The sequence below is a fragment of the Sciurus vulgaris genome (assembly GCF_902686455.1).
Source record: "Sciurus vulgaris genome assembly, chromosome: 1".
In the NCBI taxonomy this organism is placed as follows: domain Eukaryota; kingdom Metazoa; phylum Chordata; class Mammalia; order Rodentia; family Sciuridae; genus Sciurus; species Sciurus vulgaris.
Window position 1 is genome coordinate 11,672,270 of NC_136461.1, and position 102,752 is coordinate 11,775,021.

The window sequence follows — 102,752 nt, forward strand, 5'->3', positions numbered from 1 at the left end:
AGGTCTGTCCTTGACCCTGCCGAGGCTCTGACGTGGTGACCTGTACTCTCTCCACTTTGGGTGGCACGGCAGGGTTTCTGTCCCCGTGAGGCTCTGTCACCCCCACCTGGCCATGCTGGCAGGGGGCAGGGCTGGGACACAGCTGGACTCGCTGTTCCCTGTGAGACCAACTCCAGGGTGCTCAGCTAGCTGCACGGGTTTCCCTCTGGGCGGTCCTCAGGGCCACCGGCAGTGGAAGCGACAGGCCCTGCAGTCCCCGAGCTCCGTCTCCCCTCCCCACCACGGTAATTAGGGAGATGTTTGTTGTCCCCTGCCCAGGGGCGTTTGTCTGGGGTCTAAAGCCAGGCGCTGCTCAGACACGACGCTCCAAGGAGCTGGGATTGTATCTCACGCATTTTTGTGTCCCAATTTTTGGCTCCAGTCCTGCCACATAGTAGGTGTTCAATGAATATTTGTGGACTCAGTGGGTGCCTGGGTGGTGGAATAAATGTCTCACCGGTCTTGTGTGCACGGTGGTGCTGCAGAGAGGAACCAGGCGAGGGGGCTTCGCCGTCAGCTGGGCGCCGGGCCCAGGGTCGGGCCTGGCACAGGCCAGCTCTGATTGTTATTTCCTGCGGGTAGTTGGGCAGAGCAGCTTGAACTGCTGTCCTCCGGGATTCCGTGAGCCCCAGTTCAGATTCCTGCCTGTGGCCTCCAGGACGAGTCCAGGCCGGCACCTGTCAGAGGTGTTCAGAACTTCTCCCCGGGTTGCTAGGTGTGCCCGTCACCTGGTGCCCCGGGCGTGCTGGGCCACGCTCCCCCACCCAGCTGCATCCCCATCCTGGAATCGGGGACCTTTCATGTCTCCACCTCCAGCCCCCAAGGAATCGTGGGGCCACCTAGATTAGTGTTGTTGTTGGTCAGTGCCTGTAGCAGTTACAGAGGGGGCGGGCGGAGACCCTTTTAGAGGACCCCAGGTAAAGCAGCTGAGGTGGGACTCCACGGGAGGCGACCCGGGCTGGGCTGTGTCTGCCTCCGTGTTTCCACCGGGCACCGGCTGTGTGCGGCCCGCGGACAGTGGGATCCGATGAGGCGCCAGAGGCGGCTGCTCCCGTAGACTTGAGGTCAAATCCCAACGGGGTGACGGGAGAAATCCCTCAGCCCCCGGAGCCTCAGTGTCCCCCAGTCTCAAGAGGACCGAGAGGGCCGAGGAGGCGCCCAGTGACCAGCCAGCGCAGCCTGGGGTGGCCGTGCTGCTGGGCACAGTGCGGAGCACTGGGCCTCAGCCCCCGCCTTGTGTGCCCAGCTGTGGGATGTGGTCCTGGCCTCACATGTCCTACGTCCAGCTGGGGACTGGACTGGCGAGGAGGGAGTGGGGGCCCGGAGCGCCGCCGTGCTGTGGAGAGCTAAGACGAACTCGTCCGGGCTGGAGTGACCAGGGTGGCTTTCTGGAGGAGGGGTCCCTGGGCCCAGCTGTGGACGGTGGACAGGTGGGTGGTGAACCAGGCGCGTGGCAAGGGCACAGGCTCGGGGTGTGGTGGGGTTCAGCGGCCGAACCTGGGCACCATGCTGAGGGGCAGTGGCAGTGGGGTGGCCTGGGACAATCTGGGTGTAACAAGAGCCGGGGGGCCGGGCCCACCATCTGCGGGGGCAGCTGGAGGCTGCTCAGCGGGTCTGGTTTGCTGCAGGTTTCTCTCCTCAGCACTGGGGGTTGAGCCAGGTCTCAGAGTTCAGGCGCCATCCATGTCTTCAGGATAAAACCCAAGCCCCTCAGCCTGACCCCAGGCCCTTTGGCACCAGTTCTCTTCCCGCACTCCAGCCCCGGAGACCCCACCCCAGCCTCTGGGCCTCTGCGCCCCTGATCCTCCGCCTGCAGCCCCCACCTCATGACCACCTGGCCGACACCTTGGGCCCCTAGGGCAGGTGGTTCAGGCGTCTCCTCTGCGATGTCTTCCTCGGCTGCCGGAGGTGGCTCCTTCCTCACCGCACGCTGCGTGCCCGCCGTTTCCACCAGCAGAGAAAACGCCTTTGCACAGTTGGCCGTGAGCCTGGGCAAGCTGGTGGCCTCCTCGGTGCCTGAGTTTCCTTATCAGTAGAGCTGGGCAGTGCCCTGACCTCCTAGAATGGGTTAGCACCGTCAGGCATCGACAAGAACGTCCGGAATGCGGTAAGTCGGAAATGTCACCCATGATTAAATTAATGACTCTTACCTCACAGGGCTGTCACGAGGGTTAGAGGTCACGAGCTTAATACCTGCCTGGTCACCTGGACCCTCGAGAAGGAGGCTTCCTCCTCCCCCACCGTCATCCTGCCAGTCACCCCCCACCCCCCCACTATCCCCTCCACCACCTCCACCACCACCCCACCGTCCTTACCTCCACCACCCGCCGTCTCTAACACCACCGTCTCCACCACCCCTTCATCTGCTCGCCATCTGCCTCTCCCAGAGGCTGAAGCCCTGAGGCAGTGCTGGGCCCTGGCCGTCTTTGCTCTCAGTGGTGAGTCTGCAACCTGGCACACAGTAGGTGCAGGAAGTGCTTCTCGGGAGAGGAAGTGAGCAGTGCTCGGCCTGGGCAGAGCTGAGGAGGAGGAAGATGAGAGCGGCTCAGAGCTGCAGCCCTGGTGGTGGGGCGGGCGGGGAGGCTCCAGGCTGGACCGACTGGGCACCGCCAGGACCAGAGGCCCCTCCTCTGCAGAGGGGCTGCAGCTCCCTCTGGACCCAGAGCTGCAGCCTCATTGGAACAGAAGGGTATTAAGAGGGGTTGGGGGGAAGCAGGTCACCCCTAAGTCGGCTGGCCTCACCCTTAGAGTCCACCCTCAGCCCGAGCTGTTGATCCGGTAGTTGTGAGGGTGTCTCTGGGTGACAGGCGTGTGCACAGCCCAGCAGAGCTTCCTCGACAGGCAGGGGGCAGGAGGATCAGGAGGGCTTCCTGGAAGAGCGGAATGGAGCTAAGATTCCAGAGGAGGAGCGGCCGCAGCAGAGAGCGGAGAGGAGGAGCCGGTCCTCAGGAGCCTGACATGCCACTCGCTGCCCCGGGCCCAGCTTGCCTTCCATCCGCCCTGCCTGGACCACCGCACCCCTCCTCCCTGTCCTGCCTACTGAGCATCCACTCCCTGCGCGGCGCCCTCTGCTGAGAACCCCACCCTGGTCCCACCTCACTGCGTCAAAGGGCTCAGCTGGCAGACAAGGTGCTGTGTGACCCGGCCCTGTCTTCTTCCTGTCCCCTCCTTCCCTCACCTTCCTGGGCCCAGAGGTCTCCTTGCGGTTCCCTGAACCCTCGAGATGGTTTCTACTCCAGGACCTTTGCACAGGCGCCTCTCCTGCCTGGAGCACCCAGGCCCGACAATGCTGGGGCTTCTCTTCCTGATTTCAGCTCAGCTGCCGCTCTGACTGTCTCCGAGGCCATCTCGGACCTCCTATTCGCTTCCTTCGCAGACCCCGTCGCAGATGCAATTGACTATGGTTTTAAAACTGTGTTTTCCTCTCCTGTCTACTGGAACGTCGGTGCGCGAGCCCAGGGCCTTGTCCGCTTCCTCCACTGCCGCCTCCCTGGAGCCTCAGGCAGTCCCGCAGGCCCACAGTCCACGCCTGTGCTTTGAGATGTGGACGGGGGTGTCCGGGAAGGCTCCCTGGAGGAGGTGTTTGGATCTGGGAAACAACCCACAGGAGGGACTGAGTGGTTACCAGGGCGAGGTGCTCAGAGCCAGGCAGAAGGGGCCCAGGGAGACTCGTGGCCGTTCTCAGAATCTTCTAGCACCACCTGAGGCCTGGAGACTTCTGTCTAGGTGTGGCCTTGCTCCAGGCAGGCCATGCTGGAGGCTTTAGAGCCAGGCATGCCTGGCTGTGACTGTGGACAAGTCCCTTAACAGTGCTGGGCCTCAGTCACCTCATCTATTAAGCGGGGCGGGGTAATAATGGCCAGCGTTTCCCGAGTGCAGCAGGTGCTAAGTGCTGTATGCACAGTGGCTAATTGAGCCCTCCCACCCTCTGCCAGGAGACGGGCGAGGCTCTGCTGGTCCACACCTGGTCCTGGGGACCACTCAGCCCTGAGAGCTGCCAGTGGACCTGGCGCCGTGGGAACTGGTTCCCCTCAGGGAGGGGGCACAGGCCCCGGGTCCTTCAGGATGCTGACAAGGCCTGAGTCAGGGCCCTCCTCAAAGTCCTGACCTTGGTGCTGCCCACGCGGGGGGACGTCGGCAGATCTGCTGGCCTCTCGGGAGCGCAGTCAGGCCACAGGCCCCTCTGGGCAGAGCGGTGAGTCACACGGCACCGCCTCCCTGGCCGTGGCCCAGCCTGCTGCTTCTGGGCTTCACGTGTTGATGCCAGTTAATTGCAGCCATTACCGTCATTATGAAGAGTTACGTGATCTCAGGCGGGCCCAGGAAGCCACGGCGGGTGCAGGGAGTGCTCTGCTCGGCCGTCAGAAAGAGGTTGCCCTTGCCCACCGCACTGTGCTCACCAGACACCGGGAACTCTGCCCCAAGGCTCTCGAGGACTCTCCAGAAACTGGTGACTGGGTGGGCAGAAAGCAGGGGAGGCCCTCAGGAGGGTGAGCGCGCACAGACACACATACACATGCACACGACCGTGGGCCCAATTCAAGAGAGAAGGATGAGCCTCAGGCTGGCAGCTGCCCCGTGAGAGTCCTACCCTAAAAGAGCTTTGGTGTTTTCAAAAATTGTGGTCAAACTTACGTAGAGTAAAATTCTCCCTTTTTAGTATAAAATTCTTTGAGTTTTAACAAGTGCATGTAATTGTGTATCCACCACACAACCAGATACAGAACAGTTTCAGCCGGGCACAGTGCATACCCGAAATCCCAGTGGCTCAGGAGGCTGAAGCAGGAGGATAGTGAGTTAAAACCAGCCTCAGCAACTTAGCAAAACCCTAAGCAACTCAGGGAGATCCTGTTTCTAAAGAAAATACAATAAAGGGCTGGGGATGTGGTTCAGTGGTTAAGCACCTCTGGGTTCAATCCCTAGTACCAAAAAACAAAAACAAACAAACAAACAAAAAAAAACCCCAAAACCAAAAACCAAAAAATCCCCAAAAGATACAGGATAGTTTCTTCTCCCTCCATCCCCAGGATTTCTTTGTAGTTACCTCCTTTTCTTATTTCCAGTCCCTGAGCCAGCTCTCAGGAGAGGCCAGGACCCAATTCCTGCACCCAACCTGGCCTAGAAATCTCAAGCTGAGGATTCAGTTGACAGGAGTCCCTGCTGAGGAGCATGTCAGGAGTCCATCAAAAACACACTAAGATCCTTTCTAGAGGAAAACATGCCAATCTGGAGCTTATAAAATCCCTACAGCTCGAGTCCTAATGGTCATGAGATCACAAGGAAGAACTGTAAAATCACACAAAGAAACAAGGTTCCATGAACAAGTTTTAACAGAGACTACTGGCAACATCAGTTCTGCAAGTCCTTCAGGTTTTGGAATTAGAGTGTTCATATAAGGAAGTAGGGGATGTAAATAATTTAAATAAATGCATATCAAAAGTATGAGCACAGAACAAGGGTCTAGTGAAGACTGACCAGCTACAGTTTCTTATAAAATTAGACACACGTTTACCACGTAAGCCGGCAATACCTGTGTACTTGCCAAAGAAAAATGAAAACATGTCTGTGAGAAGATTTGTATATGGCTGTTCATAAAATTTATAATAGTCCCAAACTGGAAGCAACACAGATGTCCATCAATGGTGAATGGATAAAACAAATTATAGTTTATAATGCAACACTCCTTAGCAATCGAAAGGAATGAACTGTGGATATTTTCGGCACCATGGATCAATCTCAAAAATACTATGTGGAGAGAAAATGCCTGACAAAAGAGTATAAACCTTCTGAGTTAATATATATTTTACCTATAATCAGTCTCCAGTGGGAACAGAGTGCAGCTTAGCAGCTGTTTGGGGCTGAGGTTGAGAGGGTGACTGAAGAGGGACTGAGACATTGAGGGATGGATGTCCTAGGTCTTGACTTTGGTGGTGGTTAATGAGTATACACATTGGTCAAAACTCATCGAGCACATTAAAATGGATGACTTTACTGCAGGTAAATTAGACCCCAGTCAAGTTAACTGTAAAACTGGAAAGGGAGGCCTGGCCGGGTCAATCTCAGGTCTTTGTCTTTCACCCAGCTGATGGTGTCCTCTGGAACGCCCACTCTCTCTTGTCTTTCCTCCTACCTCCCTGGCTCCTTCTCTGTCTCCTTTGTTGTCCCTAACTTCTGAAGTGGAGGCCCTAGGACGCAGTCCTTGGTCCTTAGCTCTCTCCTGCCTAGACACCCTCCCTAGGAGATGTCATCCAGTCTCCTGACTTTGAAACTGGCTGCCCACTGCCACATCTCCAGCCTAGGTTCTATCTCCAGCCTAGATTCCCCTTGAACTCCAGTGGAGTGACACAGTCCCTTTCCATGTGGGATCCTGGAGGTCTAATGGGGACCTCAGTCTCAACACCTGCAAAGCCATCTACTAATCTCCAGCCCTACGGACCTGAACCTTCTTGAGACTCCCGGTTGTCATGGCACCTCCTGGCTTCTGCGTGCTTTCACCAAATCCTTGGAATCATCTTGACTCCTCTCTTTCTCTCTCACCCACATTCAATCCATCAGAGAAGCTTTTTGAATCTACTTTCAAAAAGTGGTCTCTGAGTGACACTTGTCACTGGCTCCACAGCTTCCTTCCCTGTTTTTCACCAGGAGAATCATAGCCATCCATGACTGACCTCTCTACTTCCATTTCTGCCTTTATACAGTCTGTGGTCTGCAAAGAACGTAGGAATTCTGCCCAAATGTGAGCCACAGGGAGTCTCTCTTCTGCTTCCACCCTTCTCCTCTTACTCCAAGTAATCTTGGCCTTCGTTTGACTTTCAAGGCCAGCAAGATTCCATTTTTCACCTTTCTGACTTCCTCTCCTAGTTTCCTGACCATGTTCTTCCCAGTCCACTCCAGACCACACTGGCCCACAGGGTTTCCTTGGAGTTCAAGGTCCTGTGCCTGGGCTTTGTCCTTGCTTCTCCCTCTCTGAGAACTCAGGTTACCCAGCATTCCCAACACTGCTCCCTGGCTTCCTTCAGGCCTGTACTCAAGTGCCCCTCTTCTAGAGAGGCTTCCTGACCCCTGTACAAGACAGTGAGTGACCTTGCCTAGATCTGTGGTGCTAATCACTATGACAGGTGCTTTGACATTAACCTTGGTCTCCCGGACTAGAAGGATTTGTCAGTTTTTTCCCACTTATTATGGATTGAATTGTGTCTCCCCACCCCTAAAATTCACATGCTAAAATCCTAACTCCCAGCACCACAGAATGTGACCTTATCTGGAGACAGAGTTTTTGCAGAGGAAATCAAGTTCAAATGAGGTTGCTATGGTGGGCCTGAATCAACGTGGAGCAACATCAGAGGAGGTCTGTCATAACAGAAGATTTAAATAAGATCTGCAGTTCCACAACATGATACCAAGTGCCAGGGCTTCAATAGAAAATAAATTGTCATATCACAAAGTAAGAAAATCTTAACTTGAATGAGCAAAGACAATCAACACTGTGACACAGATGTCAAATTATCCAACAAAAATTTTAAAGCAGCAATCATAGATATTAGCTATACAAACACTCTTGAAATAAACAAAAAAGGAGAAAGACTTGAAAAAGAAGTAGAAGATATGAAGACAAACCAAGTGGAAATTTTAGCACTCAAGATAAAATAACTGAAATAAAAACTTTGTGGATGGGCTCAATAGCAGAATGGTAAAGACACAGGAAGGAATCAGTGAACTTGAAGGTAGAATAATATAATTATCCACTCTGAAAAAGAGAGAAAAAAAAATAGACCAAACAGAAACAACTGCAGGGACCTGTGGTAACAACTAAAGATGTACCATCTAGTATAGGAGTCTTAAAAGGAGAGGAGAAAGAGAGTGGAGCTGAAGAAGTACTAAAAGAAAGGGGAATCCCTCAAATTTGACAAAAACTACAAACCTACAGTGTAAGAGCTGAGTGCAAATCAAACAGGGTAAACCCCAAAGATCTGTTTCAAGACATGTCATGGTCACACTTCTGACAAAATAATAGGGGAAAAAAAATCTCAACATCATGAGAGAAATGGCATCTTCCTATGGAGAAAATAATTTGAATGACAGCAGATTCATTATCAGAAACTATGGAAGCCAGAAGGATATGGCACAATGGTTTTCAAGTGCTGGAGAAAAAGAACTTAACCCAGAATTCTAAACTCAGCAAATATCCTTCAGAAATGGAGAAGAAATCAAGGCACTCTGAGATGAAGGAAAAGTAAGAGAATCTGCCTCCAGCAGACCTACTCTAAAAGATGTTTCCTAAACAGCCAGGTGATGATAAAAGTCTACACACACACACACACGCGCACACACACACTCACACACACTTTTTTTTTCTCCCCAATGCTGGGAATTGAGCCTGACCTCACACATGGTAGGCAAACATTTTCTCACTGAGATATATCCCCAGTCCAGAAGAAGGAATTTTGGGATACCAGGAAAGAAGAAGGAACAATAAAAAGAATGACATTATGATATATGCAACAGAATTTCTTCCTTCTCTTGAGTTTTATAAATTATGTTTGATGGTTGATGCCAGAAGCATAACCCTGCTGTGATTCTTAATGTATGTAGATAAAATAACAGGACCAGGCTGGGGCTGGGGCTCAGTGTTAGAGCATTTGCCTAGCACATGTGAGGCACTGGGTTTAATCATCAGCACCAAATAAAAATAAACAAATAAATAAAGTTATTGTGTCCATCTACAACTGAAAATATTTTTAAAAATAAGAGGGGAGGATAAAGTGACAAAAGGGAGTAAGGTTTCTATGCTCACTTGAACTGGTAAAATGGTGATAGCATTAGTTGTGTTATGTATATGTAGTACATTCTCTAGATTACCCATTAAACATTTTATACTAGGTGATATAGTTAAAAATACTTGAGACAAATCAAGATGGAAGTATTAAAAATTTTCAAACAGCCCACAGAAAGGCAAGAAAAAGAAAGCAGAAAAGAGTCAAATGGCAGATCAAGGTCCTAACATCAGTAATTACATTAAATGTAAATGGTCTATATAAACCATTTAGAAGACAGATATTGGCAGAGTAGACAAAACAAAACTAAATAGCCATGACCCAACTACTTACTGTTGACAAGAAACACACTTCAAAGAATAATCTAAGGTAAATGAAAATAAAAGGATGGAAAAGACACACCATGCCAACATTAATCAAAGGACAGCAAAAGTGGCTGTGATAATATTGGATAGCATAGACTACAGAGCAAATAACTGACCAGAAATAAAGAGAGTCATTATATAATGTTAACTGACAGTTCACCAAGAAGACATGAAAATCCTTAATGTGTATGCACCAAACAACAGTCTCAAAACACATAAAGCAAAGAAAGATAGAGCTAAGAGGAGAAATAGGCAAATCCACAATTATAGTTGAAGTCTTTAGTCTCTCGACAATTAATATAGAACAACTAGACAGAAATCAATAAAGTTATAGAAGAATTTAACGCCACCACCAACCAATAGTTCTAATCATTATTTAACACTCTGCCCAACAACAGAATATGTATTTTTTTTTCAAGGATCTATGGGACATATACCAAGTTAAATCATATCCTGGGACAGAAAACAAATCTCAGAGAATTGTGATTATATGGAATGTGCTCTCTATCTGTAGTTAAAAATCAAGAACAGAAAGATAATAGGAAAATCTCCAATTTACTAGAAATTAAGAAAACACTTCTCCAATAATACATGGGTCAGAAGGAAGTCTTAAAGAAAATTTTTAAAAAAAATACAGCATAACAAAATTTGTAGGACACCATGAAAACAGTGCTGAAAGACCAATCTATGGCACTAGCTTCTTACATTAGAAAAGAGAAGTTACAGTTCAATACTCTAAGCTGCCACTTTATGAGATTAGAAGAAGAGTGAAAGAAACCAAAAGCAACCAGAAGGAAGATAATAATAAAAAGAAGAGCAGAAGCCAAGGAAATTGAAACAGATAAATCAGAGAAAAAGCAAGGAAACAAAAATGTGAGTTTTTGAAAAGATCGATAAAATTGACAAATGTTTCACAAGAATTGACAAAGAAAAAAGAGGGAAGATATAAATTCCCAATACCAGGAATGAAACTGAGCGTATCAATTAAGTCCCAGCAAACACTAAAATAATCATAAGGGAATACTACAATTTTATAAATGTAATCTGATAATTCAAAAGCAATGGATAACTTTTTCAAAAAACACAAAAAACAAAAACTCAGCCAACATGAAACAGATCATTTAAATAACTCTGTAACTATTAAAAAGTTGAAGTCATAATTTAAAAACTCCCGCAAAAGAAATCTCCTGGCCCAAATGATTTCACTGGAGAATACTACCAAATCATTGAAGAGTTGACACCAAATCTATGCAATCCCTTCCAGAAAACATGAGAGGAGAGGTTCTTCCTCAGTTCATTTCAAGAAGCCGGGATTGTCCCAATATCAAAATATATAAGACTGAAATTGATTGAACTCTGAGAACTGGACAAATTCACTAGTGAGGTAGGTGATGTTAACATATCTCAATAATTGAAAAATAAGGGAGATCAAAGTTTAGTAATCAATAGAAGATTTGATGAACACAAATAACAGGCTCTGTCCAGTCACCAGATAGACAACCCACATCAGTCACGGCACATGGAACACATATGGAAACTGACTTATACGGGTATTGGCCAAAGCAAGTCTCGACAAAATTGAAATAAATTGTCTCATCCAGACCACATCCTCTGACTCTAATGCAATTAACTCGGAACTCAGCAAGGATAATTTAAAAACCTATTCATTTGGAAATTTAGAAAGCAGGCTCCTAAACAACTCATGGATCAAAGGAGACCTTGTGACAGAAATTATGAGCTGAGCAATAATCAAAGACAACCTACGAAAACCGTGGATTCAGCTAAAATGGTCCTAGAACAAGATGCACAGGCTGGGATGTCCTTGGCGGACCAGAAGGGGCAGAGTGATGGAACGCAGCACCGGTTCTCGAGAAGTCAGAATGAATAGCACCAGGGACTCAAAGAAGAGAGAGAGGAGATGTGGAAGGGAAATGGGTGGGGAAAATTGGATTTAAAAAGTGCAAAAGCTGGCTCTTGGAAGCGATGGATTAGGTTGGTGACCGAGGTTCTGTAGGCGGAAGAGCGAGGGCACAAAGGACCGAGGAGCATGCAGACACACAGCAGGAAGCTAGGCACCGCCTGTGTGCCCCTGGGGACCAGGACCTATTGGATGATAGGCCTTGAGGGACCCAAGAGGGGGACACCCAGCCTGTCAGTCATCGGGGGAGCCAACCTTGAGCCTCCTGGCATTTCAGGCTGCCACAGAGCCTGCGTCCAGAGAAGTGGGCGCGTCTTCCCGGAAGGAAGCCCCCTCCATCCCCACTCCTCCCTCCTGAGAGGCAGGAGGACTTTCCAGTCACACGGTACCAGCAGCGACGCTTTCCAAAGCAGGTGCACCGTTCTGCATTCCCATCAGCAATGCGCAATGCGTCTCGCTTCTAGCCAACACTCCTCAGCATCTGTCCTTGTCATGGTGGCTGTCCCAGGGGCACTAGGCGGCACCTCCTTAGGGTTTTGATGAACGTCTCTGGGCTCATGAGCGACACTGAGCATATCTTCACAGACTTACTGGCCACACGTGTGTCTTCTTTGGAGAAAGATCTCTTCAGGTCCGCTGTCCGTTTGTAACTAGGTTGTCTTTTTATTGTTGAATTGTGAGAGCTCTTTACATATTCTAACTCTTAGGCCCTTTGCAGGTAAACGATTAGCAGATATTTTCTCCCTTTCTATCACTCCTCGCCAGGAGCTGTCATTTCACTTTCTCGATGTTGTCCGTTGGAGCACAAACATGTCTAATTTTGATGAAGTTCAGTTTATGCTTTTTTATTCTACAACCATTCTTTAGTTGTTAAAGCGAAATTTAAATTAAAAGTAAATATGTGCCAACAAATGTGAGAACGGAGGTGAAAGGGACAGATTTCTAGAAAAATATCTAGAAACCCAACACACAGAGAAATAACCCCCCAATCTGTCGATTGCCATTCTCCTTGGGGAACACCTTCCCACTCTGGCCAGTTTCAAGCTGCGTGGACCATCGGAGGGCAGCGAGCTGGCAACAGCGGCGTGCGCTCAGCTGTCCAGAGCCCGCACCCGCACATCGCTGAGTTCCAGCTCAGGAAATGGAGACCCAGGGAGCTCTATAACTTTAGGGCAAGCTGAGCCCACCGCCCAGCCCTCTGGGGAACTTCCAAACCTGCCGTGTCTCTGCAAGAGACCCCGCCAAGCCCCCTCTACCCTGGGAGTCATGATGCTGCGGCTAGCAAGAATGCCACAGGCAGAGTCCCAGCAGAGAGGCACAGCCCGGGGTCTTACCGGTGGCCCAGCTCTTGCCCCTCTTCCCTCCCTGCTGAGCAAGCCGGGCCTGAACCTTTGGACCCAAGAGGGAATGTGTAGACTCGTGCGTTATGGGATGTCAGGGACCAACTTCTGGCAATGGAGGCTCAGAGAGGGCCAGCAACACACCTAAGGGCACACAGCAGGATAGGGAGAGTCCCACTGGAGCCCAAAGCTCTGCACCCCGTCCCACCCTTGGGTCTGTGCACGCTTCGTTCTAGCCCACGGATCCTCTTCAGCTGAGCCCTCAGCTCTTCTAGAAACTCCGAACCAGACAGGAATCTCAGCCGGCTCAGCAGACTCCAAGGCCAAGTGCGCCTTGGGGACGTGAGGGTCCCACAGCTGGGGCTCCAGCCAGGGCAAGGCCAACCCAGCCGCCGGCAGAGCCTGGCAGGAAAGGCAGAGGCCGAGGCCGGGATGTGCTAGAGGCCCCTGGAGGCGGCGGCCCCGGGCCCTTCCGGAGCAGGGCTGCGGGCGCTGGAGAAACGGCGTGGGCTTCTGAAGGGACCCAGTCGGGCAGCGCGGGCTCCCCCAGGGGTGCTGCGTGACCTCGGCTGCGCCTGTCTGCGTCTTTGAACCGCCGTCTCGTGAAGAACCGGCCTGCAGCCTGGGAGGCTCAGCGCGGCCACGCTCGTTCTCAGGGGTCTGCCCTGGGCTGCGGCTGGGGCTCCATCAGCGTAAGCACCTCTCCTAACCGAGTCTGAGCAGCTCAGTCCTAGGGGTCCTGGTGCCTGGAGGGGTGGGAGGAGGGGTGATGCGGCCCCCGAAACCCACTTTGGCCAGGTCCTCTGGCCAGGTCCTGGGTCGGCCTCCTTAGGTAATGCTTTGGGGCTGATGCAGAGCCAGGGGTATGCCCTACAGAAGGCAAGCCCCCCAACACCCCAGCTCAGCTCTTTCTGGCATCCTGAGCTACCCTGGCAAGGACAGCTTGGGGTACAGAACTGCCCCATTGGCCCGTTGCTGGTGTGAGCCTGACCCTGGACCCAGGGAATAGTGTCTACCAGCTCTGTGGCTGGTAAGCTGTGTGACCCTGGGTTAGTTACTCACCTTCTCTGGTCCTCCATTCCCTTCTATAAAAGGCAGGGGTTAGGTCAGCTCATCCGGAAGGTTCTTTCTGATCACCGGGGACTCCAGCCCCCTCCCGGCCTTGATTTTCGGAGAAGCTGCACCTGAGCCACACTTCAGTGGCTGTTTTGTTGGCTCTTGAGGAAACTGTGCCCCAGGCTTCCAGGCCAGACCAATAAACCAGGCCCATAAATGCCTGGCCAGGCAGCAGGCCTCCTTCGAGTGAGAAGCACGTTCCGAGGATTGAGAAAGCCAGCTCCGGGCAGCCTGAGACAGGCCGTCTCAGGGCCCTGGGCAGGGTGCCCAGCAGCCCCAGCTTCCCTTAGTCACTCCGCGCCTCCCGCCCCCGCCCCTGCTGCCCGCCGTCCCTCTGGAGCTGACCCAGGTCCCATGCCGCCTATGTGTGTGGCCTTGGCATGGTCTCCTTCTGGGCCTATTTCCTCGGCTCTCAAATAGGGAGGCTGATCCCTGCTGGCCCTGCTCCTGGACGTGACCGGGGATGGCAGGCGGGAGGACTTTACCAGAGGCCAGCCGGCCGGCCGCTCAGCAGTGCCCTCGCTGCCCACGTCCCTCCACCCGCCCCCGTGGCCTCTGCCTTGGGTCTGGTCTCCCACCCTGCCACCACCAGGTGCCCAGAGGGAGCCCTGCCCCCGTGGGCGGGAGGCCGGGGACCTGCTGGCCGGCGGGGCTGTGTGGCTGCTCGCCTGTGGCTCTGGGAGTAGCGAGTCCCCTGAACCAGACTAGAGGCCTGCTGAGGACCTGGCCTGCCTCTCGCCCTCAGCCGAGAGTCCTGGGCACAGGGGCTTCATCTTCAGCAGAGGGGGTCCCGCCGAGCAGGCAGCATCCCTACTCGGCTGGGGTCGGTCCCCCTGAGCGTGGCGAGTCTCCCCGCTGGACAGGGGACAGCCGGCTGTGCTCCCGAGCCAGCGCCCAGGAGGGTTCTGCTGTGAACTGCTGCTTTGTGTGTGGCTGGCACTCGGGCCCAGGGCCGGGTCCCACTCGGGGACGGAGGGGCCGGTGGAATGGAAACGTGCGTTAAGACTGTGCGGTGGCTTGGGACCAGGTGGCCACCTTGCCAGATCACGCTGGGCCTGCGTCCCAGGGCCGGGGCCAGGCTGGCTGAGTTGGGCCCGGACGCAGCTCCACTCAACTCCCCGTGGGTCGCTGGAGGGGTGGGGGCCCCGGGCTGCTGCTGGGGAGGAGCGGGGAAGGGGCTCGGGCCTGGGCCTCACTGGGTGTCCCTGACACCCCCTCCCCTCCGTGCGCAGACGTAAGGCGGAACCAGAGCGAGGGAGCCCGAGGTCGCCCGCCAGTGCTTGGGGTCTGGGACCTGGGACCCAGGGCTCCTGAGCCCAGGACCCTTGCTCCTTCCTCCCTGCCCGGCTGCCTCCTGGGGAGACCCAGTTGCTCCCAGGGAGGCCGTTTCACCCAGAGGGAGAGGACTGCTGCCCATTCAGGCCTTGGCACGAGCCCCAGGGCAGGGCAGGGCCTGTCTGGGAAGCCTTCCTGCTCCTCGCAGCCTTCTGCTTCTCCCTCCACTCACCGGTCTCCAGGTCTGCAAGGCCAAGGGCCCTTTGCACGAGACTTTCCAGATTTCCCCCCCATAAGGCCACAAGTGAACACATGCCCGGAGAGGCCCAGGGCTTGCAGCCAGGAAGTGGGCTGGGAGCATAGAATCTCCCCGGGGCTCTGACTTCAAACCTCTGTGTGTGAATTTTAAGTCCAACTCCCCGATAGGGTGGCTGTGAACGGTCGAGCAGGTTGTTCACTGCTCACAAACTTCTGAGGAGGAGTTGGGCTGACTTCCTCTTGCTGAGACTTGTGCCTTCATGTGGGTAGTAACTGTTCCAAAGAAGAAATGTGTTCTCTCACCTTTGCACAAGGTGCCTCACGGACTGCTAGTGGCCCCACCCTGACAGCCACATGTGCTTCGACATTTTTTTTTTTTTTTTTTGGTACCAGGGATTGAACCAGGGGTGGTTAACCACTGAGCCACACCCCCAGCCCTTTTTAACGTTTTTTAGAGACAGAGACTTGCCGAGTTGCTAAGTGCCTTGCTAATCTTCTGAGGCTGGCTTTGAACTTGCGATCCTCCTGCCTCAGCCTCCTGAGTTGCTGGGAGTACGCCTGGTTTTTAAACTTTTTGATTTTTTTTTAAGACAGCGTCTTGCTATGTTGCTCAGGCTGGTCTTGAACCCCTGGTCTCAAGTCATCCTCCTGCCCCGGCCTCCTAGTTGTTGGACCTTGCCTGTTTGTTTCAACATTTTAAAACACATTTTGTTCTCAAATTGTTGGGTAGATTGCTGGGTCATTTCTCAGGGCTTTTTGCGGGTGGAGTATCCAGATCACAGCTTGAAGGGCTCAAATTGCCCCCAGATCACAGCCTCCTGCCTGGTGCATTAAGACAGTGGCTTGATTTAATTTGTAAATTAAAAGCTGAGTCTTCAAATTTCGAGCAATCTGAGTTGATGCTTCCGGAAGCTTCTCTGACTCCATGGCCTGCTGGATGAACACATGGTTACCTGATGTGTCCTCTGGTTTCCAACCTGGTTCCTGGTATGTTCAGTATACGGGGGAAAGTTGGTTTATTTAAGTGTCACACACAGTAAAATGTGCGCATTTCAAGCAAAGTGCCCAGGGAAGGCTTGCATATAACTGCAGCAGTGTAACCAGCACCCAGGTCAAGAAGGAGGACAGCTTCATCCTGAGACCGGTTGGGCACCCACCTTGAAGGTAAGCACTTCTTTGACCTTTATCACTGTAGATGAGTCTCGCTTGTTCTTGAACTTCATAAAAACAGATCACATCATGTTCTCTTCTGTGTCTGGATTCTTTTGCTTATTGTTATGTCCGTGATGTCTCACACAGCAATGGTCCGTCCTTTATCCTTGCCGTGTAATATTTCATGTTGCAATTTCCACATCTTTTTCTCTATTGGTGGACATTTGGGTTATTTCCAGTTTGCAGTCATTATGAGTAAAGTTGTTATGAACATTCTGCAGGTGTCTCTTGGTGGAAAATGCTCCCATTCTTGTGGGGGTTCTAGGGGTGGAATTGCTGGGTGACATGGAAAACGTGTTTTGCTATGACAGAGAACTGCCAAACGGTTTTCTGGCCTGATCCCACCAGTTCACGTTCTCGTGAGCAGTCCGAGGGTTCTAGCCCTTTCACGATCGGTCGATACTTGGTATCTTCTGACTTTTCAGCTTTAGCCATTCTGGCGGGAGAGTGCTGGAGTCTCCCCTGGGTCTGACTTGCATTTGCCTGGTGACTAAGGGAGTTGAGCATCTTCTCTTATGTTCGTTGGCTATCTGGGATGAAAGCACATCTTTTCACAGTTGGAAATGAGGTTCCTGTTCAGTTTTCCTGCTCATTAAAGAAACCAGAAGGGGGTCAGGGTGTAGCTCAGTGGCGGAGCGTGGGCCTAGCGAGGGCCTGGGTCTGGTCTTGGTACCAAAATAATAAATAAAATCAGGAAGCCCCCCCCATTTGTCCACGTTCCTTATAAGCTCTGGACGTGGGTCCTTTGTCGGATGTGTGACTCCCGAGCAGCCTCCCTTCTGTATGGAAATTTCACTCAACCCATTCCTGAGGCCCTGGTAGTACACAGGCCAGGCCCCGAGCTGCCAGCTGGGGTCCCCAGATGCACGTGACGTGGCCTCTGTTTTCACAGAGAGCTGGCCTCTGGTGCAGGTGACAGGCTTTCAGAATGAGCAAGAAATGAGGTAGTTGGTTGGAAGGGGCAGCTCCCCCGGCCAGGCAAACGCGATGGACTCTACGTAAGTTTTCTTAAGGAAATTTCTTCAGGATTCAAGGACAACGAAAAGCAAGGTTTCCGTCTTTTCTCGGACGGATCTTTAAATCCCTTGCAGTGAGCGCTGCTTCTAGAAGTTTCCTTGAGCATGGGCTGAATGTGTGCTCACACACTGGTCTCTCCCTCCTTTCCACCCTGGGTTGGGGGTGGGAACTGGGCCCATCCAGGGCACAGTGGAATCCTTGGGCCTGGAACCTGGTTCTGGAGCTCGGTGGAGGTGGATGAGATGGAGGCTGGAGGCTGGAGGCTGTGGATGGGTGGGTGGGCCTGGGTAGCACTCTGCAAAACCATGTAGTTTGAAAGTGCTCACCTGTCCTAGGTAGATGCTTCGGGTCAGGCAAAGCCAGACTCTCCTCCCCAAGTGAGGTCACAGGAGTGGAGCCCGTGGGGCCCACAGAGACCCCCAGCTGCCCGCCACCCACAGATGCAGACAGGAAAGCAGCAGCCTGGGAGGGGCCCTGACGTGGCCCATGCATCCCCAGCCCAGGGCGGACGCAGAGAGGAGGCTGCGGGGCTGGTGGCCATGCTGTGGACGGAACAGGGATGGACGCAGAACCCTCAGGAGCAGCAGCCAGGGAACTGGGGAGCGACAGGAGCAGGGCTCTGGTAGGATGATTGTCCCAGGTCACCCATGTGACCTGGCAGGTGTCTGGGTCACCTCCTCTCTGAGCCACATGGGATGCAGGAGACATCGTGACCCAAGACAGGGCACAGGGCTGCTGCCCGACGCGGGCCAGCATGTCCGTCCTCCCTCCCTTCCTCCAGGGGGCAGAGGACTTTGGGGAGGCTGAGGACACACTGATGTCACAGTCACCGATGGCCACTCTGCCTCTGGTCAGTCCTAGAGGGGAGTCCAGATTGGAGGGGTGGGACCCGGTTCTTAGGGCAGAGGACGGGTCTGGGCAGGCCAGAGCTGCCCTTTCCAGAAACGAGCAGGAGGGCCGGCATGTGGACAGCTTCCAGGGCGTCGGCCGCGGCCCATCTGATAAGACCTGGCCGCCTTGCGAGGCTGAGCGTTCCTTTGTTCTCTCTCAGCACCGCCCGGCTCTGCAGCTGGGCCACGTGACCGCAGCCAGTCCCGCCCCTCCGTCTCTCCGTGAGGTTCTGCTGTCACCCGCGACGGAGGATCCGACTGTCTGACTGTGCCCAACGGCTCCCGGCCCCGGTTTCGTCATTGTGCAGTGGTGGAGCCGGGGTGGCCTGGCCCCCGGACCCATGCTCTGTCCACCGCTGCTGTGGCCACCCAGCCGCCGGCTGAGGCTCCTCCTCTGCCTCTGCAGTGAGCGGTGCTTGTGGCCCTGGGCCGATTGCTGGCCCTGTCGCGGCCTCCTGATGGGCGTCACGCCGGGCTGTGGCTTCCTGAGAAGCGGTGGAGCCAGGCTCCCAACGGGCTGGAGGGACTGTGCCCTCCGCTTAGGCCTGAGCTGCTGCTCCTCCTTCACCTGTTTCCAAGGTGACGCCCGGGTCGCAGTTCTCTCCAGAGCTTCCGTTTCTGGCTTCTCTGGGTCGCGTGTCCCTCCACCTTGGCCTTCAGGGTCCAGTCTCTGGCAGGTCTGCTCCCAGGATCGCCCTCCAACCCCAGGACACGGGCCAGTCTGAGACCAGCAGGGACCCGGGCCCATGTCCTGGAGGCCCCAGAGCTCGTCAGAGCGATGGACAGGACAGCTGGTGTCCCCAGGCCTCTGTGCAGGGGGCTGCTGGGCCAGGCACAGGACAGACGCGCCTTTCTCTGGACAGAAGGCGGCTGTGCGCAGTGGCGATGGAGGACCGAGGCTGGTGGCCGCCGCATCCGTGGGCACCACGGCTCCCGGGCTGTGTGCTCCTGGACCTGGAGGTAGCCATTCCAGGAGCCACGAGCTGGGGCCCTGGCTCTGCCTCCGTCCTCGTCAGGGGGCACCTTGGACATGCTGCTGGACCTTCTGAGACCAGATTCAGGTCCTCACGGCCCGGCCCCTGGGTGCTCACTGCCTCCCACCGTCACCTCCCTCCCTCCACGTGTGTGCCCGGGCCTCTGCCCATCCCGTTGCTACTATGGTTCTTAGTGACCATGTGTCCACCCTCCGCATTCCCCTACAGAGCTGTCCGATGAGGCCAGCTGTGACCAGCTCCTGCTCTTCTGCCCTTTGCCAGGCCTGAGGGGCCAAGGAGTATTCGTTGGATACAAGAGTGGGTGACCTGGAGAAGGAAGCCAGTCCTTCTGCACAATGGGGGCCTCGGGGGTCTTGGGGGACCACGCTTACCTCCACGGACGGCGAGAACCTAGGGGCTGGGGGCACCACGGGGCTGGGGCAGGCCCCACCTAGGTGGAGTGTCTCCTCGGGCAGGAAAGCATGTCGAGGAACCGGGCCCCACGGCCCAGAGTCCGAGTCTGTGACTCTGGGCCGATCCTGCCTGTCCCTGCTGTGTGTTTTAGGCCCTCAGCCCTCTCTGTCCCCACGTGCTCCAGGGGGCAGGCAGACCCGGTTTATGGAAGGTCCTCCTGCGACGTGAAGCTGGCATTCGGTGACACCCTGCGGGGGCCTGTCCCTGACCCTTCCTTGAATGACCTGCCTGCTCTGACAGGGTCACAGAAGGTGCGGGGCCAGGCTGAGCCTCCCAGGGGACCTCCACGCCACCCCAGGCTGGCTGAGTTGGAGGACATTGGGCCTCTGCTCCCGCAGCTTCGGGAAGGGCTGACGTGAAGGAGGAGACTTGGAGCTGACAGCCATTCTCCATTTATCAAAGACTCATGGAGGAGTTGGAAGGATGCACCCCACCCCAAAATAAACCTGAGGACCATGTGCCAGGTCTGAGGATGCCGCGCACCCCTCAGTTCAGGACCCCACATTTGCCCCATTTACTAAAGCCACCAAGAGGTGGCAGGCGGGTGGGTTTCCCTGGGTCTGTCTCCCTCCAATGCATTTCCCTTTTTTCCTGGGTCACTAGGGAACTCATAGATAAAACCACCAGCCAGACAGGGTCTCTACACCTGTCTCTTTTTTCTTCTTTCTTCATTCTTTGACTTCATTTCCTTCCTCAGAGAAACAAACAAACAGAAAAACCTTCTCCAGGGTGTGTTTTGCAGACAACCGTTTTTATTAGGGTGTGGGATGTAAACCCATAAAGCAGCAGAGGGGCTGGGTCTTTCTGTGGAGCGTGGGCTGGGGACGGAGGGGAGGGGAGAGCAGGAGGGCGGGCGATGGGGGAGGTTCACAGAGACCCCCGCTCAGGAGTGAGTCCCGAGTGGCATCAGCAGGGTGGTCAGGAGGGCCTGGCACTGAGTAAGGCTAGTCGGGGGCTTGGCCTCGGGGGCCACCCTGAGCTTCGCCACTGGAGTGTCAGCCGTGCCCTGGACGCTTCTCAACCTATTTACGTCTTTTATTTCCACGTTATTCCACATTTCACAAATAAGGAGACTGAGGCACTTGGGAGATCAGGCGCCTTGGAGGAGTTCGGCCGCTTGCCCAGGGTCCTGCGTGAAGCCTCAGGCACCGCCAGCCGGGCTGGCAAGCTCTGGTGGAGGCCCAGCGCCTCTGCTGCTCTGCTCTGCCATGTCTTCCTCCTGGGGAGTGCCGTGACCTGCGCGGTGCCTGGGTTCAGAGGTCATCGCTGCACGGGGAGGGAGTGCGTGAGCCCCTCAGGGGAGGCCAGCAGCCGTGAGGTCTCCCCTGAGGGACAACGGGCCAGGTGGTGGGGGTGGCAGGGGTGGGGGTGGGAGGGACCCTTGGGGGTGGTGCCCACGGGCCAGGAGGGGTGACCAGGATGGGGGCGGGAGGAGGGGGAGACGGGCGAGGCTGCTGGCCTCTGGCGGGGGTCTCTGGCTTGCTGAGGGGGACGGCAGGTGAGGGCAGGGAGGCTGCTGAGCTGGCCACCCGCTCATAAGCCCCAGGGCAGCGTCCACGCGCCTGCTCAGCGGGGCCTGTGCCCTGCCAGCCCTGCCCTGCCAACAGTGTCATTAGTGCTGCTGCTGCTGACACGTGGAGCCTCAGGTGTCCCCAGACCCCAGGAGGGTGTGGGTGACTCCTGTTCAGCAGAGACCAGGGACGGGGCTCGGGCTCGAGGTGGACGGCGCAGGCGGAGCCAGATCCACGGCCCTCGCCCTTCCTGCCATCACGGAGTGGCCCCAGGCCGCGGCCCTGCAGTTGTGGACAACCCACTGTTTCTGTCAGTCCCTGAGGCCTCTGTCCAACACCCCAGGAGGTCCCCAACCGTGACGTGGACGTCGAAGGCACAGGAAGGGGTTGGCCGTTTACCTGGGGAGGATCCCGAGGGGTCGGTGAAGCCGAGGACCTGAGAACACTCAGCGGGTGTCTGGAAATCCAGCTTGAGACAGCGCCTGCGGCTTTGCTGTGCCACCTTGGGTAGCCATCGCTTGTCTCCGAGCCTTGGTTTATCCAGCTGGAAAATAAAGGGCCTGGCTGGATGATTGCTGGGGCCCTGCCAGCCTGAAGCTGGAGGATTTGGTGAGCGAGGGGAACTATCTGCCTCCAGGGGTGGAGAGCGGCCCAGGCAAGGGGTCCAGAGACCCCCACCTTCCTCCAGGCTGCCCTAGGTAAACTGAGGCCAGGCTGTGGGGGTGTGCGCGTGTGAGGGGAGGCCCCCAGCCTTGAAGAGGCCATGGCTGGAGTCAGCCATGACGGGACCACAGGGCCTAAGGCAGGTGACTTGCCTGCCCCGGTGGTGGCCAGGCTCACTGAGCCCAGGGAGCTTACGGGCATCCAGCGCCTTCTCCAGAGGTGACCCCTCCGCCACCCTCCTTACCCAGCAATCATAAGAATAAATGCCGAGGCCTGCAACCCGAGGTTGAAGTCCAGGTCTGACTCACAGCACCACAGTCTTTAAGGGGTGCTGACTTTTGGGTAGAGCCGACGGGCTGTGGCCGCAGTCACCACCCACCCCTATTGGTCACACCCGTGTGTGAGGAGACTGGGGAGGCTGGGGGACACCTGGGGGTGGAGCCTGGATCTGAGGCTGGAGGAGCCCTGAGGTCGCCCGGCCTCTGCTCCCTGTCACTTCTCCAGCGAACCTTCTCTGATCGCCCTTCTCAAAACAGCCACCCTCTCCGCTCGGCCTCTGTCCTCATGTCCCGGCACCAGGGTCCCTATTCTGTGGGTTTATTTCCTGCTTTGCCGGCTAGTTTGAGTGCTCCGCGGGATAGGGCCCAGCCTGGCGGCGCCGCTCTCTGTCTTCAGGGCCAGGAATGAAGGCAGGAGCTCAGCCGCTGCTGGGGAGGGGGACATCACAGACCAGCACTTGACCACTGCTTCCCTGGGCTGTCCCGGGGTATCCTGGAGTCACCTCAGAGCCCCACGGTCACCAGGCAGTTAGCTGGCCTGTCCCCTGCGTGGAACTGGCTTTCCGGGCCAGGCCCTCCCAGGTGAATGCTCCACCTGCCTGAGGTGGGGAGGGGAGGGGGCGGTGATGTCATACGGCTCCCCCACCCCCGTTCCTCCCTCTCTGACCCATCGAGCCTGGAATCCCAAGTTCAAAGAGACCACAGAATGGGTGTACAGGATGTGCCTCTGTGGGCTGCGGGCAGGGCAGGGGCCGGGCAGGTCACTGTGTCTCCAAGGAAATGTCAGGGCTGGAGGAAAAAGGAAGGGAGGCAGGGAGGCTGGGCAGGGGCGGAAGGGGAGGCCGCCAGGAGGAAGCCCTCCTTTTTTCTTTTTTTTCCTCTCAAAGTGAGAGCAAGGGCACCTTTTTCCCCCCAAGAGTAAAAATATTGAACAACGATTCAAACAATCCACAGAAGCATGAGGAAGAAGGACCTGATGTCGCGCCTCCAGGGACCTCACCAATTACCAGCCCACCGGGCGTCAAGAGAGCCCAGGCCCAGCCCCCACCTGGACTCACCTCCAGCCCCAAACTGTGCCCGGGACCCTTGGCTCCTCTGTGCCTTGACTGCCTGTCTGCGAAGCAGAGGCCCCCCTCCTCTCGGCCTCCCTCTGCTGTGAGCCTCCCTCCTGTCCCCTCCAGCCTGGGGGCGTTGCCTGAAGGCACAGCGACCTGCCTGGGCCCCTGCCCTGCCCGCCTGGCTGTCGTGCTGCGCTTTGTCTGAGCTCAGGTTTCCGGGCTGGATCAGGACTTGCCACTGGCTTTGCCGTGAAGATTAGGCGGTGTGTACACGGAAGGGGCTCGGGACGTGCCGGCACCTGGCGGCGGCTCTGTCTGCCAACGCCGTCACCCTTCTTGGGCAGCACCAGCACCAGAATCGTCCTCACAGACAGCTCTTCATGCTAGCCTGCCTTCCTCCTTTCCCTCCTCGGCCTTCCCCACCAGTCCACCCATTCACCCGTCCACCACCCATCCAACCACCCATCCACCATCCATTGTCCATTCATCCATCTATCCATCTACCCATCCAACCATCCTTCCACCATCCATCCACCCATCCACACATCCATCTGTCCACCCACCCATCCACCATCCATCCACCTAGCCACCCATCCATCCATCCATCATCCATTCATCCATCTATCCATTTACCCATCCACCCACCCACCCATCCATCCGTCCACCCACCTACCCACCCACCATCCATCCACCCATCCACCCATCCACCCATCCCTCTGTCCACCCACCCATCCACCATCCATCCACCCATCCACCCATCCATCCATCCATCATCCATTCATCCATCTATCCATTTACCCATCCACCCACCCACCATCCATCGACCCATCCGCCCACCATCCATCCACCCATCCACCCATATATCCCTCCATCCATCATCTACTCATCCATCCATCTATCCATCCAACCACACATCCACCATCCATCCACCTAGCCACCCATCCCTTCATCCATCATTTGTCTATCATCCATTTGTCCATCCATCCATCATGTGCTCATCCATCCAACCATCCATCCCTCCATCCATCATCCATCCATCTATCCACTTATCCATCCACCCTTCCATCCACCCATCCATCATCCATCTGTCTCTCTTTTCTAATGGGAACACACCTATGTGCTCTTTAGGTGCTCCCTTTACATCCCCTGTTACAGTCCATATGAAACAGACATATTTGTGTCAATAAATGCTATTAAACAAAATGACTCAGTTCTTGCTCATTTGAGCTTGGGGTAGGGGAGAAGGAAGAACTCTCCCGAGTGCTGCTTTGCTGCTTTCTGTATCCATAGGGAAGTTCTAGACTTGGCCTTGGTCCCTTTGGGTGTAATGAACTTTTGCAGGTTAATAACATTGGCAGTCAAATGTGTCGGCCCTAAGATCATTCCAGAAAAATCTTCAAAAGTAACCAAATAAATGTGTATGCCATTTTTATATGTCCTGTCTCCCTCACCAAGCTAGCGGGCCCTGGAGGCAGGGTCTGTGTGTCCCTGAGGCCTCATCAGACCGGTTTCTCCTTCTCCACCGGCCTTTGCTGTCCCCACCAGACCTGTGGACAGGAGCATTCCCGGTGTGTGTCCTTTCTTCCAGGGTGCAGAGTGGTCAGTGGAATGAGAGGAAGACATGGCAGAGGCCTTGCTCTTCTCCGAGTCCAGATGCCCAGTAAGAAGCGGACATGTCGCCTGCCACTCACCATCTCCATTCAGAGGCCTCAGGGCCTCTCATGCTTACAAGTCCAGCACAGCATGGCCAGCCGCCCTCCCCACCTTGCCCGTGTCCAGCCTTCCCCACCTCTCTGACGCTAGCACTGTGTTTCTGGTTGCTCGGGTCCGAAACGCTGGAGTCCTCCTTGAGCGCCGTTTCCCTTACGACCCATCCAAGCCAGCGGCATTGTCCGCTCTGCCTTCAAGGCAGTCACGTCTCTGGTACCCCGGGACCAAGGCGCCCCCTCTCTTACCTGGAAGAGCCTCGCAGCTCCTGGGCCGTTGTTGTGCCGAGGGTGCTCGGCAGATCCTTGTCGGATGTGTGAACGGAACCCCTGCAGAACAGACTGCAGCTTGGCGTCTCCTTTGAGTCCCGAGCTCATAGGAGAGGGGTCTGCACTCCCCAGCTGGGGCTGCTCGGAGCGCCTGTCCGGTTCCCAGCCCTCCGGCTGGCCAAGGGGGTTCCCGGGACTGGCTTTTGCCACCTCTGAGCCTGGGGTCATATAGTGCAGTGATTCAGGCAGACCCAGGTACAAGTTATGGCTCTGCCACTTCCTGGCACTGTGACCTGCCGCCGGGATGCTCTTCCCTGTCCCGTGAGCCTGTGCGTCTCCCAGGCACGGTGCTCGATGTCTCACTGGAAGCTCGTGTCTCCTCTCCAACCCAGAGGAACAGAACCTGGCGCTCCCACTGCCCTCTTACACGGGTGGAAACTGAGCCACAGAAAAGTCGGAGAACCCCATGCCTGGGGTTTCCCATGCCCAGCGTCGGTTGTACGAGCTGGGATCTGCACCCCAGGGATCTGCCCCACTGCGCTTTATAGGCCCCCTGCTCTCTGCGTGTGGGATGAATCTGCCAACTCCCGGGTTGGCTCCCGGTGCACAGTCAGCCTGCAGAAGCGCTGACATTATTACAGTGTGGTTTCTGGCACCAGAAGGCCGAGGTCAGGGGTAAAGCTGTGGGGCAGGGTAGCTCCAGCGCTCACCGCATCTCCTGTTGGTAGCTGAGTCACACCCTACCCAGGGACCCCCCAGAAAGCCCGCTTTCCATCTCTCAGAGAGGCCTTGGGCGCCTTGTCGCTGGCCTCCTGGATTGACAGCCCGCGAACAAGGAGGACTGGGCGTGGAGCCAGGAGGTGGGGACTGGGCTCGGGCCGGCTAACCAGGTCGCAGGGTGAAATTAAAAGGGAGGAGGAGAGCCCCAACCTGCCAGAACTCACGCTCTGTCCTGTGGCCAGGTGCCCCGGAGAGGAGCTGGGGAGCCGGGGTGCCCGGCCGGAGCTGGCCTTGGCGGCGGGGAGCAGGGGGCGAGATGGCCCCGCAGAGAGCTGTGAAGCTGTCCCTGAAGAGGCCCACGTCCGCCGTGTGTGTGGCGGGAGTCGAGATGCTGGTGGACATCCGCAGGTGAGGGCCGGCCGGGAGGCGCCCACCTGGCTGCAGGGCTGGGCTGGAATGGGGCCCCAGGCAACGGGCCTGTTCCAACTGCAGAGGAGGCCGTGCAGCCTGCGGGAGGACCTGGGGTCTGGTGCGAGCAGTCTGGGCACTGGCTCCGGCCCTGGGTCAGGACCTCAGCCTCCAGTCTCAGGATTCCAGCTGTGACACCCAGGCCAGGCTCTGGGCTCTGCGTCTGACGCCCGAGGGGGAACTCCAGGAGGAATTGTTGCTCAAGGTCAGAAGAGATCTGAACCTCCCCTCCCCTCCCCCAATTCTTGCCAACTCCCCCTCTCTCTCCGGTGTGTGGCCGTTTGATCCTCAGAGGCCAGCCAGGGGCAACGAGGGTGACTGAGATCCGGACGGAGTGGTTAGGGGACAACTCAATATAAGAGGCATGAGCCTGGAGCGCTGCCAGGGTCCCGGGCTGCCGGGAGATGGTTGGGGTAGAGGTGGTGGAGATGGGGATGGTGGTGGAGATGATGATGATGGTGGGGATGGAGATTGTGGTGGGGTGGAGATGATGGTAGAGGTGGTGATGGTGGTGGGGATGATGATGATGGTGGGGATGGAGATTGTGGTGGGGTGGAGATGATGGTAGAGGTGGTGATGGTGGTGGGGATGATGATGGTGGGGATGGAGATTGTGGTGGGGTGGAGATGATGGTAGAGGTGGTGATGGTGGTGGGGATGATGATGGTGGGGATGGAGATTGTGGTGGGGTGGAGATGATGGTAGAGGTGGTGATGGTGGTGATGGTGGTGATGGTGGTGGGGATGGAGGTGATGGTGGTACAGGTGGCGATGGTGGGGATGGAGATGGTGGTTTGGTGGAAATGATGGTAGAGGTGATGATGGTGGAGATGATGATGGTGGGGATGGAGGTGGTGGTGGGGTGGAGATGATGGTGGGAGGATGGGTTGAGGTGGTGGTGGTGATGGTGGCATGGTGATGCTGAGGGTGGTGACAATAGTGGCAATGGTGACATCTGAGGAGAAAGTTGTAACATCAGCTTCTGCTGATGGCCCAGCTCCTCCCTGTCTTGGCTCTGCTCAGATGGGGCCTCAAGGACCTGGCTCAGCCTCAGTTTCCCCACCTGCCACTGAGGGAGTTGGACCTGGTGCTCTCTGGGGGACTGACAGACTTTCTATGGACTGTGTCCCTCCTGGACAGGTGGGGCTGGGTCCCTGGCATTTGGGGGCCCGGGGCGAGAGTTCCCCTACAGAAGGACCTGGGGACTGGGGACTGTCACCAGGCAGCACCTGAGCTCCTCTGGGTCTCAGTCCTTACTTTCCTGGTGGGGTGAATCAGTGCTGAGCCCAGCTGCCCATTTGGCCTCAGGGGAGCCCCAGAAGACTTCCCTCTCCCTCTCTCAGGCGGTGGCCTGAGGTCCCTGTGACAGGGCTGGGGGAAGAGCCCTGGAGGCCAGATCCTGAGAAGTTTCTGCTGGGGGCCTCGATGGGGAGGCTGGTTATCCTGGATCTGCGTATTCAGTGGAAATCCTGTTTCCTCCTGTTCTTTTAGGGCTGCCAGATTTAGTGAACAAAAATATTGACTGCCCAGTTAAACTTGAGTTTGGGGTACCGCCCCCCCAATATATACTACATATATACTTTGTGTGAGTGTGTGGTGCTGGGGATGGAGCCGAGGGCCTGTTTCAGGAAAAGCAAGTGCCCTACCACTGAGTTGCACCCATAGTGCCAAATAATTGTCTGACACATTGCCCGGGTCACACTTACACTACCCACATCTGCTGTTAGGCCAAAGTCCGGAAGCAGCGAGCAGCCTCCGTTTCATCTGTCAATCCCACTTTAACACCGTGACGGGCAGGGAGTCCCTAATGGGCTCCCACCTTCCTGATGCCCATCCCCATTCCCATCCAGGGGCACGGCTCTTCCCTAGGCCCCGTGTCCTGCTTCTGACTCAGGCCAGAGGCACTTGACAGGGCGCCAGGAGGGCTTAGCTCTGGTCCTGGTTCTGCTGCTGACTTCCTGCCAAGACTCTGGCCCTCTCTGGGCTGCATTCCTGGGCCCCACGAGATGAGCTGGGTCCCCTCTGCAATCCCACAGGGAAGTAAAGCACTAAGACCCTGGAGGTGAATAGAGCTTCTCATCCTGGCTCTATTTACGCTGGCTGTGTGATCTAGGGCAAGCGGCTGTACTTCTCTGAGCCCGTTTCCACACTGGACAAATGCCGACCTTAACAAGTTAGGGAGAGGATAGATGAGCCCACGCGCACGCGGGGCCCCGGCGGGCAGGTGCTCCTTCTCTGAGGGCTCAGGGGCTCCCTTCTCCACACCTGTTCCTCCCACCGCTCCTCGGAGGTGGCAGGGGCCGGGACAACTCCGGGCATGTGTGGTGGCACAGGGCATGCTCTCTGTGAAGCTCCTAGGGAGCAACAAGCCCCTCAGCCCCCTCCAGAGCTGGAACTGGGTGGGGATGCTGCCCAGGGCCCCCCACAGACCTTTGGACCCTCCCCGGGGCGCCGGTGGTGACCAGGGCCAGGGCTACCCAGAGTCTGGACCAGAGCACAGGAGTTTCTTCTGCAGCTCTGAGCAGGGGCCTCCTGCCAGTGAGGCCCGCAGCCTCTGGGGAGCGGGAAGGTTCGAGAGGAGCCCGGGCAGGAGGGAGGGCTGACTTGCCGGTGAGCGTTGAACTTGGGGCTTCCCCATCCCCTTGCCGGGTGGCCGGCTCCAGCTGGGGTCAGCGAGGGGTTTCAAACTGGCCTTGCTGGTAGGAGCGGGGGAGGCCCCAAAGAGCAGCCGTGCTTGCCACTGAGCGCCCCGGAGACGGGTGTGCAGAGTGACATCACCGGAAGTGACTCATTCCCCCAGGGGCTGCATGCACAGGTTATTTGGAGAAATGTTTGTGTTTGGGGTAATCGTGTGCCCTGGGGTAGCCCAGCCCCAGGATCCCTTAGGATTCCCCTGGCTCAGCATATGCTGCTGGCCCCGCCCCTCACCCCAGTAGGCTGGCCACGCTGACCCCAACGTCCCAGTGGGCTAGCTCATCATCCTAACCTCACAACTCACCAGGCTATCTCCACTGATCCCAACACCCCAGCAGGCTAGCTCATCACCCTGACCTTCCACCCCGGCAGGCTAGCTCACCATCTTGACCCTCTCTTCAGTGAGCTAGCTCATCACTCTGACCAACCCCCACAACCTAGTGGGCTAGCTCACTACCCTGCCCCACAGCACAGTGGGCTAGCTCAGTAACCTGAATCCCTGGATCTGGCTTGAATGCTCTGCTGTCCTTCTTCTTGCCTGGGGACTTCAGGTGACCCTCAAAGGCTCACGCCAACTGAGAGTGGGTGGGCATCTTGGGGAATCCACGGGGTGACCCATCATGGTCCTCCTTGTTTGTCCGGAAGCCAGAGTAGGTCCCAGGTGAGACCCACATGCGCAGCTGGGCTTGGGGAGGGAGAGGCTGAGGGCAGGCCATTGTCCAGGACGCTCTCCTGGATCTTCCTGTGTCTGCCTCACCCAGAGAAGGCAAAATGGACCTTCAGGTTAGCGAGTGGAGGGATCTCTCTCTGGAGGGAGGATGCCGGGCCTTCTCAGGAAAACCACCCAGCACCTTTCCTGGGCTCCCCTGCATCCAAAGGCCTGCGGGGCTGGAGGAGGGGTGGCCAGCGCCCCGTTGTTTATGCCTGACTCGAACTCGCAGAGGCACAATGAGGCACAACCGGACTTCTGGGGGATAATGACGGGTTGGTGAGGACACGGGTCCCGGTGACCCACGGGCTGTGGGTGCTGGGTGGGGACGCCCTTCTTGCCCTGGTGGCTGCATGGCGGTGGCAGGAAGGACACCCTTATTTGGAAGCGATGTTCAAAGGTGAAGATTGAGGGTTGCTGGAAAATGTGAGGCTGCGTGAGGGTTCTGCCCCGGGGCTTGCGGGTGGTGAGCCTGGCTTGGGACGGCCGGGCCAGCGTCCTGCAGGCGGGAAGCACCAGCCTCAGGCAGGGCGCAGAAGGCAGCGCCCTGGCTTCGATAGATGGTCCACCTTCCTGGGTTCCAGGGACCACCAGCCACTTTGAGATGGGTTGTCCCCCCTCTGTCCTGCGCTGGCCCCTCAGGCCTCCCGTCCTCTCACTGCTCAGCTTCAGCAGTGTCCCTTCCTCCTTCAGCCCCTCGCTCCCCGGCCAGTCCCCCTCCGTCTGCTTCCTCTTTCGCCAGGCAGGGATGGGAGGGACGGTGGTCAGCCCAATGCTTCTCCTGCTTCTGGGCCGGCGGACCCCGTGGGGGTTCTGGGTGCAGGGAGTGCGGCTGGTTCTGCTTGTGCTGTGACTTCCTCCGCGACCCGAGCGCTCTCCTCCCCACGGTGCCCGCCGCGCTCCGCTTCTAGGTTGCTGCTGGCTCTGCCCAGTGGTCCTGCCCCTTGGTGGGGGAGGCCGGTGGAAGCAACTGGCACGTCCCCAGCTGAGGAGGCTTGGCGGGGAGCCCCAGCGACTGGCCAGGAAAGGCCGGAGGTTCTACTGGGGCGTGCAGAGGACACTGGACCTGTGGGTCTTGGCAGGGGCCTGGCCTCTCGGGGCTGAGGACCTGGGGTCCGGCCTCCAGATGCGCCCTGGGCACCCTGCCTCGAGTCCACAGGAGCCCCGCGAGCAAGCCCGTTTGCCCCGCCTCCTGGCCATTCATGGCGCCCGGCCCCCACCTGCCCAGTGGTGAGCAGGTGAGTCCACAGTGGGGCCCTGCAGGGTGCAGCTGGTGTCTGAACCTGGCCAGGCACTCGGGCTGCTGGCCAGAGGGAAGGGGGCGGGTGCGGAGGAGGCAAGACAGCTCTTCCCCACCAGGTCCCGTCGGAGGCATCAGGCTGCCTGGGCTCCTCAGGAGGAAGCTCCGAGCGCTCAGGCCGTCTGACAGCAGGACAGCTGGAGGTCATGGCCGCCGGCTACGTGGGTCTGGTCTTTGCAGGCTGTGTGGACCGGAGCCAGTCACTTGGCCTCTCTGAGCCTATCTTCTCCTGGGCGAGGCAGGGACGACTCCACCTATGTTTTGTACGTCTGAAGTTGGCGACTTTATTTTTGCCGTTTTGCAGATGAGGAATTTCATAATCCAGGGAGCACAGACCGACTCGGGGGAGGGAGGCCCTCACGATGCGGGCTTTGATTTCAGGGTCCGCTCTCTGTGGCTGCTCCGGTCCCCAGCCCCTCTCTGCCTCTGCTGGAAACCCGGTGAGGGACAGCTGCCCGCTGCCTGCCCCCATGCCCGGGCAGGCAGGGCTCCGCTCAGGGAAGTCCTGTCCTGCCTGGGCCCTCCAGCTGGGCGCCCTGGGCACGCCCCTCCTGAGCAATGACAGGGCATGAGGCAGCCAGCACCGATCACTATCTCGGGGAAGGAGAGGACAGGGCCACGCCCTGCGGGATGCTAGACTTTGAGAAGACGCCTGCGTGTGAGTCTGCAGCCGCATGGCCCTTCCTGACCTCTGTCCGCCCAGCCAGCCCCAGATAAGGACCCAGGGCAAGGCCGGAGCTGCCCTCCACCGCGGGGCACCTCCCCTCCCCTTGCTCTTTGCCTGAGGCTGTCTTACAGACGCCCCAGCACCTGCCCTGCACCCCGCTCTCTTGGGCTTGTGCCTGCCTGTGTGAGCTCCCTCCCTCCTTGGGAGTAAGACCATGTCAGGGGTCACATACCGAATCTGTTTTCTTGGTCAGGTAGGAGTGAAGGGAGGTGCAGGTCCCTCTTGCCCACAGGCCCTGGGGCCTCCCTTCCCTTGGTTGGCCTGCACCTCCCCGCCATCCTGGCAGCGATGGCCGTGTGCCAGCAGCACCGTCTGAAGCACTGGCTGCAGTATCTCAATGAAGCCTCAGCAAGCCAGGAGGCAGGAACGACTATGATCCCCTTGTGCAAAGACACAGACACAGAGAGGTTGAGAGACTTTTTAAAAATCACACAGCACACAAATGCCAGGGCTGGGGTTGGAACCCAGGCCTGCGTGATTCCAGGTTCTGGGAGCTCAACCCCAGGAGAGCCCATTATCTGGCAATGGTCTATGTTGCTGGGTCAGTGTGAGGGGCGCGTGGGGGCAGGGCAGAAGAGGAGCTTTGGGGAGTTGAGGTCAGCTCCCAGCTCTGCCACGGTCACCTTCTGTGACTGCTCTCTTCACTTCCGTTCTGCTTCTGTACACTGGGGAAGAGTGACCACTCCCTGCTCAGCGGGCAGCACCTGGGCATGGGGAGCGGAGGAAGGACCCTCTGGACCCGGAGGTACCACCCTAGAGGGCTGGGCCCGTGGTCCCTCTTCCCTGTGTCCCTGCTGCCCGATGTGACAGCGGAGCCATGGGAGGTGCTCAGGAGAGCATGTGGAGACAGCCCACAGTCCTGATGGCGCTCCGTGTGCCCCAGCGGGCTGCTGACTTTGGGGACCTGAGTCTGTGGGGCCTGGGGGTTGCGGTAGGTCCTGGCTCCCCGGCCATATCCTCAGCTCCTGGCCCAAGGGTCACGGACTGGCTGCACCAGAGGGGAGTGAGCAGTCATCATGGGAAATGTTCAAGCAAAGTCCTGCTCTGGTCAGGGGGCTGGCCGTGGTCAGCACAGGTCCCTCTGACCTAACTCACATGCTCACGCTCCTGTCTGCTTATCCCAGGGCAGGCAGGGACCGGAAGGTCACCAGTGCCATCCTCTCAGCCTGCTCTGACTTCTGCCCCTGCAAGGGTCGGGTCTGTGGTGGGGACCTGCCTCTGGGGCCCCATCCTGCCTGAGGTCTCCCTGCCAAGAAGTTTGTGCTGTGCAGATTCAACCTCTTCCTGCCTCCTTCCTCCGTCCTGGGCTACCTCCCCCCTCTTGTTTGATCCAGGCATGTTCAGGGCACACGTTCGTTTTAATGTTGGCCAGGACAGCCCGCAACAGAACACAAACCTGCTGCTCCCTGCTCTCTTTGCCAGCTGTGTGACCAGAGGAAAGTTACTTAACCTCTCTGAGAAAATGTCTTCATTAGTTAAATGGGGCAGTACCGCCTCCCCAGAAGGACTGTTGGGAAGCCTGGATGAGATCATGGGTACTGAAAGCTAAATGCGCAGAGCAAATGCTTGAAAATTCAGGCTCCTCCCCGCCCCAACAGTACCCAGGAAGCACTTACCCCATGCTGTGGCTGCAAGTGGGCACAGGCAGAGGAGCCAGAAGGCAGGGCTGGGGATTACCTGAGCTTAGCTGCCCTGCCCCACCTCCGCCTCCTCTGGTGAGCTTCTCTAAGAACCCACTCGGTCCTCCTTGAAGCTGCCTCTCCACTGAACCTGGTGTGACAGGCCCTGATCTGGGCACAGGGTGGGGGACATTGCAGGGTGAATCAACACTGCCCCGGTGGCACAGATGACCTGCGAGGGGTCACAGGGTGATCTGCTCCAGGGCTGGGGAGGAGGAGAGGACAAGGGTCCTGTCCGGAGTGGGAGGGGCTGTGGGAGAGTCGCAGCAGCCCCAGACCCCCATGGGTCCGCTGCGGAGGCACCGCCTGCCCCAGGAGGGAGCTGTGGCATCGTGTCCGTTCACAGAGGGGAGAAGTCGAGGCCCACAGCCGTTCAGGGACCAGACTGGAGGCCACACTCCACGCAGAGCCCAGGTCTGGAGCTGGTTTCAGGGAAGCAAGAGACGGACCCGCCCCTCCCCGGACCCGCCCCTCCCCGGACCCGCGGCAGGAGTGGGACGGGACGGGGCTTCCGAGGCGCTGGCGGTGGACACGGTGGTCAGGGTTGCGCCGGCGCTTACAGGTCCGGAATGGACTTTAACAGGGCACTTTCAAACCCACGGTGTCACCTCCCGGTGAACTGGGGACACGCGGGGACTGCACACGTGGCCTGGGGGCTGCACCCACACGCGGGCGCAGCTAGGGGTGCAGAAGGGGCCGCCAGCAGCAGGGGGCAGCGGGTGGGCGGATCCCGCTGCGGTGACCGGCCTCACCCCAGGCTCCTCCGGCCTGTCCCTTAATCCGTGGCCCCGCCCACAGACCTGGGAACCTGTGCAAGCCGGTCTCTGAAGCCGGGCGAGGACCAGGCGGGACACCCAGGCAGTGAGATCCCGAGGCTGCAAACGCCCCCGCCCCGCCCCTAGCGAGAAGCCCAGGCCCTCCGCCCCCGCCCCGGGACCCCGCCGTCCTCTAGCACCTGCCCGGACCTGGACCACCTGGACGGACGTCACGGCTGCCCATCAGCTGCCTCCTGCCCAGGGGCAAAGGCTTCCCCCCCAGCTCAGCCCTGTACCTGCGCCCGCTCACCTGGCAGCTGCTGGCCAGCAGGAGCTCCGCCCCAGAGAGGCCTGCTCTGCAGGACCTACTGAGAGTTTGGGGTGGGCAGAGGCAGGTCCGCACTGCAGGAGGCTGTGCGAGGCTCCCTCCTTTTATTATTATTTATTTCTTACCAAGACGCCAAATAAGGGCTTGTGTGGCCAGGCTTGTGTTCAAAGAGGTCTATTTTTGACCAAAGCTGAGGATTGGCTCCCAGGAGCCCTGTTCTTGTGGTGGCAGCAGTATCTGGGGTGGAGCAGGGTCCCTCCAAGCTGGCCTCATCCCCAGCCTGCTCACTCTTGCTCTGGGGGTGTGCGGGCTGAGCTCTGGGGCCTGAGCGAGCCGGTCCAGATCCCAGCGCAGACCCTCCCGGCTCCCAGGCCGGCCTGACAGTTACTCATCTGTAATGCCATCACCAGCTCCTGGTCCACTCCAGGCACTGAGCTGGACACTGGGGTGACAGTAGTGTCTCAGACGGATAAAAACCACAGAAGCAGCAGCTTCCTGGAGGGAGATGAGCTGGTGAGCACGGGTCAGGAGGAAGCTGGGGGCAGAGCTTGCAAGGGGCGGCCGGGAGGACCTGAGAAGGACACCAGGCGCTGGGCATGAATGTTCCAGACAAAGGGGACCACGGCCTTGAAGAGGAGCAAGGACGGGGACGTGGGGACGCAGGGAAGGGCTGGCAGCCAGGTGGCCACAGGCTGGTGGAAAGGCTCTGAGCCAGAGCGTCACAGCCCAATGAGCCATCAAAAAGGGGAATCACCCACCAAGCTGAAAGTCTCCTACTCTGCCAATGCCGATCACCTGCCGTGTCTGCCTAGCATGGCGGCTGAGCCTGGCCTCCCGGCAGTGTCCAACAAGAAGCCCGTTTCATAATAAAGGCCGAGCATCCCGTGGAGTTTATTGAGCGCTCTACTGAGAGTGACCGTCGGTGGATGCTCTTCTGCATCATCGTAAAGCCAAAGATGATAAGCCAAGCCGTCACAGGAAGCAGGGGACCATTTATATTTTAAGGACAAAGGCGCTAAGCACTGACAATTCACCGCCTCCTGGTGATCTCCATGATTCGTGTCGGGTGGAAACAGTGGGGCACGAGCGGGTCTGTCTTTGAAACTCCACATTGAAAGGTACGGAGCCGAGAATTGGATCAGGGTATGGGGAATATTTACACCACAGAAACCGGCCAGCGCTACAAGTGAGAGTCTCATGATGTCGTCGGTTGTGAGAGAGTGACAGGCAAGGTCAAGAACGCAGCTGCAACTTAAAAGTGAGTGGCGCCTCTAACCGTCACGCTGGGGTTCTCGCAATGCCATCTGATTCAGCAAGGAAGTGACTGTCATTGATGAGTGAGTGACGCCCACCAGCCTCTTTCGAAACAGAAGTCTTAGCCCACGATCAGGTTGCACATCAGATTTAGTGATCACGAATTCACTGGGGAGAGGACCAGCACTTGTCAAATCGTGGTCTAAACCGGGTCTCCGTAGACAGGCTCCACGCAGGGGCTTCGTGGACTGAGGAAAGACGGGATCCGGGAGGGTCAGTGAGGGGAGGAGGCGTCCCACCCGCCGGGCCCAGAGGTGGGAGGGCGCGGGAGGAGCTGGCCCTGGAGAGCAGGCCCAGGGGACTCTCCAAGATGACCCTGTGGTGCGGTTGGAAGACGTGCACCTAAGGAGGGTGAGGACGGCCTGTGGAGACTTGTGGACGCCCTCTGTGAAGGGTTCCTGCAGACATGGCAGCTGGCTGGTGGGGATGGAGGAGCAGGAGGCTCGGGTGGGGGAGCAGATCCTGCCGGCAGCCCGCAGGGCTCTGGGGTCCCTGCCCCGCTCCTGTCTCAGCTGTGAAGTGGGGACTTGTGGTGTGGGAACCGTGACTCTGGTCACCGCAGTTGGGGACAGAGTGACCACGCAGGGGTCGGGGAGGATTTAAGGACTGCGTGGGCTCTTAGGGGTCCGGGAAAGGACGGCGGTGTATGTAAAGGACCCTCTGGAGGCACCTCTGTGGTCTGGTGGACGTCTCTGGGTGGACCAGGCTCTGGGGTGCCCTTGAGGGCTCCGCCATGGCGTGAGGCAGGGAGGAGCAAAAGAGAGGACCTTCCCTCCCCAGGGGAGCCCCGAGACCAGGCTGGAGTCCCCAGCTCCCCTGTGAGGGTGATGGGGGACAAGCTGCAGCCCCAGGGGCCCCATGGCTCGACCCTCGGTGCCCCGTGGCCTGAGTGTGCAGGGCACCCCTCTCCAGAGCTGGTCCCGACCCGCGTGCTGGGGTGGCTGGTGGTACTCTGGTACCCCAGAGCCCTGGTGTCGGGTGGCTGGAGAGAAGAGGCACTGGACCCTGTGTCGGTCAAGTGCCATGTTCCCACCCGAGTTTGCCACGAGCCCAAGGACCCCCTGCAGCGTATGGGAAGGGGAGTCCATTCGCTTGTTAACAAAGGTTCACGAGCCCCTCCTGCGCTGCCAGGCACTGCATAGTCCTGAGAAGGCAGCAGTGCGCACGGAGCCCAGCCAGCATGGGGAGGGACCATGACAGGCCTGGCTAAGAATCCCAGCAGCTGTGGCTCAGTGTCCAGTGTCCCTGAGTTCAATCCCCGGGACCCATCCCCCAAACAGAATCCCAGCAGGGCGAGAGGAAAGGGCATTTGGGGGTGGGCAAGGTGTGGCATTAAATGGAGTGGTGACATTCAAACGCAGCCCTGACGTTTGAGAGAACGAGCCAGGTCTATGTCTAGGTAAGGAGAATGGCCAGTGCAAAGGGCCTGAGGCAGGACCGCCTTATGGACCAGCAGGAATTCTGGAGAGCAAAGTGAGACTTGAGGACTGGGCGGCGGTCTTCAGACCCGCTGTGAGGGGTGAGGTCTGAGCAGCTGGGCAGCCCAGCCCACCCCCCACGGTGGCCGCTCTCCTGAGTCCCTGGGTCTCATCCTCACCCCTTCTCTGCCAGTGATGTGCCCGAGGGCGCCAAGAGCTTCGAGGTCTCTGGGAGCTCCGAGCTGGAGGTCTTCATGGTCTACGATTCCACACGGGTGACAAAGCCCACAGGCGAGGCCCACTGGCCCCTGGACACCAACGTGGATGTCGTCGTAAAGGCAGACAAAGCCAGTAAGGATCTAAATGACCTCAAGGTAAGAGGCTGGGGCCTCTGTCAGGGCCCATCCCCTCACCCCCCACCCGGGAAGAGCCGCCCACAGCGCCGTCCACACATCACCTGCCTGGCGCCGGCTCCACAGTTGCCAAGCGTGGCTGCACCACGTGGGCACCCCCGGAGCCCCGCCTGCCGGTCCCTCCTCCACCTCTGGACCCGCGGCCACCCTGCAGGGTCCCTCCCTACAGACGTGGCTGCACAGCAGGACCCGCCTGGGCCCAGGTCTCCTGCCCACTCAGCCCAGGAGCCCGCCTTGCCTGGGGGTCCACGGCCCCCTCTCCCTGCAGAGGGAGGCCAGGGCCAGTGGTGGATGGGAGCAGGGCTGGGAGCCGAGGCCGATGCCCTGCTCTGCTCACTGCCAGCGGCCTCTTAGGTCCTGGGCTCACCAGGACGCCCCGGGCAGGGCTCGACGCGGGGTCTGCCGCACAGTGAGGGGCCGCGTCACCCCTTCCCCGGCCGGTCTCCTGTCCCCCGTCCTCCCGGCTCCTCAGTCCAGCTCCTGCTGGAGAAGGCAGCTCTGCACCCAAGCCGGAGCCCCAGACCCTCGGACTCCCCGGCCCTGGGTGTCCCCTGCGGCCCTGCCGCTGGGCAGGGCTGTGGGAAGTACCTGTCCGCACCAGCCTGTGGTGCGTGGCTCGGGCTCAGGGCCTCCTCTGCCCCCACAGGTGAAGGTGTCCTACCTGGGGCAGCAGGAGGGCGGCGCCCTGGGCCAGAGTGTGCTCTTCCTCACCTGCGTGGGTAAGTCCGCTCCCTGCCGTCTGGGACGCATCCTCTGAGGCCCCTCGGGAGCTTGGCCTCTGCAGGGACCTTCCAGCCATCTGGAACCTCAGGGGTGGAGGCCCAGCCACACTTAGGGCCACGGGGTCTAAAGAACCCCCTGTCCAGCAACCAGGGCTCGAGCCACGGTGGCCCCTGTACCTGGGAATCCCAAACTGGACCACGGAGGCCACAGGGCCCCTTTGCCCAGAGCCCAGGGCTCAGTCCAGTCCCCAGCTGCCAGGGCTGGGGGCCACCAGCAAGTGACCTGGGAGCCCAAGGCCACCTACGTGACCATCTCAACACTCAGAGACTAGCAAGTCACTCAAGAGCAAAGATTTGAATGTCACCCTGGACCAGAGCCACAGGGACTCCGCGTGTAGGGGACGGTCCCCAGGGCTGGGCTGGCGGGTGCCTCCTGGCCCTGGGAGGGTCAGGCTTGGGGACCTGGACCTGAGAGTGTGAAGACAGGCGCCCTCTCCACCCTTTCCAGAAGTTTCCCTGGACGTGGACACTGCGCGCGTCGGCAAGGCGAAGAGAGGCAGCCGTAACAAGGTGGGGTTTGCCCGGCCACCCCGGGACCAGGGCTGACGGGCAGACCGGGGATGCCCCCTTCCAGAGGGAATGGATCCCCAGGGCCATGGCACGGGCAGTGAGGGAACCCATCCAGGGATGGCCGAATGGGCCCCAGAGCGCATTAGCCTCTTCCTGTGTGACTGTCGGAAACCGCTTGATCTCTCTGGTCTCTTGTGCCGACTTGGAATTGGAATCGGCTCTCTTGCTTGCTGCCTCTTCGGTTTTGGAGCTGTTTCTGGGACCCACACAGGGTGGGTGCTCCCTACAAGGTTGCTCGGTGGCAGAATGACCTCCTGGTAAGGGGGCTATCGTAGCCGGCCCCAGTTGGACCAGGAAGAGCGAAGAGCACAATGGGGTGGGCTCAGAGCATTACACCACAGGAAGTAGCTGGAAGCTGTCCTGGAAGGAGTGGCAGGAGCAGCTTTAGAGGGAAGGACCCAGAGAGGCAGTGGGACCACAAGGCTTTGTGGATGAGGTGGGGCAGGGCCGTCACGGGAGGCTGTGCAGGTCGCTCACTGCACAAGGAAGCTCAGTCCAGGTGGAAGGTGGGGGTATGATGCGAGTCAGGTTTTGAGCCCTGGCGCACGGTGGCATCTACCCAGAGAGGTGGAGGACAGTGCCACCGAGTGCCATGTAGGCTGGCACGGCCCTGCGAAGTCACCTGGGGTTGGAGGGCAGCTGTGTTCCTGGGGTCGGTCTTCGATAGGTTCTCGTCCCTCTTCTAGAGTGGGACAACTGCGCCCGTCTGCGGGTCTGGTGGCATAAAGTGGGTGTGTGTTGGGGACAGTGGTGAGGACAGGCCAGCTCCAGCCATCCTTCCCACCTCGGCTTGGACGTAGGCCGGCAGGGCAGAGCGCTGGGACAGGAAGCATCTCCAGGGATTCTCCAGCCCCTGGACCTCATCAAGTCCAGGGTGGGCAGCTTGTCCCCCAGGCAGGGACAAAGCTCAGCCAGGTTTGGGGACCGTTTCTGTGTGTGGCAACGTCAGCCTAGCCCCTCCAGTGTGATTAATGGCTGGGCAGAGGCACTGTGTGTGGTTGTGCACGTTGCTCACTGCACAAGGTGAGGCCTAACCACGTACTCCGGTCCCCAAGTCTAAGATCCCTCTTTAAATCTCTGAGCAAACCCAGAACACAGATTCTCCAAGCCAACAGGCCAGCCCAGGCCACATCCAGAGTCCTTCCCTGGAGCCTCCCTGTTCCCACTGACCTTCCTGTTTTGCCACAGAAAGCCTGGCGCTGGGGCCCTGAGGGCTACGGGGCTATCCTGCTGGTTAACTGTGACAAGGACAGTGACAGGTCCAGGGGGCCCGACCTCGAAAACAGCCAGCTGATGTCCCTGGAGGGTGAGCGTGTGGGCCCGGGGGAGGCGGGGGGCCTTGGTGGGCGGCCTCCTCAAGGGCTGCTCCCCCAGACCTGCAGGACATGTCCCCCATGCTGCTGAGCTGCGGCGGCCCCGACGAGCTCTTCCGGAGCCACAGGCTGGTCTTGAAGGCGCCCTGGTCTGACTGCAGGAGAGTGCGGGTCTTCTGCGCGCGGGGTGAGTGGGGCCGCCTGGCCAGCCTGGCGTGCTGGCGGCACCTCGTCCCCAGGAAAGCCCCGCCCGCCAGCAGGTCCCCTCCCTCCCCTCCAGCTCCTGCCAGGCCGCTTTGCTGGCAGGGCTCTGCCCTCTGGAAGTGGCCCCCCACCTGGCTTCCTTCCCCGGCAGTGTCCTTTGCCCCCGTGGTGCGGAGCTTATCGGTACCCTGGCACTTTTTATGGGTGATTGACATCCTGTCCTCTGGACGTAGCGCATTTCGCTTAGATTCTTCCGTGGCCGGACACTTGGGCCGTTGTCACCTTCTATGCCAGTGCTTTTCTCTCCTTATCCAGTTTAAAGCTTGTATTTTATAGAAGAGGAACTGAGGCTCAGAGAGGGTGAGCCACTGAGCCAAGGCCACACAGCTTGCAGGGAAGAGCTTAGAGAGGAACCCAAGTGGACCTAACCACAAAGGGCTCCTGGATTCCTGGCCCTGGGAGAGCCGACCCTCCCTGGTGGCCCCACACTGTCCCCGCGCTGGCCCTGACTCCGATTTCCTTTAGGCGGGAATTTGCTCTCCAACTACAAGCAGGTGCTGGGGCCGCAGCGCCAGTCCTACGAGGTGGAGCGGGGGCCGGGCGAGCGGGAGATCCGGTTCCACGTGGAGGGGCTGGCCTTCCCCGACGCCGACTTCGCGGGGCTGGTCTCCCTCAGCGTCAGTCTGATGGACGCGGGGGTGCGTAGGGCCGGCCTGGGAGCCGGGCTGGGGGCCAGCTCGGAGGAGGTGCTGGGCGGGGCCGCGGCCTCTCCGGTCTGGGGTCTCGGGCCGGCTGAGTCTTCCTCTGCCCGCAGCCCCTGCCGGGGGCGCCTCTCTTCACAGACACGGTGGCCTTCCGCGTGGCCCCCTGGATCATGACGCCCAGCACCCAGCCCCCGCTGGAGCTGTACGTGTGCAGGTGAGCCCCCCGCGGCCCCCGCGGCCCCCCGTGCTCAGGCCCGCCGTCCCGGAGGTCAGCACAGCCGGTTGTCCTGTTGTCCTGGGCTTGGTGTGGGCAGCAGGGCCAGGTCCTGCTGAGGCTGCTGGAGGCCACAGGGTCCCTGGCCTCCTCTGATGTCCCCATGGAGGACACAGGGACCCAGCCTCCAGGCCCCACGAGTCCAGCCCCGCCCAGGCCCGGGCCCTCGGCCGACTCTGAGCCCCGGCCGCCCTTGGTGGGAGGGTGGGCTTCCACGGGAAGACCCTCCCAGCCTTCGGCCAGGGTCGGAGCAGGGGAAAGGCTGCCCCGGAGCCGGACATGAATCTGGAGGCCGGGAGGGCGCAGCCAAGCAGCCGGCTCTGCCCACCTGGTCCAGTGCGCCCAGCAGGTTTCCAGGCCTCCTCCTTTTGGCCCACGCTGGCCCCTGTGCTAGGCCCCTGGGCTGCAGGGCCCGGCCCACCCCTCGTGTGCGTGCCTCCTGGCCCGACCTGGGACATGACCAGGGCAGGGAGCGGGTCTGAAGCTTCCCCCAGGGACGCCAGGGTCCCAGGCCGCAGTCCCAGGCCGCCGTCACGACCCCCTGCCTGGTCCTTACAGCGTGATGGACTCTCACGGCTCGAACGAGAAGTTTCTGGGCGACATGGCCCGCCTGGCCTCAGAAGCCGACTGCCAGCTGGTGGTCTGTCCGCGGGTGGAGAATCGCAATGACCGCTGGATCCAGGTGGGCAGAGGAGGCCAGCGAGAAGGGCCGGGCAGGCTCCGTCCCCTGGCACCAGGCCGCTGTGCGCTCGGTGCCTGCTCCCTCCTGGCGCGCTGGCCCTGGGCGCTTGCCCGGGAGGAGCTGCTGCCCGTCCCTCCCCAGGTCCAGTAGGCTCACCTGTAAGTGACCGTGGCCTTCTCTCCCTCCCAGGACGAGATGGAGTTTGGCTACATCGAGGCCCCTCACAAGTCCTTCCCGGTGGTCTTCGACTCTCCCCGGAACAGAGGCCTGCGGGACTTCCCCTATAAGAAGATCCTGGTGGGTGGCAGAGTGGGGAGCCCGGGTCAGGTCTCATCTGGTCCTAGGGACAGGCTGGGAGGAGGCGGCAGGAGGAACGTCAGCAGCCCGGGAGTCCCTGGGAGGCTTTGTCAGGGGTTCTGATAGAATCACCTGCAGACCAACTGTCGCCCTCCCCCTCCCGGGAGGTGTAGAACAGCAAAGTTCATTTTGGGGGTGAATCAACAGAGTGAGCAGCCCTGGGGAGACCAAATTCTTTTTGGAGAGAATGGACCCTTAGTGAGTCCTTGTGGCTTTTGCTTTTAAGAGCTGGGGGGTCTGTCTTCAGATAGCAAATGTTTTCTGAACCCCTACCACATGCCAGGCACTAGGCTACCTCTTGTGCACAGGAGGCAGCAGCAGCACCTGCCATTGGTATTGAGTTCCAGGTACTGTTCCCTAGCGTTCCATGGACTGCCTCATTTAATCCACGGAGCACTCTGTGCTATTATTAAGTCCTGTTTTGTTATCCCCACTTTATGGATGAGGAAACTGAGGCTCAGGGAGGTTGGGTAACTTACCCAAGGTCGTTCCGTGAGTCAGTGGGTGGCATCAATGGACAAAACCAGACAGGCTGCCTCTGGGGTCACTGCCTTTTGAGGTGGGTCCCCGTCTCTGCCTGCTGGGTCAGTGCTGGCCAGGAGGGAGCCATGATGAGGAAGTCCCAGAGCCCGTGGGGGAACGGAGCAGGGACCCTCGCCCCAGCCCGGGGCCAGGAGACAGGAGCCCTGCAGGGCGAGCTCCCTCTTGGTGACGGACTTTAACCCGCGGTGCCAGGGAGCGGGGCTGGGAAAGGGAGGGGGGCTGCTCAGCGTGGCCTCAGCCGCCGCCTCCTTCCGGGCTGCTCCCTCCTGTCCTGACGCCTCCTGCCTGGGGTGGGTCTCGCTGCTCCTTCCAGGGTCCCGACTTTGGGTACGTGACCCGGGAGATCCTCTACGCCGGCCCCTCCAGTCTGGATTCCTTCGGCAACCTGGACGTCAGCCCTCCTGTCACCGTGGGTGGCCGGGAGTACCCCCTGGGCCGGATCCTCATCGGCGACAGTTTCCCCAAGTGAGAGGCCAGGGGAGCCGGGCAGGGCTGGGGACGCGGGCCTTCCCCTAACCCCGGCCTCAGTCCCTGGAGGGGCCAGCTCAGGGTCCTGGAATCCATTCAGAAGGTCGGAGTCCGGAGAAAGCTGGCAGCCAAGCATGGCCTGCTGGGCCACCTGGAGCCTGGGCCCCTCAGCTTGGCCTCCTGCTCACACGTGCCTCCCAGAGGCCCCGAGGAGAGGCGGCTTCTCTTCTCCCAGAGTGGACGAGCGGGCCGGGCGGGGGTGACAGCCTGGCTCAAAGGCCGGGCAGGGGACCCGTCGACTTCTGCCATCCTGGCTGCAGCTCCCGAGGGCCAAGAGGTCACAAGCGCCCAGGGCAGGTGGCTGCCCGTGAGTGGTTGGCCGGATGCTGAGGTGACAAGTGACTGGCAGGCCCCACCCTGGGGAGCCCGGACGGGTAGGAACAAGGTCGGTGGGGCTTAGTGCCCAGACAGGTTACTGTGTCGCTGGGCCAGGCCACGTGGGCCCGCACCCCGCCTGCAGGGGGCCAAGCGGTGCTCAGGGACCCTGCTTCTGCCCAGAGGCAGTGCCCGGGCCAGCCCCAGGGCCCCTTCCCGTCTGTGGGGGTTGGCATGGGGCCTGGGTGTCTTCCACCTTGTCCCCAAGCCCTGGCTGGCCTCTGCTGGGCCCAGAGGAGGCAGGCGGTGCAGGGAAGGCCACACAGCCTCCTGTGGTGTCCTGGGTGGCCCCAGGGCTCTGGACCAGGTGCAGAGGTTCCCTGGCACCGAGTCATGCTGGGTGCAGGGCTGAGGTTCCCGGAGAGGGAGCCGCTCGGCCTGCGGAGACTCCCGCCCAGTCAGTGTCCCTGGGCGGAGAGGCCCCGGCCTCAGGTGGTCTTGCTGTGGCTTTGGGAGGGACCCATGCGTCAGGAGCTCAGCCTTTGGGATCTGATGTGCTTGGGCTGAGTCCTGGTCTTGCCGCCTGCCAGCCGCGCAGTTGGGGTGGGTCTCCCATCTGGCCTGACCAGGAGCCAGGTGCTCACCCCAGGCGCTTTGGGGCTGAAGGCACGGGGACCGTCGCTGAGCCGTGCGGACGCATTTTAAATAAACCCTCGCCCACCGTCCTCGCCTGGGACTCCTCGTCCGCAGGAGGAGCCTGGGGGTCCCCAGCCCCACGGTGGGCGTCCCTGGGGCCAGACGGCACCTTGCCCACCTTGCGCGAGCCGAGGTGCCGAGGTCCTTGCCCCCGCAGTGGGTCTGTTCTGACGCATGTTGGAACGCACTGACCACCTACTGTGTGCTGCTCGCATAGAGCGTTGCCCGGGTCACCCTGCCCACCTCACAACAGCCTGCCCGCTGGGTGTCACTGTCCCCACTTACAGACAGGGAGTCCAGCCACGGCCTTCCTGCACGAATCTACCGAGTCCCAGGCTCAGGGACCGGGGTGAGGAGCAGCCCCGGGAGTCTGTGGGCTGCGGAGGCTGGGCCACCCCGCGGCACCCGAGGGCTCCACAGGGCCGCGATGACGTCACCGTCATGGTCAAGGGTGTGAAGCCAGGAGCCAGGCTGGGCAGAGGCCAGAGAATCAGGTCCTTGGGCTGCGGACGGCAGCCGTAAGGCGGAGGTGTCCACCCCAGGCAGGGCTCAGGCGGGCCCAGGCGCGGGACAGTCTGGGAGCTGGGGTCCTGGGCTCAGACGCCCCGTGACACTGTCCTGCCTCCAGCAGCCTGGGGACCCTGTCTCAGGGCCAGAGGACTTGGAGAACGCAGGACGAGGAGGAGCAGAGGCTCTCTGGAGGAGTCTGGGACTCTACCACGTCCCTGCGGGTCTCTGTGACACTGCAGCCCATGCCACCCTCCAGCCCACCCTGCCCACCTCCCTCACCAGCCAGCAGAGCCCGACCCCGCTGTCCCTGGGCGCTCGCAGGCACAGGGAAGGACCCTGGGAGGAGCTCCAGTGTGGCGGTGCCCCAGCCCATTAGCGGTCAAGGGTTGGGAACAAGGCCGTTGGTGGGCAAATGGGACTCTGAGGGTCAGAGAGGGCAGCTCTTGTCTAGCGTCACACAGCCTGTTTATGGTACAGCCAGAATCCAGCTCTCCTTGGCTTCCAACTGAAATCTAGCAGCTGGGTCCGCTGCCGAGTCCCGGCCGGGGCTTCTGCCTAGGCAGGGAACCTACGTGCATTTCGGCAGGAAGAGGAGGCAACCAGCCGACCTAGCAGACAAAGACCGTGACCCGTGCAGTGCGCACGGGCCTCCGCGTCGCCCAGCCTCGGCTTCTTCAGGACGTGGGGTCCTGAAGCCCCAGGGCTGCTGCCGGCGGGCTGGGTGAGCCCCGGCCCTCGGGCCTCGGCCGGCCTGAGAACATTCTTTGAGCAAGCCCGCCCCCTGGTGGCAGCTTTCCTGGTGAGGCCGAGACAAGTCTGGTGCCTCCCAGGTCCTCTTGTCCATGCCCCTGCCTCCAGAGGGCGGGGGAGCGTCTCAGAGAGGGACACGCAGATCCTGGGCCACTTGCTGCCCGCTGTCCGGAGCATCTCCCTCGTTGGTAAATGTTTTTGAAGTGTGTCTGAAGGCGAGGTGCCCGGATTCCCCAGAGAGCAACTTAGAAAGCCTGCGGTCCAGCGGGCGGTGAGATAGTAACTCAGAAGCAGGCCAGACAGGCCCAGTGGTGCCAGGTTGCTGCCATTTTCAAAGGCCTCTTAGAGAAAGCAGGTGACCTTGAGTTAAACCTAGAGGAGACCAGAGAGGAAGCCCTGGGGCCACAGAGAGGGGGCAACTCCAGGCAGAGGAGAACATGTGCAAAGGCCCTGAGGCAGGAGCTGCCTGTTGAGTTCAAGGGTCAGCAGGGCCCCTGGGTCTGGAACTGAAGAGAAGCATCACAGGAGGGTGGGGGGTCCCGGGTGGGATGGCTGTGCAGGTCGGCCTCAGACCCAGCAGTTCTGTGAGACGCGGGGCTGCCAGGTCTACCAGCAGAGCGACATGGTCTGAGAGCAAAAGGGAGCCCAGCAGGAACAGGCCCCCAGTTATCCAGGGAGGGAGGGTCACTGGCCGGCTGGAGGGAGGCAGGACTGGCTTCAGCTCTGTTCAAGGTCCAGCCACCACCGATGCAGGCCTGGTGTGTCCACGGTTGTCCTTCAGCCAGACAAGCCAGGGCCAGAAATGGGATCCTTTCGTATGAAGCTTACTGGTGGAAAAGCATCTAAGCAGATCGTCCGTGTGCGTGTTCCTGGCCAGCAGAGATGGACGGGCCGGGCCCCCCAGGCGCTCTGAACTTTGGCGAGTCACCTTTAGGCTGTCTAGCCTCAGCGGCCTGACCTGAGAATGGGGACACGAGGGTCCCTCCCCTGCACAGTGTGCCTCCCCCACAGTGGGGACTGCTGTCTGGCTCACGTCCCCTGCTCTAAGCCCCTAGCTGCCCGGCAGTGGTTCTCAAGCTCTGGAGCGGCCGAGATTCAGAGCGGCATCAAAAACTGATTCCTGAGCCACATCCTCAAAGGCCAGCAGCCGTGGCGGGCATCAGGGCCCCGCACCCTCAGTGAAACAAACCCAGCACCAGCTGCCGAACCGAAGCCCCCGGCCCCCCAGGCCTGTGCTTCAGGTCACCTGGGGCTGGGGGAGGGGCTTATCAGATCTGGTCATATCTTGAGCAAAAGCTGTGTGTCCCTTGAGTGGGAAGTTAACCTCTCTGAATCCGGGCTGTGAATGAGGGTCGGCCTCCACTCCTCCGCTTGCCGGAGCTCTCTCCTGTGACTTCTCTGAGTCGGGGACAGGTTCCTGGTCTTGAGGAGGGTCTTGGGAGGGGAGGGCAGGTACCCTGGATGACGTCAGAGTGAAGGCCAGTTCCTGGGACTGGGGCTGCCCACGTCTTGTGCTGGGCCTCAGGATGGCACTGGCCCCCTCTGGGCCTCTCCTGGAGCTTCCCCACCCCGCCCTGCTCCGGTGCCCTGGGCTTGGTGTCCGAGCCTCGTCTCCAGCTCTGGCACGGAGGACCCCGGCTTGGGGGGGCCCGTGTGCTGCCCACGGGAAGCCAGCACACAGTGGCACGGGCGACTGCCCGCTCTCTCCCCCCGCCAGGTCCGGCGGGCGGCGGATGGCCAAGGTGGTGCGCGACTTTCTGTGGGCCCAGCAGGTGCAGGCGCCCGTGCAACTGTACTCGGACTGGCTCTCCGTGGGCCACGTGGATGAGTTCCTGAGCTTTGTGCCCACCTCCGACCAGAAGGTATGGCCTGCCCCCTCTGCCTGGGACCCCCCAGCTCCTGCCTGACCCCAGGGATGCCCCAGGGCAAAGCCACCGGGAAGCAGCTCAGCCGTGTCCAGAGTGAGCTCCAGGGCAGGGTAGCCTCGGGTCAGGTGGCAGTAACCAGGGGAGGCTTCCTGGAGGAGGCCAGGAATGGCACTGAGCATAACTGGTAAAGTTTGCTGAGCACCTACTATGTGCCAAATGCTCCGCACGCTTTAATCCACGTGACCCTCCAGCAAGCCCAGGAGGCGGGGGCTCGTGTTATCGCCCTCGTTTTACAGGTAAGGAAACTGAGGCTCAGAGGGGCCATGAGCTCACCCAAGCTCACGCCGTCTGCGGTGGGAATGGGATCCAAGTCCAGATGGGGCCCTGGCGGCCACCCAAACCTCCGAGCTCCTCCACCTTGCAGGGGTAGCGGGAGGCCCGGCAGGCCGCCTGGGAGCGGAGGCCTCTCAGGACGGAGGTTCCAGCCTCAGGTGGTGAGGCTGTGGCAGGAGGCGCCAGGGCAGGGGCGAGTGCCGTGTCCCACCTCTGCCCGTGGAGAGCCTGGGCTGGCCTTGGGGGGCAGCGGGAAGCCTCCAGGGCGGCAGGTCCAGGCCGGGTGGGAGCCCGGAGTGCTGCAGGCCTGGCAGGCGGCCTTGGTGGCCGGTGTTGGGGGGGACGGCGACCGAGCAGCGAGCCCCACGCAGGCGCGGCCTGGGCCCAGCTCGGCCCCCTGCCCCTGAGCCCGCTGCCCTCTGGCCCAGGGCTTCCGGCTGCTCCTGGCCAGCCCCAGCGCCTGCCTCAAGCTGTTCCAAGAGAAGAGGGAGGAGGGCCACGGGGAGGCGGCCCAGTTTGAGGGTGAGTGAGCCGTCGCCCTGTCACCTCTTGGGGACATTTTTGTCACCAGCCCTGGGGCCCGATCCTGGTCTTGCCACTTCTCAGCTGTGGGATGAGCCAAGGGCGGGTTCTGAGCCTCTTGGTGCCTCGTTTCCTCTCCTCGTCCTCAGGGGTGATAATGAGCCCCTCGGCGGATCGCTTAAATGTCAGTATTAAGGTGCGCGGTGGGCGGTCACCCAGGGAGCTGCACTGTGGTTATCAGGCCCTGAGTCCCCAGTGTCTCCCGAGGGTCTCGTGATCCTCTGCCAGGTCCTCCCACAGCCCTGGCGGGGCCCCTTGCATCTGCCGCTGCCCTGGCACTGAGGTGGGGGGCATCCTGGCCTGATTCCGCCGGCCCAGCCTGAGGGCCCGGCGAGCCTGACCTGTCACTGCCCGGCAGGGTTAAAAGACAAGGCCAAGAGGAGCATTAACGAGATGCTGGCAGACGGACGCCTCCGGAAGGACAGCCTCCACGTGCAGGTGAGGCCGGGCCACCTCCTCCAGGAGAGCTGCCCCGGGCACCCGGGGTGGGGCCGGCCTGGGCCTCTGCCTGTCTCCAGGCTGCGGGGACGAGGGGGAAGGAGGTCCCACAGGCGGAGGAAGAGACAGGGCCATGCCCGGGGGCTCTCGTGGGGACAGCGTGTCCCGCTGGGGGGAGTGACCTACTTCCATGGAGGCAGACCGGGCGCTCAGCCGGGGATTCTGGGGCTGTGTAAAGGCAACAAGGACAGGCAGGGTCCAGGTCCCAGCTCCGTGCCTTCGGGGCCTCGGGGGCCTCTGCGTCCCTGGCTTGGGACAGCAACGTCTGCTATTGCACAAGCCCACGAGGCACCGGAACGGCTCCGGGGCTCAGAGCCGGGTGCAGGCCTGGCCCTGGGTGGCCCTGGCGCTGACGCCCCGTGTCCCGGGTGGCCTCTCGCCCCCAGAGGTGCATCGACTGGAACCGCGAGGTGCTGAAGCGGGAGCTGGGCCTGGCCGAGCAGGACATCGTGGACATACCCCAGCTCTTCACCCTGCGGGGCGCCTACGCAGAGGCCTTCTTCCCGGACATGGTGAGGCCCCACTGGCGGTGCCGCGGATACGCGGGCTGCGGCCAGCTCCACGCTAGCCCGCCAGCGGCACGGCCAGGGCATGGCGCTGGCCGCGGGGGAGGGTGCTAGTGGCGCCCGTGGGCAGGAGCCTGCACTGTCCCCTTCGCCCGGACCCCACTGTGGCTCCCTGGTGGGTTCCAGCCTCAGGCAGGCTGGGCGAGTGGTGGCCACTCCCTGGCGCTCATTAGCAGGGCAGCTGACGAGCAGATGGGCAGGTGTGACCTCAGCTGTGTGTCACCGGGAGGAGCCCAGCGATGCTGTCGGGCAGGCCTGGCCACAGTGCCCATTTGCCCTGGGGAAGCCTGCCGGCTGGGGTGGCAGTGAGCAGCAGGCCCAGGGGGAGGCAGACCCTCCTCTTCACGCAGCTGCCTGGGTGGTAGACCCTCTCGTGGGACAAGCCAAGGGATGGAAGCAAATCCTGGGACAGGGTGCAGCGTGGAGGCAGAGGGGCGAGGCCCGGTGGCACCTGGCCTCACCCTGGAGCAGAAGTCTGGAGGCTGGGTCTCTCCACTCCAGCTCCATGGTTGGCGTGCTGGTCGGGGGCTTGGTCCCGGGCACGGTGGCAGGCTGGTGGCACCTCCGGCCTCGGCCCACTCAATGCCACACAGCTCCCCTTAGCGGTGACGGCCAGTGAGGCCCACCGCAGGAAGGCCTGCCGTCTACTGGAACTTCCATGTGATCGCGATGTTGTCTACACGTACTGGACGGTGGCCACAGAGCCACAGGGACCCGGGCACTGAGATGCGGCTCCTGGGGACAGAGCGGAAATATTAACGTGCCTTGCTGTTCACCGAAACAGCCCCAGGCGGCTAGTGCTGCCCCTTCTCCACCATGGCGCTCTCGGGAAGTCAGGCTCTGCTTCCGAGGACGGGGGAGGCCCAAGGCTGCCCTCTGCCCTGCGTGTCGCCCCACCCAGCATGTCCCCGCCATCAGTGGGCACCCAGGTAGTTCAGGGCCAAGGCCAGGGGACTGACCACACGCCCATGCCCTGCAGGGCAGACTCGAGGGGGCCACTCCACATTCAGGGGCGAGTCCAGGGGAACCCCTTACGGCCTCTTGCTGTCCACGGGGCTGAGATTTCCCCAAAGAAGCCACCACACTCTTCGCTGGGGAGTCTTCCCCTCCCCACGTGAGGAGGGCTACAACCAGGGGAAGCAGAGGTGCCACTGCAGGTACACTCAGTGTCCCCAAGGGCTCAGCCCCTTCCCCAGGTCCTTAGCCCCACAGGTGGCCCTGCTCTGGCAGGAGTCCAAGTTCAGGTCTCAGTCTCAGTGTTCTCGGCTGTGTGGCTGCAGTGCGTTACTCAACCTCTCTGAGCCACGGCTTCAAGGGAAGGCTGGAAATGTAGGGAGGAAACATCTGGCAAAGAGAAGATGCTCAGCAAATGTCACAATGACCAGGGCTGCCAAGGACAGTAGAGCATGCTGCTTACTGCACAAGCATCCCCTTGGTGAGGGCTTAGACGCTATGGGCCTTGTAGTTCTGAGTGTTGTTGAAGCTTCTGGAGTCTCTTGTTCTAACAAGAACAAGGCAATAGTGGGACGGTTTTCTCAGAGGGAAGACAGCTTTGGAGGAAGGGGTGACGCGCTGCCGACAGCCCTGGCTGCTAGGAGCGCCCCCTTCCCATCCTGGCCTGTTTCTTCTCGGCTTCTGCAGTTCTCGAGCAGTACCCGGCCCTGGTGCCCCAGGATGTGGCGCGGAGGAGGCAGGCCCTGGGGGGCGGTGGCCAGAGCTGGGTGGGCCCTGCAGGAGCCTCCACAGCCAGCCCAGCCTCGCCCTTGCCCTCTCTCCCGCAGGTCAACATGGTGGTGCTGGGCCGGCACCTGGGCATCCCCAAGCCCTACGGGCCGGTCATCGACGGCCACTGCTGCCTGGAGGAGCGGGTGCGCGCGCTGCTGGAGCCGCTGGGCCTGCGCTGCGTCTTCGTGGACGACTTCCTGTCCTACCACAGGCTGCTGGGCGAGGTCCACTGCGGCACCAACGTGCGCCGGCAGCCCTTCTCCTTCAAGTGGTGGCACATGGCGCCCTGAGCCCCTCCCGGCCCGGCCCCTGGGGTCAGGAGAGGGACCACGCGGAGCTGTGCCCCTGGGGGCCTCTGCACCACCCTCCAGAGCCCGCGAGTGTGCTGGACACCGGACGTGGCGGCCTGGGCGGACACCACCCTTCCTGGCCTGGCAGAGACCCGCCTGGCCCAGGGACCAGCCTCCCTCTTCCCCCAGCCCCTCGGCCTCCAGAGGTTCTGGGGAAGGTCGGCAGCCTCCGCATGTTCAGGAGGAGCCCCGTGGCCTCCAGGTGGCCACGCTGGGAGCCCCCCTCTATTTGGCACCAGATGGCTTTGGGCTCACACCAGGCATGGGGGTCAGAGGCCCTGGGCTGTGTCACGAGGACCCTGGTTTCAAGTGACCTCTGGCTCCTGCAAGACCAGGAAGGGAGATCCAAAGCGTCCTCTTTCCAAAGGGAACCCAGGCTGTGATCCCCAGCACCCTGCAGGTGTATGTAGGCAGATGGGACCGGAAAACCCTGTGTCCCAGGCTTTAAAAACAAAGAAACAAACAACAATAATAACAAAAGCAGGCAACAGAAACCCTTTAATGCCTAGCTCCATCCTCGCAGGGTGCTCGTTACCTGTCCAGAGAGCCTTTAATTATGAGAGCAGGCTGCTTCCGGTTCAAAAGTGCTGAAAGGCAAAGTGAGGCCTAGGGAGGCCAGTGAAGAAGGCCTGGGCAGGAGGGTCGAGGCCAGGGTGGCAGTGGAGGCTGGGCTGCGATCTCAGGGCCCGGAGCTTGGGGCTCCCAGGCTTTGGATTTTGGACTCTGAATCTGAAGGCAGCTGGGTGTTCCAACTGTGCAGGGGGTGGGGGCCCATCCGGTTATCGCCGAGGGTGGGGCTTAATTTCCTTTAATAGACTTTAATTATCCCCCTTCGCTCTGCTGGCAGTGGGAGGGAGACTCACCGCTCTCCCTCGGCCCCCGGGGACCCTGCACGGGGCTTGGGTTCTGCCCATGAGCAAGCCCCCGTGGTGGGCCCGTGTCCCTCCCGCAGCAGGAAGGACGAAGCAGCCAGGCGAGGCTAATAGCCCTGGTGAGGTCACAGAGGCGTGTGCAGCTGGCAGGAGGGGCGCCCGCCTGCCCTCCGTCCCCGGCTGGCTGGAGGGCCGTGGTGGCTGTCAGCCCTGGACTTCAGTCCGCCCCTCTCTTGTGGGCCTGGGACACTCGGCACACCAAGGCACCTGGAGCTGCCACGGCAAACGTGGGTGGGGAAGGAGCTGGATCCTCCTTCCAGAAGGTTCCGAGGAGCCCTGTCTGCACCCCGCTCCTCCGGGAGCACACTCCTGCGATCGCGACCGGTGGAGGCTGAGCCGGGAAAGAACAGGACGCTCCTCAGAGTGGACGGCTGGAGTCCGGAGTCCCTGGGGAAGAGCCCCAGAGGGAGGGGGAGAGGTGGAGCCCAGGAGGCCAGCCTCGGACCCGCTGAGCGTGCAGGCTGGGGAATCACCGCCGGGGCGCCCGGGGGCCTGGGCTCTAAGAACGCCCCGTGGCCTGTCGCCTCTCTGATCAATAAAAACGTCTATGTGCATTTCTGCACCTGGTGGCCTCCTTGACCTGATTTCTGGGCCACAGGAGGACGGGGTGGGGGGAGTCAGGAGCCTGGCTTCCAGTTGCCCCCGGCCACCAGCTCCCGGGCTCAGCTTCTGCTGGCCACAAGGTGGGCACCAGGCGGGCGGCAGGCCCAGTGGGACACCTGGCGCGTGCCGGCAGTCCTACCTCTTCCCCTCTCCTCACCTGGGCCGTCTCCTCTGTCCATCAGGGAGCTGGAGAGAGGTGGGCAGTTTCCCCAGCGGGCCAGCACCCAGGGCCCCACAATGCCCTCCCCGGTGGCCTCGTTCCAGGGCCTGGAGACATCACCCCTCGCCTCCCACCCGCCACAGCCTCAGGTCACGACCTCTGCTGACCGTGCACGCGCCACGTGCACGGGGTCTGGGAGGCAAAAGGCTGGGGCCCACCTGTCGGTGACACTTCAGTCCAAACGAGCCACAGACCTGTTTTTAAAAGCTGGTATTGACCTGGGAGAAATGAAGGGACGGATCTCCTTCTAAAGGGAGACGGGGACTCTGAGCAGGAGGACAGGACCTCCTGTCCCCGGCACAGTGGGCCAGCGCCTGGGGAAGCCGCCAGAGCCTCCGTCTGTTCCCCGACTGCGTAGAGGCCGGCGAGGGAGACCGGCGGGCTTCCTTCTAAAGTCTTCATTCTCTTCAGGGCTGAGTTGGCCACCAACCCATTTCACAGATGAAAATAGTGAGCTGTCACTGGGCCCAGGGGCCCGGCAGCCCTGCTTGTACAGAACACCCTTCCCAGAAACTGGGATATAGAAGCAACCGCCTCAGGGCCCAGCTGAGATCCCTGGACGGATGCAAATGTACCAGCAGAGGACTCCGGGCAGCGGTCTGGTCCCCGCCCTGCCACTGAAGGTCAGCACCACCAGGGAGAAGCGAGGAAACCTCTATTCAGCACCTTCAAGTCTCCGCCAGGCAGGGTGCGTCCCTGTCATTATCTCTGCTGGGCCTGGTGATTAGCCACATTTTCTACAGATGAGGAAACTGAGGCCCCAAGAGAGGAGACCCAAGGCCACTTTACCAGTGCACGGTGGGGCCTAGATCTGGATCTGAACCTAAAATCCCTCTTCCCAGGGCCCTTGCTCCTGCTGTTCCAGGTGCCTGCATGGCCCAGCTGGCCTCAGTTTCCCCACCTGAAGAATGGGCTTCCTCCTCTGGCATTCTGAGCTCCTGTTGAGGGAAGAGGATTTTCATTCTTGTCACTAATAACAGCAATGGCAGTAAGATAATGCCAAGTTCCATGCAGAGCACTGTCAGTGTTGGTCCATTTCACCTTCACGACAACCACTTCTCAGTTTGGAAGACCACTCCTGGGGTCCAGGGTCATCCAGATGGGAAGGGCCCCAGGCAGGGTTGAAACACAGCCCTGCCTCAAAAGCCATGCTCTTAAGAGAAATGTTGATGCTTCTCAGGAGCATGGCAATGCCTCGGAAGGCTTTAGAAGTCCCCATGCCGCTGCAGCCCTGACGTGGGCAATGGACTGAGGCCGTGCCTGGGAACCGGCATTTCCACCAGCTCCTCACTAAACCTCCTTGTTTCTGAACCCGCAGGGAATTGGAGAGGGGGCGAGCAAGGGCCACGACGGAGACCGCGCATTTCTGCCCGTCCTCCTCCCCTGCCCCCAATAATCCCGATGCACTGGCCAGTACTTGTAGGGACTTGTCCCCCTTCCAGCCAGAAATTAACTCTCTGGGTGCGGAGGTGGGAGCAACAGGTTCATATGCAAATGCTGGGCTCCTTCCAGCCAATCCTGAGCACTTGGCTCTGGGAAGAGGCTGGTTTTCCAGAACCAGAACCAATGAGCTTGCACCCTGGGCTGGAAAGGCGGGACCAGGAACATTTAAACCACATCCCAAAGGGCCACTGGGGCAGTGCTGGCTTTGGTGGCCGAAGCCCAGTCCAAGACCAGCATGTCGCTGCAGAGGATCGTGCGCGTGTCCCTGGAGCACCCCACTAGCGCCGTGTGCGTGGCTGGTGTGGAGACCATTGTAGACATTTATGGGTAAGAACCTAATGGCCAGGGGTTTGTGGGTCCTTGGTACTGACCCCATGGGTCTTCCTCCCTGGGGCTGTGAAGAACTTCCTCTGGGCTCCCGCCTGGCCTGACCTGGCCTGGCAGCCCACTCCTCAGACTTTCAGACTTGGCCTTGGAACAGCAGGCGATCAGGGAAGCTGGCATTGTCAGCTCAGCTCCGGCCGTGGTGTCAAGCAGCAAAGCCGATCCCAGGGGGAGACGCAGTGGCTGCCTTTTCCCTGTCCAGAGGTCCTGTGGACGGGGCTGGGGGTCTGTCTGAGGCACACGAGAAGAAGAAGGGGTGTACCCTAGCCCGGCACCCCGGCTCCTGAGCCTGAGAGCAGAGCACACGCCTGTAGGCGCTGAGCACTGTTCTGGAGCTGGCCAGGCCCTTGAGTTGAACTCTTGGGCATACGCTCTGAAATCCCACCCTGACAAGGACCCTGCGGTCTGGGCTCACTGTAGGCACGATCTTGGCTGACGAATGGGCAAGCCAGGCCCAGAGACGGCGAACCATTTGCTCAAGCCACACAGTAACAGGTGGCCCAGCCAGGATCTGGAACCACTCGCAGGCTTACTGAGCGGCTGCCACCAGAGGGGTTTCAGTTCTGGTTTCCTCCAGCCACTCCACACCCATGCAGTAGGCCCCAACTGCATACCAGGCTAGCACTCCATGACCTGTGGTCCCTCTCTCTCAGGAAGGAGAAGAGGGTTCAGACAGGGGTTTAGGAGCTGGGCTCTGGGAAGCACCAGGGAGTCGGTTTCGTAGGCTTTTGAGGAGTCTCAGCTCCGAGGCTGGGGACAGGCAGGCAGCTTGCCTGGGTGGGGCAGGGTGCAGGTCCCTGTGACCGTTTCTGCCTCCCGGGCCTCCCCCTCGACCAGGTTTCTGTCAGCCTGGCCCTTGTTGGGGGGGTCCTGTGTATTGTACGATATTAAGCAGTATCTTTGGCCTCTCTCTAGAGGCCGGTGACACCCTACCTTACTTGCGACAACCAATCTCCAGATATTGCCGAATAGGTCCAAGGGTGTGAAATCACCTGTGTTTCTTTTTTCTTTCTTTCTTTTTTTTCCTCTTTAGTCCTGGGGGTTGAACTCAGGGGTACCCCACCACTGAAGCACATCCCATCCCTTTTTAATTTTTATTTTGAGACAGGGTCTCACTAAATTGTCCAGGCTAGCCTCACATTTCTGATCCTCCGGCCTCGGCCTCCTGAAGCTGGGATTCCAGGTGTGCACCACCATGCCTGGTTAAAACCACCCACTCTCTGAGCACAAGTGTCCCAGACTAAGAATTTAAAACTCCAACTGAATTTACTTGGAAGCCAAGATGGTCCCTGAGTGTTGGATGAAGGGGGTGGTGAGGAGCTGGTCATGGGGGAACCAAGTCTCAAACACCCAGGCCCAGCTGGGTACCCGGAGCTAAGTCCTGGTTGAGGGTGGGTGGGCTGTGGGGGGTGGGAGAGGAGTCAGAGGCTGCTGGGGCCAGGAGGAGGGTGAAGGGGGCGAGAGCCACACTGCCCGGCGCCTCCGTCTGCCCCAGGGCTGCGTGGCAGGGGGGTGACTCAGTGCTGCAACTGCCTCGTGCCCGTTGGGCAAACCTGTCTTCGGTTTGACCTGTGCTAAGACGCTGGGGGCTGGTTCCTCCCCTGCAGAGCGTCCTTCCAGGATGGAGGATAGGCTGGGACAACGGGGACGGTGAGGCTGCTGGTCTTGGGGTGACCTGAGCAAGCTGGACATGCTGGGGAGTCACGGAAAGCCGTGTGAGAGGGGCGGCTACAGGGTGGGGAGGGCGGAGGCTCCTGGGATGGCAGTGCCCGCCCACCCTGGGCCGTGGGGCTTCTGTTGGCTCACTCACACGTCCATCAGTGTTTCTTTGGGGTTGGTGTGTGCCAGGCTCCCCCCTGAGAGTTCTACAGGCTGGGCTGCCTTCCTGCAGGGGCCGCAGAAGGGACTCCTGTCTTGGGAGGGCTGCCAGCGGGATGGCCCTGAGGGTTGGCGGGCCTGGCTGCTCAGCCCGGGCGCCAGGGAGGGAAAGGACGTCAGGTGGGGTGACTCAGTCTTGGTCTGCAACGTTCTGCTCTCTGACCGTGGGGAGGCCCTTGATCCTCCCAGAGCCTGCGTGTCCTCTGCAGAATGGAGCTGGCGACAGTGTCACACTGAGACGTGGCCCTGCTCGTAGTGGGCACTGACGTCAGTGCTCCCCAACTTTAGAAAGTTCTCGGGGTGCTCCGCGAGGTGGCGTTACCCTCACCCCATTTCAGGATGAGGGACCAGGGAGTGGCAGGGCCAGGATGTGACCGAGTGGCTTGACCTTCGCTCCACAGGGCGGGCAGGGAGGCTGAGCAGGGAGTTGCTAATGCCCGACCTGCAGTGGACACTGGGTTGAGGAGACTGTCGCCTCGTCATTGTTTTGAGGCTCTGTCCTGCGTCTGTGGACAGCACCGGATGGCTGGGGAGCAGCGCAGGGCCATATAGAAGGAGGAATGGGGCAAAGAGGCTGGCAGGCAGGGAGGGTTTCCTGGAGGAGGAGCCTCCGAGGAGGCACGTGGGCCTCGCCACCCCCACTCACGCTGTCTTCCTGCCTTCCCGGGAGCCGGCTCGGCCTCGCTCCTGAGCAGGGAGTCCTGGGACCAGGAAAGGGGGCGTTGACACTGAGCCTGCACCGTGGCTGGCAGGGGCGGCTCCCTTACCCCTCCGGGCAACAGGAGGTGGATGTTAAGTGTCCCTTTCACAGAGGCGAGGAGGCGGCTCAGAGGGACAGGGGCCTGACCCGTCCTATCCTAGGAGGCCCAACTCTCCGGGCGGAAACCGGCTGGCTGCCTCTCCTCCGGGAGCACTTTCTCGAGGCTGGAACATCCTCATTGAGATGTGGGCCTCAGACTCGAGTCTTGGAGGAGGAGGAGAGCAGGTCTGGGTCTTCCAGGCAAAATCGAAATACCAGGAGGGCTCTGGTGGTCACCCCAGGGCGCCCGGCCAGCCATGGGACGAGGGTGGGCTGGAAGCCCTCCCACCAGTGTTTCCAGGGCAGAGGACACACTTCTTGGAGTCTGTTGGGCCACCAGAGCTGGTCACTTTGGGCATCTTTCCTGGAGAACAGTCAGTCAGTCCTCAGACTGGCCCGAGCAGGGGCAATGGGGTCTCACACATCCTTCATTTCCTGGAGGGAGAAGCTGAGGCCCAGCGCAAGAAGTGGCTTGCCCAGGATTGCCGAACAAGTCAGGGGCAAGGTCAAACTAGAACCCAAGCTGCCCAGTTCAAACGTAAGGCTCGGAACTATTGGGGAAGGGGAAACTGAGTCACAGGTGCAGAGACTCCGTACTGGAAGACTGGGCTCCAAGGGCCCTGGAGCTCCAGGTGTCCCGGGATGCACAGCTGTGTAGGCCGCGCATCCAGGAGAGCCCAGGACGGTCGGGTCTGATCTGCACGGCTGCAGAGGGCCCAGCCTGCACGGCGGCTCAGGGGTGAGCAAACCCTCCCAGACGCCTCATGAAGCCTGCCCAGACGCCGACGAGAAGGGGCCACCTTGACCTTGGCGGTATGCCTCTCACCCACCTTGGTATGGCCCCGAGAAGCAGCACTTAGGAAAGCCAGAAGGCAGGAAGTCCACCACTGAGGTACCTCGAGTCGTCCTGAGCAGGAAGTAGGCCACCTCGGCAAGATCCCTCCTCCTGTTAGCAGGTGTCTCCTGAGGGACAGCGCCGGCCGTGAGCTGTCAGCCTCTCCTTTCCCCAGCAGAGTTTCTCCTCCCTGGCTGTGCCTTTGAATCACCCGGGGACATGCTTCAGGGCCGGATGCAGTGGCACACCCCTGTCAGCCCAGGGACTCAAGAGGCTGAGTCAGGAGGATCACGAGATCAAGGAGGGCCTGGGCAGCTTAGATCCTGTCTCCAAACAAAAACAGGCGACAATGATAAAGGAGTGTGGATGCAGCTCAGCGTAAGTGCCCCGCGCTGCCAGGAAAGCAGCCAGCGTGCTGGGCTGGGTGGAGCCCGGGGTGGAGCCCAGGGTGGAGGCCAGTGGGGAGGCCAGCATGGAGCCCAGTGTGGAGCCCGCCCCCAGCCATCGTGCTTGGCTCCTCCGTCCAGCAGCCCAGCGGCAAAGGTTCTTTTCAAGACTCACTAGGGATACGTGTGCGGCCAGGGTCGGGGACACCACCCCAGCTGGGAAGGACACACAGATAATGTCACCCAAAAGGTGCCTAATGGAACTGGCAGGGGAGTCAGGACCTCGGACTTGGTGACGGTAGAAACGACATCTAGTGGGCAGGAATATACAGCAGGGCTTTAAGTGGGCTTCCGCCGAGGGAGCAGCACCGATCAGGGGCCAGGCTGCCCCTGGACAGGGGAGAGGCAAGCTGGGCGGAAGCCTGGTGACCTCCTATCAGCCAGGCAGGGTTCCAAGAGACCATCCTGCCCGAGACTCAGGTAGCCCCGGGGTCATCTTCAGCTCGTCTGAGGAATGGCTGAGCTACCCTGGGCCAGCACCACCGTCCTGTGCCGACATCTGGCCCTCTGGCTCCACCCCAGGCCCTGTGACGGGCCTTCCGAGCTTCAGGTGCTCGGGCTGCTGGAGAAGCAGACAGGGTGGGACAGACACCAGCTCCAGGGGGTGGCCAGCACGTCTGCACGCAGAGCTCAGCAGGATCTGCCCGCAAGGTTAACGCAGCAGAGAGGGCGGACGTGAAGACAGAACCTGCTTCCGGGTGCCGTCACACAGCTGCGGGCCCAGCGAGGACTCCAATTTTCAGCAGAAGCATCCTTCGGGCCCCTGAAGGGTGACCTAGGCAACGGTCAGCACCGTGACCACACGTCAGAGATGTGGCCGCAGCAAAGCTATTGGAAATCAATAACAGATGGCCAGCTGTGTGGCTTCCAGTATTAGTGACCAAGTTGACTAGGGACAGGGGAACAGGAGTATTGGGGACTTTCCCTGGTTACAATTTCATCTGGTGCAAAAATTCCCCCTCTGTAGTCCCATTAGGGTCTCAGGAGGTCTGTCCGCAGCAGGAGAAGCCGTGTGCCTGCTGCCACGCCCGTGTCCTGGCCTCTGTCCCCGCACGGTGGCCCCCCATTGTCTCAGACCCGGAGTCCCGTGTTCCGGTCCCAGTGCTGGCACCGTGGCTGTCTTGCACGACTTTCTGCTGCTCCCTGGGCCTCAGTTTCCCGTGGGCACTGAGGGTTGGCACAGAGCGGGGTTTCACGCTCTGCTCTCGGAGGGCTCTGAGCGCTGTCCTGGATTTGGCAAAGCAGCTGGCCTCTCGTCAACGTCGCTGGGTGTTTGGTGCCAGGGGATGATCTGCCCCTGTGGCGCCAGGCCCTGAGGCAGGTGAGGCCACCATTGCCCAGGGGCAGAGTGGGGCGGGGGTGCAGGGCATGCGGTTAAGAAAGCGGTAGTTTCCTGGACCTGGTTCTGTTGGTGGGCTGGCCTGGCGAGGGGACCCGGGCCCTGCTGACTGGGCAGGGGCAGCTGCGGCCCAGAGCTGGGCTGGAGCTCCTCTGCTCTCCCAGGGGGCCTTGCTGGTCATCTTGTCCTTCCTTCTGTTTTCAACCACGGGGCCCTTTCCCACCAGTTTCCTGGCTCCTGAAATGTTTGGGTTTGTTCTAGAAGCCGAAGCCCTGAGTCCAGGCAGGGAGAGGACGGGTTTGTAGTGAGGACAGAGCTGGCTGGGTCCGTAGCTCTGTCACTTATCAGCTGTGTGACTTTGAGCAAATCAGCTGCCGTCCCTGAGCCTCAGTTTCCTATCTGCAAAGTGGGGATGATAGTGAGCACACAGGTCGTGCAGCTGCGGGGGCTGCCCGCACCCCGTCACCTCGCGGTTCTCACGGGGACTGGTGCCTGGGTCCCCAGGAGGGAAGGGTGGCCTCATGCAGAGCTGTCCTCATCCGCCCTGGAGGACGGGGCCCAGCCTTTCTGAGGCAGTGCACCCTGAGCCGCGGTGCTCCCTCAAGGCGTCAGAACGGTGTCCAGTGATGGCCCGGCCACCTGCACCCACCAATGTGCATTTCCCCAAGGTGGGTCGGAGGCCGGCCACCTCGAGAGTGACCAGCTCTGCCGGGTTGCGTGGAGCCTCCCGTGATGTAGCCCTGGGCTCCTTCCCAAGGAACAAACGCCCCGCCCGGCGTGGCAGGGCTGCCAGTCACCTGCCACCACCCACCGCCCTCCTGCCCCTGTTCACCGCCCTCGGGGGCTGGGGGACTTTGGACGGTCCCGGCCTGGATGGCATCGGCTGGGCTAGGACACAATCTGCAGCCGTCCGGAGGGTGGGTGGGACTGCGCCCCAGGTGGCAGCCCCAGGTGGCCGGGCCTGAGGAAGAGCTTTGTCCGGGGGAGGCCCTGGGCGTCCCTTGTCCTCGGGAAATGAGGAATCCAGATCCCCCGAGCCTGAGGGGGACCCCCCAGCAGCCACCCCGAGATGTTCGCAGTGCGCTGCTTCCATGGCGGGCGGAGTCAGGCCCGGGCGCCTGGAGCCTGTCCTCCGGTGGCCCGTCTGGGCTTCCGTGTCCCTCCCAGTGATGAGGCATGACTTCCCTCATTCGAGGTGCTTTTGCACACGGCCCCCCACCTCCTGCCCCAGCCCTACCAGATGGAAGCAGGCGCGGGGAGGCTGTCCTGCCCCCCAGGTCCCCATGGCGGGGCTCGGGGCCCAGCTTCTGCCCCAGGGCTATGGCTTGACCCCCGCCACAGCTCCCCAGGCTGCCCTCCTGACCAGGACCCATCGATGCCCCCATGACGTGGGGCTGGAACAAGTCTGAGCCCCTGGCCTCCTGGAGCTGCAGGATGGAGGCCTTGGTGCCTCCCCGCGGGCTCCTCCAGAGTCTTTCACCCCCGCGTCCGTCTGCCTGCGTCCTGTGCCCTGCCAACCGGCCTTGCGCCTTCCCGCCCCGGGGGCTGTCCCGAGCCTCTCCTAAGGGTCATCACACTTGAGCCTCACCATGGCCCCTGGCCATGAGGTTGGCCGAGTGGGTGTCACCACCCTACGTTACAGGGGACACTAAGTGGCTTAGCCTCTCACCTGGAGGTCACCTGGGCCCCAGCCTGGCCTGGGCCCAACTCCTCCTCTCTTCTTTGGCCCCTCCCTTCCCAGTGTGGACTGTCCTGTGGGAAGCCCTCTTGGGCCACTGCCCTGAGACCCCTGGTGGGCAGGGCCGGCCGCCTCCAGCTTCACTGGGGACCAGGGATCCTTCACCCCACAGGGGATGGCCCAGGGAGGTGCGGGGGAGCTGGGCCAAGTACCCAGACCCAGGGTCCAGGGCCTGGGCCCCGAGGGCTCTTCATGCCATCTAGGGTGCTGAGCCCTTGCTCCTGGGCCGGCCCCAGGGACAGCTCTGTGTCGGAACTCTCATGAAAAAGCTCTCGGGCTCCGTCGGGGGCTGCAGGCCAGCTCCCTGGGTGGGAGATGCTGACTTCCTCCCTGGTCTGTCTGTCTGTCCGTCTTTCTGACTCCGTCTCTGACTTTCTATCTTTGGGTCTCCCCATTTTTCTTTTTTTTCCCCAGCATTGGGGCTGGAACCCAGGGCCTCTTACATGCTAGGCAAACACTGTCCCCTGAACCTCACTCTGCGCCTTTTGGCCCCCATCTCTCTCTCCCTGTGTCTCCAGGCCTCTCCACCTGGACAGGGGCTGGCCCACCCAGCCAGGGCAGAGCAGCCAGAGGACACCACCACCAGGAAGTTAGACTCCCTAGTTAGGTTTGAACTCCAGATAAACAGTGAATAATTCTTAGTACAGACGTGTTCCCAGACTCGCATGGAACACACTTAGGCTTAAAAGATTCTTTGTTGTTCATCTGAAATCGAAGTCCAGCCGGCCAATCAGCATTTTCACTTTGCCGGATCCAGCAGTCGAGCGTGGAAGGAGAAGCAGGTGTCAACCTGACCTGGCAGGGCCTGTGCCCGGTGGCACCCGCCTGCTGCAGCACAGCTGGGCCTTGGTTCCTTTCTCTTTTTATAGAAAGGCGCTGTGACAAGCTTCAGGGCTCCTTCCTCTGCCGCTGTAGCCTGGGTGGGCCGCTGTCTGAACTTGGAGGACGCATTTGCCCATCCTGAGACTCGGTTTCCCCAGGGGTGACTGGGAGTAACAGCCCCTCTGGAGGCTGTGGTGAGGATCAGGAGCTGATGTTTGGACAGGCTTAGCTGTGCCCGGCCGGGGCCCTGGGTGATATGATTATTGCTGTTCCTGGGAGGTGGGGGCAGGAGTGTGGCTGCAGAGCCAGATGGCCTGGGTCTGGATCCCAGCGGGGCCACTTTGTGACCTTGGATGGATTACTTAAGCTCAGTTTCCCCATCTGTGAAACGGCAGGCAATGGTAGGCCTTGGCTCACTGAGAAGCTCCGTCAGGGCCTGCTTGGAGCAAGGACCCTCCAGTGCTGGCTACCGAAATCCAGGAAGCCTTCCAGCCCCTCCAGCCAGGGGGCCCTTCCTACATGGGAGCCACTGAGCTGAGACACCAGGCCCAGAGCCACCCCTGGCTGCCCTGGGCAATGCTGGTCCTCAGTCCCTGGCAGGATCTGAGGCTCCGAGGCATTGGAAGAGCAGTGTGGGTACCTGCTTCAGCCTGGCAGTGCTGGGGTGCAGCGCAGGAACCCCATAATCAGGGGAGAGACAGGCTGGTTTTCAGGCCACGTTCCTGGATTAGCAGGAATGAGGAGACACTGTTCCAGGGACCGATGGCATTGTGGATATTTTAAACCTATAATTAACACCTGGTTCTTCAACTAAATCTGGCCACATTTCCCAGGGGTCACTGCAGAGACAGAAAGAGGCAAGTGCAAGCTTGGTTCTGCCATGCGATGCTGTATGGTCTCAGCTTGTTACTAGACCTCTCTGAGCCTGGCCTTTCACTCATCAGATGAGAATGATTCTGCTCACTTTGCATGTAAGCACGCGGGCGCGCGCACACACACACTCAGCAGACACTAATCTCTTCCTAAGGGAGACCCCAAAGACACTTAATTATCTGCTAAGGAGGCATGTGGCACACCCGGGTGAGAACTTCTTTCCTTAAAGCTAGAGACTCAGAATCCCACGGAGACTGCTGGGCAGGGGGGTGTAGAGCGGGCAGTCCGGTCCTGACCCGGAGGAGCTTGCAGATGGGTTGGAAGTAAAGAAACCCAGGAGGGAAGCGTGTGTGTGAGGCGGGTCCATGCAGCCCAGGCTGGCCCTGAGGAAGCGGGTGGCTTCTGAGCAGGACTGCCCTCAGCCCCCGGCTCCGGTCTCCCCAGGTCGGTCCCCGAGGGCACGGAGATGTTCGAGGTCTACGGGACCCCCGGCGTGGACATCTACGTCTGTCCCAGCTTGGAGAGGAGTCGGGAGCGGGCGGACACCAGGCGGTGGCACTTCGACGAGGGCCTGGAGATCGTTGTGGTCATGAACTCCCCCAGCAATGACCTCAACGACAGTCACGTGAGCAGCCTGGCTGGGGGCAGCCACGGCCACCCAGCCCCACGGGGCCTCACCCCTCTCCAGCGCTGGCCCTGGGGCCACAGGCTGGGTTCCACTGTGGGCCACTGGCCGACTGCCTGACAGTCTCCCCGTGGGGGGTGGCGGGTTGGGGAGGGTGTCTCTGCCACTCTGGAGGAAGAAGGGGACCCCGGGAGGGGAGGGACACTCCTGCCCAGGGAGGAGCCCTTCCTAGGTGACGGCGCCCTGAGGGGCCTCAGTTTCCCCAAATCCACTCTCTTCCTGGCCCCATTCGTAAGACAGTGGGGGCATCTAAGGCAGGAAGACTGGGCGGCCTTTGAGCTTGGCACTGGTGAGGGCCCTTGATGGGCTGCAGGGACCAGGGCTCAGTGGGTGGAAGACGCGGGCCCCTCCATGTTCTGGAGACTCGCCACGTCAGGTGCCAGGCGGCAGACACCACCCGCCCGCAGGATGGCCTGGCAGGCGAGGGGCCGGCCCCCTTCACGGGGGTCAGAGCAGCTGTGCAGGGCCACACGGCTAACGGGCAGATGGCCTGAGTCCACGGCTCGTGGCTGGGCTCCCCACCCGCCTCTGCTCCCTCCGTGCCCTGGAGCTGCGCTGCCCGCGGCTCTGGGGGCGCGTGGACGGGCCTCCATGAACCCGCGCTGCTGGGGAAGCCGCGGAGCTAAGGGGTGTGGCTTCCTGAGGTCACCCCCGCCAGTGAGTCGCGGAGTCGTGAGGGGCAGGGCAGAGTGCTGGGGCAGCCGGGGAGGACTGGGCAGCCTGTCCTGCAGGACAGGACCCCACCCTGAGCTCCTTGGCCCTGTGGCTGCTGGGACAGAGGTCAGGTCCCCCACCCCGCTCCCCACCCCACTTTCAGCTTTCTGGCAGCTGTGGGGTCTGGGGGCCCGTCACTGCAGGATTTAGAGACCCCATGGGTCAGTGGCCTTTGCAAGAACTCGACCCTCCAGATGAGTTGAGAACGCTGGAGCCCAAGAACTGGGGCCACCTCTGGAGGGAATGTCCCAGGGGGAGCCGGTGGGGAGAGGACCTGGGTGCGTCCCTCTCTCACCAGCCATCACCTCCTGGCCCTGGGCGGGGACGGTGCTCGCTGCCTGCCAGGCAGCTTCGTGAGCACACCCCTGCCTTGCTCTGTCCCCCGCGGCCCCGTCCATCCTGCGGGGCGGGCATTATTATTCCCATGTTCAGTTAGGGAAAGCACCCAGCGTGCCCAGCCCTGCCGGATCCAGGACCTGGGGCCCCCTGAGCCCAGGCCCCCCAGACTCTGCACCTGACCCTCCCATGGTGCCACCTGCCTGCCGTGGACACGTCCTGCAGGTGTGCTGCAGTCCTCTGAGGGGCACCGATGTGGCCCCTGTGTTACAGATGAGCAGACAGAGGTAGCTCTGCGAGGTGAAGGGCCTTGGCTGAGGCCACAGAGGCCAGAGGTGCCGGGTCGAGTCCAGGCTAAGTCCAGGGTCTACGTGTTCTGAAGCCCTGCCTGGTCCAACTCCTCTCTTTACAAATGGCAAAACAGACCCAAAGTGGAGCCACACGGCGGGTCGCTGGTAGGACTCTGGCTGAGTTCCATTTGACAGGCAGGGAAACATGAATAACCAGAGAAGGCTGAAGGAAGCAGGGGTTCCTGACCTCCATCCTCCCCTCACAGGCCCCACGGGGCTGGGGCTCTTGGCTTCCTCCAGCGTGACTGGGCCGTCTCTCCGCAGGTCCAGATCGCCTATCACTCCAGCCACGAGTCTCTGCCCCTGGCCTACGCGGTGCTCTACCTGACCTGTGTTGGTAAGAGGGGGTTCTGCTGGGGGCGTGGCCAAAGGTCAGGCCTGGGGCAGGGAGGTGGTGATTAGGGACCACCCTGGACCAGGGGCTTCTTTAAAAAAATCAGCCCCATTTTTAAAATTTAAAAAAGTGCACATTAGAAAATTCAGACAGGACAAGAGCATACACATAAAAGCAAGCCTCCCTCCCTCCAAACCAAGACTTCCGGTTCCCCAAAGCCAGCCCCGCTTCCCCAGGGACGCTGTGCTGGTCAGGCAGATGTGTGTATTCCTGCGCGCCCTCCCTTGTCATGAACAAATGGAAGCACACTGCAGACGTGGAACTGGATGTGGAAGTTTCTTTTCCCAGCTGAAAGTGGAAATTTAATAAGTCTCCACAAATTGATGAGCTCCCTGCAAGTGGCTCAGAGGCTGAGGCTATCAGGCAGGAAGCAGGAAGTAACGGATTCCTATGTTAAAGGTTCTAGTAGGAAAGGTGGACAGCATGTGTGAACAGGTGGGGAATTTCAACAGGGAACGGAAAATTATAAGGGTCAAAAGAAAATGCAAAAACCAGTAATGGAGATGAAAAATGCCTTTGACGGATGCCCTTGAGCAGTCGATGTAGCTGAATAAAGAATCGCTGAACTTGAAGATAGGTCCATAGAAGTCACCCGGACTGTAACAAAGAGAACAAAAGTCAAACGAGCAACACAGACAGAGCCCGGGACAGGTTCAAATGGTCTGAACTCAATGCAGTTCCATCAAAATCTCAAAGTGTTTTTTAAATAGACATGTAAAAAGCTGATCCTAAAATCCATAAAAAGCACAAAGAGCAAGAAGGCCCAAGACCAGGGGCTGGGCTTGAGCTCGGGGGTCAAGTGCTTGCCTGACACATGTGAGGCACTGGGTTCGAGTCTCAGCACCACATTAAAAAAATCAATCAATCAAATAAAGGTATTGTGTCCATATGCAATTTAAAAAAATCAAAAAAAAATAATTGCCAAGACAAGTTTGAGGAAGAGTACGGTGGGGGGTTCACAGTCCCCGGTATCAGGACTCTTCCAAGCGACAGTTCTCGAGGCAGCATGAAATCTGTGCAGGATGAAGTATGTAGACTAGCGAACAACGGAGAACCTGGCATGGACCCAGGCTTCTGAGGGCAGCACAGGGGACAGGGGAGCCCACCTCACGCCACTCAGCAACACTGCCCAAGGCAGCCTTCGGCAAGAGAGCCGGACGCGTTTTACCTGCCAGAGGTTTCACAGAAGCAGAGCTCTGGGCTTAAGGGCGTGTCTTTAAATGTCAACAGAAACGGCCAAATTGCTTTCCAAGCGCTCTGAACCGCGGTTTGTGCCTGCAACAGTGCCTGGGCCTCCCAGCTAGCGCTGCGAGGTCTCTGCTTTCTCTGTTTCTGCCAGTGTGATAGGTCGCCACCTCCGTCTGCTTAAATTTGCCTTCCTTTAGTTAGGAGTGGGCTTGGGTGTCTGCCCCCAGTCCTGCCCCCACACTCACCGGAAACACATGCAGAAACGTCCCAAAGCTTATTATGTGCACACACACACGTGCACACATGCACACACATACACGCACACATGTGCACACACATACACGCACACATGTGTACACACATGCACACACACGCACACACACATGTGCACACGTGCACACATGCACACAAAATGGACAATCACAAAGCAAACACTGGAGTGGCCATTGCCCAGGTCAAGAAATAAAACCTGACTAGCACCTGAAGTCCCCTCCACCGCCCCTCTCGTCAGACTCCCCGCTTCTCCTGAAGGGGGCGCTGTTTTGCGATTGCACTGCCTGTGCTTCTGTGTGGTTGTTATCCTACCTGCTGCTCGTACTGCCTGAGCTCTGTGGCTGGAATCGTCTCATGTGTGCCTTTGGGTTGGGCTCCTTCTGCCCCAGGTGGTCTGTGAGATTCATCCCAGTGGCCTGGTGCCTGGGTATCTTTTCACATGCTAAAAATCATTTGAAAACAAACCTCTTTCTCTCTGAAGAACTAAGAAGATTTTTTTTGGTACTGGGGACTGAACCTAGGGGTGCTTAACCACTGAGCCATACCCCCAGCCTTTTTGTATATTTTATTTAGGTTCTCGCTGAGTTGCTTAGGGCCTTGCTAAGTTGCCGAGGCTGGCTTTGAACTCACGATCCTCCGGCCTCAGCCTCCCGAGCTGCTGGGATCACAGGCATGAGCCACCAAGCCTGGCCTAAGACGATTTTTGTAGGCGCAGAAAGATTGATTCTGACCCCTTGAATACTTCACTGGTGCTGAAAGATCTCCCCAGTTTCTAGGGAGAAATGATAAGTTGGGGTGCGGGTGGGCCTGGGAGTGTGAGTTGCAGCTGAAGAGGGAGTTGTGAGGGATTACAGGATCAGCAGGTGGCAGAGCCGATTTGCATCCTGATCAGCCTGACAGCAGAGTCCAGGCTCGCTGTCCCAGCCTAAGAAGGTGAGGCAGACAGCTTCACACAAACCAAGAATGTCCCTGGTGATGCAGGCTCAGTGCAGGCTGTGCCCCAGGCAGCAGGGGCTGGGGGTGCAGAGAGGGAGCAGTCAGGGAGGGCTTCCTGGAGGGAGCGGCCTTGGCCCTCTTCTTCTCCACGGGCTCCAGAGCTCCCACCCCTGGGCTCCGGGGAACACCATGGGGACTTACCCACTGCCCCCCCTGCAGACATCGCCCTGGATTGTGACCTGAACCGTGGAGACAGGCAGGACGGGGATTTTGTGGACAAGGTAGGCTTCTCCACCTGGGCCCAGACACGGGGAGCGGAGTGTGGGGCTGCTGGAAGCGCAGGCCTGCAGGGAGAGGCCATTACAGGGACCCCCTGCTTCCCGGCTGATGCTGAGGCCCGGGGACCAGGCACAGATGGGCATCTTCATTCACCAAGAGAGAAATCATCACCCAAATCACCAGGCACGGGGTTCCCAGCCTAGGGCTAGGCCTCGGTTTGTTGGAGGAAAGTTCTGGATTTGTGATCGAAGTCAAGGGTGGGAAGCTTTTTTAAAGAACTAAAAGTCAGTGGGTGTCTGAGCCATGCGGGCCCTGCCACCTCTCCTCCCACTGTGGTTCAGAGGTGGCCACAGCCAGTACCTAACCTGCGGGACTCTGCTCTAGCAAAGCTGGATCCCAAGGATGGGCAGCCAGCAGGTGTGGCCACGGGCCACAAGGAGCTGACCCCGTCTGGGGAGCGGGATCTGCCAAGTGCAGGACCGGGAGGGACTTCTGGACCCACTTGCCCAGCGCTAGAAGCAGTGGGTGTTCAGAGGAGGCGCTGGGCAGGCTGGCGAGCAAGCAGGACTGAGCAGAGGGTCGCCTCAGGGCGGTGAAGGCTAGAAGGCCGGCCGGGAGGCGCCGGGGACAGCCTGGTCCCAGCCCATCGCTTGCTCTGTTTCCTCACCGACAGCGGCAGTGGGTCTGGGGACCTGGCGGGCATGGAGCCATCTTGCTGGTGAACTGTGACCGGGACCATCAGGGCTGCGAGGCCCAGGACAACTGTGACGAGCATGTGCACTGCCTGCAAGGTGGGGGCGGGCGGCCTGGGCCCTCTCCCCGGTCCTGGTCAGAGGCCCCGGGAGGCCGGCGTTGCCGACCCGGGCACGCTCGGCGTGGCTCAGAGCCACCTTGGGCTGGCAGCTGTGACGCTCTAGTGTCCCCAGGGCCAGCGGGCACTCGTGGCTGCAGACAGTCTGGCAGGGATCCTCCTGGTGTCCCCTCCCTCTAGGGGAACAAAGGAGGCCAGCACTGTCTGAGCACCTACTGCATGCCAAGCCTCCTCACAGATTCTTGCCTCCTCGCCCAAGGGGACGGGCCCCACCCTCCCAGTCTGGAGACACTGAGGCCCAGGAGCCGCAGGCACGCGGCCTGGCTGTGGCCCGCCTGGGGCTTCCCCTGCCAGCCCACCCCCGTGCAGACCCCGCCCTGCACCTCCAACCGGTGCTCAGGGGTGCCCTGCTCCTGCCAGGTCCCCTGGTCCACCAGCAACCAGAGGGACCAGGCAGAGACATGGGGGAGGGGGTGACAGGTGCTTCCCACGCGAGACGCTTCCTGGTGGCCACGGCGTGGAGATGGGAATGCCGAGGCCCTGGGCGGGAGGGCCTGCCCAGCGCCACCGCCCACCTCCGTCACTGCCAGGTGGCCTTGCACCCTTGAGCACCTCTCGGCCAGGCCCAGGGTGACTACTCTGCTGGCCGTTTCCCTGGGCAGAGCAGGAAATGGGGGCCTGCGGCTGAGGCCAGGCGGCAGGACGTGCCACCTCCCCAGCGCCGGGCCCTGGTGGTGGCCCGTGTGTCGCAGTGGGGCCGGCACCCCATGTCCCGACTCTCCCTGCCCAGGGGCGGGTGCAGGGCCGTGGGCCTCTCTCTGAGTGGCCGCCCCGTCTGGCTTCCCAGACCTGGAAGACATGTCCCTCATGGTCCTGCGGACCCAGGGCCCCGCCGCCCTCTTCGAGGACCACAGGCTCATCCTGCACACCTCCAGCTCGGATGCCACACGGGCCCGGGTCTTCCACCTCTGCGGTGAGTCCCTGCCAGGCACCCCGTGGGCGTGGGGCAGGGCTGCCACCCCAGCAGTCGCTGTGCCCTTTGCCAGGGGAGGAGGGAGGAGGGCCGTCAGACCCGCGGGCGGGCGAGGCCACAGCTGCCCGTCCCCCCAGGGCCCGAGGATGAGTGTGCGGCCTACCGGTGCGTGCTGGGCGGGGACAAGGTGTCCTACGAGGTGCCCCGTCTCCACGGCGACCAGGAGCGCTTCCTGGTCGAGGGCCTCAGCTTCCCCGACGCCGGCTTCCCCGGGCTGCTGTCCTTCCACGTCACCCTGCTGGACGACTCCAACGAGGTGGGGGTTGCCGGGCAGCGAGGGCACCAAGCGCTCGGGTCTGGTGGACGCGGATCGTGGGCCCCAGGGACCCGGCTTCTCGACAGCCTGCTGGCTCGTCAGGGCCCCGGGGACAGATGAGAGGCCCTGCCTGGCTGCCGAGGCCGAGGCCAGCGCTTGTCCTCCCTGCCTCCTGCAGGACTTCTCCGAGGCCCCGGTCTTCACGGACACCGTGGTGTTCCGCGTGGCGCCCTGGATCATGACGCCCAGCACGCAGCTGCCCCTGGAGGTGTACGTGTGCCGGTGAGTGCGGGGCAGGCCCAGGTCCCCGGCTCCTGGCTGTCTGGCCGCCTGGCTCCGAGTCACCCCCCGGCTCCTCCGCAGCGTGAGGAACAACATGTGTTTCGTGGAAGCCGTGGCGGAGCTGGCCAGGAAGGCCGGCTGCAAGCTGACCGTCTGCCCGCAGACTGAGAACCGCAATGACCGCTGGATCCAGGTAGCAGGGGCTCCAGGGAGCCACCCTCAGGGAGAGGCCTGCCGGCCCTGCTGGGGCCTCGGACAAAGAACTAGACCTCGCTGTCCCCACCCTCCTTGTCGCACAGGGGACAGCAGGCAGGGTGGCCAGGCTTCTCGGGGTCAGTGTTCACGGAGCTGGGGGCAGGGCCGGGCACCCGCCAGGGCGCTGCTGGTCAGTGAGGCAGTTCACGGGCGATGGGCGACTTTGCCTTCAGAGCCAGAGGGGTCAGGACGACCTGGCCCTCAAGGTCCAAGGAGCGGGTATCTGCACCCCACCAGGGCCCCCAGCCCTGTCCAAGGCCAAAGGAGCTGACTGGCTGGTGCCCAGCGGCCTGCTTGTCCATCTCAGGCCTCTCCGGGTCCACCTTGGCCTGACCTGGACTGGGACACCCTCGAGGTCATGTCCATGTTCTCATTCCCTCCTGGCCTGTGCCTTGCTGTGTGACCACAGGCAAGAGCAGCCCTCTCTGAGCTTCCAGCCCGTCCTCCAATCAGCAGGCATCCTGACCCCTGTCCTTCCAGCTCCAAGGGCAAACCCGGCTCCCAGGGTGGGCTTCCCCAGAGGGCTCAGGGGAAGCAGGGAGCTGTCGGCTGTCCACAGCTGGGCATGTCCCCCCGGGCAGGACGAGATGGAGCTGGGCTACGTCCAGGCACCGCACAAGACCTTCCCAGTGGTCTTCGACTCCCCGCGGAATGGGGAACTGCAGGACTTCCCTCATAAGAGAATCCTGGTGAGTGGTCACGGCAGCCGGGGGAGCCGAGGGCCCCCGGGGTGAGCGTCCAGGGAACCGTGCTGTTTAGGGATGAGGGAAGGGTTGCCAGGCGCAATACAGGAGATGCCCAGTTCCATCTGAATCTCAGGGAAGCAAGGAGCATCTTTCTGGTACAGGTATACCCAAATGTCGCACGGGACACACGTAAATCAGAAAGTGTCATTTATCTGTAATGACGAAGCATCCTTCACTTTTATTTACTAACCCTGACGGCCCTAGATGGGGAGACGGGATGGTGCCGCTGTACAGCGGCTAAGAACACAGACTTGGGAGTCAGAACAATCTGGCTCTGTCGCTCACATGCTGTGTGACATTGCAGAAGTGACTTCCCCTCTCTGAGGCTGTTTCTTCATTAGTGTAAACGGCTCTGGCTTCACAGGCGTCTGTAAAGCTTCTAATTATGGCAGTGCCCACCTGCAAGGAGCAGGTGGCACCTTCCAGAGGAGCAGCTGGTCCTGTTGTTGGAAGTAACAGGAGTAACAGGGAAGGAACGGCTGCTGGCTCAGGCCTCCGAGGAAGGAGGGGAGACTTCCTGGGTGCCGCAGAGAAGGGGGTCCCTCTGTCTCCTGGGTCACACAGGCGGCAGGGCCTCTGCGGGCCCTCGCTGGCGTCCGTTCCTTCTGAGGGATGGTCCTGGGGAGACGCCAAGGGCTCTCAGCCTCGTGGTCCTGGGGCGCGGGCACCCAAGGGCACCGGCCTTGGCAGGGAGGCCTTGCAGGCCCAGGTGGCTGAGGCCTCCGGGGCCACCAGAGTCCTCCCCGCCGTGTCCTGTGCCCTGGGGCCAGCGTGCACGGACGAGCTCGGGGTCTGACCCGAGTTTGACTCAGTCTTGCCGCCCGAGGAACCGGCGGCTGGCCACCCTCCTCCGGGAGCCCAGCGCCCAGCGAGTCAGCCAAGCTCTCCCGGCCTCCCACCCCTCCTGACTCAGCGTCTCCCGCCAGGGGCAGGACTTCGGCTACGTGACCCGGGAGCCGCGAGACAGGTCCGTGAGCGGCCTGGACTCCTTCGGGAACCTGGAGGTCAGCCCCCCGGTGGTGGCCAACGGGAAGGAGTACCCTCTGGGAAGGATCCTCATCGGGGGCAACCTGCCCGGGTGAGAGGCGGGCCGGCCTCCAGAGGAGGCTGGGGAGGTGTGGAAGAAGGCGGGGGCGAGGGACCGCTCGGCCCCTCAGATGGCACCAGGGGGTGATGTCATCATAGCCCTGCCTGGGGCGGGGTGGGGAGCTGTTCCTGGGCTCTGTGTGCGCTTGCCCGGGGAAGCCCCAGAGGGTCAGAGCCAGGACCTTGGAGATCGCTCCGTTTGACCCTTCATGTTACAGGTGGGCCCAGAGACGGTAGGTGAGTCACACAGTTACGACTCAGATCTCCTGATTCTGAGATAATCAGATGATGCTGATTACAGAGCCCATGGTTCACAGTAATAGAAGAGGCTCTTCTCCCAGCTGTCCCAAGAGACAAAGCATTTGAGTCAAAGCTCGTTCATACTACGGTGTAAATGACTAACAGTGGGCCTTTTCCTGAGCGCACGTGAAAAGTGACCTGGCGGTGACAGATTGTGCTGTTCACCGCGTGGAACAGGAGAGCTGACACCATAATGGTTATTTGCTGTGGAGTAGATCCAGACACTGAGCCAACCAATTTAGCAAAGCTGTCAGAACAGATCAGATAATAGATGAATCCAGAGTCGAGCTTTGGAGGGGACCAATTGTCCTCAAAGACATGGTCCCCCAGAAAGAGGAAATTTAGGCCATGCCATGGGGTGTTTTTTCCAGAAGCCAAAAAGAAAACAGAATTTAAATTCACAAACATAGAACACTGTGAGGCCCTGGAGATGCTCCTATCCACCCCTCTCCCACTGACATCCAGGAAGGTGAAGGTGCAGCAAGAGAGATATAAGTTAGACTCAAGGAAGAACTGCTCGATCATGGAGGGATGGAAGAGGGGTGTGAGTTGGAGTGAGTTGGAAGCGATGAGAACAGGGTCTGCGGGTGGTTCTGAGGATCTGCCTAGGCAGCAGGGCCTGCTGGGTAATTGCCCTGGTGTGACTGACCTGTTCAGAGTCCCCCTCACCTGGAACGCGCCCTGAGCGGAATATAAGACGCACAGACTGATGGTCTTTCCCGCTTACGAAGTCAGATGCTGCAGACATCTTGAACTCTGCGCATGGTACTATTTCAGCTAAGTGACTTTCCTCACCTGTGGCCCAGGTCGAGTGGCCGCCGGGTCACCCAGGTGGTGCGGGACTTCCTCCACGCCCAGATGGTGCAGCCGCCCGTAGAGCTCTTTGTGGACTGGCTGGCCGTGGGCCACGTGGACGAGTTCCTGAGCTTCGTCCCTGCCCCGGACGGGAAGGTGAGGCCCTGGGTCGCCCTTCGGGGCAGCTGGGCAGCCGGGCAGGGGCAGAGCCCCGGGGCAGGCGGCGGGGGCTCAGCTGCCCTTCTCCACACAGGGCTTCCGGCTGCTGCTGGCCAGCCCTGGCGCCTGCTTCAGGCTCTTCCAGGAGAGGAAGAAGCGGGGCCACGGCCGGGCCCTCCTGTTCGAGGGCGTCGCTGGTGGGTAACCGAGCCGCATCGCCACGTGAAGGGACACCAAGATTTTAAAGCAGTGCTGTCCCCCCAGATTGGGGACCCCTGACTTGGGTCACCGCTGCCTGTGCTGGGGTGGGGCTGAGGCAGGAGGGCAGGGACCATGCATGTGGGTGGGCGTGGAGAAAGTGGGGACATGGCCAGCCTGTGGCCAGTACAGTTGCACCGGGCCCTCTGCTTAGAAGGTTCTGGAGCTTGGAGGTCAATGTTCTGTGGTCACCATCTTGGGATCCCAATAACATGAGTTTTGTGAGGTCTGATGGATCAATCAGGCATGTACTGAAGGCTCGGAGCCTCGACTTCCCAGCCTCCACCTCCCTTCCTCCCCAGATGGGCTCTCTGTGCCCACTCCCTTGTCCTCTGGATCCCCAGCTGCCAGGTCTCCCTGTCTCTGTCACCACCCAGTGACGCTGTGGTCCTCCTCCCCCAGGAGGAGCTGGGGCCTGGGACCTGCCCGCAGGGACGGTGGTGGGCGGCTTGGCAGGGGTGAGGGGCCTCCCGAGCTGTGACATGGCCCCTGCGTTGGCCGGGTTTGGGGGCCTGGCCTGTGGGACGGAGAGTGCCCAAGCCTGCACGCTCCTGGGTCTCGCTCAGGGGCTGCGTGGCCACCTGTGCTCCAGGCCAGGGCCCAGCCTCTGGGTGCTGCGAGGGTCCACCCTGTCCCATGTGTGTCCCCAAGCTCAAAGGAGTGCCACACCCAACAGGTCATTCAAAACAATGGCGCAGGTTCAGAGAGAGACGGGGAGAAAGGAGCGGCGTGCCTCGTCCTCCAACGTTCCTCCCTCGTGCTTTTTGAACGAGGAACCCAGTCTTCATTTTGCACAGGAGGAATCTGGAGGGGCAGGGCCGCAGGGCTACCACCCGGCCAGCCTACAGGGTGGCCGTCCCCTCCATCTTGCTTCCACCCACTGTGGCCATCTGAACCGGGGGTCCTTCCCTACATCTGGCATCCCAGGGGTCTCGGCAGAAACCCCTTTGCCCTCGGGATCCTCGATTTTCTTGGTCCCATGGCCACATAGGCAGAGAAGACCCGAGACCAAAGCTACCTCAGAGAGAAAGCTGCGGAAGCTCCCAAGTGTCACCTCCCACGTCACCCGGCTCTGTGCTGAGGCTACCCTGTGCCCAGCCCGACACTGGAGCCCGGGCATAAAATGGAAGCCCATAATTGCCAGTCTGTCACTCCCAAAGGGACCATGGCTAGATTCCTGTGTATCCAAAGTAGACCGTAAAAATCCTCCAAGCCAGAGCGGCTGGGCCAGGTGGGGCGGGGAGAGGAGCGCCCCTTCCCTTTCCTGGGGCCGTGTTTTCATGAGCGGGCCCAGAATCAGGATGAGCAGAGTTCTCCCACCCGCCTGCTGGGACGGAGACGCCAGCCACACGCAGCCTCCACACCTCAGGGCTGACGTGCAGAGACAGGCCAGCCCGCTGAATGAGGCAGCCAGGTGTGTGCTGTGTCACCTGACTCTCCAGGCCTCAGTCCCTCACCTGCCAAGTGGAGACGACAATGCGTACCTTGCAGGGCGAGGGTGGTGAGAGGCTGAGCTCAGAGCTCCAACTCAGGGCTGCGTGTGCCAAGTGCTTGGTGACCAAGGAGGACTGCGGGCAGAGGGTCTGGCCTCCCCGTACCTGTCCATCAGGCAGGCAGGAAAGCTGCACCTCTGGGGAGCCAGCTCCTAAGGGGCAGGCCAGGGCCTGCTGGTGTCCGCTCCCAGGACTTGCTGGTTCACTGCTCAGAGAGCCTATAAAGGTCGGCCCTGGTGGGTGGGGGAGGACAGCAAGTGACCCGCTCCCCCTGGGCTGAGGGAAGACAGCCATTACTCAGTGCCCCGGGGCGTGCGAATTTCCAATTCAAGGCATTCCTGCTTCCAGGGAACTCAAATAAGCCTAAAGTTCACAGAGGCAACAGGACCCTCCAACTTCCGCTGTCCACACCCGAGCAGTACAGGGAGCCGTGAACTTGGCCTTGGCCTGTCTGCTTACCAAAGATGGTGGCCCTCCCCGAACCTGGTGTCTGCCCTCCACGTATCTCTCTCCCCTCCACAGGCGACGGGCGGGTCAGGACCATCTCCATCAACCAGGTCCTTTCCAACGAAAACCTCATCAGCTTTAATAAGTTCGTGCAAGTACGAAGGCGAGGCTGCGAGTGGGAAGTGGGCGGGGCTCGGGGCAGGGGGCGGGGCTTGGACGGGGTGGGTGGAAGGGGCGGGGCTTGGACGGGGTGGGTGGGGAGGGGCGGGACAGTAGCAGGTGGAGGCTCAAGGTCTGGACAGCCCCGGCTAGAATGGCCCAGACAGAGGTCCCCAGTGCCCTCCTTCCACCTGGTGACAGGCATGAGGATCATGCACCCGAAGAAAACAGGCTGTCATTGGCTGTGAGCAGCCATGCAGAGGTGTGACCTCAAACACAGGAAGGGTTGGAAGTTCAGGAGGAGCATTAGGGAGGCCACCACATGGATAAGAGAGGAAGCTAGAGACCAGTGGGCAAGCCACTCGGTCACCCAGGCGGAGGGCTGGTCTTCAGCGCAGTTGGAAGCGGAGGAGGTGGCAGGAAGCAGGCAGGTCAGGGGCAGATTCTATGCATGGTGCCACAGGACTTGCTGTTGGGTTGGATAGGAAGGTGGGAAGGAAGGAGAGACAAAGACAGCAGGACTTGTGTGTGGCCTAAACAGCCGGGCGGCTGGGGTCACCTTTATGGAGTTGGGGAACTTTATGGAGCTGGCTCAGGGATGTCTTGGGACCCATCTGAGCATCCCAAGGGGATGACTGTACTCACAAGTCTGAGTCGGGGACAGAGGCAACCTTATACAGAGGGGGCAGGCAGGAACTTGGGACTTGGCAGTGTTTTAACATAGAGACTGAAGGAGATCCCTCAAGGAGGGAGGGATCTAGAGAAGAGGTCGCGGATGGAAGATTCTGGAACACTCTGTTTAGCCCAGCTAGTGGGACACAGGGGAGGTGTGTCTCCACCAAGGGGCACAACGGTCGGGTTTGTGTGGACAGTTCACCCATGGGCACTCGGGACCCCGGCCCCTGCTCAACTGCGTGGACTCCCAACACGCACGACGAGGCCTCCCCAGCTCGCCCCCCCCCCCCCCCAGAGCTGCATCGACTGGAACCGTGAGGTGCTGAAGCGGGAGCTTGGCCTGGCCGAGCGGGACATCATCGACATCCCTCAACTCTTCAAGTCGGAGAGGAGAAAGGCCGCAGCCTTCTTCCCTGATCTGGTGAGCCCACCCCCTGGCTGGGGCTTCCTCCACTGGGGCTCCAAGCCTCCGTCCCCAGAGCAGGTGGGGACACACGTTTGGTGGCATGCTTGGCATTGTGGTGACTGGTGAATCGCTCTGACACCATATGGTGGCTGTCATGGTCCCTGCAACTGGACAGGCCCTGGCTCACGGGCCCTGGGGGAGGGACCCGTGTGACAGTCATGGGATGAAGGGACGTTTGCACCCGGACTCTTGGGGCTGCTCTGCCCGCGTCCTCCTGGCCCCTGGTTGTGCCACGCCCACATATATTCAGATGTCCTGTGGGAGCTTCACCCGCGTCCTGGACGGCCCCGGCTCTCGGGAGCGCCCAGTGTGACGGTGGGGAAGGACGTTCTGCTACCTCCCTGAAGACAAGTCCCAGGACTCTACTTCAGATTTGCATTTCAGTTTGGAGGGGAGGGCACGGCGCTCCCAGCTCAAGGGGTAGGACTGGAGGTCCAAGAAGCTTCGAGAAGGAGTGGCCTGGCTGAGCCTGAAGAGGTTGCCCAGGGGCCTCTCAGTCTTGCCTCTGAAACAGGACAGCTGGGGCCCACTGTCCGGGTGCAGCAGGCCTCGGGGAGGTCAGGGAGGCTGCTGCTGCTCTGACCGGCCCCCAGGTGGCGCTGCTGCGCCCTCTCCCTCGCTCTCCGCTTCCCCAGAGGAGCCTAACTCACGCATCTCGAGAGCCCCAGGGGGCCTTTCCACACCACCTTTGCTTCACCCCTCTTCCCTCCCTCTGGCTCTGCCTGTTTCCTTCCTGTGGCCCTGTGATCATGCATGTGCCCCTGGGAGCTTGTGCAACCCTCAGGTTCTTGGGTTGGCAAAGTGGAACCCCGCCTCCCCTGCACCAGCCGGCCTCTGCCAGAGGGCAGGGACAGCTGCCCTGGGCCTCAGCAGGGCCTGGAACTTTCTCCGTTTCTCTGTCTATACCATTCTCTCCCTGTCCTTCTGGGGTGGCCTCCTTTGTTGCCCTCCCCCGGGAACACATGGAAATGGCGACGTATTTAGGTCCTGCACAGTCAGAGACCAGACACTCCCCGCCACTTTCCTGGCAGAGAGAATCCGATTGGTCCATCCTAGGTCAACTGACCGCTGGTCCAACCAGCCGAGGCCTAGAGGACGGGGACTCGCACAGACAGGGCAGCTGTGGCGTCCACCCACGGGGTGACTCTGCAGAGGACCCCAGGCATCTGGCTGCGGGGCTCTTACCAGCCAGGCCCCTCCCAGAGACAGGACGAGGAGCCAGGTGGGGAGAGGAGCCATCCGGGAGGGAGCTGCTGATGCGGTGCTGCCCCCGCAGGTGAACATGCTGGTGCTGGGCCGGCACCTGGGCATCCCCAAGCCCTTCGGGCCGGTCATCGACGGCCGCTGCTGCCTGGAGGAGCGGGTGCGCGCCCTGCTGGAGCCGCTGGGCCTGCGCTGCACCTTCATCGACGACTTCACGCCCTACCACATGCTGCACGGCGAGGTGCACTGCGGCACCAACGTGCGCCGGAAGCCCTTCTCCTTCAAGTGGTGGCACATGGTGCCCTGAGCCCCTCCCGCCAGCCTCCCCCACCCCCTGGCAATGGAGACTGAGGGCCCCGAACGAGCATCCAGAGACCCCCAGGTTCCAGATCAAATGCCAGGGTAACCCGTCCCACTCGGAAACCTTTCCCTAGAAGTGTCCACCCCTCACCTGTGGCCCGTTTGGTTCTCAGGCTTGAATCTTCTTGGCCTCCCACAAAGAAGGACCTCTTTTCTTGTGGTCTCTCCGGTGAATCCGTGTGACCCATGGGGACTCCCTGCAGAAGTCCCTTCACCTCAGATTCCTTTGTTTGGGGGAGAATTCACTTTGAGGTCCAGAAGCTTCCACTCATCTCATCAGCCATCGTGGCCTGTGTGTCCTGGGGGGAAGGCCCTGGGGTTCTGCTTTGGCCTGACTTCCTCCCCTGCAGCAGGGATGTGACCACTCCACCCCGGACAGGAGAGATCCCCTAAAGCCACCCCCACAGGGCGGGAACTGGGGGTTCATTTAGGACAAGGTGGCCCCTCCCAGCTCCCGGCCGGGGCCCGCCCGCCCGAGACTTCAGGTGGCAGGGGCCTCGCTGTGGGAGTGGGCATTGTCTCTTGGCCTTGTACACATGCCCCAGCATGTGACATACAGAAACCTGACTGTCCAAAATCCTCCTGGAATTTCTTGGATGTGAACGTACCCTTGGGAATTGGTGGAGGTGGGAAAGACTGGGTGGGGATGGGAAGCGTCTTTCATCGCTCACAGGGTTGACCCTGGTGGTCACCTTCTGAACAAGGATGCTTCCCTGGTCCTGGGACCTCTCTGCGCAGGGGGACCCCCGGCGGCTTGGCCCTGGCCGAGGCTTCTGTTGACCTCGGGTCGGGTTTCCGCATCCTGCCAGGCTGCAGGACGGGTGGACTCCGGGCCTCTCCGGCGGGTGTCAGCTTTGAGTCTCCTGCATGCGCCTGGCTGCGCTTCCCTCACAGGCTAATAAATCACAGAGACACAAATGGTGTGGGTAAAATTTTGGTCCTTCGGGCTTGGAATGGGACCGCCAGGATTGGGGACTTTCTGCAGGGAGTGGCCTGGCCTTCCAAAATTAGGGGCTGATAAACCCAAATTTGGGTATGAAGGTCAGGTTGCCACGGAGCAGGCTGGGGCCGCCACAGAGGGCTGCGATGATACAAGACGGGCCAGCCTGGCCAGGCGGGGCCGGAGGTGACCCCGGGGCAGGCCTGAGTGAGCCTGGAGCCTGGTGCCCGTTGCCGTCCTGGCAGCACCTGCCTTCCTGCTCCTGCCCATCAAGAGGCTCCAGGTGACCCTGCGACCCTGGGTGAGCCCCAAGCTGAGAAGCATGGCCAGGAGATCAAAGGGTGCAGGTGCGCTGGTCACCACGTGAGGAGCAGAGCAGTGTCTCTGAACAGAGGAAGCAAGGGACGGGGAGAGAGGTGCCTGTTCCCACTGGAGGGACTGGTCACCGGGAGGTGGGGCTTTCCTGCGCGCAGGCCACGCCACATCCTACTTTTACACTGGACATTTAGAAGTGGCGGGGTGGGGTGCCCTGGGTGGAGGGTGGGCCATTATGAGATCACGATGAGCAAGGTTTACTTTAAGTCCCCTCCAGGAGGGCTGGGCAGCGCCAACTGCTCTAAACCAGTCCCTTCTGGTCCTCTGGAGGGGCCTTGTCTGGAAAGAGCCATTCGAGGGGTACAGTCATCCTGGGGGCAACAGCGCTCCCAGCCCAAGCGCGGGGGCTCAACCCCAGAAGTTCCTGCCTAGCAGCTAACAGCCCACTGCGGGGCACCAGGGTCACCTCCCGCCTGCCCCTTCCAGAGCCTCCCTGTTCTCTCCTGAGGGCAAAACACAGAAACGCACCCCACGACCAGCTGCCCGGCCACAGGGGCTACCACAGGCTTCCCCGAGGCGGCCCCGGCCACCCGCTCTTCTGGCCTCTGGAACCGTCTCCCATCGCCCCCTTGCGTGCAGCCTGCCCCCCACCAGGGACCTGAGACCGTGGGCAGGCTGGGAATCCACACGCAGGAAGGGTTGCGGGGGAGGCGGCTTTCCCACCCTGGGTGCCGCCCCTGCCCACTGGCTCCAGGGGACCCAGGCTTGCCTCCTGTGCTCCAGGCTGGTGTGAGTGGGACGCTTGGACAGCAAGGACCCTAGCCCCACCGTGTGGGGGACGGGGGGCCACAAACTAAATCCCAAAACGACATCCACCTGCCCACACAGCGAAGGACACATTGAATTACTTTCCTCTGACAAATTACCAACTGGGTGGCTTAAAATCACACGCATTTATCATCTTAGAGCCGGGGGGACAGGGGTCTGACTGGGTCTCACTGCACTGATGTCAAGGTGTCTGCAGGGCTGGTTCCTGCCAGGGGCGAGACAGTCAGGGACCCCCTGTAAAAACAGGACCCCGTCGGATCTAGGGAGTAAAATCGTCCAGAGGACAGGAGCCAGGCAAGCTGGCGTATGGGGTTAACAGACATACCAGAAAATTAGGAATTAAAAAGTGACTTCAAGCTGTAAAATTAAGATAATACACCTGGAGACGGAGGTAGAAAAGTCAGCAGAGGCTTCAAAGACGGTGTGGTCGGCTGAGACTCCAGGAAGCCAGAGGCGAGAAGCAAGGTCATTAAAATCAAACCCGCAGAGACAGGTCACGGTCTGTCCTGCTTTGAAAATAATTGTAGGGACTTTCCCAGGGGGGAGAGGCAGGGTCCAGGTGAGGGGCAGGTGCCTGTCACTAAGTTGGCCTTTATTACTTTATTAGCATAGTGAAATCACACCGGAGGTCACGAGGAGATGGTAATGAGACCAGGCTCCCGAGGAGGCAGGAGCGAGCTCAGGCGCAACTGAACCCACTCCGCATATGGTGACATTCGCGAGAGACAGGGACCCCGCCTGCCGGGCAGATGCCATAAAAGCTGTGTGCCTGCGTCCTTTGTTAGAGTGGCCTGGGTTTCTGTCCCCCAGGGGCTGCCTTGTTCCTGGGCCAGTGTCTCCATCGGATTCTTCTGACAGGATAGGAGCACCAAGCTGGCCAGAGGCCTCCGAAGAGTCTGGTTCCTACCTTTCCATCGCCGGGAGGCCGAGCGTCCTGCGCGGACGCGCTTCCCCTCCTGCAGTGGGCTCCTTCCAGGTGCCCTCGTCTCGGCCTCCCTCCTGTACTCACGAGGGGCCCAGAGAGCCACCGCTGGGCCAGCTGGGCCGGCCTTCACACTCTGCAACTTCCACCGATTCCTCCGTGCCGCGGAGCTGACCTATGCGCAGATTCTCGAGATTGGGGCAGGGGGGCCTTGGGAAGCCATTACTCCGTCTTCCCCAGGCAGCCAGGCCCCTGCTGGTCTCCTTGGACTCCATGAGTTGGGCCTTATGGCCTCCCCATAAGTTTCACGGACTCAGCAGGAGAACGAGGCCGTCTGTGGGCCCTGCCTCTGGGGGGCTGTGCTCAGCCCTGTCCTTCGGTGAGGCTGGGCCAAGAATGGGATCCCCTGGCACCACACTGGGAGCTGCCCCGTCAAACCTGGGGACGAAGGTCACCTCCATCAGTCACCACCTTCCCAGGCAGCTGCCCGTACCACACTGCCGAGTCCCTTCTGGGGCCTGGTGTCCAGCCCGGAGGCCCCGGGGAGACCAGGATGAGGCCTGGGGTCTCCGGGAGAACTTCCTCCCCACCCCACCCCACCCCACTATGGTTCCTTCTATAGGACAGGAGCCCTGACCCAGCCTCAGGAAAGGGAAGCCACCCAACCGCCCTCCCCTGCCAGCTGGCTGCAGGCTTACTAGTTACCGTCTCCAGCCTCGGTTTCCGCCTCTGTGAAATGGGCACAGTAACCACCTGCCTCCCAGAGCTCACCTGGAGCTTAAATAAGGTAGCCAGGGACGTTTCAGGGCACCCTTAGCACGGCTCCTGGACGTGCTCGGGAAATGACGGGTGTCGTGTAACACCCCCAAGACCTCCTTGGGGAATGGCAGTGCAGACACACCCGGTTCTCATGGACAAAGACCCTTCCAGACCCAGATGTCCTATTTGGGGACTAGAGAAGTGGACATGGCTCCCAGGTCGCATCCTGCTGGGCTCAGTGGCTTGGGAGTGACCCAGGAGGCAGCCCCGGCCCATGCAGGAAGAGAAGGCCTGGCCTTACCCGGGTTCACGGCCTGACTCACGCTTTCTTCAGAACGAGGGCTGAGTCCCTGCGGGGCTTGGGCAGGAGATTGCCCGAGTCTGCGGCCTCTGAAGGCTTCCAGCAGCCCTGCGGGGAGGGCGGGGCCCTTCTCAGGTGCCGATGGCAGGTGGTGTTACTGCCCTCACTTCATAGATGAGGAAACTGAGGCACCGAGGCACCAAGGAAATGGAAGCGCTGCCTGGTCACGGAGCGGGGTGACCTCTCTAGCCTGGGTCCTCACCACCACACTCCAGCCTCTGCTGGAAGCTTTAAGCCCAGCAGGTCAGGCCCCTCCCTGGGTTCTGCCTGGACGTTGGCATGCTGCACCATGCGGCCCGGTGACTTGGCTCGCAGGCTTCGAGGACGCCCTGTCCCCCGAGCCCTTCCCTCCCTTCCCTCAACGCCCCCACCAGCCCCTGACCTGCAATCAGCAGCCTCAGGCTCCTTCTCTGGGTTGTCACTTGGGCTGGGGTGGCACCTCCAGCAACCAGAAAGTTCCAGTGGCATAAAATGGCCTTTCTGGCTGGGGTTGTGGCTCAGGGGTAGAGGTTTGCCTGGCGCGTGCCTTGCGCTGGGTTCAACCCTCAGCACCACATATTAAGTCAAATAAAGGTCCTTGGACAACGCAAAAGCTTTTTTAAAAAAACATTGTCTTTCGGGACCTGTGGGTTAAACACAGCCCACGGGATTTCCCCAAAAGCGCGGTTAGGATGCAGATTCGGGCCTGTGCAGTTGGACTCCGGAGGCAGAGCCCGGGCCTCGCCTGCTGGCAGCCTCCCTCCTGGTGATTCCGCACACGTCTCCGCTGACAGCCCAGCTATTTCCTGTTTGTTGTGTCTGCAGGGGGCCGTGTTTGTCCCATGGTGCTGGGTGCCACACCTCGGACGGTTAGCGGAGGGAAGGTCCCCACAGGGGAAGGGGTCTCTAGGGGGCATCGCTGAGAAAGACCAGACCCAGAGGGGCGTGAGCAATGCGAGGTCAGTGTGGCCTCCAGGCCGGCCCGCCCCGTGCATGTCTGTGCGCCTGTCAGTCTACGACGGTGTGACCGTGGAGAAGAGAACGGGAGACACCCCCAGACTGCCAAGGTGGGCGTGGCAGGGAAGAACAGGCGCCCTGCTGAGACAGAAGGAGGCCTTGACGTGGACGTGGTTGTGATCGCAGAGGGTACGTCCTCGCGTGTCTGAGCATTAGGGCTTTTTGCTTCTTTATGAAGTTTTTGGTGGAGCCCAGGGTCACTCTGCCACTAAGCCGCATCCCTAGTCCTTTTTGGTTTTATCACGAAGTTGGCGAAGCTGGCCTCAAACTTGGGGTCCTCCTGCCTCAGCCTCCTGAGTGGCTGGGATTACAGGCAGGTGCCTTTAAAAAATAAATAAATAAAATTAAAATGACCTGTGCTTTGGGCAGAGGATGCGGCCACTGTGGAAGGCAAGGCATCGGTACAGTGGGGACAAGGTAAAGTTTGGAAAGAGCATGGGGGACAAAGTAGCCCTAACTGTCCAGGAGGCCGCCAAGGAGGCCTGTCCTCCATGGAGCTCACCTAACATGGGTTTGGAGAAGCCCTGGACGGGGATGAGCACCCCGCGGGAAACAGACGGGGTGCTGGGAGCCATGGGGCCCTTGGAAGTGGTCAGGGACGCCTCTGGGTGGGGACAGTTGGACTGAACGGAAGGGCTGGAAGCATCTAGGCCTAGAGCCGCTGGTGCCAACGCTGTGGTGGACGGTTCTAGAACTTCCCGAGGCCGCTTGGGCAGCCCTGGATGGTGGTGGGATAGGCTAGCAGGTGGCCCCCTTGGGTGGGCGCCACCCCGGGTCCACCTTTAAAGAACAGCTCCGTGAGGTTTTGGGGTGAGGCTGGGTGGGAGCAAGGGCTCTGGCTGAGCCCGAAAGAGGTGACGTGTCCACCTGCGCACGGGCCATGGACAGGCAGCGGGGGCTGCCCCAGGCCCCCAGAGCCGCTTCCGGATTTTACCGCCACGCGGCTCTCACAGTGCTGCTGAGTGGCTGGAGGAGGAACGGTGACGTGGCGCCTGGGTGCTCAGCACCCAGACCCCGGGCCCCTGGGGGCCTCCCCACTGCTGGGTGTGGGCTGCTCTTCTCTCGCGCGTCGCCTCCCCCGCCCGGCCGCGCCCTGTCCCGCTGGTCCTTCGGCATCTGGGTGCAGGCCCTCCTGCGGCCACCCCTGCCCCTCTCGTCCTCGCCGTGGCTGGCGCCGCCTCAGCGCCTCTGCTGCGGGTCGCATTCTGGGAATGGGGTTTGCTACACACAGCCTGCTGTCTCCCTCCGTCACTGGGAGCGCGGGTGGCGGTGTGCACAGTGGCAGGCGCAGGCCTGGCGCCTGGGGGCCTCGAGAGTGTGTGTGAGTGTGTGAGAGAGAGAGAGTGAGAGAGAGTGTGTGTGAGTGTGTGTGAGAGAGTGTGTGAGAGTGTGTGAGAGTGTGTGTGTGAGAGAATGTGTGTGAGAGAGAGTGTGTGAGAGTGTGTGAGAGTGTGTGTGAGAGAGTGTGTGAGTGTGTGAGAGTGTGAGTGTGTGTGAGTGTGTGTGAGAATGTGTGTGAGAGAGAGTGTGTGTGAGTGTGTGTGAGAGAGTGTGTGAGAGTGTGTGTGAGTGTGTGTGAGAGTGTGTGTGTGTGAGTGTGTGTGAGAGAGTGTGTCAGAGTGTGTGAGAGTGTGTGTGTGAGAGAATGTGTGTGAGAGAGAGTGTGTGAGAGTGTGTGAGAGTGTGTGTGAGAGAGTGTGTGAGTGTGTGAGAGTGTGAGTGTGTGTGAGTGTGTGTGAGAATGTGTGTGAGAGAGAGTGTGTGTGAGTGTGTGTGAGAGAGTGTGTGAGTGTGTGAGAGTGTGTGAGAGTGTGTGTGTGTGTGAGAATGTGTGTGAGAGAGTGTGTGTGAGAGTGTGTGAGTGTGTGTGCGCGAGTGTGTGTGAGAGAGAGACTGGGCGGGGACTCTGCACCCCACGGCCCCTCAGGGAGCCAGGCTGAGGGAGTCCTCCAAGTGTGGCTTCCAAGGTCACCTGGACGCGCCCCTTGAGCCGCGGCAGGAGAGGAGAGAAACTGGAGAAGACGCACCTGCTGCCAGAGCTCCCGGGGCAGAAGGGACGCGGTCACTCAGGGGACACGTCGGTGGCAGAGGGCTCTGGGGAGTGAGGCTTCGCTGGGCAGCCGCCTCCCAGCGTCAAAGACCCACCCTGCAGGGGGGAGGGATTGGCTCTTGGTAGAGCCACAGCGGAAGGAAAGGGGACAGAAAAGTCCTCCTCCACCACGCGGGCATCCCTGTCCGCCTTCGCTCCCTTGGCTTCCTGTCGCTGCCTCAGGGGCAGAGCCCGCCCAGCCGGGGGTCCCCACCCCGAGCTGCACTCCTGGCCCACCGAGGCTGGGCTCCGCGACTGGCCCGCTGGCCCGAAGCCACAGTGAGCAGTGTCCCAGGGGGAGATTAGAGTCAAGGGCTTCATCACACTCACACACACTCACACTCACTCTCACGCACACACACACTCACACTCAGTCACACACACTCTCACCCTCACTCACACACTCTCACCCACACTCATGCACACTCACACACTCTCTCACACACACACTCTCACCCCCACACACTCACACACACTCACTCACACACACTCACTCACACACTCTCTCACTCACACACACTCACACTCTCACTCACACTCACGCACACCCACACACTCTCACTCACACACACTCACACACTCTCACGCACACTCACACACACTCACACACTCTCTCACTCACACACACTCACACTCTCACTCACACTCATGCACACCCACACACTCTCACTCACACACACTCACACACTCACACACTCTCACGCACACTCACACACACTCACACACTCACACTCACACACTCACTCACACACTCTCTCACTCACACACTCTCACTCACACACTCACTCACACACACTCACGCACTCTCACGCACTCTCACTCACACTCACGCACACTCACACACACTCACACACTCTCACTCTCACACACTCTCACACTCACACTCTCTCACTCACACACACACTCACGCACACACACACTCTCACACACACTCACACACACTCTCTCACACACACACTCACACACTCTCACTCACACACACTCACACACACACTCACACACTCTCACTCACACACACTCTCTCACACACACACTCACACACTCTCACTCACACACACCCTCTCTCTCTCACTCACACACACTCGCACACAGCCCTCGTTAAGGGCCCGATGACTGCTGAGGCTGTTTGGGGAAGCATCTTTCTGTCTTTCCTGCTTCCCTGTTTGCGGGCAATGAAGCAACAGATATGCAACTGCGGTTCCGAAGCAGAAGTGGGTAGAGGTATTTGCCAACCTGTCCCTGCCCATTGCTCAGGAGCCAGAGCTTCGCGGAGGGGGCTGGAACCCGGAGCCAGCCCTCAAGTACACTCCCATTGAATTCATTAGATGCTTATGGAGCACGTACTATACGTGCCCCAGGCAACAAGTGGCAAGGGCTGTAGCACAGATCAGAGACTGCCAGGATGTGCTGCTTGCCAGCTGTGTGACCTTGGACAAGTTATTAACCTCTCTGAACCTCACTCTCCTTTTTGGTAAGCGGGCCCCAGTCTCGGGCATTGCCGTGAGGTCATCAGGGCAGAGCTGGCATGGTACCTGACATGCAGTGAACTGCAGGATGAGACAGAGGAGGACCCACCACAAAGTCACTTGCCCAGGAAACTCAGAAGATGTGCATTTGGCTCCAAAGGCTCAGTGTCTCTGTGTTGTCACCCAAGGAGTCTCTCGCTCACTTTTTCTTAATGATACACTTTGCAGTTGCAGCTGGACACACAAGAGGACTGGCTAGAGCTGAGTCTTGATTAACAGAGGGGGTCTGTGTCCCTGTTTTCCACGGCAGTGGGCCCACAGCCACCCCCCTAGGACTGAGGACAAGAGTGGACAGGTTTCCGTAGGGCTGAGGCAGGAGAGGTTGGGGCTCTGTTCCCCCAAATGAGTTACCCCAATCCTGGGCCCCGACGTGGGGGTCCTGGTTCTCTGAGTCTCGTTGCTATGTTGGGGGGTGACCTGGTTTCTGGTAGAATGTCGGGGGGCGAAAGTCACCCTCAGAGTCCCCTGAAAGGCGGGCACACGTGGAGCAGCCTGGCTGCGGTCCTGGGCATGGCCCTGGGGACACCCACATCCTGAGCCGGCGGCAGGGGAGAAGCCCACTAAGCCAGTCTCTGTCGCTCGGTCTTTGAAGAGCTCAGGCCCCCATGAGAGCCAGCTCCCGGTTCTTTCTTGAAAGTTTCTTGGGTCTTTAAATGAGCCTCAGCTTCCTGAGAAACCACTCTCAGGGTTAATTATCATAACCGGGATCCCTGGCTCAGGGAAATGACGGCCGCCCTAGGCCGTTCCGAGCGCCAGCAAGCAGGGGCCTGAGCAGTTGGGCAGGGCGGGTTCAGAGACAAGTGCTTCTGTGAGTAACACGCTCCAGACGTGCTGGCGGCTCGGCCTCACGTCCGTTTATTTAACTCTCTGCCTCACGCGTCCCCAAGGGAGCTGAATGTGTTCAGGAAATGAGTGACGGAAAGGAGGAGCAATCAAGGCATCAAGCAGGGAAAATTTCCAAGAAATAAAGTCCATGGGGAGAGTGAGCACCAGCTCTCGCCTGGGGGTAAGCCCAGAATCAGGACTGAGTTTCCCAGCAGCCAAGGCAACAAGGGGACCAGGCCACCCTCCAATTCGCATTCTCAAAAGGGAGGACCGCATGTGAGGCCATGGGGCAGCCGTGTCCTAAAGCAGCTCACAGCATCCATTCAGCGAAAGCCCTCCTGTGGCTGAGCCTCTGTCTGCTCACCCGCAACGTGACAAGGATCCCTACCTTCCGATTATTTCAGGCCTCGAGTGGGCCTGGCAGACAGTGGGACCCACATATGCTCCTTTCTCTACTTCTTGTCCCCTGTGGGACTCGTGCCTTATTGGTCCTCTGCCAGGCAACTATTTAATCCTCACACCCAGTAGGGACACAGTTGCCCTACTGTGTGTCCAGCTTGGCTGTAGACTCTGGGTATTTAGAAGCAAGTGAGCAAACGGGGAAGGTTTTTAGAAGCTACACCAGCTTCTGTGTCCTCAGTCCTAATTGGAGGAAGGAACCACGTGTGGGCAAAGCAACAGCACAGGAAGCTGAGAGACACCACATCCATACGTGCCAAGATCCTAAGCAAAGCCACTAGCAAACCAAGCATGAAAAAAGATACAATGGTAGATGACATAATGACAGACCAAGAAATGGATGCCGGGGATACAAGCTCTGCCTGCGGAAACTCAATTCAACAGGTGAATAGAGTGGGGCACACTTCTGCGTGGCCATCTCCATAAATTGTAAAAAACAGCTGATAAAATTGCCACTTGTGATGTCAAAACAAGCTTGAAAAGGAACATCTTTCACCCAGTAAAGGTCAAAAACAGTCGTGGCTCTCAAAGTGTGGTCCCTGGACCAGCAGGACCATGTCCCCAGGGGGTGGGTATGAAAATCCTCAGGCACCACTGGGATCTTCTGAATCAGAAACCCAGGAGGGTGGGCTGGGGAGATAGCTCAGTTGGTAGAGTGCTCGCCTCACAAGCACAAGGCCCTGGGTTCAATCCCCAGCACTGCAAAAAAAAAAAAAAAAGAAAGAAAGAAACCCAGGAGGGAGGGACAGTGATTCGTGTTTTAGAGGCCACCATAGTGCTGCTGAAGTTTGGGAACTACTGATCCACAAGAATCCCACACTGATACCAAACCCAAGTCCAAATGGTCACTGCCTGAAAAAGGACCCTGCAAATCCAGGACAAGTTGAAGCAAGCTAGCAAGACTGAGAGATGGTGGGCTTACGTCCTGAAAGACCATCTCCACTTCAAGTAGGTGTGGGGGTTGAGGCCCTGGGTTCAATCTCTAGCCACCCCTCCAAAAGTATTTGTCGACACAGGTTTTAAGCTCCTTTTATCTTTAGGAGGAAATGTTTAAGGAACATTTAAGGCTGGTAATCTGTTGATTTGCATCAGTCTTGAGAGGGGAGGAGAAAGTTTAGGGGACTTGTAGGTAAACCAACCTCGTGCTGCTGGTTTGGAAGATCAGCCAGAGCTGTGTGCTCAGAGGCACTGGCTTTCTCTAGCGAAGGATCACCAGAAGAGTGGCTATAACAAAAACGTCACACTCGATGACAAAATGTTCAAAGCAGTCCTTCTAGGGCAAGAATGCTCTCAATACTTTTATTCAACAGAAGATTATTGCCAGAGAACTTTAATATTAGAAAGGAGTTATTATATAGTTAGAAAATTCCAAAGAATCTCCAAACTATAAGAATTAATAGGAGGATTTATCAAGACTATGACTATAAAATCAACATACAAAAATCAACCATATTTCCTCATACCAAGAAGAAACAGAAAATGGCAAACTTTAAGTATAACATGTATAATAACATCAAAAAGTAAAAAAAAAAAAAAAAAAAGCAAATATTAACAAAAGTGTGCAAAACCTTCATGGAGTATACTATACATCCATATGGAAAAGACATTAGAGAAGATCTCATTAACAATGGTATACCATGTTCATAGATAGGAAAACCCAATATTGAAAAGATGTCCATTCTCCTCAAGATTTACAAGGTAAGGTGAACTCAGTCAGAATCTTTGCAAGGGTGTGTGTGTGTGTGTGTGTGTGTGTGTGTGTGTGTGTGTGTGACAGAGAGAGAGAGAAACTGATTCTAAAATTTATACAGAAGTGTGAAGAACTAAGAGCAACTAAGTCTCTTGAAGATGAAAAGGTGAGAAAACTTGCCCTACCAGGTATCAGGACATATTACAAAACTTTGTCATTAAGATAATGCATATCTTACGCAGAAATAGACAAATCATTTAATTACACAGTACAGGGGTCAGACGTCTTATTATGGAGTGATAGGAGTCGTCTATAAATCCTATATTCTTGTCTATCACCATTGATAAGTCTAACAAACATACTGTTTCTCATTCTGTGTCTAATCAGACATTCTTCGTTTCGATAGTCTACCATTCTGTTCCTTTATTATTTTATGCTTTGTGAGCCAACATTTAAGATATATAAACAACTCCTACCATTCAATAAACACAAGAGAAAGAAAAAGAAGAACAACCAAATGGAAAAATAAGACCGCCCTGGTATAGATGCAGGCCTGTGACCCCCAACTACTCAGGAGGCTGAGGCAAGAGGATTACAAGATGGAGACCAGACTGGGCAACTTGGTGAGACTCTCTCAAAATAAAAAGGACTGGAGATGTAGTTCAGTGGCAAAGCAACCCTGGGTTCAATCCCTAGTACCCCCAAATAAATAGATAAGCAGATAGTCAGACAGACGAGGGATGGAGCTCAGTGGTCAAATTCTTGCCTAGCATATGTGAGGCCCTGGAATCAATTCCTAGTACTGGAAGAGAAAAAAAAAAAAAAAAAGACAAAACTTTGAATAGTCCCTTCACAAAATAGGAAACACAGTTTTCCAATAAGCCAGTGAAAAGATATTCAACCTTATTAGTTATCAAGAAAGTTCAAATTGACACCATAATGATATACTAGAACATTCTCACCAGGTAGGCAAAAATGTATACACATCTGTTGCCAAGGATGTGGAGCAACTGGAACCTCATAATTTCTGATCGGGATAAAATTGATATGACTACTGAAAAAGGAGTTTTTTGCTGCCCAGTAACATCCATGCCCTGTGTCAGAAATTCAGCTCCTAGAATTAAATCATTCCTCATGTTGTAACCTAGGAAACAGGAATATTCTTAAGAACATTGATCATATTATCTAAAAACTAGAAACAATGCACTTTGCTAGTAGGACAGATAACTAAATTGTCACATATTCATAGCACGGGATATTAGAGAGTAATGGTGATATATGAGTTTATAGCTCATACATAGACATGAATGAATTTCATCAACACAGTTTGAATGAAAGAGCAAGTCACAAAAGAACAAAGTGTGCTTTCTTTTACATAAAGACCACAAACACAAAGGCAAAACTAAACAATAATGTAAAAACCATAAAGAAAAACAAGGAAATGATAATCACAAAATTTGCATAATTGTTCATTCTGAGGGCAGGGGAAGTGGTCAGGGAGATGACCAAACATCTTCAAAGGCACTGAAGGCTTTCAATTTCATTAGCTGGGTGGCATTTACACAGTGTTCACTTTAATATTGTTCCTTAGAAAAGCACATACGTTTACACACTCCTCTGGATATTTGGTACACTTCGCAATTTTAAGAGCTGCAACTGATATAAAGGTGACCATGGGATACATGAGTGGGTCAGGTTGCTCTGCACCACTCACACTGGCCAGCCCGGAGGAGATCCTGGCCTCCTGTGGCAGATGGCAGAGGACTACGCAACCCAGGGGTGGGTGTTGGGGTGGGTGGCACAGGCCAGGTGCTTGATGCCCACACTGATAAGCGGACCGTGATGCCACTGCTGAGCCGTCTCTTTCTGGAAGAGTCCTGGGGAGCGCGTGGGTGCAGGGCAGCTGTGCCAATGTCTGCCCGCCAGGGAAGAGGAAGGCTGAGTCACTACAGGAGAGAGGAGCCAGGAGTGTGGGGGTTCCCCAGGGGGCTCAGGGCCCACGGCCCCGCGAGCCGTAAGCAGAATGCCCTCCTGGCTCTTCCCGTGGGTGTGTTCCTGGCCGTGGGACCTCATGGGTGGCACCCACCGCCCCGTGCCGCCCGCCCTCGCCAGCACCCCTCCTCCTTCGGGGCACGGAGAGCAGCCTTTGCCTGCCAGCTCCTGGCACCAAAGTCACTGGCCAAAGTGCCAGGGAATGGAGATCTTCAGGAGCGGCCTCACCAACGACCGCGGGGAGGGGGCGTGCAAACGCCCGGCTCTCTTGCTCCTGGGAGCCCACCACCTCCCAGGGCCGCCCGGTGGGCGGAGCTCCGGTTGCCCACCGGTGCTGACCCTGCCGCCCCTCCTGGCCGGTCGCCCGCTGTCTATGGCACAGCGGCACCTCCCTCTGGACTCCAGGGGTGTGGCTCAGTGGCCGAGTGCCCCTGAGTACCTGGTACCCTGCCCAGAAAAAAGGAAAGCAAACGAGGCTGCTATCTTATTCTGCATCTACTTGCCCGCGGTCACCTTAGCCAATGACAGCTCCTCCCCAGCCTCGGTTTCCCCATCTGCAAGGAGCGGAAAGCTCAGCACCCCTCTGTGCCTTCCTCTAGTGTTCTAAATGGCAAGTGACCCCGTGGGCGTTCAGAATCCCACTCTAATGTGTCCATGCTGCTGACTCTTATGTGCCTACCTGGCTGGGCACTGGTACCCAGATGTTTGGGCAAACACCAGCGTGGGTATTGCTGTGAAGGTGTTTTTTATGAGATCAACATTGAAATCAGCAGACTTGGGTGAAGCAGATGACCTCCATGTGTAGTGAGCCCTGCCCAGTCAGGTGAAGGCTTTAAGAGAAGAAGACTGAATCCTCTAGGGAGCAGGGGGATTCACCCAGAAGACGGCCTGTGGACTCCTGCTGCAGCACCAGCTGTGAGTCTCAGCCTGCGGGACAGACTGTCTCTGTTCCTGCCTCTCTCCTTATACATACATAGAGCGCACTAGGTTCTCAGATCAATATCCATGTGCACATATTTATCTATCCATGCATAGATAGATATTTCCCATTGGCACTCTCTCTTTGTCCCCAATGCCTGGCAAAGAGGGTGACTGAAGATGTCTATTGAATGCATAAAAGACCAGAGAATCTGGGGGGTTTATCCCCCTCCCCCAATTATTTAGAAAAGCCTGCGTTTCTATCTCAGCGGACAGCAAGATCTGGGCTCCAATCCTGGTCTCTTATGGGATCTTGGTTCAGTCTCTCACTCTCTCTGAGTCTTAGTTTCCTTGCAGAATGGCACCAACCACCCCTTCCTCCGGGATAAGTGAGAGGATTGAGTGAAGAGAAGCAGATCAGGGTCCTAACTGTCGTGGGAGAAGACACGTCTCCAAAGGCCGTGACTCAGAGCAGCGAGGTTCTTGGCATAAGTGACAGAAAAGGATTTCAGCATGTGTCAGTCAGAGGCACGGACAGAGGTTTATTAGGAAGAAGGTCCACATTCAAGGGAGAATGGGACACCTCCAGAGGGACAAAGCAAGACATCTGCCCTCAAGGGAGAAAGCTCCTGTGTCCTCAGGGAGAGACAGCAGGCCACTGGTGTGGGGTGTTAATGTCTATAGAGGGCCAGTGCTAGGGGCTGGGGATGTAGCTCAGAGGAGACCACCTGCCTGGCAGGCACAAGGCCCTGGGTCAATCCCCAGCACCACCAAAAACAAAATCAGAGCCAGGCATGGTGGCAAAGCCTGTAATCCCAGCAACTTGGGAGGCTGTGGCAGGAGGATCACAAGTTCGAGGCCAGCCTCAGCAACTAAGCGAGGCTTTAAGCAACTCAGTGAGACTCTGACTCAAAATTTTAAAAAATTAGAAAGAGGCTGAGGTGTGACTCAGTGGTAAATTGCCTCTGGGTTTCATTCCCCAGTACCAAAACCAAACCGAACCAAAACAAACAAACCCTGAGGTTGAGGCGGGTAGAGCTATACGATCTCATCCAGTTTCCCTGAACTTGCTAATGACCCTCCTGTCCCAGGACACCCAGGACTCGGGCGCTCAGGAACTGCGGCCTCTTACAGACGCTTTCTGCACCTCCTTTGAAACTCAGTATCTTCCCCTTTCTTCCCAAGCTCCCATCTCACAACCCGAGCCTGCCCAGAGCCCAGCATGCTGTGTCTGCTGACCGGAATGCAGATTTCAGCCCTGGAACGTTCTTTGCGCGAAGGCACTGAGGAAAGACCACGTTGGGGCACATCCTGGAGACCTGGGAGAAGGCCTGGCACGGAGCGCACACTGGTGCTGCACCAGGAGAACCCTGAGCAGAGCCAGGGGGACGGGAGCCCTGAGGGAGGCGTGTGGCAACCCAGGCCTGACCGTCCCCCATCGGGCTCCCAGGCGTGTCCCTCTGAACCCGCAGGGCCCCGGGTGCCAGTCGGAGATGCCCGGGCAGCCCTGCTTAGTAAGGAGGAAGCTTGGTGAGGCCTGCGGGGCTGGGAAGAGAGGCACTAGAAGAACCAGCCACCAGCCAGGAGCCCCAGGTGGCCCCGGCACATCTGGCAACAGGGTGACCTCACCCTGCCTCTAGTCTTCCTGCTGGGTGTGAATCCACTAAGCAAATAAATACATCCAGGAAGAGAATCACCCAAGCCCAACCAAAAAGAATGTGCAGTGTCCGTGTTATTTTAAAGCAGCCTGGTTCAAGTTTGCGTGGCAGTGCCGTGTGCAACGTTACTTCAGCAGCTCGAGGTTAGCCTTCCAGCTGCTGCTGCAGAGAAGCAGTCACAGTCCTAACCAGGAGAAGCCAAGGGAGGAGCAAGCCAGGCCCCCCACTCCTGCAGGGCCCCAGCTGCCGCTCTGGCCAGGTCCCTCCTGATTCACGCCAGCATGACCACAAGAAGGTCAACAGCTGGATGGCAAACATCCGGGACGCCTGTCCATCTTATCAGGAGCTGAACTGACACAAAGTACACTATCACAATAGCAGAGGGAGGATCAAACAAACAGCAGTCTCTAGGAAGGCCGGGTGACGTCGCTGTCTCACGAGAGGCACAGATACGTGTGATCTGAGGTCATCGCTGGAAAGCAGTTTCGAATACCTAGCGCTGCACACCCACTCCTGGGCGTCCAGATGGAATAAAATCACCATCTCAAGGAGATGGCGGTGCTCTTGGGTCACTGTAGCATCTTCACAGATATGAAAACAGCCCAAGTGTCCGTCCACAGGCGAGTGTGCAAAGAAAATCACACACACACACACACACACAATTAGTCTCAAAAAGGAAAAAAGATCTAAATCCCGCCATTTGAGGCAACGTGGATGAATCTGGAGGTCACCACACTAATCGAAATAAGCCAGACACAGAAAGACACATGCTGCACAATGTCACTTATAATTGGAATCCAAGAAAAGTTGAACCCATAGCGACAGATGGGTGGTTACCGTGGGCGAGACTAAGAGAGGGGGAGAGATGTCAATCAAAGGGTCCAAACATTCAGTTATAAAAGGAACAAGTTCTGGAGACCTGATGTACAACATGGTGACTGGAGTTAATAACAATACTTTGTGTAGCTGCAACTTGCCAAGAGATTAGGCCTCAACTGTATTCACCACACATGTGCGCACACACACACATAAAACTATGTGAAGCAATGCGTATGTCAGTTAGATTGACTGAGGTGATCGTTTTACAATGTATACATATGTCAAAACATTGCATTGTGCATCTTAAATATACACATTTCTTTTTTTATTGTAAACAAATGGGATACATGTTGTTTCTCTGTTTGTACATGGAATCAAGGCGTACCATTTGTGTAATCATAAATTTACATAGGGTAATGTTGTTTGATTCATTCTGTAATTTTTTTCCTCCCCCCCACCCCTCCCACCCCTCTTTTCCCTCTATACAGTCCCTCCTTCCTCCATTCTTACCACCCTCCTTAACCCTAACCCTAAACCTAACCCTAACCCTAACGCTAACCCCAATATATACATTTCTAAATGATCAATGAGTGAAAGAAGAAGTCTCGAGGGAAATTTTAAACTTTTTAGCTCAAGGTAAATTAAAAAATTGAGCTGAGTGGGAATGGAAAGCACAACACATCCAAAGTTCTGGTGCAGCTAAAGCGGTGCTGAGGGGGAAATTCATAGCACTAGGGGTTTCCACTAGAAAAGGGTGAGAGTCTCAGATCAATGATCTAAGATCTCTCCTCAAAAACTAAAAAGAGAGGAGCAAAACATAAAACAGTAAGGATCAAAGCAGAAATGGATGAAACTGAATAAAAAGCGATAAAGAAGAAGCAATGAAACAAAAATCTTGTTCTTTGAAACAATAAAATTGACAAATATCCAGCAAGACTGAGAAAAAAAGAGAAGACACAAATTACCAATATAAAAAATGTAACACAGAATATCAGTACAGACAACACAGACAACAAAAATCAAAATGAGGGAATATTATACACAACCCTACAAACATAAATTTGGCAATTCTTGAAGAATTAGTCCATAAACTGGTGCAACATTTTTAAAGCAATGTAGTCTACCATATTATTGGTCTAAAGAAGAAAAACCATTTAATCATATCAACTGATATAGAAAATCATTTGAAAACATGCAATTCACAATAAAAAATCTTGGCAAATTAGGAACAGGGAGGAACATCCTTAAAATGACAGAGGGCAACAACAAAAGGCCAACAGTTGACAATATACTTGGTGGTAAAACACTAAATATTTCCCCAAAAAACACAAGAATTAGACAAGGATATCTGCTTTCACCACTGTTATTTGACCTAGTGCTAGAAGTTCTAACTACAGCAATAAGGCAAGAAAAGAAATAGAAGGCATATAGATCAGAAAGGAAGAAGGAAACTATTATTGCAGATGACAAGATAATCCACACAGAAAACCCCGAGAAATCTATCAAGAAACTCCAATAAATCATGAACAAGTTCAGCAAGGTCACAGGATATAAGATCAAGACACAAAAATCTTCTATTTTTTTAGTATACTACAATAGTCTTTTGGAAATTGAAAATAAACTTTTCAATTTAAAATCCCTCCAAAAAATGAAATACGTTGGTATAAATTTAACAGAACATGTATAAGACTCATATGCTGAGAGTTACAAGACTAATGAAAGGAATTAAAAGTCTAATAAACAGAGAAAATACTATGTTCATGGATTGGAAGTCAACAAAATAAAGATGTCGGTCCTCTCCAAATTGATATATAGATTTCATTTTGATTGCTAGCAAAATCCCACCAAGATACTTTGTAGATATATGCAAAATTGTCCTCAAAATTCACAGACTGGCCAAGAAACTATAATAGTTAAAATGATTTTGAAAAAGAACAGAGCAGGAGCAATTTGCCTACCCAATTTCAGGAGTTACTGTGTAGCTACAGTAACCCAGACTGTACTGAATTGGTGAAGGAGCAGACATGGATCCGTGGAATGGGGCAGAGAACTCACAAGCAGCCCCACCCATGCGGCCAACAGATTTTCCACAAAATGTAAAAGTAACTCAATGGAGGGAGAGTCTTTCCAACAAATGGTGCTGGCGTTAAGGGCTGTGTCTTAAAATGAGCGATGTCTTCAGTTCAACAAAGTAGAGCTTGAGCACACGCACTATGGGGAGAGTCATGAACAAAGTCCCTGCTTCCATGGGGCAACCTCAAGGTCATGGTCCCCTGGAGAAACCCGGTTGCTGGAGAAGGAACACAGGCCCCTGCGGGAAGGATGGGTTAGGAGCCAGATCCAGGCAGGAACTCTGGACTGTCTGGCGGCTCTCCCTCTTCTGGAAGAAGGTTGCAAGGTTTCATCTCCCACCTCTGCCCCGGGGGGCTTGCTCCTGTCAATGGCCAACATTCGCCAGAGTGTTACTGGGTTCGCCGAGTGGACACAATCCTTATTGTGCAGGGTTGCAGGGCGGGGCCTGGTGTGTGGTGTGGGCTCCGTGTGCCCACGGATCTTTCCAGAGGCTGGAAGGGAGCGCAGAGCTGGGGGCAGGGCAGGCTGTGTGAGCAGAGCCGGGAGGAAACCCACCCCCCATGCAGCGTGACAGGGGTGGGCGCTGGATGCAGGCTCAGCAGGAGGGGTGACCTTTCTGGTTTCAGTCCATCTGGGTGGTCTAGACGTGCAGGCAGAGAGGCTGAGAGGCAGGGACTTTTGTGCTGGCAGGGACTCAAGAGCTGGTCAGCCGAGGGAGCTGCATGTTCCAGAGCGGATCAAACCTGCCCAGGCTCAGGGATCAGGCTAAGCAGCACCAAAACCAAGCAACTGCCACTTCCTTCTTCCGTCCTGGGTGATTACCTGACCCCTGAAGACTCGGTTTCCTCCTCTGAAAAGTGGGGAGCGTAAAACCCGAATGTTAAGTCTCACCCTGGGGCCTGGGATGATTCATGGGCAGGGCCTGGCACGGCTGGGCCACGCCAGCGCAGAACCTTGCAGGCAAAGCCGCCCACACTGGTACTCCTCTGTCACCAGGCGGCTGCCCCACTGGGTTCCAGTGAGAATTAGGAGACAGGAGCTCAAGGGGCTGGGAACAGGGCGGCCACATAGGGGGAGACCCATAGGTCTCTGTTGGCACCCGGGTTATCGTGAGCCTGTCAAACAGCCCAAGTTCCCCTCCGAGAGAGCTGGCCCTGGGGCCTCCACAGCTCTGGAGACAAGCTCAGTCAACTGGTCCTGGCGGTCGTTAGGACTGGAGGAAGCTGAGGGAAGGATGGCCCAGCCTGGCCCCGTGCCCTGTCTCGGAGTCGGACAGCATTCCCTGACCCCCGTTCCTCTCCCTAGAATGACAACATCCACATGGTCACCTGAAGCAGGCCAGAGGCCAGGCATGGGACAGCAGCTCAGGCGTCCAGTCAGAGGGCCCAAGACACCCAGAGGGCATTGGCCAACCCCTGGAACACCTCGCTTCCTCTGGAGAGCGGCCTTCCATCAAGAAGACGGCCCCTTCCTCTGGGGCTCTGGCCTGGGTTGTCCTGTGTGTAGGGGAGTTTGTTTCCTGACTGAAGTCCCCTCTGGGCTCTGAAAGGGTTAACACCCTCCACAAGTGTGACAGCAGGCTGGCCTTCCCTGGCTCAGGGCTCCTCACAAGAAGCTATCTGCAAGGTCCCCACCTGTGGGGCAAGTACTGGACTGGACACTGGGGACCCAAACCATGTTTTAATGAGCAGCTACTATAAGTCTGGATGTTGGTGGTGCAACCAAGACCGACAAGGGGCTGCTGTCTTGGCTGGTTGGCGGAGAGACATTTAAACACAGGCCGCGGCCAGGCTCAGGAGGAGAACAAGACTCCGCCAGGGGCTGGAGAGGGGCAAAGGTGGATCCGCAGGGCAAGCTGTGTGGCCCCAGACCTGGTCCCATCTGCCCTGTTCTGCTGCCTTTGGCCCCAGCGTCCCGCTCAGTGGAGCAGCTCCACATCCTCCAGGTGCTCAGGCCTCAGACCCTGGCGTCACCTTCACACTCCATGATCAGTCCTTCTGCAAGTCCGACCGGCCGTAACTGCAGCAGAATGTGCAGGTCTGACCACCGCTCGCCCCTCTGCTGCCCCACTTGCCCCTCCGCTGCCCGCCTGGGCTGACGCTCTCACCTGCTGACGGCAGAGCCTCCTGCTCCCACTGTCTGCCTCCCCCTCCTCTCCTGCTCTCCATCCTCACAGTGACCAGAGTGATTGTGCTCAAACAAGCCCCTGCAAAGTCCTCCTCTGCTCAAGAGTCCCCTGTGGCTCCCTAGGTCACAGGGAGTAGAAGTCAAAGACCTCAGGATGCCTGCCAGGCCTGCCCCCACTGTGCTCCTGCCACCCAGGTCTCCTTGGACCCTCCCCACACGTCTCTGCCTCAGGGCCTTTGCACTGGCTGCACTGGCTGTTCCCTCAACCAGAACCTTCTCCCTCCAAATATCCACATTGTTGCTCTCGAGCTGCTCAAATCACACCTTCTCTGACCGCCCCACTTAAAATCGCGGCTGACCTTGTCCAGAGCTTGTTCTTTCTAGTTCACACTGGATAATACACGCATCGGCTTCATTGCGTACTGCTTGTTCCTTTCTAGCAGAAAAGGCTCCCTGAAGGCAGGAGGTCTGATTTCTTCACTGCACGTTCCCAGCCTAGGAAGGTCCCGGCAGTCAGCAGACCCTTCGGTGGGGTCCTCTTTGTGGCTTAGTCCCAGCAAATTTAACCCTCCAGCTGCCAAAAGAGGAGGAAGGAGGAGGGAGGAAGGAGGAGGGAGGGAAGGAAACTGTCCCAAGGGATCTGAGATGGGGTAGAGCCCAGCCCTCCCACTGACTTGCTGTGCTACCCTGGGCATGGCGCAGCCCCTCTCTGTGCCACAGTCTCCCCATCTGCAGAAGGAGGACCGGATTCGGTGTTCTCTGAGGGCCTCCCAAGTCTGACAACTGATGGCTCCCTCCTGCCACTTTCTAGGAGAAATTTGACCTAGCTCTGATCAGGTGACCAGCTGGAGAACTCGGGTTACTCGGGACCTACTGTGCGCACGTGGTCTGGAGATACATAGGAAACCCGGGCCTGGCTGCGCCCTCTGGGAACAGAAGGGTCTCTGAGCCGGGAGAAGCTGGTTGGGACCCTGGATCTGGCATCGTCAGACCTGGTTGGACTGTGTGCTGAGGCTTCACGGCCTCACCTATAATGGCGGGCCTCCTGCTAGGAGCCTCCTCCTGGGGACGGTGCCTAATCCTGCAGCCAGGCCCTTAATCAACGAGGCAAAGTCTTCGCTTCAAAGTCAAAGCCAACAAGTGAAAGTGTGCACGAGCTCCCAGGCCCCAGCGCCCGCACCCCACGCGGACCCGGCCTCACTCGCCCTGTGGGACCTGTGCGCCCACCTCGTCACCCTCAGCAGACAGAGCCGGGCCCGATGGCCCAGGTGCGCCCACCTCGTCTGTCACCCTCAGCAGACAGAGCCGGGCCCGATGGCCCAGGTGCGCCCACCCCAACGCGCGTCCACACAGCAGGACAGCCTCCTGCCTGCTGCTCCGACAGCAGAGGCCC

The 102,752-nt window shown here is 58.9% G+C and overlaps 2 protein-coding genes across 2 annotated transcripts; both read left to right on the plus strand.

The window, feature by feature from the left end:
- The first annotated feature begins 26,071 nt into the window (after nt 1-26,071).
- Nucleotides 26,072-53,305, plus strand: PADI1 (peptidyl arginine deiminase 1). The gene is made up of 16 exons (XM_079109540.1): nt 26,072-26,266; nt 37,442-37,622; nt 38,308-38,380; nt 38,892-38,953; nt 40,202-40,319; nt 40,388-40,513; nt 41,056-41,228; nt 41,345-41,448; nt 42,067-42,190; nt 42,380-42,487; nt 43,404-43,555; nt 47,607-47,751; nt 48,519-48,612; nt 49,031-49,110; nt 49,557-49,682; nt 51,518-53,305. Exons 1-16 carry the CDS (start codon nt 26,175-26,177, stop codon nt 51,749-51,751), a joined length of 1,992 nt encoding a protein of 663 aa, XP_078965666.1. The 5' UTR covers nt 26,072-26,174; the 3' UTR covers nt 51,752-53,305.
- Nucleotides 53,306-55,203: 1,898 nt separating this feature from the next.
- On the plus strand, nt 55,204-80,488 carry PADI3 (peptidyl arginine deiminase 3). The gene is made up of 16 exons (XM_079109534.1): nt 55,204-55,336; nt 64,568-64,748; nt 66,473-66,545; nt 69,219-69,280; nt 69,952-70,069; nt 70,937-71,062; nt 71,200-71,378; nt 71,557-71,660; nt 71,742-71,853; nt 72,497-72,604; nt 73,588-73,739; nt 74,854-74,998; nt 75,096-75,198; nt 77,275-77,354; nt 78,329-78,454; nt 79,776-80,488. Exons 1-16 carry the CDS (start codon nt 55,245-55,247, stop codon nt 80,007-80,009), a joined length of 1,995 nt encoding a protein of 664 aa, XP_078965660.1. The 5' UTR covers nt 55,204-55,244; the 3' UTR covers nt 80,010-80,488.
- Nucleotides 80,489-102,752: the final 22,264 nt, after the last annotated feature.

Coding starts and splice junctions, on each gene's coding strand:
- PADI1 (XM_079109540.1), top strand. CDS start 26,175: ATGGCCCCGCAGAGAGCTGTGAAGCTGTCCCTGAAGAGGCCCACGTCC. Junction 41,229..41,344: donor TCAGTCTGATGGACGCGGGG/GTGCGTAGGGCC, acceptor CTCTGCCCGCAG/CCCCTGCCGGGGGCGCCTCT. Junction 42,488..43,403: donor TCCCCTATAAGAAGATCCTG/GTGGGTGGCAGA, acceptor TGCTCCTTCCAG/GGTCCCGACTTTGGGTACGT.
- PADI3 (XM_079109534.1), top strand. CDS start 55,245: ATGTCGCTGCAGAGGATCGTGCGCGTGTCCCTGGAGCACCCCACTAGC. Junction 77,355..78,328: donor GCTTTAATAAGTTCGTGCAA/GTACGAAGGCGA, acceptor CCCCCCCCCCAG/AGCTGCATCGACTGGAACCG. Junction 78,455..79,775: donor CAGCCTTCTTCCCTGATCTG/GTGAGCCCACCC, acceptor CTGCCCCCGCAG/GTGAACATGCTGGTGCTGGG.